This window comes from Dromaius novaehollandiae, chromosome 20 (genome assembly GCF_036370855.1).
Source record: "Dromaius novaehollandiae isolate bDroNov1 chromosome 20, bDroNov1.hap1, whole genome shotgun sequence".
NCBI lineage: Eukaryota > Metazoa > Chordata > Aves > Casuariiformes > Dromaiidae > Dromaius > Dromaius novaehollandiae.
In genome coordinates this window covers 6,359,691-6,503,869 of record NC_088117.1, presented here as the reverse complement: position 1 = coordinate 6,503,869, position 144,179 = coordinate 6,359,691, and the positions used below count along the sequence as shown (strand labels likewise).

General features: G+C 44.1%; 1 protein-coding gene across 2 annotated transcripts; it reads left to right on the top strand.

Moving 5' to 3' along the window:
• The first annotated feature begins 41,845 nt into the window (after positions 1-41,845).
• Positions 41,846-131,322, top strand: BRINP1 (BMP/retinoic acid inducible neural specific 1). Of its 2 annotated transcripts, XM_064523658.1 has the most exons (9): positions 41,846-42,251; positions 70,069-70,336; positions 103,101-103,291; positions 108,521-108,690; positions 110,027-110,132; positions 117,043-117,279; positions 122,681-122,903; positions 126,061-126,132; positions 129,656-131,322. In XM_064523658.1, the coding sequence occupies exons 2-9, from the start codon at positions 70,119-70,121 to the stop codon at positions 130,794-130,796; spliced, it is 2,358 nt and encodes a 785-aa protein (XP_064379728.1). In that variant the 5' UTR covers positions 41,846-42,251; positions 70,069-70,118; the 3' UTR covers positions 130,797-131,322. The 2 variants fall into 2 exon arrangements, with proteins under 2 accessions (XP_064379728.1, XP_025969578.1); XM_026113793.2 differs by lacking the exon at positions 126,061-126,132 and having other exon boundaries at positions 41,848-42,251.
• The last annotated feature ends 12,857 nt before the right edge of the window (positions 131,323-144,179 follow it).

Below are 144,179 nucleotides of genomic sequence, written 5' to 3'. Positions count from 1 at the left end.
CAGGAATATTCTTAGTACTAGCAGTAATTTTTGATTTACAGTTTCATGCTTGTTCCTAACTTCTTTCATTCTTTCATGACCCAAAAGAAGAAAAGGCAGAATGTTATGAGGCCCTCTGATATCATGTTTTAGATATATATGACAGCTAGAAATACGGAAAACCCATAGAGAAAGCCTCCCTGGATTTCCAGGGTAATTTTCCCTGATCTGGGTACACTGGTGAAAATTCAGCTTAGATTCAGGGTATTTCTCCAGCAAGTGCACAGTGACTTTTGGTCTTGTTTATTCTCTCAGATATAAGGTGTCTCTCTCTCCAGCATGTGTAAATGTAGAATCACTGTAAAACTCCCAAACTGGAAGCCATTGATTATTGTTATGTTAATCCCATGCAATAATAGCATAAAACAGAAAACATCCAGGACATAAGGAGCAGTGCTGCATTCTAGCCCTGAATTTTCCAAATCGGAGACAGACAATGGTGGGCGACAGGGTGTTTTCTTCAGGTCGCTGTTGAAAGATAGAAGAACAACCTTCCACCCTACACATGAGCAACAAAACCTAGGCATGACTGAAAATGTCAGATTGTCTTTAAATAGATCAAGGGAAGGATATAGACTCATTCCAGACTGTTTCAAATTGACTCCTGGACACTACTAGTGGTAGCTCTGGAGTGAAAGAGAACCCATCTTGAAGCCAAAACGGGACCCATCCACTCCATGAAATCAGCTTTCTATGGCTTTGGGGGAGATTTTAGCCACACCATGTTCTTTCTATTCCCTTCTTTTTTCCTGTTGTGTGTAGTTGCCAGAACTCTAGCATTATTCTGTAACTAGAACCCCTGAAAGGGGGAAGCCCAAAGAAGATCCATTTTATTTCATTTACTGATGCCGTAAATCCAGTGTAGCAGCTCTCCTCATACTCATGAGCACCACAGCCAGGATTGCTGCTGTCTCTATGCTACACAGTGTCTCTGTCAGTGTGATAAGCCTACTGCAGCACGCAGAGTATCAGTCATCAAGCGAGCTGTGTGATAGGACAAATTCCCTGACACTGTGCTTGGGAAAATGCTTGTCTGCAAAGAAATATGTATGTAGCCTCGCAGACAACAGTGTACATGAGCATCTGCATGCATATTAAAATATATATGTACATAGTCATCTGCCTCTATGTTAAAAGTCTGCACAAGTAAATTTCAAGGATCTTTATGGAAAGAAATGTATGAAGCTGCCCCAAATCCCTGCAACTGGAAAGGAGTATTGTTTTATCAGTCTGATAAACCATGTTTTGGAGACAACAGGGCAAGAACCAGAAATGGAGTAATTCACTCCTGTGCAGGGGACACATGCCATGCATTGAGGCCATAGAAAAGTTAAAGATAATCCTGCCAAAATGGGCAAAGGCAGAAGAGCTGCATCTTTCATTAGTTTTTGTGGGGAGATTTCTGAGACCATTACTGATAGCAGAAAGTTCAATCCTAGTTGGTTTTCAGCCAAGGAGGACCTGTTTTTATCTATGTTGTTACCAGGAACAAGTTCAGTAGAAAACATTTTAGGATATATTATTACTGATCTGGGTATCCTGAGGTTTAACTTTAACTGCTCTGCACTCCCAGTGTGACCCTGGTCATGGCGCTGAGGCTCAGGTTTACAAAGAACATTATGTGGTTAAAAAAATAATACCCATAAGGATTCACAGAAGTGTTTAAGTACAAAGAAGTGCAAAACTTCAGGCCCATTTATTTCGCTGTTGATCTCACTTGGGTAGGTACTTCTGAAATCCTGCTAACCACCTCCCTGGCTTTTCATCCGTCTCCCTACTGTGGGAAATCTGTCTGAAGGGCAAATCTGCAGATATATTAGGTGAATAAAGCTGGAAACAACTGAACTATTAATTAAACAGGTTTAGACAGGTCATTTGGGGGTAAAGGGAAAAACTTTCTCTGTTTTATTTCTTCCTCTGAAAAAATGGAGTAATAGATCTTTTCTTTCCCAAACTTTTAGTCTAGTTTCTCCATGGGAAGTAAGCTTTCATTCTCTGGGTATCCTCAAGTATGAAGGCACAATGAGTTCAGGCTCAACTACAAGGTGATATTCTAAGCTGGGATCAAAATGACACAAAGGTTCTGGTCAGGTAAAGGACTCACCCTTTCCTGTGCGTAGGCTACAAAGTTTTTTCGAACTGTCTAGCCCCTGTAAATCTGCCAAACTGGATGGACAGTATTAGGACAGCAGGTTTTCTCCCTGACATTTTCATTGTTTTCTGCTTACTTACGCTTCAGAAATGCTGTAAGAATTAGCTTTCTTGCTGGTATTTCAGGACATCTGCATCTGATTCCAGGTGGAATCAGAAATGATTGGAAAACAGAGAAATGAAGAGAGAAATGTTCTTTTAATGAAAAAGAACACTCTTGGGTAGAAGTTGGAGGCTTATTTTATTTTTTTCATTAGTCTGAACCAGGATTCTTCATGCCTTAGATCTCAACAAACATCTTTATCCTAACTAGGAAACATGTCCCGGTAGGTCTCCACTTTAGCAATGCCTCTTACCCAAAATCTGTCTGAAGTGGAGAAAAAGTGAGTGCATCTGTTTGGGTTTCTTTTTTTCCAGCCATTTTTGTTTTGTTCTTTCTGTTTACACAGGCTAATGATAAATTAACGGCATAAACCAAAGGCCTTGTTGGAACAGCTGTAAACTCAAAGCAGAAAGTCATTCAAAGCCTCCGAAACCTGGCTGTGTAATGCTGGAGGAGTTAATGATGAAGAACTGAATCCTCAGATGGAGCAAATTGGCATAGTTTGCTTGAAATACATGAGTTTCACTGATTTACAGCAGTTCAGGATGTGGCCTGAAGTGTCTCACTATTCTGCTTTGTTTGCATTTTAAAGTGATCTCTGCTGGTTTCTTAATGGTTTTGCCTCCTATTGATGGATTCGTGGGATGCCAGTAACCAAGCCAGTCTCCAGCAAACGCAGATGGTAGAGCATGGAAAAGCACTAGCTCAGTTTCCTGGGAAAATATTTTTCTAAAAATTTAGGAAAATACTGAAGCCCCTGCAAGGTTTGTATGTGCTAACAGCTGGTACTGCTATAACATCCAGTATCTGAGGTTGTCTATGCTCTTCTAAACATGACGCAGTTTAATTTTGGAGTGCTTCAAAAATTGTCTTAAATTGTAGATGATATTTAGATTAGCTTTCTAACACTATGGAGAGTGAAGTGCGGGAAAATTTAGCCCAGGAGGACGGTGGAATCATCCATCGCTGGAGAGTTTAAAGAACAGACTGGAGAACATCCTTAAAGTATAACACTGGTATGGCTGATCCTCCCTTGGAGCAGTGGGCTAGACTTGAAATGCCCAATGTGTTCCTTTGCAGTCTTATGTTTTCTAATTCTAAATTTAGCCCAGCTTGAAAGATTGCTATATTTACCAAGAGAAAGAGCGAATAAGAAATGGGTTACACATTGGCCCTTTAGCAGAGCCAGAACTTAATCAGGAGGCCTAACCAACACACAGTCTTTCTTCTGCTGATCATATCACTCAGTGATCCCAGCATCAGCTGGTTCTCCAGTTCTGTGAGTAAAAAATCATGGGTATTAGTCACTGTGGAGAATCATTTCTTACTGCTTGTTATAAAGTTTTTTTTAGTACAGGACACAGGAGTATGCAGCTCTCTGCTTTTGCCTGCAAACGAGGGACTTAAAAATTGGAGGAACGAACCTTGTTGCAATTAAGCACAGGCAAAATTGCCCACCGCTATTTACAGTTGCAAAACTGGAGACCACTCTCTGAAAGCCAGGCTACCAGACAGAGCAGGCGTTTCCAGTTATAGCCTACTGGAGGGGACTCCTAGCTTGCCAAGATTCATGGAGGAAAGCCATTCAGAAAGACTGCGACAAACTTTTCCCATTGGAAAAGAAAAGCTACTTTATTAAAGCCTAAACATTTCTTGGAAATATGTCAACTGCAAAAATATTTCCATAAGGAAGATTTATGAGATCCTAAGCAGAATTTCAAAAAGCAGGAGAGAAAGAGAGACAAACAAACAAACAGATCAAACAGAGGCTTATTTTAGAAATGGGTGACCAGGGAATGGGCCTCAGGCACAGAAATCAAGGCTGAATCTCCAGTCCCAGAGTAGGAACCTAAAGCTGGGGGTCCCTTACCCTAAACATCTCTGAGCAGTGCTGGAAGGTGTCAGTCTTGCTCCAAATGGGAACAAGTCCAACGGAAATGTGCTCTGCAGTTTGGATTCCCTCTCCAGGCAGGAAAAAGGATCTCTTTACTGTTACCGCTTCTCATTACATCTGATAACTTCGAGTATGGGGATCACCTCAATGTCCTTTAGCCACTGCCTGTAGCATGCAACAGTCTAGTCTTCAGAAAGCTGGAGTGGGTTATCATGACCTAAATTTTGCTTCATATGTAGATAACTAGAGAAACTTGAATGTCCTGTCCAAGCGAGGAGGTGGACCAAATGCTCTGCTGAGGCCTTTTGGCTTCAAAATTTGTGGAATCAGAACAGGCACTAGTTATGGTGTGGGAGCTGAATGTAAAGAAGGTACCCTCCAGCAGAGTAAAAAGGAGTTTCTGGATCCCTTTTTTGCTTTGATGTTTTTTTTTTTCAGATGATAATTTGTAGAGAGAGGAAAGAAAAAAAATCAAAAGTATTAGATTTTGGAGTTTGCGACCAGAATTTGCCTTTTCTACATTTTTTTTGGTTTAAAGATAGTTTTGATTTAGACAATGTGATTCCTGCGTGGATGTATTTTAAAAGGTGATAGCAAGGAAGGCAGGAAGAAGTCAACAGGGAAAAAGATAGTTAGGAATCATTGCAACAGATTGCTTTTGTACAACCTGTTCTGATTTTTTCCCCAAGTTATTGGTTCACAGTACCCTCAAAATTTAGTTTTTCATCTGTTTGCCCCTTTTTGTGAGAGGAGAACAATGTTAGACAGCTCAGAAATGTTTACAAGGACAATGTGTTTCCCATCTGCTTGCAGAAGCACCAAACTTACTTTCTGTAAGGGGCCTATCTGCTCTCAGGGCTTAAATGAAACTGTACTCACTCCTTTTGCTGGATGGGCAGAATCCGAGGGGGGAAAAATGAACATTTCTCAGTGCTGGTGATTCTGTTGCAGTGTGCTGAGCTCTGAAAATACCCCCAAACATCTGCTGCAGGCTGCTTTCTTACGGAAGGGCCCCTTCAGTTAAGACCAAGAATCAAGGCATGTGAATGAAGCCACACACTCATTTGTTGGTTTTGTGCCTAAACAGAACTATTATTCCCATTTCCTTGGCCCCCTTCCGACTAATTCTATTCCGCCACCATGCAACATATGTATCTCTTTCTGATCCCACAGCACCGTGGTACTTTGCTATACATTGTTAAGCGTGGGCTGACTACCGTCCCAAGATGGTTTTGTTTCGGCAGTAGGCGGGATGCACCGTGTTTATTGCGTTCTCCTCAGCACTGACGTTTTGCTGGGCATCATTAGTCAGTGCTTTTGGAGTGCTTTGAAATATTCAGCTATGCAGGGCTCTGCTCTACCCTCCTTTTTATGGGCAACCCAAGCCAAAATCCAGCAGTGCCATCCAAACTTCCCAGTTCTCTGCTTGCACAAATCTCATCTGTCTCTTTCTCTTTTGACTCGCCTGCCTCTGAAAGGTTTGTGCATTTTGCAGACAGCATGGAGGCGGAGGGCGGGGGTGGCAGGGAAGATAGAGAACTCAGTGATATACTGAGTATATAGAACAGTGTATAATATACTGAGTGATGTAACAGTGAGAGAGCTAAGTGAATGCCACTGCCTTGTGATTTACTGCTTGCAAATGGCTTCTCTTCTTCTGAAATACTGTTAATTTAATAGACAAACATCCTAGGATAAAGGCTCACCAGAGATGCAACTGATGGGATAAACATCGAGAGATTAAAGACCTGTGGGGAAAGTGTACAATTCTGTTATTAAAATCCCAAAGTGCTCCCTTAAAATTAGACCCTTGCAAAGGAAGAGGAGTGGAAAACCTATGCTTAAAAGGGGGAGTTATTGTGTTGAGCACTTCAGAATCATTTGCTAAGCAAAGTTAAAAGGAATAATAGTGCCGAGCTGGGTCATCTGCTTGTTTTCCTCCTGCTGTCCCTAACTATCAAAGTGGCATCAAAGAAACCTACTTATTAGCTATACATTGAGAACATTTTCCAAAGACAGCTGGGAAGCCATCAATGACAGCATTTCTGTGACCTCCTAATTGCAGCCCATACAATGTGGCTGCTTTTAGGCCCAGAAAACAGAGGCATTTGCAAAGAGTGTCCCATGTCATTACATTCCAGCTCATGAGCGAGCACGTCATGCTGAGTGGTGCCTGTTAGGATTTGTTTTTGCAATATCTGGAGAGTCCAGCTGAGATCAAGCTATCAGTGGACTAACTGCTGTCCAGCCTCTGGTGCAGTCCATACCTAAAGAGCACACAGCCTCAACAGAGAAGCTAAGCTAAAGAAGTTATCACCACTGAACCAGACAGACAGAGGAAACTGAGGCATAGGGATCCCAGTCCATTGTATAATCCTGATGTGAACAAACCTGCCTCTTCTTTGAGTTTTTGTATACCATTGGCCTGTTCCACTGCAGATTGCCTAAACAACAGATGAAGGTGGGTGACTTGGGCTTCCTTGGTATTGAAGTCTCTCTCTGAATGGTCCCCATGCCTCTGGAGCAGTGCTAGGTGACTCTTTTCTGATGCACAGCGACAGCCAGCTTGGTTTTCTTAGACAAGAGAAGGACCTGATCTAGGAGAGAGGAAATGCTGAAATAATGGTGATGACATAAAGGAGGGATTCAAGGAAGGCCACAGTAAAGTAAGAGAGATCTGCATTCCCTCACCAGCAGTCACATCAGCAGGAGGGACATTGCTTCTGTGGTTACCAGAGTCTAGCGGCTTGGCAGTGGGATGTGAGCTTTAGGTAGCCATAGATAATGGCAAGGAGAGATGGTCCATCTGGCTCCACTTTCTGTCTGAACACCAAATGTTCTCACTGCTTATGTTCAATGGCTGTAAATGACTGGCTATATCATCTGGATGCAGTCGCTAAAGAATTGTTGACGACTTAGTTGCTTGTTGCTGTGGATAGTATAGTTTGGTACAGCAGAGTTCTTTTGACAGGGAAGTTTCTTTGGATACAACTGCTAATTAACTGGTCCTTTCACTCTCAAAGAATCTTTTAATGCTCTGGTCCAAACTTGGAATTTCTGTTTCAGTGCAAATTTTAACATTTCAACTTTTTCCTCTTTTTAAATTGTACTGAAAAGTCAACATTTTCCCATGACCCGTGATGGGAAAATTCTGAAGAAAATAATTTTTTATGAGCCACCAACAGTTTCTCTCCACACACATTTTTTTGAATATATAAGAAGGATAACATACTTTGGGGGGAAGGAAAAATAAAATCAACATCAAAATGTTCTTTTATCACAGTCTAAACAGTTGTCTTCAAATGAAATTTTACTGCAACCAGTGTTTGTTCCTGTAGTATGTTTTGATTCAGACAAATTGATATTTTCCAGTGGGAGAACATCCCATCAAGATGCCAGCTAGTTCTGTGATTGGTGCAAATGAAGTTCATTTTCCATGAATATGTATCCTATGGTTGAATTCCTGAGTGTGTAGTTAATTACAAACTCCAAAAAAGCAGCTTTTTCATGAAACTTGTGAGAACTTAATATCTTTGTGGCTGCTATCTCTATATCACATTTTATTGAGACCAGTCAGTTAGCCCAAAAGTTATTGGATAGGGGGCATGTTGTGGAAGAGAGAGATATGTGTGTTCTCATACATATCTGCATATTCAAACACAGAGCATAATTTTGTTAGGAAATCAGGCTAACAGCGCAGCTTTTAAAGTTAATTTTGGCTCTGCTTTGACTGAGGAATGCCATGTTTTCCAGCTGGACACTGGAGACATGATTGGCACCAGTCTCCATGCTAAAACCTGCCTTACTCCCCAGATGCTTCCAGTGAACCCTGTGACACTTAGGACTTCAGTGCTGTAGGCCATCCCATACTGTGAGTCCTCCATGGCTGCATCGCTCCATTCCTTCTTTTACACAAGGTCGTTGTACGAGGACGGTCATAACAGGACTCCCTCCAGACACATCTTATGGAGCTGCATTAGGAGGGAGTTGAAGAGAACCCCCAGATTAACAATTGTCAATGACAAATTACTCTGAAATCAACCGGTTATGACAAAATGTACTTTACTATATATTAGTCACATATGACTGATAGCAATATTAGAGTCCATAAACATGCTTTTAATGATCAAATATTATTTAATGTATGCTGAATCTCACAGTAAGTGGAAATTAAATGCACGATTTAGTATATCATCTCTATGTAAAGGCTCAGAAGCATTTCTCCAGCGGATAAACATTGACAATAAAGCTGTTGTTCAACAGAATACTACAGCTGCCAGATGTTAAAGGTTTTGGCCTTTGAACATGTTGTCCCAAAGAAGAAGACTGACATTTGCTGTTATACTGGCATATATTCTGTAGTGAGAAAAAAGAAATCCCAGTTATCTTCTGAAAGCACTAAGGGCTAGTGAGTAAAGGAGGGGACCTAACAGATCCTGGTTTCCAGGGCTGTAGTTAGTCCATTGCGTGGCCATATCCTACTCATCTGATCTCTTTTTTTCATAGTCCATGTTTTTTATATTACTGTGCAAACAGCTTATGTACCTATATATCTGTAGTAAATTACAGTAGCAGCTCAGTCAGGTACCAGCCCTGACACTGAGAGCAAGTTCCTGTAGGGAGAGAAATGTTTTATCTATCTTTCCTTGACGTGACTGTCCCCTGGTATTCATATGTCCCCCCCATCTCAGAAGAAAAGGTTTCTATCAGTTTGCTGCTTCTAACTTCTATTAGGCCTGCAGAGGAACGCAGCAATAAAAAGTGTTAAATGAATTTGGCATGCAAGACAGAGAGCACCTGTTAACTCTCTGGTACCATACTGCGTTTGCAGAGGTGGCTGTTAAGAAAACAAATTTATTTTTTGATTTGTAGACTGAACAAATTTAAACTGGCGTCCTTGAACACAGTCACTGAACCTCATTGTGCTTTTTGTTTAAAGATCAAAAAAGGAGACACTCTTCTGAAGAAAATGTTTTACATAGAATGAAACTCTCTGCAATTCTACAATTCTTTCAGACTCCAGCATATCGCAAAAAATGCTGTTAAATTCACATAATCCCACAGCATTGCAAGTTGAGGAGCCAGGTTTTGGTATACCTCTTCACTTTGAGGTAAACCAAGGGAAAAGTCTAGGTGAGGAGGGAAACTATAAGCAGACCCAGAAGACAGTGCCAGGAATGTGCTGAGACAGACTCCATTTGCATCAGGGCTCCTTCTCCTCGAGGGCTTTGGATGGAAATTGCATTGAGAGCTGAACAAAATTAAGGACATTCAGAAGTTTTCCCATTTTAATGAGAATCTCTGTCCCCAGTACCTGCCATGTCTTTCTGTGCTGCGATCCCAGGGTATTATCACGGCTAGAGCTTCCAGTGGAAAATACGTTGCGGAAAAATTCCTCCACATGCAGTGAGCAAGGTAGTTTCCTTTGGGGAGAATATTTACAACCAAAAATCAAAATAACTGGCTTGCATCATGAAACTCCCTGCACTCCAGTTTCACCTTCAACCCTGCAAACGCTAAGGGTGGCACATGACGCCTTTCCTGCTCTCCCACTCTCAGATAATCCATTTAGGATTCTTCAAATAATTGTCCAAAGAGAGGGAACACGAACAATGTTTAACTCCTTGCGTACCGTGATGCCGCATACATGAAGATAGCCTTACCCCAATTGTGATCATGACCTTCCGATTACACCCTTCTCATAACCTGCTCTGAAACAAACACAAAAAAGCCTTCCCACTGTTTTGCAGACTGCCATACACAAATCCCCAATTTATCCATAAAATCACAGTGATGAGCTGGGGGAAAAAATCTGAATTTATTTTGTGCTTCTCATCTTAATACTTTAGTTTGTCCCTTTGCACTGACTTGCCTCCAGGAGCCATAAATCTGGCCTGTCACTTTTATGATTATTAGTGGTTAGACCTGATGAATATTGATATGTGGCAAGTGCTCTTTCGACATTAAATACATTTGCCAATTTTCCTCCTCCAAACTCCGCCCGTTAATGCTTCATCCAATATGAATCAATATTGGTTTAATAATTAACATGTTTAAACATTTTTTAATGTATATTTCATGATGAGAAGATCTATGTTTATTTTATGATGATAAAATATTTAGGGCCCAGGGAATTTTACTGTGCTGTCATCACAGTGTTAGATGGGCCCTTTCCACTCTGCCTGAGGGGGCTTCTCTCTGTCTCTTATAGACAAAGCCAAAAGGTTTCAGCTGCTCGTACAGAAGGTCTGTTCATGTGGATTTGAAATTATCTGAAATATGCAGGGGGACTGGAATGGGAGGGCTGGCAGTGCATTCGCTGCGGAGGGGACAGTGCCCACCGTCTGCAGAGCAAGCCCAAAACAACAGCAATGGAAAAGGACTGAGATCTGACCTAGAGAGACCTGTAGCAGGTTCAGCTTCAAAAGCAATTCGGACTAAAAGTTCAGACTCTTCGAAAACATGCACAAAAGCGAGCAGGGGAAGAGAGAGAGAGACTAAATCTGGCACTGGGAAGGCTTTAAAGAGCCTGTGGTGCTTGCTGCATAAGTGGGGGCTTACTCTTCCTCTTGAAGCCAGCAGGCATGACTTTCTGCTGCTGTTTCTGTACTGGAGAAAGCAGGTGTTAAAGCAAGTTTCCTGGAGTGGGAAGGTTTGGTGGGAGTTGAAACCGTCCTTACATAAGTGAAGGGGTTACTCCTTATTACTTAGGTGACAAGCAGAAGGTCTGGGGAGGCTGACAGGGAAGAAAAATACCTGTAGTGTGGAAAAGGGTGAAAAAGCACAGATTTGGTGCACTGCTGCACTAAAAGCCTTAGCTTTGTCTGGCTCCTCAGATCCTACAAGACCTCTCCACCACATCGCCCTGCAGAGAGCAAGTGCGAAGACCATGAACTCCAGAACCATGCAAATGGCATTTAGGTGATACGCTTTGCACTGCCTTTTACATAAGGGTGAATTTTGCTCCAGCTGCCCAGGACCACCAGAGAATCAGGGATAATGAACAAACTGGCTCTGAATTCATTGAAACCCAGGTGAAGGTTTCCTGTGAGACTGTGATTAATGTGATAAAGATGATTATGTTTATTTCCATGTATTTGTTGAGAATTATTCAACTGTCACAGTCCAGTGGCTCCTGATGTTCCACTTCTGGGCAGCAGGACAAATACCTTGTAGTACATCTGATCCGTCTCTAATCAGGTAGCAGCCCTGACAACAGCCCTCTCAGGGATGGGCTGGGGGAGTGCTGCAAGCCATTTTCAGGAGCCCTGGGCTGCTGATTGCAGGGAAACACTTTTCCTCCAAGATTCTCTGTGGAACATGTTTATTCCGGCAAAGAAAAAAAGAAACATATCAAACTAGTGACATCTCCTGTGAAGAGATTTCCTTGTCAAGGTGTGTTTGTTTGCTGGCACATCTAAGGGTGGAAACGTAACATGGTTTCACACTTTGCTTTTCAAACCCGTGTAAACTTCTTGCATTCACAAAAAACAGAATTCTACAGCTTAACTATGCATTTTGTGAAGCTATTAGATACTTCATGGAAATAAAAAATCCATCAAGGGCATTAAACACCAAGATAACACCTCCGGCTCAGGGAGTCCGTGAACTGCTGATCACTGGAGACTGAGAAAGATTGGGAGGGAAATACCGCTACGCACTTGCCTTGTTAATATAGGCCTTCCTAGGCATCAATTTCTGGCGACTGTTGAACATAAGATATGGGGCCAGGTGGACTTTTCCTTCAATCTGACAGAGCTCTTCTTTTATTCTTATGGAAGGAAACATGAAATAGAGCTAGGAAAGGTCAATTAGGACTTCACTTTCTAAAAAAGCCCTGTTTTGACTTGAGTATAAAAGCTGATAAGTGAGGAGGAGAAGGGGGACATTCACATATCCTTTTTGACATCAGAGAACTTCTTGCAGGTTTTACAAAAATAAATAAATAAAATGTGAAGAAACGACAGGTTTCAAAGTTTTTTTTTTTTTTTTAACTTCATTGTGATTATTTTCTGCAGCTCTGGTTAGGAGTAGCAATTATATTAATCCTTCTCCTCCAGGTTGTTAATCCTAGTAAGGCAACCTGTTGCTTGGAAGATTGTATGTTCTTAAGGAGCTCCCTGAGAACATTTATTCATGCTTGGGGAGTGCATTCCTAAGGCATGCACTTTTCATTTAGGCTGAAATTCACCCCCAGGAAGGGGGGCTGTGCTCAAAGCCTAGGTATCACTTAATTCTCACTTAAACCCTTCAAATCAGAGGATAAAACGAAAAGCAGTGGAAAACTCTACTGATGTGGTTAGGAAACCTCAGCACAGAGATCAGTGCGGCTTTCAATGAGGAAAGGAAGACTGGAGAAACTAAAATCACTTCCTCTGAGTCTGATGGAGTGTGAGAGGTAGGAGACGGGAAAAAGATGCTCGCATACTTATATGAGCTTGTATGTTTATGCTCCAAACATGAGTGCATAGTGTAAATCTGATAAGACAAGTAAATTGCACCCAACGAGCAGTGAAAGCAGGCAATGGCATTCATGCGGAATCTCAATTTACACCGCAGCTGGGGTCCAGAGGAGTTTCAGTGTGGAAGCAGGGGTCTGAATTGCAATCTGCCTTTTTTTTTTTTTTTTGTTATACAGCATAGTATGCATGCTCCAGTGAGACCACCAATACAGCACGATGAGGCTGTGAGCTAGTCAGCTGGTGACTGCAAAGAAGCGTCCCGCATCTGAGGATGTGTTCCACATACTGCTAATAGCCTAAGAAAGATTTGCATGGGCACCATGCTCTGACATGGATTGCTGTCATTTCCATGTTAATATGCTGCTGTTCACCAGCCAGCAACCTTTGTCCTTGTAAAATGCTCCCATGGCTTTGTCACAGCAGAGCGGCTCAGGGGGCGAGCCAAGCAGACTTGCTGCCTACTACTAATGGTGAGATTTCCCTCGACTTCTTTAAAGCCATCGGGACAAACTCTATTTTTTTTTACTCCAGGCACATTTAAAACTCTTCATAAGATGGCTGTATCCCAGCCAAGCCCTCTCGTAACGATGCTGTGATCATTGCAACCCTTTCTATCGCCTGCTTCCTATGGGATGCGTGTTCTGCTGCCACCGGGGTACCTCTGCACCATGTGCCTTTTCCGAGGGGTACTGGGGTTGCAGAGCCAGCAGTGGGGCCAGGGGCAGAGGCTCAGGGATGGCCCGCACAAGGGCTGGGATTCATCTGTTCTCGCTTGCAACAGCTCTACACAATTGTCTTCAGCCGAGTTAGCTGTCTTGACTCCCCTTGTGGTCAGGGAAGAGAAATAAGCATTTCCACAGAACGATTCATCTGGCCTGTTTTAGACTACTGCCTTCAAATGAGACGGATTGAGCCCTGGAAGTGACAGTTTCTCTCCCGTGATTGTAAAGGGAGACTCGCTGCCCTGCAGGGGTGCAGGCCTGTGGGCTGTAGGTGTCTATACATGGCCGAATAAATCCCAGTGTACCTGACTTGTACCGGTGTAGCCTGGGGAGCTCCACTGCAGGGTGCTGAGCAATTCCTGCCGTTGTGCCCTCTCCTGAAACAAGATCCGTGGTACCCGGAGAAGTGTGAGGTCCCAGCTTGGAGGTTCGTAGTGCCTCATTTCTCTTGATCACAGAGGTTTGCTGTGACAGATATTCCGATCTGTCCCTGTATAAATCTCTTCTGAAAAGCTGTCAGGCTATGTAAGAAAGAAAGATGGAGCTCCTTCTCGCAATGTGCTGACAGGGTGCTGCCACGTACCAGCACAGCGGCAGGGCACTGTGCACAAGCAGGCCACTTCTTTCCCACAAAAGTTTGGTCCCCTTGCTCAGCTCCTATCCCCAGCCAAAGTATGAGAAAAGCTTTTTTTTTTTTTCACTTCAGCTCAGCAATGTAATGCAACAATTTTTCCTGCCAATCTTCTTATCATATTTAAATCAGTATTTGATTCAATCCTGTTCTTGACAGGATTTGTTTACTTTCCCACATCCCCGACTGCAGAGATATTTTTGTCCACATCCGTATTTCCAGGGGAGATTTTATTCATGTGCCAGCAGACATCTTCCCTTGGATCCAGATACTGAGTGCCAGCTGTCCTTGTGTGTTTGGACGAGGATAGGCTCCAGGCATTTTTGCCCAGTTCTCTACAGCCAGCTGTTCAAGGGTATTTCCAGCAAGCTCCACTCCCTTTTTCTCCTGCAATTTCTCACCCAGGTTACTCACAAGGAATGATTTGCTGGCCTCTGTTGCTCACTACTTGGGGTTGGAAACATTACATTAGGGGGCAACTGGTCTCAAGCTCCTCATCAGTGGCCCAGCGTCATGCACACTGATCTCTTCACCAGGATCTGGTGGTGTCTGACAACATACCCCCAAAGAGAAAAGCAGGAGAAGCCAAGGAAGAGAGAAGGGAAGTATGTTCAAACCCTCACTGACAGCAGTGCACTTTCTATGCACACCTCCCTCTACACATTTCCAAGATGCTCAGATGTCACTGAGGACAGAAAAGGCTAAGGAAAGGGGTGAAAATGTTGAATCATAGTATTTGAATACTGTTGACAGCCAGGTAATGAAAACATGTGCAAGTCACCTTCCTCCCATGGGCAGCTGTGTGCACTCACTCAGAGGGCTGAAATGTCTTTTCTTGAGGGCGCTGGTCTTCAGACTGGAGGCACTAACCAAAAGTCAGGTATTGCAATCAACATTCACACAGCTCAGCTCCCAGCTGTAACCCACTGGCTGTGTAGAGTAAGCAATGGTATGCGTGCAGCAGAAGACCTTCCCTACACACATAGGCATCTGCTTTTCACCATTCACATGCTCTCTGCAGGCACACTGGCTTCAAAAACAAGCATGGTCTGTGCATGCCAGACATGTCCTACCTGCTGCATCAACTGCACATTTTTTCAGGAAATGTGCATGTCAAAAACACAAATAGCATGAAGACACGCAAAAATGGAGGGAGTCATACATACTTTTGCAGAGAGACACACCACCTCAGCAACTATATTGTGTTTATTTGCTGGAAAATAGTCACAAAAAGATCTACAGTAATCCCATATCTGTAATCTCATCTCCATGTGCTGATGTGCATGCATAAACTCTTCCCCCTGGATTTTTGTGCTGTGCAGTCTCCAGGGGCAGCTGAATGTATGTGGTCTGTCTCCCAGATCTATCACATTCCAGGACTTTATCCAGACCCCTTCAATGAGGTTTCAAATGTTTCTGTGCGTGTTTCAATCAGTTCAGGCATGTCAGACAAATAAGCGCTGTGGAGGTACCTGCAAATTACACCATCTGGTTGCCTCAGTGAGCCAGACAAGAGGCAGAATGCAGGGAGAGGGAGAATCCAGGCCTTAAAGAAGGCAGGGAAACATAAAACCAATCATTTGCAGATTTGAAACATCTAAAAATCCCTCCAAATAACCTTACGGTAAAGGTTTGCCCATTTCATTCTATTAACCAAGGCTGGTAGGTGGGTAAGAATTGTCTTTGGAGTGAACTCGGTCCACTGGAAGGTCATTTCCAATCTGATCTCTGTCTTCATGGGTGATGCCAGGAAATGTTTTGGGCAGCAGAATCTGCAGATTCCCAGATCTAGGCCTTTGGGGGTAAGTGGTGGTTCATAAGGGGATGGCAGTGGGTTCAGCAGAAATGAAAAAAATAGGTAACTCCATGGGTAGATAACAACTGACAAGACCTTTTCTTTCCAGACTGGTTTTAAAAGAATATGGGTAAATTGTAAGCATGACTATGCAGCAATGTCCTTTCCAGCTGAAGAACAGGCTGGCCAAGCTTTTTGAGTATTTCGAGTATTCATTAAAACCAAAACCAACCCTTCACACCACCTTTCCAGGTGGCTTTAAATCAAGACTTTGGGTTGTTATGGTGGTGGCGGGGGGAGTCTTTTCAGTATTTTCAATCAGTTATTTTCAGAAAAAAGGAGGCATTTTCCTTCAGAAAGTTTAAAAGGAATCAGTTATCTATGAGAAAAAGAAAGAAAACCCGTTAAGCAGGGTCAGACTGGGTTCTCAGACCAGGATAAGATGGATGACCTACAGTCTCACGCAAGTGTTCAGAGACCGGCTCGCTTGCCCAGGCTGAGAGACAGGAGCAGGGAGCAACACAACAGCTTGGGACAACGGGACGCCAACCGTACCTATTTTACAAATAAATAGAAGATGCTCCACTCTTGCACTGTTCATCTGGCAATTTCCTTTAGCACAAAGCTCCTAGTGGGAAAAAGAGGGAGCAGGAATAAAAGCATTTATTTGTTGAAAGGGAAGCATGTTTTTGTTGACTCAACCTTCATTAAATGGCTCTCATTATTGCCGCAGTGTGAGCTGTTGGCACAAACCTCTGCTCTGTCACTAAACCCTAATGCCGTCTGGAAAAGGAAGAGGAGGAAAGCAGGGCTGAAGGGCTTGACGGTCAGTCCCCTTCCAACACCCCATCCCAGAGCTTGCCCCACTCTAAAAAGGAGACGCTGTGCTGGGAGCCCCGTGGCTGAGCTATAAATCTCACTCAGTCAGAGAGGAAGATTTATACTCACAGCTTGGAAACGATGCCTGTAGCATACATACTCACACGCACACACACACATTCCCGCACGGCAAAAAACCAGAAGCTTTGCCAGAACTGAGACTCAGGAAAGGTGCAGTCCCAGGAAGAGCTAAATTGCTTTCATGACTTTCCAGCAGTGTTTGGAAGACAAATTGGGGACTTGTGTTTTAAACGTATCCCCAATTTGCATTTTGATTGGCTAACAGGCCATGCAAATACCACAGTAAAGTATTGATCTGTCAAAAGCATCTGACAGTTTCCAACACTTGCTGAAATGGCTTTAAAACAGACCTGGGAGAGCTGGAGAGGGAAAAAAAAATCAAAAAAACTCTGCCTGATGAGTGAGTTCTTTCATCTGCTAAAAGCTCTTCAAGCCCACAAGCCTGAGGCTGACTTTAAATAGAGTCAATGGAGAAATATCTTCTAGACAGGGGAATGATGAAACCCTCCAATAGTCTCTCTCTCCCTTTCATTTTCACACTGTCTCTCTCACATATATTCACCTTTTCTCTCTCCCTCCCTCCTGCAGAAGGCCTAGCCAGGTTGGTGCTGGATAACCTCACTTCTCATGAAAGTCAGAGGGGTGTCCGCCAGGCAGCATCTCACAGGGTTGAGCTTCAGGATGGTCTTGTAGCCATGGGGACAGGGCCTCTTCTCCAGCTGGGGATGATGTTAGGGCTTTAAGTTATTTTTTTACCATGAGGTAAAAGGATTCTTCAATTTACAGGGTTCTTCAATCAGTCAGAAGGGGTTTTGCCATTGGGCTGCCAATCAGAGACAACCTGTTTCTGGATTCACCCAGAAGACAAAATATTTCCTAAGCACATGTCATACAGTCACATTAAACTGCTCTGAAGTACTACTTGGAAGTGTGAAATGAAGCTGCTTGCATATTCCCACGGCAGCCCATGCATATGCACCTTAGCTAGAGCAAAACAGGCTTTGAGAAGCAGTGGCAAAGAGCCCATAGGGGCCCTTCCGCAGTTTTTCATGTTTCGGGGAGGTATAAGGCAACAGAAAGAGCCTAACATTTTCTAGGGTAGTACAGCTGTGCTGGGTTATCTGTCTGCAAACATTTTTCTCAGTTTGAAAAATGTTCATATCCTGAAGCAAGTTGCAAAGCCAATGCTTCAAGTTCTTTGCAAAGTCAAAATGAGTAAAATAAATATATAAATACAATCACTTTGGGTCAAGTGAAGCTTTCTGTTTCAGTTGGGTACAAACTTTTCTCTTTCATTTTCTCATCTATTGACAAAACAAAACAAATAAGAGCCCTTCAATCCCGTAATATGCTATGATATAAAATGAAAAAAAATTTTGCAAACTAGGAAACTGTCATTTTGCATCTTGCACAAGAGATAACAAAATGTTTGGAGAGTTTCCAAAGTTCTTCTTCCTACCCCCCCCCCCTCAAATTTTTGAGTGGAAAAGTTATTGAAACTGGCCATATGTCCATTTAAAATGTCCACTGGCCACTGGCCATTTAAAAAAAAAAATCAATGAATTTTCAGTTTTGGTTGAGAAATTCCTGAGGGAGTTGTATCAAATGGACCCTGAGAAGCATTTAGAAAAATGATGGATACTGAAAACTAGTTTCAAGCTACCAAGACTCCCAACTGATTCTGACTCTGGAGATTTCAAGATCTCACCCATTCCTTCTCTGTGCAAGAGAAGTCAGCTGATCCTCACATGTCTTTTTATGGATCAGCTCGCTGACCTCTGCCAAACCCTTAGGCCATCTCCATGCACAGTGACATAATAATGATGGATAAGAATCATTTACCATTTTGGGGGAGAGGCAGAGCAAAAAAAAAAAATGTTTCCCAGGCCTGCCCAAACTCTGGAGAGCAGCTCTGCACCAACCTGCCTTCTTTCTCAGAGCAGTGTGCAACTTCTCAACCCAACAGCACATTCCTCTCCCTGCCCTACAGCTCAGCTCTGGTGCCCCCAGCCCCTCGTATACTTTTGACCTCACGAGCATTGCACAATCAGCCCGTGAGCCTGATCCTCCCCCTGCTACAACCCACTGAAGCAGCATCGGCCTAGGAGAACTCAGCTGTGCAGAAATGACTGTGCCCTGAAGCCACAAACCTTTCGACATATGCTTGCAAACTGTGCCAGCTCCAACAGGCACTTTTACCCACTTGCTCCGCTTCTCCTGCACTTCTCATTTCTGGGTGTGATGCATTCCTTCTGCATGGCTCCTTGCACATGTCCCGGTATGCTGCAACATATTAAAAGGTAATATGTAAATTCATCACAATATAGTGGGATGAGAAAAGAAGATTGGCACTGAACTAGTACAGGCTGGAAGAGATTGGGGTACCTTTGGATTAGCCACTTTGGGGAAAAAAGGATGTGCTTTGGACTCACACCTGTGTGTGAATTACAAGTCTGTGAAGCCAAAACATTGTTTGTAATATGGTGTGCTCAGAACTTGGGACCTACGTAGCCCATGGGGACAGTGAAAGGGAGGTCCCCTCCATGCTAGTTCTGGGTGAGCTGATCCCACCAGGATGAGGAGACACTTGAGTGGTGCTGGGGTGGAAGTGCAGGGGAGGAGCAGCTGCAGCCCTAAGCTCCAGCCTAAGCTAATATCCCTGAAGTGGCCGACTCTGAGCTGGCTCTGCACAACAATGTGTGGCCTTCCCAGCTTGCATTAGCAAAGACTGGTGAATCTCTGCACCACTTGTCTTTGCATGCTCTGGATGAGGCCGCAGCAGATTACCTCAACCATTGCCTTCTCCTCCACACAGCTCTAGCCTCACTGCATCTCTCTAGTCACTCTAGTTTCTGTTTTGTGTTTAACATATAATCCTCAGTCTTACTCACTGGCTTCCTCCTCTGGTGTCCTCTGTCTATTTAAGTCAAACACGTTAGTGGCCTGGCCATCTATTTAATCCATCTGCTACAGCCATCAGAGTTTTCTCCTTGAGAGAAGAAAGAGCATATGAGGTATTACTCATATGATTTTCTCTCCTTCCCTATGCTTTCTCCTAGGAGGACTTCCCTTTGGCCTTAGCTAATCAGAAGATCCTGCTCAGTGAGTGGGGAGGGCTGCCTCACAGCAAAGTTCAAGCCTTTTTCTCTTCAACATCTTCTTTGTAACAGTTCTCATTCAGCCTTTAGCAGCAAGTATTTAGTTATTAATTTCCCATCTCCATCAGGTGGATGGTGCAGGTGAGAAGCTGGTCTTGGGGGCTTGCAAAAGTTCTGTTTGGGTACGATTTCTTTTTCATGTGTTGCATCCACCTGGCAACAAACGGGACATCTTGGTGTGTCAAACACAAAGACGATGAGAAGGTTGGAAGGAGAGAACAACGTGACTCCCATGCACAAGTCAGCAGTTTGAACTGGATTGCTCTTTTCTTGTCCTTCCCCATTCTCCCCTCCTACCTGGTAATGGTCATTGATAGCAATTTGTGTCATGCTGTCCTGGACTCTGAGATTCTGCAAATCCATTCATTGTGGCCCCCAGGAACAAATCCCATCAAACCACCAGTTTATAAACTGCATTTCAGATATGTTACATGAGCACTGATTGCAAATCTGAAGACATTTCCATTTAGCCTGAGGCCAAGATTTTTAATTTAAAAAAAAAAAAAAAATCCCTGATAGGGTCTGTGCAAAGGCTCTTTAGATATTCCAACCAGCACAGTTTATTTAAAAATTCAATAAGGCAATTTTCATGGCAGCAGGAAAAAAGGATCAGTATCTGCACACCCAGTAAGGAGGAGGAAGCAACCAGGATCCTGTCTCCCAGCTCTGCAGCCAGCCAGACGATGCTGCTCCCTCATCCAGCTCCTATGAGCTCCTGGACCAAAAACTGAGGTACACTTTCTGCTTGACAATTTAAGCTTCTCCAGCAGTGGAAAGAGGATTTGGGAGTGGGGAGCAGAAAGGGTCTTCTTAAAATTGTCTGCTGTCCCAGGAGAAACATTAGCTAACACAGAGCAAGTTTAAATGGTCAAACCCACTTCCAGACTTCACTAGGGAAACAGTGCTTGGAAGAAGACAGCGATTAGCTTTTGCATCATGGAAAATGGACAAAAGATAAATGAGATCTGTATCCAGAGTAGCTATCCTCTGCTTTCTATGAACCAGAAGGGGCTCCTTGGGAAGCAGAAAGAAAGTTAGTTTGCTTTAATTTAGACCAGGGGTCAAAAAATATCCCTGGCTGCTCCAGATCATGAAGCAAAGGTATTTTCTGCTACAATATGGCCACTTCTGCCTTGCTATCTGTTCCTCAGCTAGGCATAGACAGGGAACAGTTGAGAGCCAAAGCCTTTCACTAATGATTCTCACCAAGTTGATTATTAAGGAATGCAACATAACAGCCAAGACATCCCCTATTCCTTGCGTGGCTGTAGGATACACCCAAGCCCAGTCTTTAGAGATTTGGGAGGTTCCTGCTGCAGGGAAGTAGGGAGTGCACAGAAGAGTGAGGCTTACAGAGAAGAAGAGAGGAGAGGAGAGGAAGAGACCTCTGTCATCCTTGCCTCCCCTCAAGACCTCACCCCGATACCTGCCCAGACAGATGGATGAGGAGCAGAGGGACACATGACTTTTCACATGACAACACTCAGGTCTCAGCCCATCAGCATAGGGATTGAAAGACTTTCCAATCCTGCTGATAATAAGATCATTAAGACAAACACAGTGATTATGTGAACCTTTCCAGTCAGAAGGATGAGGTGGGGTTTTAATTAAGGTAATTATACCCAGCTGGAAAGGCTATTTGCAAAGGCATTTAAAGTCTGTAGGAAGGTGCTGTGCTGACAAGCTGAGTTTAGAGATAGTATTGTGGGTAGGGCCTGGAGCAAGTGAAGCCTCTTGTCTATGCAGTCTGCTAGACCTGAGCTTCTATTGCTGTCCCTTCTTTTTCCCAGGAAGGTGTCTGCAGCTTTCTCCTCGTCTTTAGGTAAGGAATCAGGTGATAGCTATAGATTTTGACTGCTGTGAAGCAAGGCTGGTGCAGAAAGCTGGTGGTCAAGCTGTCTTGAACTGTCTATGAGAAGCAATGGCTCCCAGCTTCTGGCACTGCACATTGAACTGGTAACTACTGCCTTCAATAGGGCACTAGCATCTAAGATTTTTGCATGAGTTATCTTCCCACCAAATCCTACCAGCATCATTAGCATCTTATTTGAGAAACCTGATGCTACCCAAGAAGGGTAGATGACACTTTGCAGCTGCCTTGGATGAGCTTGTATGAAGCATGTCTAGTACCAGAGAGGACACTGTTCTCCCAGCTTGGGGGGAGTTTCTGGAGTATCAGCATTTTTTTTTCTCAGAAAGAGGACAAAGACTTAACTTCAGAAATGTTCCTAGGTCAGTAATGTGTGGGGAGTGGCCAGTATCTGTGTCAGGTCAGCTGGCATTTTGAGTTGTAATTGAGGTTTTTTTCTTCAATCCTTTTCCTTTTAGTGCAGTGATCTACAATTGCTATATGAAAAGCCATTCCAGCATGAAATTGGGAACTTGGTACTTTGACAGTGTCACATTTCTGACAATTTGGAACTCTTCTGAATTGCAGAAGATGGGCCAAAATTGACCTTGGCCTTCAAGAATCTGAGACTTTGACAAATCAATATTTCCTAATGCAAGTTTCTATGCAAAATTTCTGATGAGCTCTGGCTGTCTCTACATTACTCCTTTTTTCCACTTTTTCTGACTAAAAGCTATTCACAACACCTTCACCCCTTGTTAGAGTCCTGTCCCTCACTTTCTTTGTAACAGCTCTGCTGAGTGTTGGGGTTCCACAGTAAGGACACTTCATTGTTTCCTTATTCTCTGCCAGAAAGACAGCAGACTGACATGACTTACACTTCCCCCTTTCCCATTCAGCGCTTCCTCTCATTTTGTTTTGCTTTTAATATCATCTTTATTGCAAGCCTGTTCTAATGACGCCTGTTTATTTATGGCTATTATTGAGATGATGCTTTAATTGTCGGATCAGCGCCTCCAGTCCATCAGCAAAGGAGCAGGCAGCTCTTCATAAACATCACTTTTATTTAGCTATGCCACATGCACACACAACACACACACTCAATTAGGAGCAACAATGGTGTTATTCCCGAAGAACCCTTGTGAGGTTCTTTGCACTTTTACTCCCTTTTGAAAAGGACAGCCTTTGAGCCTGTTTACTTTTCTTTCTGCACTGAGCATTTTGCCTTGCAGATCTGGAAAAAAGGAAATTTAATTAGAGTAGTATTCAGGAAGGGGTTTTTTATATATATTTTCTACCAATTAGCATTTCATTAAGGCAGTTAAATTGCATTTGCCAGAGACAGACACAACCCTTTACAGAGCATTATTTTAAGATCTTGTTTCTTTTTCTCATCTTGCAAGCTGAAAATGAAATCAGGTAGTGATTGATTAATTACTAATTCATTACTGGTGATTAGGTTTGGTAGGAGCTGGGTAGGAGTGTGAGAGGGAAAGTGCTAAGACAATCTTGTTTTATTCTTTGCACAACTTTGCAGGAGCCACCTTACGTGGGCAGACTCAACCTGAAGCTGAGTGCAGTCCCCAGACTGCCTGGGCTCCTGGCACTGCTTGCTTCAGAGTGCTTCCTCGCCCTGACTTCCCTGCAGGATAGAGATGGTGGACAGGGAGCAGTATTGTACCTCATCAGTGTCATTGCTGAAGTCCTTTGAGCAAGAAGCATCCTACTGCTTGGTAGAGACCACTTTCTTCTTGAGCAGTCCTTTAGCAGAACTAATGCACTGCTGTTCTTCCTGGAGGGCTGATGAAATGGGACGTGCGCCGGTGTGTGACACAGTCCCGCAGGCTGACAGCAGCCATCCAGACTGCACCTCTGCCTTTCTCTAGGGGACAGTTAGGGTCTGCTTACACTTCCATTTCTGCTAGGTCCCAAGGCTCCTCCACCCTTTCCTGCGTTTACAGGGTGGCTTTGTCTCTCTCTTCATTGCTTTCAAGGTCACCATTGATCAGATTGTGAGTGCTTTACAGCTGCAGCCTTGGACGAGCAGAAAGAGAAATTGATTGCAGTCAATTCAGCAGCAGATTGAACTGTATTGACTTGTCCCCTATTCATGCAGACGAGGAGCTTTGCTACCTTTTAATTACCTCGGCTATCCTTTCTCTGCATCAGTGGGACAGTTGGGTGCGTGCACAGAAGTGTGTGTGTGTTGGGATTATATGGCCTTGCCACAAAGGCTTTGGGGTGTGTAGGGATTTTTTGTGAATCAGGGCCACATGAGATAAGAGGACAGGTCCTGGCTTGCTGGCAAGGGAATCCCAGTAATATAACATCTTCTGTTCCTGCATATGTGCAGTGACTGAACTTCTTCCTGGAATAGTGCTTGTCAAGTGTGACTGATATTTTCTTTTTTTTTTTTTTCTTTCCTTCCTTTTTTTTTTTCATAGTGGAAGCCATTTGCAAGAAAGTGGCACTCTGCTGAAGAAATGGCAGTCACAGGTGATATAAGGTGCTATTCCTTTGAACTGGGTGTATTTGGCAAGAAAGGCAGAGGGGATCATCTGGCAAAAGTCACACTGTGAGAAACTGCTCCCTTTCCCTGTCTTTGAGCACGCCGAGGAAGGACATGCTGCTGCAAGCTTTCTCAAATAGCTGAAGGAACCAGTCTCCTGTTTAGCAAAGTCTTTGGTTCAAATCCTGAATTCTCTTCTTAGGGAGGGACAACTGTTTTTGTGATTTGTGCTTGCATCTAGGGATCAGGAGAGACTGGGCCACGTTCTTCTGTGACTCTTACGGAAAACAAGATGTGTATGATTGATTTTCATGGAGCCACTCAGGCTTCTCACCCTGGATTCTGCTTCTGGCTCTGTCCACAGACTTGCAGGCTTTGCCGGCACTAGCACAGTAATTTGTCACTATCATAGAAAGTGCAGTTGGCGTTTTTGAAAGGTGCAGGATTGGCAGCTTTAGAGGACTGAAATCCCCTGTTCATCTACTGAATTGATGCCAGTAGTACCAACACCAGGAGTGAGAGAAAAGCAATGATTCCAGCAGGGCTGGAGAATAACAGCTTTTTTTTTAGCAAATTGAAAAGTAAAAAACCAAACCAGAACAACAAAATGACTTTCATTTAGGGCCAGAGAAAGTGTTGCATTTTGATTCTGACCATTAAAACTATTCTGAGTAAGACAACAACATTGAAGAGAATTTCAAAAGAAAGAGTCATTTCAAACCAGAGCTAAAATCAACATGTCAAAGACAAATGAAAAAACATTTAGTTTTTCCCCTGCCTGTTAGCCATTCCTTCTCTTTCCTTTCCCCTGTTCCCTCTTCCTATAAAAAACATCAGAAATTCTGCAAAGTGTTTTGGTGTGACCAAATACACCGTTTTTGCTTTACCCCCCCAAACTTACATGTAAAGCACTTCCCTCTTCTCTAGTTTGCAGGCCTGCTTGAGCCTTGTCCTGACACCTTTTGTAAGGACACTAACCCCAGGCTGAGTTTGTGCACTATATGTCCAGCAACTGCAAAGTGGGCCAGGACTAACAATTTATCTTGCACAAGCTATTAAAATGCCATCAGCTGGTAACAAATGCCAGCTTTCCTGGAATCCAGACTGAAGATCTCTAGAACTCTTTCCTAGGTCCCTATATTTAAAGTGGAATATTTTTCTTGACTGACTAGATAGACAGTGGTGTAAGGACCCTGTGTTAATGGGCTCACATGAAGCAGGCAAAGGGGATGCACATTTTCAATTATCTGTCAAGGCTAACAATCTTCTGCTTTTAATTTTGCAGCAGGTAAAGGTACTGAAACAGAATGTTCCATACATATTTTCCCAGAGGTCTTATATAGAAGTTATCCTTTGTCTCAAAATATCAAAGCCCTCTTAGCTAAATAAAATGGGTTTAGCCCTCTACTCTAGCTTCCATGGTGGAGAGGTGGGATTGTTTTCCTTAGCAGACTAAGGATATCTATCAACTACTGCAATCCCTATTAAAAGTGAATACAGACCACAGGCTTATGGTATAAAGCCCTTCCTTTTGCCCTTGTAGAGAGACACTTCCTCTTTTTTTCTGCAGCATCCCAAAGGGGAGAAGTGAATTCCAGCAGTTAACAGCTCCCGGGGAGAGAATGTACTGTGATAATCTCCCCGAGTTTCTAGCTGTTAAAATAAATTCTTCCCATGTTAGTAAGGCTCCCTGAGGCCTCAGGAGAACAGGTGCTCACTTGACCCAAGTGTCACCTCCATCTAATATATCACATCAGCCTCGGGGGTAGAAATGCAGCCAAAGCTTCCTTCCCCGCACCCACCCAGAGGAGGCCTGGCTCAGCACAACCGCAGATGGAGACCTGCGTGCTCAATGGAAACTGCGCACAACACACCTCTCTAGAGAGAGACAGGATCTGCTTATCGTGACACTTAGCCAGCCTGTCTGCTGTCTTGCCTTCGATGATAAATGTTTCATGGGAAGGCTAGAAAGTATCATGCAATATATAGAATTGTCCGTTGTCATTCTGGAGGTGAAGAATATGTACAAATGCGTCCTTCTACCAGGTGGCCATCTACTGATGTCTTGAAGAAGGCCTTTGGATTCTTCTGGTTTTACTCTGCATAGCTACTTAGTAAGTACTGCTGGTCTTGGTACTGGGCATGAAAAATTTCCTCTGATTTTGGAGAACGAACATTTTCTCTGGGCAGTTCTCTGAGAAGTGGAGGGAAATTTAAGTTCAAGAAAAATTATCTTCAAGAAGTACTCTCTTTCCTGCTGTAGAAAGTCCCAGGTCATCCAGTACCAACAACTTTTTTCCTCTGTCTCTCTACCAGGACAACATTAAGGTGAAAAGTTCCCTCCTGGATAGTTTGCATGATGATGCATCCAGAGAAAGACAGCTCATCTATGGGAATCCTGGCCTGCACACTGCAATATCTCCCTACCTAGAATGAAAATGAAAGTTTTGTCTGGATTACCATCAAACCCTTGGAAAGTCATGTTCAATAAGGCTCTAAACACTATGTGCCTTATACCTACATGCAAAAAGAGGATGAGGGTGTACTTTCCATTTCTTAGCATGCCTCGGGTTATTTCCTGGAAGGAGAAAGGAGTACCCGTTATCCAGCATACTCTCACCTCTCCTAGGGAGATCAGAGCAGGAGCTAACAGCCCAAGCCCTTGTGACATTTCCAACAACCGTGCCACTCCCAGCCGTAAGAGTAGGAGTACCACAACTACATTGGTGCTACAATATTACAGTATTATTATTAGAGAGAAGGCCAGAAGTCCACATCTGTTCTGATGGGGCATGTCCTCTCTATAGATGGTCCTTGTCACCCACTACTGGTTGGAAGTGGAGTCAAAGGATGATAATTCCTACCTCCTATGAAGAAGGTCTTGGGAACAGAGCTGGTATAAAAGGAAGTTAGAGGAGATATCCCCATCATTAATCAATAGGGGACAGTAGGAGTGATAGATGTTATTCAGTCTGAACAATGTCAGGATTCTTGATTCATTATAACAGCTACCCCAACACCTCAGCAGCCAGATTATGCACTGATGGGCCTAAAACATAGGTCTGGATTTTGACCTTGTTCAATAAAACCCAAACTCAAGGGGCACACATACTTAGCCTCTCAGTCTTGTCCACACCTAATTATGTGTGCTAATTATTTAGCAGGTTATTAATTATTTAGCTAATTATTTAACTCAGATTGGAATCTGAACATGACTGGTTCTTCTGCATGATGTACAACATGGGTTAATTTCACACTTCATGCCATATTTATAGCAAAGTCAAAAAGGTTTGTGTACTCTGATGATTAGAGAGCAATGTAGAGAGGTGATTATAAAACAGTTGTGTAACACGAGGTCCTTGGGAACCTCAGCTGGAATTTCTAAGTCAACCAGTTCTTTTTGTATTCAATTCCAGGCTACATGAAGCTGAATAGTCATATTTTTCTGGCTGGTATGTTGTGTGAGAACTTGCAGAAACTGTGTATGAGCCTCTAGTTGCAAGTGTTTGAGAGCCATCATTAATATGGAGATAGGATCAATAGGACCTTGTGATTTAATTGACCAATCACTGCATAGTAACAATCAGCTTGTGAACGTTTCTGAGCATCTGTTCAAAGAGAAGGAGGAGTCTGGGTTGTGAATACTAATGGTTTTGCACAGCAGAGATGCTTCAGAAAATTAAAACCTGTTCATGGAATATTCTGGCAGCAGCCAGAGTTTATATTGCTTGTAAATTCTTCACCAAGCTCTATGAATAACAAGCTGCTTGCAGAAAAAAATGGGGATGCACATGTGGAGACATGAATAAATAGGAGTCACTGTATTTACTTGGGGGAAAATAGTGAGTAAATGGAAACAGATTGGAAATACACTGATGCTCTCAAAAGACTTCAGGTCAATTTTTCTGGGTGGTTGTAAGTAATTTTGTTCTCTGCCTCACTTCCCATGTCTGTAAATCTTAGCTAATGTTGCTACTCATTCAAGGATGGATGTAGTGCCAGGGTGCTGGGTTGGGAAGAAAGGAAGGACAGAGCAGCAAAATAGCCTTATTCACGTCATGTCGTCATAACACACAGCGAGGAACAGAGGAGAAGAGAGGACACACAGCTCCACAGTATGACTTGAAAAGGTATACGGAGACTTCTGTGATTCTTATTTTTCTCCCATTACCAAGGCACCAGAATAATACAGTACTCTGTGATGGAGCTAAAAGTATTTTCCCTTGTAGCGGACTTGCAAACCTTTCTTGAGGCCCGCTTGTAAAGAAAAGCCTCTTCACTGTAGCAACCTGGGTGATGCTAAAGATAGGCTGAGTATCAGTATTATTTATTTCCCTGACTGCTGTAACCAATTAAACAAAAGCTCATTCCGCCCATAAACAGCAACAGCCTAGGGAATGTGGGAGGGAGAGGCACTGAGAAGAGGCATTTTATCTTTGACTCATGCTCCTGGGCGGAGGGCTGAAGGTCAATGCATACACATCATAATGGGCTGATTACAGTGTTGACAACCATTCACTGAGTTTTATGAAATTATCAATTGATCTGTGATTGCAGAATCTAATCAATGCTTAGAAAATACAGAGAGTGGAAAAGCCAGTAGGGCTAGATTATTCTTTTGCATCTGGCTCTGTGGGAGGGGACTTTCCAGGAGCAGCACAGCTTTCTGGGAAGGGATTAACGCTGCTTCCCCCTTTACAGCTTGGTGGGAGGACAGCCTTTACTTTCAGCTTACCTGCTTCTTATCTGTTAGATCATCCTGTCCTTTTGTGATGTTTTAATTCTGAGGCAAGGAGCACCAATTTGCTCACTATTAAAATGACAGAGAATTGTGAAACTGATAATGTTATGAAGATATTCACTTGGATTTGGCACCAGCTGAAAGGCTTGCGCATCGAGAAAAGGAGTCTCTGGCAATATTTTGAAGCCATCAAAGGTCTCTTGATGCTGGCAATTCCATGTCCCCAAGAAAACAATGTGATGTATGTTTATCTCATAGCATTAATTCGTAAAGGAACTTCAAAAAACTTTGCAGAAAACAGTCACCACTTCTGATATGAAACAGCCTCAGGAACAGAACTCAGTAGGTGTTTGCCCTAGAATGGTGTTAGAAAGGAGGAAAGAACATCCCCAAGGGAAAATCTGAGCATCTTTATTATTAACAAAATGATGAAAAGTGAAGTTTTATCAGAAGGTGTCCTGACAAAATGTAGAAAACACTAGGAATTTGTAAGGGGCACAGAGAGGTTTAGATATCTTACAGAATGAAAAGAAAAAAAGAATTCCTCATCTGTACAGTATTTCATGGGGAATCTGCACTGGTGTCATTTTAAATGGATTACTGCAAACCTCACAATACCAGTTACTTTCCGCAAGTCTGAGATCCGGGAATCGTGTTATTATCTGGATAGCTCATATGTTAATTACTTTGTTTAAAATCAAGTTTACAGCTTTCATAGTAGAAAAAAGCTAGAAAATATCTTTTCGAACAACCCTGAAGGATCAGAAAACAGAAGTCAAATCAAATGCCCTCTTCTATTTATGGTAGTTTTGTATTTTAGAGAAAGTACTTTATGGATTTTAGAGATTTTTTTTTTTATTGCCTGGACTTATTACTGTCGAGCAATATGGAACTGGTATCAATCCATGGATTTTTTTCCTGGAGCTCTCCCATTTAAGGGCTGAATAGACCTGCTATAACACCATTCCATTTCTAGCAGGAGATCGTATTTTCTAACTATCAATATTATTTTTCTATACTATTTTCTATTATAAGTGCACAGGATTGCTCTTTCAAATTCTTTGCTATTTCATTGGAAGTCCAGTGGTCAGGGAAATTATGAAGAAGTTGAGATCCAGCATTAACCAACCATTAGTTACAAGAGAAACATCAAAAAAATTGTTACTACACTTCTGCAAATATTCCTGCATACCTCAGCCTTCCAGTGCTGGCAGGATTTGATAAATACCAGTACCCCAGGTGAGGCAATATTGATGCTTTTGCCTGCTCTGACTAACCTCCAGAATGCAGAAAGAAAAGTCATTAAGAAGCCTTAGCAACATTCTCCTTGTTTCAGACCATGTTGTGCACCTTTCACCTCCCAATGTCTCCTAGAGCAGGCTCTTAAATAGCAACTGATCAAATTACTCTAGTGAGAAACCAAGATGAATTACTATTAATCACAATGTGCGAAAAATTCAGAGCTCTCGTGAAGATCAGGGCTCTGTTGTAGTAGAGGATGCTCAAACACAGTAGAGACATCCTGGTCTGAGGAGCTTCATCTCTGAATAGACAGAAGAATTCTTGGAATCCAGAATTTTCTAAAATGGAGAGTCTGTTCCCCAAGGTAACAATATTGACTTAAGGATACAAGTTTTTTTTTTACGTTAACCATAACAAAAGGATTTGGAAAGGAGTGTGCCTTCTCTTTTGCTGATTAAGTAAGATCCATATTTTATTATTTTTTTCTGCATGTGTAAGGAGGAATGAATGAGCTATTTCTTTCTTGCCAAATGAAAAATGAGTTCTTCATGTTATCAAAGCAAAACAAACAGACAAAATGTCGATGTTCTGGAGCTTCAGTAAAAACACCAACTATAATGACAATTCCCGGTGAAATGAAAACAGATGATAATACCCTTCTTTGAAACAGAGAGGAAAAAATGGGAGAAAGGAGGTGTTTTTAGTACCCTGCTTTGCAAAAGGGAGTGTGACTGTAGGAGTTGTGCAGGGCACAGCTCAAGGGGTGGAACTGTGAAAATAGAAATTGCCACCACTGTTCAAACATTTGCCAGTATTCCTCTCTACCTTCATAGCTTGGTTTCTAGGCCTCTCTAGTAGCTTTCATGCCCTACAATCAGTTGGCAGAAAGCAGCTCTATCTATTGAGTCCCACTGCTTTATTTCCAAGACTACGGTTGAAGGTGGAAGAGAAATTGGACAGGTTATTCCATGCCCTCTTATGTTCTGATTGAGGTGGCCCTAGCAAGCAAATGTATTTCCACTCTCATTTTAAAGTCTTTTACAGTTTAATAAAACGGAAAATCAAATTGCAAGGGAACAAAATTATTTTCATAAACATTGTTGTGGGCAAAGAGGTCCTTTTATCTCTGTTTTTGAATCTTCAGGCTGCCCTAAATGCATGTAATAACAGTAAGTCATTCACAACATGTACATTCTCACAGAATTACTGTATTAAACAACTGTGTTAAAATGCTGGGGAGCCAAGGTATATCTTCATTTATTATCTCTGCAAACAGAACAGGCCTGATCTGTAGTTCATAGAAGATAGACTTCCTGCTGTGGATAGAGATCTAAGCCTCTGGAGGTCAGCTCAGATGGTCAACATTTACAACTCAGAGACGATGTCCTGTGATCACGCAGAACTCCAGGTAAAGGGATGGGAATAAGTGGTGGAATTTGGAGAGCCACAGTGGTGGAGGGGGCTTTCTTTTATGGCAGAGATTTGTACTTACAGACTGCAAGTCAAGCAGGTAAAGCCACAGGGATGAGATTTCTCTCTCACTCAATGGGAGATGTTAAAAAAATCCTCAATCAACAGTCTCTAAGCATGTTATGAAATAAATCTAGATGATTGAGGTTTTCTGTCTCCCTCTATGCACACAAACATACACCTACACCCCACTCCTCCCTTCCCACAGAGATATTCCTTCATTCTTACAGCAGATACACAGCCTCTGAGAGGCAAAAGTGTGAGCTTGTCCCTGAACCTTCTTTTCTCTTTGCTATATAAAACAACATTCTAAAGATGACACAAAATTCTGCCGCCAGATATCAATTTCTTGGTTCTCTCCACAGCTGAGGAGTCAGGTCTTGGTTGTAGGTTACTATGAATAAGCTGATCAAAAGAGGAAATTGGCTGTCCACTAAGATCTGAATCAAGTAGTACATAGTATAACAATGTAGGTCAAAACCCATTAACCAAATTTCCTAGTTATAGTAATGTATAATATCTAAATATTTTAAGCAAATGATGTATTATTAGTTATCATTTTTATTATTAGAATTTGAAGAACCGTAGCCTATACGTAGCTTTTTTTTTTCCTTCGAGTTTACAACAAACTGGTGCTCCTTTCTGTGTGGAGAACACAAAGCCTGGAGATTACAGAACGAAGCTGTGAGATCTAAAAATCTATTCCACTGATCTGTAGGGCAATTCTGATTAATGCTTTGACATGTCTTGCTTGAGTTTCCCTACCTGCAGAAAGAAGGTAGAAAGTATCTCATTAGCATGGAGTGAAGCTAAATTCATGTTTGTAAAGTCTCTTCAGAAAGAAGTCATTTCAAGCTATACAAAGTAGTTAAGTATGTGTGCTTGCACATTCTGACATACCTTACTCTATCTCAGGAAAGGAGGCTGTAATACAATATTTTACCCTGTTGGAGGAATTTAATCTATCTCACCTTCAACTTCAGGGTCAGAACAACCCTATGCCCTAGCAAGCATCTCACCCTGTTACCCAAGGGAACCTCAGCATGCTGGAGAAATATATATACATATGTATATACACATATGTGTGTGTGTGTGTGTGTATACACACATATATCAGGATCTTACCATGCTTGGGGTTATCTTGTTCACATTACTCTCCCCCTACCTCTTGCCATTTCACTGGGAAGTGCACCACTTGGGAGTCTGTATTAGAAACCCCCTTGAACTCAATAGGAGTCTTTCCTTTTAGCAAGCAGGATTTGAATGTGATAGTTTGTGAGGCTGCTTGGGCTTCATTGGGATGAAAGGTACTGTACTGAAAGGTAATACAAAAAAGTTCCTTTTTCCACACATTGCTATTCACATGAATATAGGTACATCCCCCTACTTCAGTACACTGAAATGAATATCCACTATAAGAATAAAGCTTATCAAAGCCTAAACACAGTACAATCAGCCTTCTATATAGATGCAAAACCTTACTGAGCAGCAGCAAAAAGAATTAAACCCAGCAGAGGAAGACAGAGACTCATTAAAAAGAGTTATAACAAATCAGTTATCAGACGTTTAGAGAATAAACTTGTTAGAATAAACCTGTTAAATAAATCCTCAGCAAAGCTAATTAGGTCAGTGTTACACTGGCACAATGGCTCCCTTCTTCCATAGAAGACTTAATGATAGCATAAGCCTGTTAAAAGAATACACTACGTATACAATAAGCCAGCTATTTAAAGGATACCTCAGTCTGTTCATCCTCTTAATCTGACCTACCTAGGAATTGTCACTGGTGAGAAATATCTCCAAGGCTCCAAATGCCTGTTGAAAAAACAGGCCTGTGTGCCATGTCATTTGTGAAAGACATCCATGGATGCACCCCTTTTTCGAAACAAAGGGACTGGTGATGGCTATGAGGAACTACATGACTGAGGGATTTTTGTTTTCCTTTCTGTCCGTGCTGTAGTCAAGGTGCAGATTAACCAACTGAACCTATTCTCAGAGCTTTAATGACAATATTGATCGACTATTGGTGAAGCAGCAAGGAAAGAAAGAAAATAAAAATAATTACTTTGCCCTTATATAGTAGCTTTTGTCAGCACATCTGTAAGGATGGATGATTTGGTGATTAAAGACATTTAACTGAGGCTTGAAGTACATAGGTTTGCCCTCAGTTTTGCCTCTGTTTTTGTGTAAAACACGTATTCCCTGTACTTCCCTCTGTCATCAACAACAGGGTGACTAGAGCTTCCTTTGATTTCACTTGTTGCAATTGTGAGCTCTGTGAAGCAAGGACTATATCTCTCCTTGGGAAGATCTAAAGAGCCAAATAAGGCTATGAGAGTGTGTATTAGCGTTCCTGTGACAGCTTAGTCTTGCTAGCATGGGTAACAGCAGCAATGGAGATGTAACTGCAGGCCATGATGCTCTCAGCACTACCATTCTCCATGCTAGCTAGCTAAAGCTGGCACAAGTAGATTAACATGTACTACCAATACGCCTTTGTTCTGCTACATAGACAAAAAGCAATGTGGGTACCTGTAATTAGCTCTAGTCTGCCTTCTAGGTGACAACAGTAATCCTGACAAGACGAGAGCATTGGATTGACCTATTATTACTTGTGTTGCATAGATGGAAGCAGAAACAAAGCAAAGTCAAGTGATCCCCCTGAGAATATGTGGCCATGCAGAAGCAGAGCCAAAAATAGAACCCAGGTGCCCAAGTCGGTCCAGCACTTTTTATGCAATAGAATGCTCCTTCTAGAGGTGAACTGGGCGATTGTCCTCAAGAAACGTGGTAAAAGTTAAATGCTGAATGTCTGGGGGAAATGATCTAAAACTATCAGGGAAAGAAATGTTTATTTCTGGAGAAGGTGACACGAGCAAAAGAAAAGCTTGAAAACAAGAATTGAACACTACATAAAGAAACACTTGACAGCCACAACCCTTTAAGTTGCCTTGAGTGTCTATGTGCAGAATTCATTGCTGGCAACTGAAAAGCAGTGTCAGTTCTAAAGATTGAACCCGAAGCATGAATCTACTATAATAGCGCGGGGATATTGGGGATGACAGTGCTCTAGCGGAGAGATCTGGGCTGGCTCAGAAGCTGCCTTGGACAAATGGATTCTAAGAGGCGAAAAGATAGGAAATAAGGACCTGTAAAATCCCCTAGACTGAATTGCTGCCTGATGTTGCACCCACTACTAAAGAAACACAGTGAATAAAGTGTTTGGTATGGAAAGTGGTACCATGCTGGTACCTGAGCATGTCTGGGTAGCAGGAGGGAAAGAGGCATGTAGGTAAAGTTCATTTTTAATAATATTATCATTAGCACAGAAAGGTAGCAGCTGAGTTAGGGACTGGTCAGGGGAAGGCGTGCACACAGAGTAACAGTCTTTGCTTTGGGAAGCTTCCAAATAAAATAAACAAGGTGGAGTTTTATACACAGTCTTAAGCATGCTGATTGGGAAACCCTGACATAAGAGCTGTGTCTAAACTGTCTGGCAGCTGTGCTTCACCCTACACACTAAGGTCTTGGTCCTAGGCACCTGGACAGAATACATCAGAGCTTGTTCCTGGCTTACTTGACAGTGTTTCCTTTTCTTGGAAATCAGGGCATATGGAGTATGGTCTCTTCTCAACTCAGGTAGGGCTGAGAAACTCATCCTGAGCTGTGCGCTAGAAAAAGTTTCTGCTTCCTGCAGCCTAGAGAGAGATTCAGGGAAAGCCCACACTACAACTTGGTGCAAGACCCCCAGATCGGTAGAGCCTGAAGCCAACAAACTGCAATAACACTGTGTGAGCTGACTGGTGCAGGTTCAGTGTGAAGGGCCCTTCTGAACAGAGTGAAGACAGGCACATGACTTCTCAGGCTTCTTGAACTCTCTCTTCTTATTCTCTAGAGATTGCTTTGGGGATTCGGAGAACACTTGCTTCCAGTTCTGGAGCATGCATGGGGGAAAATCCTAATGATTTCACGTGCTCAGATGATGTGCAGGTTGGAGGACAAAGAGGTTTTTGGACTTCTCTAGGGTCTTTATGTGGACTGATGGGAGGCAGGAAGCCTTCCCAACTTTAAGATGGTACTTGAAGACTTAAAGGCAGAGGTTTCATGATGTGATTACATACAACAGTAATGACCTAAAATGACCCTGTCATAGGTCATACAATGAGTCAGTATAAAAACCTGAAACAGAGTCCTAAATATTTTGGTTCATTGTCTCTTGCTCTGACCAATAGTCAGAATAACCTAAGAGACTGTGTTTATGCAGAGGTTTTTGTGAAGCACTTAGGCATAAGTCTTTCAACATAGTTCCTGAAAATTGATCATGTCAACTTTTTCTTAACAAGATGAAAAGTCCCTATGGTATGTGAGGAATAGCACTGTTCAGGGGCATGTGGTTACTGTATGGTAGCAATAACCCCACTTCTCAGGGTGCTGATATGCACCAGCTATCAGCCTCGTGACTCACTGCATACCTGAGGCAATGTGCAGTTATCTCAGAGTAGCAGTGTGCTCTGAAACATGTCACTCCTTAGTGATTCAAATTCAAATTTTCTCCCAAATAAATCACTGACACCTGGGGTTGGGGTGGGGGGAGAGATTTTTCACTCCTCTTCCTATATTCAATACTTGACAGGTATATTTGTTTGTGAGAAGATAATGATGATAGATGATAGCTCATTCTGACCTAGACTACTGCTTACGAAAAAGTGCAACTTGGTTGCATGAATCTGTTGGAAGGCGCTGAACTACCAGTCCTGGTGATTTGGATCCTGATGCTCCAGAAAATGTAATTTACCCCTCTTGTTACGTGGGAGACAGCCAGGAGGCTTGGTCATTGTTCATAAATGAGAGATGAGAAAACACAGATGAAACAGTTTTGTGCTACCCCTTCCAAAAGGAGGAAAAAAAATCTCCATATAGTGACAGCACATCAACATCGGTGTAACAATCATGCAATCAGATGTGTGTATATGTTATGACTGACCTTATGCTGTGGGTAGTACCATTATTCTGTACTACAATGGAGTTTGCTAGCCTAACATCTGATTGTATGACCTCAACACTAGCCTGCTAGACATGCAACAGCTTCTCTTGAGTAAATCAGAAAAGAAGCACTGACCCTCTAATTCTCACTGATCTGGTGCAGAATCAGCTTAAAAAGACTAGGGATGTCAATGGCTGTCCACTCCTCCAGCAACCCCTGTTAATTAAGCTAAGAAATCTCTTTCTCATGCCTGTTTCATAAATATCAGGAGATATCGATGCCTCTTGCTTTGCTGTCTCCTTTGTGATGAACATTTTTGGGCTCTGGAAGATATGAAACAGATGCAAGAACATAGATACGTTAGAGTGAGGAATAAGGAAAAAAGCTCAATTGAACATTCTAGTCCCTGCATTTGACTGCACACGGGTTTCATCTACCAACATTTTTTTTGAATCTGAAGTGCTGAGCAATTGCAGATAGAGGCAGAGTGAGGCTTGGAGCCTTCTGTGCAACGTACAGCTCATGATGGCTTGGGAGTTACAAGTAGTTCCCTTTTAAAAGCCTTAGTCCAAGTTCAGAAGGAAACTAAGCTGCAGGTGATGAATACTGATGACTTGTACCTGGTACCAGACAATAGTAACAATAGTGAATATGAAAGACTATTAATAAAGAGGATGGATTTGTGACTAAGATGGGAAAATCAGCAGCTGTGGGTTCACTCACTTGCTGTTCTGCGCACCTCAGCAAGCTCTAGAGGATAGGACTCATCTCTGCTAGCTTCATCCCTCTAAAATTTGGGAGTTCAGCCTAAACTGCTGGTCTAGGTTCCCTTTAGAGTCAATGGAGAGCAAGGTAATTTCAGAAGGAAATCCATCCCATCCTAGGGTAAATGTCTAAAACAATGAGACAATTCAAGGTAATTTCAGAAAGAAATCCATCCCATCCTAGGGTAAATGTCTAAAACAATGAGACAATTCAATCTCCAGAGTTGCCGTTGTCTTTATCCAGTGGATCAAACCATTAATTTTACATCAGTGAAGCCCTGGCCAGGAACCTTCATATCAGTGTGGCTTTTGGGCTGGGAAACCATCAGTTCTCACTGTTCTTTCTGTCCACCACACTTTCCTAGAACTGACCTTGTAGTGGTCTGTGACTTTTTTTAAGCTTCAATGACAGATAAACCACTGTTCTTTCTTTTTCACACACTTTCTGCTTTCTAGCCAAGACCAGTAGCAAAAATACCAAAAAGCTCATCAGAAATCTGGATCTCAGGAGACTTAAAACCTCATTCTGCAAACCCCAGAGGCTCACAGTACTCACAACAAGTATTCTGAAAGGTGAATGCCTAGGACAGCTGAGGTTTGATTTTGAAGTCATGGCATTTTTTTTCTGTTGCTGGTTTGATGCTGGAAAAGGAACCATCCCCCAAAGTGGATGTGTTAATGTAGAAACAGTGCAAAGATAGGACAGTATCTATTTGGGAAGTTCAGTGTTCAGAGTCTTTCAGGCTTCTAGGGCTGCACTGAGGATGAAGCAGTCTAATGCAGAAGAACCAGCTATTTGAAACTCCTGTCAGAAAACACCAGTTTCCAGCTGTCTCCTGGGAACTATCAACATTTCTTCTTGGCTTGGCAGGGGCTTCCAGCCTTCCCCCCACAACCTCCCTTGCTCACACCTTGACTGGAAAACCTCTAATTCTTCATTGGGGATGGTGGGAACAGCCTCTTCCAGCTCCTTGCCTCTTAGCCCTGGCATTTGAGCCCATTCCCATTCTTCCCAACACCCTTCAAAAAAACCTTGTATTTATTTGACCACACAGCCATCCTGCATGTCACCCATCCTCCTTTGCAAACAGTGAGACTCCCACCCATGTTTTAAGGGATACCACCAACAAATTAACACGGCTGGCCCTTAGGAGGTAGATATCCATGCTACCAGCACAAAACACATTCTAAATAAGATCACTATTTATTGTGGTATTGTTTGCAGAGGAGAAAGAGGAAATACATTTCACAAGAGACTGGGAGAGCACCAGAATATCAATACAATGCTCACAAAGCAAGTTTAATCCATTTTTAGCCTGTAATAGACAATGAAGTCTGCAAAACCTTGACAAGAATACATTCTGCATCCTCAAGAAGGGCAACAGAAGAGGATATGTGGAAAGGAAAGGTTTCATGATAGCACAAGAAGAACTTATGGTAGTGTCTGATTATATTCAAGAGCCCAAGGGACTCTGAAGTGAGTTTTTGCTGCAGAATCACAAATAGAAGTGGAGTGTTCATAGCGTCCTGTGGGCACGGACAGCTCTTTTCGCTCTGTGGAATGGCACTTGGAGCATACACTGGAAACTCATCTGACCATTTTTTTGTGGCAGCTTGCTTGGTGAACAACATGGATGCTTTTGCCTACTTTCCGGATCTCTCAACAGAGAGAGAGAGACGCTGTAGTGTCTCCATAAGTTTATAACAGGGAGTCCAGATTATTTTTTTCACATCCTCCTCATGATGATCTCTGATCCCCTCCCCTCCAGTGCTTTGAATTGGGAGACACTCTTCATACATCATGTACGCAGTGAATTCTAATCCTCCTTCACATCCTCCCTTGACTGACTATTTTCTATATTTTTCATGAGAAGAATACTATAGTTAAAAAATAAAACAACTAAACATTGTTCTTAAGACAACCGGTGGAAGAGAAAAGAGAGGATTGGAAATGTTAGCAACTCAGAGTCCTGACTGGAAGAGGAAATAAAAAATTCTTGTTCAATGGAGCTTTGCTGATTTGGGGTGAGGATCCAGACCTTGTTCATTGCATAGAGAAGGTGAGTTGAAATATCCAAGACTAAAAAGAAGAGACCACTGAAAAGAGAAAGCTACTGGAGTGAAATAATTTTGTTTTTAAAAATGGCATCCAGAAACCTTATCTTTGACACATAAGAACAGACACATAGCTAAATATGCTGTAACCTGCTTAGGTTTCCAAAGCAGCAAATTAAACCAGTGGACTATGCGGTGAGTGTCCATTCAGATGAGCAAAGCTCATTGAACACAACAATGCTGTAAGAGAACATGTTGAATACTCAATGCACCAAATAATCCTCTTTTGATATAGACACAGTAAAAGCTTTTTGGAAAAAGGCAGCAGTCATGTGTGTATGAGCTGGAGGGGGAGAGACAATATTTTGGGACAGGAAAAATGATGGACAAAGCTTCTCTCTTTACTTTGTTTTATGATTGCCTCTAATAATCTTTATAATATTGATAGCAATTCTCATTTCCAGGCAGGACATTGGTGCCAAGAGTTTGCTGACTCTGACTTTCTGGAAGAAGGTGTTATTTTGTAAAGAGTAACTGAGTTCTCTAGGCTTTATGAGACCTTTGGGTGCCTGACAAGTGTCAGCTCACCTATATTTTCTCTCGTTCCCTCTTCACAGGAATATGAAATATCAGGTTGGCTTGTCCTACATCCTGCTAGCCCAATCACCCAGTAGCTTTTCCAGATGCAGAGGAGAAAGACACCTGGTATTGTTGCATTAGTTGAATCAATAAATCCCAAGTGACTACAGCTGTAGTCTGTGGGGCCTTTGCTTTGTTTTGAAACAACCTATGTAAGACAAGGATTTGCCCCTCCATTTCTGTAAATGCCAAGAGCAACAATGAAAGAACACTACAGTAATAACCCTAGACACTATTTATTTATTTAAACAAGTGCTTTGCAGATATGTGGTCTATATAAGACCTGATCCCACCTATTTTTATGCCCTGGAGTAAGTCATTCTGCTGTGGCCTTGTAGCAGGGAAATCTGTGAAAATCGTTTCAGCCTTTTATATGAGCCAACACGACAGAATCAGGGATGGTTTACCAGGAAATGTGCTTTGCAGCTGAATAGTCATTTGAAAAAAAAGTAAAACTTGGGAGCTTTGGGTACCCTGTAACTGAGATAAGCTAAGCTTCAGCCCTATCAGAACAGCCTGGAGTTTAACCAAACAGCTTCTAATTCTGCTTAGGAAAGATTTGCTGAAGATTTAGCTTAACACAATATTCTGTAGCCACAGGGAATGGAGAGAAACAAGGAGAGAACAGACTGTCCTTGCAGGCCAGAGGAAGCAGGTGGAAGGAGGGCCTCTCTCACTGCCCTCATTGCCCCCTACGCCTTGCACAAGGTGGCTGATTATTTTCCTTTTTGGCAGCAGAGCACAGCTAGTGACTTTTCTGAGGGGTCACTGACTAGAAACCTCACACAAAGGTGAGAATTTTTTAATGTTCTTCCTGCACTGGTTTGCCTTTGCTGAGGTGCTAAGATTTGTCTAGATGGGCAATGCCCTTGAGGCACCTCTATCTCTAACTTACTCCTCCCTGATCTTCCTTACATTTTTTGAAGTGCGTAGGCAACTGCAAAGCCACATTCTGCTGCTCTGAGCCAGAGACAAGCTGGGAAGGAGGAGGCCCCACTCCTCCATGCCACTTCTTCCGCAGCTCCAGCCTCCCCAAAGCAGACGAGCCAGCAGGCCCCAGGACCGCAGCTCGTGCCTCCCAGCGCCGCTCGGCTCTCTTGCTTTCCAACCTATTTCAAGCACGACCCAGCTCCCTTCCCAACAGGCTGCTGTTGCCAAACGCTGCCCAAAGAGGCAGGGCTGAGCTGGCGGAGAGAGCAGCAGCCGGGGGGGCACCTCCGCGGGAGGCAGCAGCCCCGGAGCGGCCGGCGGAGCCTGGGAGAGGCGAGGACGCCCCGGCCCGGCCGCCCCGGCGCTGTCCGCGGTGCTGAACCGCGACCGCACGACGGGGCGGGGGGGGGGTCCGGTCCCTTCTCCCCCCCCCCCGAGGTGTGGGCAGCCCCCCCCCCCAGTGCCGGGTCAGGCTGGCGGGGGGCTGCCTGGAACCGCAGCCAGCCGCCCTACCGCCTCCTCCCCAAACTTGAGGGGCAGGCAAGTTTAATCCCCCCCCCCCACCTCCCGCCCCGTGCAGCCAGACCTTCCCTTTCTCATCTTCCCTTCGCAAGACCAAGGCTCCGTCTGGCCGGAGCTTAAGTTCCTCCTCTTTGCTCCCCCCCCGCCCCTCCCCCTTCCCTAATTATGTACAAAACACTTCTTAGAATAAAATGGCCAAGCTCGGGCTCCTCCCTGCTTTCCTCTTCCCCATTCATCCTCTCCAGACCGCTCCAAGCTCCTCCCGCCGTGGCAAGCCCAGCCTCTCTCTTCCCTCCTGGAGCCCTTTTCATTTTTATTTCTAACCCCCTCTCCATTCTCCCTGCTGCCTCTGCTCCTTCCCCCGATGGCTATGAACTGAGCAGCAGAGGAGAGGGGGGGCACAGGAATAAGGGAAGGGGGAAAAAATAAGAAAAAAGCCCAGAAAGCAGGAGGGAAAAAAAAGGATCTTTTTTTTTGCCTCTGCCCTTAATGCCCGCGATCTGGATCAAGGAGGGGGATTTTCTGTCTGAGCATGAAAAGGACTGCTAGAGCCCCAGGATTTTCACGCCTGCATTATCAGCCCAGCACCCAGTATGCGAGCTGGACAGAGAGGCTCTCCCACAAGTTCCTACCGAGCCGAATAAAACCCACGGGCGAGCACATCTCCGCCAGAGAGGGACGTTAGCATCAGGTAAGGCGAGCTCTGCGCTGCGGCTGCAGCTCTGCCCCTGCCCCGGCGCTGCGGGGGGCTGCGGGCTCGGCCCGGGCACGGCGGCTCCCAGCCCTGCCCCCCCGCCCCCGCCGCGCACACCGCCTCGCTCCCGGCCCCCCCGCCCCGGGCAGCGCGGAGTTACGGGGGGCTGCGTGGCAGGAGTCCTGCAACCCGGTTAGCGGCTCTGCGTGTGCGTGTGCTGAGCTCGGGGCCGAGGCTCGCCGGCACTGGGAGGACTGGGAGGACTGGTTCCCCCGGGGGGAGCACGCAGCCCCCGGGGGCTGCCCGGCAGTGGGGGCTCAGCCCCCGGCTCGGCTGGGCTGGCGGCGAGGCGGGGGTGGAGGTGGCCATGGGAGATAGCCGGGCTCCATCTGTATTCTGGAGTACCGATACATCCCGGGGGGGTGAGGTGGGGGGACCGTCCCCAAGGAGATGGTGTCATCTCCACTTAATCCACCGCTCCGTTTTCGCAAGTGACAAGCAAATCAAGGAGGAAAAGGAAAGTCTGTCGCCTTGAATCCCGCACTGGGCTGATTGCCTCTACTTCCAAAGGCGGTGGGAGACCCTGGCACAGAGCCGTGGGAGGGCTGCGCTGGGGGGCCTGGACCTTACAGGCGAAGAGATTCATTACCCCAGCTCAGCCCACAACGCTGCTTGCTAGGCTGAGTGCGGAGCATAACTTTGCCTTTCCCAGCCCATGGGGACTAGGGGGATGGAGGGGATAGGGCATTTCCACACCATTGCATCATTCCCGAGGTCCAGCAAAGCCTGGGTGTAAAGACCCAGGGATGATCTGAGGAGAGGAAGGCTGTAGGTGTGAGCATGTGTTTTGGCTTTGGAGGGTCCCTCTGTGCATTTATTTGGGAGTAGGTAAGGGGGGAGGTGTCAATTCTTAGATGCGGTCTCCTTCGAGGGAAGGAAGCAAGCTGCGACGAAATGTTGACAGTATTAACGTATGGATTTAGCCTTGTGATTGACATCTGCACTAGGTAGAGCAGAGGGATCCTTCCTGCTTTACTCTGGCTGCTCATCTGGGTGCATAATAATAATTTGTTAATGGCAGTTAAGCCGCTTTCCTGAGAGTTGTAGAGAAGTATTTTGGGGCTAATGAGAGGAGGAGGTAGTGAGTAAAGAGGAGATCAGGCTTGGGTGCAAGAAACGTGACAGGATTTTAATTTTTGTTCCTTAATAAGGAAAAAGATTGATCAGGTCTACTAGTGAGTGATAGACAGACAAACCCAGCCTCTCTGCCTCCCACTCACCACGCAGACAAGCAGTCCTGATCTCCCTCACACGCATGTACATGCCAAGCACACAAAACACACATGCTGAACTCGCACAGTCCACCCCATGCTTAAACACAGCGTCTTGGTCTCATTCTCTCACATGGATGCTAGCGCCTTTCCAACCTGCACAACCCCACTGTTCCCCCCACACACAGATGCTGTCTTGGGCTACACACCAACACACACTGTCAGTGCAGGACTGCACTGGTATTCTCATTGCATGACTCAAACATCCAGACAGTCGCATGAACATAAACACACTGTGTTCTTCTCAGCTCTCTTGATAGGGAGTTTGTTCTTTCAGCATAGTCTTCCCCATTGTATTTAGTTCCAAGCATCGATTTGGGGTTTGTCTGACTCCAAAGCCCTTTGCCACTCAGCAGAAAATGCTCACAACATTTCGTGTGTCTACATTTGTTTTACTGCTTTTTGCATGTTCCCAGGACTCAGTAATGACTTCACTACAGAAAAGGCAGACAAACAGCAGCCAGGGGGACGGGGTCATGGCTGTTAGAGGGAGGTAACAGTCCCGTACCCATGATACCTTCTCTGATCAAGAGCTGGAGACCGTGAGAATGAGAAGTGCTCTACTAGAGTTATGTTGGTTTTTTCTGTGTATGAATATGCATGTGCGCGTGCATGTGTGTGTGGGTGTGCGTGTGTGCAAAAAATATGTATGCAGCTATGGCTAAAACATACACGTTGCGAGGCTCCACTTCAGTCTTACCCAGGTTCAGAGCAAAACCCTCCCATCCCTAGAGTACAAATTCTCTCGTGCCTTTGCAAGCCCCTCTGATCAGAAATGGACTCCCCGGCGTAGTATGCCTCAAGAAGATGATGTCACTAGTGTAAGATGCATTTAATCAACATTCCCCCTCTGACCTTCCTCCCCTTCCCTCTTTCCATAGGCCTAGTTAGGAGCTTGTGTAGGCCCCCAAGAGCAGGAATGTAGCAAGGCCGACCAAGGTCCCCGTTGAAACTTTGGAGTGGAAGAACATACAGTGAATTGTCTATGTAAAAAGGTGTCCCCAAAGAAATACTGGAGAGTGTATCCATGTTCCCTCCTCACTGCCACTGTTTATTAGCCTGGAAGCATGTGTGAAGCCAATGCTAAACACTGTATTGGGAGTGGGTCTGCCAGCAAATGGTAATCATCGTTATCTGCATAACAGAAATATTCCAAAGCCAAATCCTTCTGTCTTTGCTCGGGCAAAGGTCCCATTGCCTGCTCTGCGTGTGTTGCTCGAAAAAGCACTGCAGAAACTGGCTCCAGTCGAGGGCCAGCGCATTTGCACCGGTCTCCCTGCCCACCTCTGGAAATCGATGTGAATTTCTAGAGTCCATCCAGGGAGCTGGGTGGATGCGGTATGTTTACAGCTGATGCAGAGGCATTAAGAAGGCAGGGAAAAAAAAAAACAAAATCGCGAAAGCTCAGAAAGGACGGCGAAGAGCCCGAGAAGCAGCCCGCGGTATCAAATTCCGAGGGGAAAAACCCGGGAGGCCGAGCCCCGCCGGGGGGTGCTGGGCGCCCTCCGCACGTGCCGGCCCCCCCGGGCCCCCCCCCCCCGCCCCGGCCGCCGCCGCGCAGCCCGGCGCCCCGCTGCGCCCGTGCGGAGCCGCTCCGCGGCCGCGGGGCCGGCGGCGCCGCCGTGGCCCAGGAGGGGGCGCTGTGGCTCCACGCAGCGCCGCGCCGCGCGGGCGGGGGGCGCCGGGCCGCGGGCGGAGCGGAGCGCGGAGCGGAGCGGAGCGGATCGCCCTCCTCTGCCCGGGCTGGCGGAGCTGGAGCCAGCGCTAATAATAATACGGGGGGGAGGAGGGGAACGATAAATAACAACAGGGCTCTCTTCTCCGAGGGGCCCAGGTGCAGCTGAATGGGTTTGGGCCGGATCCTTTCCCGGTGCAACTCAGCAGAGCCCGGCTGGTGGGTACGGGAGTTACGGTGAGGATCTGGCCCGAAACATGCAGGAATCTTTTACCCGGTGATGAAATGCCGCTACTTCTGGGACAGAGCCCAGCAGCTTTTCCGTGCCAGAAAATACTACAGGGGAAGTGAAAAATCACTTCATGCATTGAAAGTGCAGAGATGAACTTAGTGAGGCAGAATATAAATTACCCAGAGTTAGGTAGCTTGTGCCTTGTAGTTTGATTTACACCATCCCTCTTGTAAAAGTATCATGAGATTTTTAACAACCATAAGGACCTTGGCCCATTTCCTTCCAGGCCGTGCAGAGAGGCCTCCCAGAAAGGGACAACATCTGTGCACAGAAAGATCTGGTTTCTAAATAGACCCATGGACCGCGATCTCATCCTGCGGTTCTTCCTCTCGCCTGGAAGATGGCTGCCGCCTGGAGCAGAGCGCTGAGTTACTGAATGGTGCTGAGCTGAGTCGGGGCAGAGCAGCTCCTCCCGGCTCTGTTAGGCTCCCCGGAGCGTTCTTGGTGCCGGGAGGTCTTCGTCATGCTCCCAGTGCAGGCTCTGCCCTGCCACATCCCATAGACCTGCTGCGACCTGAGCTCAGTCAGACAGGGCTGCAGCTTGTAATTGGTGCAGACAGGGAAAAAGTGATCAGCATAGAGGCCTGGGGAAGGAAACTGGGTGTATGTATGTCCTGCGTTCCTCTATCGAGACAAACATGGGCAGAGCTGGACAGACGAATCTGACGGCATTCACCAGGGTTTGGAGACCAGGCATAAGGCAGCTATTGCTGACACAGTGCGCTAAGCTCTACCCTTTCAGCAAAGAAGAGCCAGGACTAGGGAGAGGGAGGGACAGGAGAAACACAAAACTCAGAGGAGCAGCTGATTTAATGACAAGTGAAGACAATTGAAAGACTCAAGTTTACTTCAGGGATGCTGGATCACATCCTAAGTGAAGGTGGCATAAACTGGGCATAAACATGTCACTTTGAAAAGTGGCTAGGAGTCAGACTCAGGATTCCCTTGATAGTCGGTTTGAGGAGTTTAACACAACATACCTACGCTTTGCACCCCTCCCTGCTCAGTGAGCTGTTTGCATGCAGACTCGAATTGGGAAGGCCTGAAAGCAGCATCACAGGAGAGAGAGAAAGAAGCTTTATTTATTTTAGCTATTTGTTCTCTTGAAGTCATGTGCCCTACATCCATTTTATTGTTGCCTACAAGGCACAGCTGACAGAGCTTAGCTACGCACAGTGCTATCGCTGTGTCTGCTGACAGGCCGGCTCTGAGAGCAGTGCTGGGTAAGAGTGGCACCGCTGGTGGCACCAAGGCACCCGTGTTTCGGGTAATGGTGCGTCCCTACATGTTGACATAGTGGGCCCCAATGCTTGGACTTTCATACGTGTGACTCCCCCCTCCCATTTCAGAGAAACAGCTAGTTGCATTGCTGATGAATTACCCCTTCCTCCGCAAATGGGAAGAGCAGTAAGTTGGAGCAGCAGCAGCTGATCAGAGCAAACCATCTAAACCAGCTTTGAACCGTGGCCTTCAAAGCGAATAGCCTTTGCCAGATACATACCACTGGTGTGCACTGTTTATACTGGTGACAGAAATGCTGGACAGAGGTAGAAACTCAGATACCAGGAGCACCAGCACTGCTCGGGACCTATCTAGTGGTTCTCCTGTAAGAAAGTGAGCTCTTCCACGTGGAGTTTATAGAAGATAGAGCCTGGAGGCTTACGACAAGTCTTATTATAGCTTGGGCTTTTATATCGATGCATATTATAGCCAAAATGTGTCATAAAGAAAGTACATGTGAAGAGCCTAGAACCACTAGCTGTAAATCATCACAGCCTGTCGAAGCCAGGGAGTTTACTGGCTTCGTGGTGAGTGAGGATCTCTTTCTTAGGGTTTGATTTAGAGTGTGATTTAGAATCTGGCCTGCACTCTAGATTCTGCTGCGTCTGTTATGATTTTGGATGCAGTTTTGGCCAGAAGTCCTGAGTCGGCACAACTCATCCCATTTAGCCATCTCTTTACCCTGCTGGAGCTGCATATGAGGTTGTCAGCGACACTGCAAACATTGGAGACCTTTGTGATAATTTATCCTTGAAATTGTGGATGCTAGCTTGCTATACTGGGTGGAAGTTGGGGAGGGTGAGTTTTCAGCCATTGGCTTGTGCAGGCAATACATTCTAGGTGTGATTACCAGGACCAGAAGAATAAATAAAAGAAGTTTGTTTAGCAGTTCAGAGCTATAGTCAGAAAAGTACAAGGAAACTAAAAATAACCAAGGAAGGATGGAAGGAACTGAACTAAACTGTGATCTGAGGGAGGATGCTGACGTTTCAGGACAGGTAGGAGAACTGGGAAAAGCAGGTGTGAACTCTAGCTGAACTTCTGGGATCAGTGGAATTAACAGCAGAGAGGCAGACTACGAGTACCGGAGCAGCCCGGCTGCTTTTGGCATATGACTGCTCTTCAGGCAGGTACAGATGGTGAGCGGGTAAGTGAAGCCCTCAGACATATGCTGGGGTACATATGTGGTTATGGGTCCCTCCTGGCTCAGACCACCTCCTTGCTTACAATATGAGGATGCTAGAGTTATTCTCGACATTCCTGGTACTGCTCTGTGCTGGGGGAGATTTGCAGACAAAATCAAAGGCGTGATTTGAGGAAGCAAGGAGAGTTTAGGCGATATAAGGTAAGGCCGAAGAATGCTTGAGAAATACTGAGGAAGTCTAAGGAGATAAATAACAAAGATAGCACAATGTTTGTGCTAAAATTGAGAAGGTAGATAAAATAGCATCACATCAAAATTAAAGGGCACAACAATGAGAAAACATATAAAGCAGCCTTAAGACCAGCAGCTATTGCTAGAATTGCTTATGTCATGTCATCCAAATTCTGAGTTGCTTCTGCAAAACAACTCTGGGCTTTGCTGTTTTATGCCTCAGAGTACTGATAATATGTTTATCTGCCATTCTCATTCTCCTAAAAGAGAACTGGAAAAATATTAGAAAATGAGAGGGGTGGTTGTATGCATATTTTAGGCCAACTAATAGTGAAGTCTAACCAGCATCTTTTGCTAAAGGGAAAAGCCCTCGGATAAAATTATCCCACAATATTTATAAGGTGCTGGCTTAAAGGGACTTAAGAGCTGTAATTTCAATTCTCATAAGTATTTCGATAAAATCTTTTCTGTGCATTTGGAGATACACACATATCGATCATCTTACACAGTTACTTCTCGAGAGAGACGAGTTAATAGTGAAGAAAGGCAGTGATCGGGACTAGATCAGTGTCATTCAGGGTATTTGCTAGTGAAATGGAGGAAGGAGTCATACATGGTGATGATGGAGCTGGACTGAACCTCGTTAAGATTGGGAAGAACTGAAAAATGGTCTAATCAAAACAGTAGGAACAAGCACAGGCTATTGAAATTGGAGGAATATTCTGCTCTGCAGAATGGGAAAAGTTATGCAGGATCTGCCAAGAAAAAAACAAGCATCCAAGTCCAATGGAAGTCCCTTGAATCAAGACACTGAGACAAGACGATGGGGTAAGCGTTACATACCTCATCACTGGACGAGGTGCAGGGTCCATTTAGCGCTGACTCTATGTCCCACCATGGTCAGTAATGGACACTGAAAGAATCAGAAAGGCATGTATGAGTGACATCACTCCTGGGATAACCTTGCAGTTGATTAGGGACATCCAAAGTCAGTAGTTGTCTCAGGACTGTCATGTGCACTGTCACTGGGAGCCCTACCTCTTGTGAGTGTGACTAATTCCTTCTTGAGTCCTTTTATGCTTTTGGTTTTCACAATATCCCATAGTAATGAAATTAGTTATGGGCTGTGTGCAAAAGTATTTTGGGCTCTTTTTTTTCAGATCTACTACCACGCAATTTCCTCGAGTCCTTCCAGCTTTTATTGGACGAGGAAGAGTGAATAATCATTCCCTGTTCTCCATCTCTGCTCTATTTGTGACTGGGCAGACATCAAATCATACCCCTTGTCTCCATGGCATGCAGGCCCCACTTCTACGGAGTACTTAATCGAGTGCTTTAATACTGCTCAAGGAATATCAAGTATGAGTTTGTTTTTAAACATGTGCTCAAGTGTCGCTGACCCAGTGCAGTCATGGTTGGCTCTTTTAGGGCTGCAGAGGGCCTGATCCTGCAATCTGAGTCATGTAGACAGACCCCTAAGCATGGTCCCATGGACATAATGATAGCTGTTTCCAGAATCAAAGTTGAAGCAACTGCAAATCCATATACATGCTGAATGCAGAGTGAATCGTGTTTATGATCTGCTGGAGTTCAGTTTCTTTGTTCCAAAATGCTGGTCAGGAAGGTGGAAGAAATATTCCCCAGGATATTATAAAGCTTAACATGTCATCAGAGGGAGAATCAATGGAGATTGATAGCAAATTAGATGGATACTGGAGACAAAAGGAATGATAGAAAATAGAGGCAATATTATAATTGCAGCATATTAATATATTTTAAATTGCTTTACAATTATTAACAAGTTAAATAAGGAAAGACTGGAAAGAATGGTTTATTTAATCTGGGAAAGTTAGAAGTAGGAGGGACATTTGGGTTCCAGTACGAAAGTATATGAAGGTTAGAATGAAAAGTGATCAGAAACGTTTTAACACTTTGATACTACTAGAACAAGGGGACACATCAAAATTAAAGGGCACAACTTTTAAAGCAAATTAAAAGGAAACAGTCCTTTTTTCAGCATATGGCAAAGCTAAACAATTCCCTGCCCTTGGATGTGTTGAGATGAAAGTCTGGATGGATTTGAAGTGTAAAGGGCCACATAACTCTGTAGCAATTAATAGCATTTGCAGCTATGCAATCTAGGACAAAGGTAGTAAGAGCTCATGCTTCAAAGCAAAAGTTGACCATCTTCTGAGGTCAGGAAGGACATTACCTTTCTGCATAAAAAGAACATAATATGGTTGGCCAAGTAATATGACTGTATATGGTCGATCCTGCTATAAGCTAAGTCAGCAGAGATTAGCAAATTGCTTTTGTGGGTGCTGGATTAAGGTATTATAAAAAGGTTTTCATCAATGCCAGACAGAATATCAATCCAACAATCTGTTCTTATGTGTCAACTCCCACAAAAGTAATTTCGCTGATTTTAGGAGATACTGAAGCAGGACATAAAATGGGCGGTTTGCAAGCAGCTGCAATGACCGTGAGCTGCACATTTCAGTTTCCTGTGTCACCACTTTTATCTGCAGAGTGGTGCAGAGCTCAGATGAGACTGGAGCCTCACAGTGCTAGGTGCTGCACAAAGGCGTGCTCTACTCCCTGCCCCGCAGGGCCTGCGGTCTAGACAGATGAGGAGACGAGAAAGGCGGTGCCGTCACTTCTCCATACAAAGGGAAGTGCAGCAGAAGGCTGGGGGATCAATTCAAATCCTATTAGAGTCAGTGGAAGCATTTCAGTTAGCATGAATAGGAGCTTGGGCTTGGCCTTGACAGATTTTGCAAGTAGTCAGTGGGAAGGTAATATTTTTAGAAAACAAGGCCTTAAATATCACAGTGGGACATGCTGGGCAGTTGAAAATCAGCCTCCAAGGTATTTGTAAGATGTCACCTTAAAGAATTTGCCCAACCTTACACAGAAAATCTGTGGCAGAGAAGAAATGATTTGGTACATCCTGAGATTTAACCAAATTACTTTGGCTGGAGTGACAGAGCGGAGAGAGGAGATCAGTTAAGGAACCCGTTAGCATCCTATTGCCTCTCCCCCCATCTCAGAGCTGGCTGTGCATTTTCTCTCCACTGCCTCAGCCCCATGCACTGAATGGTCCTGAGGTGCCTCTCCCCAGGTGAAGGCCCATGTTGTCTGTCATGTGCCTGGCACAATCCTGCCCAGGATGCCCCACATCGCTTGGGTCATGTTGGTGGGAGAAAGAAGGAACCCACCTTTCTCCAAGCTCTTCCTCTCACATCAGCCTTGTTTTTCCCAATTGCCAAAGACACGTTCGGTCAAAGGGAGAACAGGCTGGCATGTCGATCTGCCTTGCCTCTAGTGACAAATGCATACACCCAGGGGCGTTCAGCTTTGACAGGTGAAACTTTTGGAAGGCCACTTGTCCAATGACCATAGGCACCACCGTACACACAAGAAGGAGACCACCTTTCTGTAGTCACTGAGAGAGGTAACAAAACTGAGCTTCCTTCAGCCAGGTGGGAAGCATGAAAAGCTGCTGGCTATAAGGAAAGCATGTGTTCTAGATGGAATAAATGTCTGAGAGGGATGTGTGACTGGGGGCTTGGAGGCAGGGAGGGAGGAGGGAGCTGGCAGGTAGGAACATGAAGTTCAGTGGCAATGCAAGTGTGAATGCTGAGACAAGTTGTCATATCAAGACGAATGATTCCTTTGCTTTCTGGATAGCAAACAAGAGAGAGAGATGTGACAATCAGGTGCAGATCTGATGAGGTGTTGTGTAGGTGTGATGACTGCTGTGCTTATAGGCTTGGCTGGAAAGGGGAAGGATGGACAGGGGAGCTTTTGTCCTGCACAATGCATGAGAAAGATGCTTGCAAAAAAGTATCTACTGGGTAGGATTGCAGTTTACCTGCATTATTGGAAGATTGATTTCTGATGAAGGGAGCAGAGAAGGGAGGGGAATAAAAATTTATAGAGAGCAAGAATGGAGATCAGAGCTTTAAAATGGCAGTTGTAAGTTAGTATTCTTGAAGGATTGGTTCAAATGTGACTGCAGAGACCACGGCCAGCGTCTGATTTCCAACCATCTGCATTAAAAAAAAAAGAGAGAGAGAGAGAGAGAGTGTGAGAGAGGGATCAGTAGACTGGCCTCAATGAAATTCTGCTGGATTTACCCCAAGGAATCAGAATTGTCCCTGCATTTCAAGTACCTGGAAGACTTTAAACACTGACAAGACTGCAAGACGAGGGGAGAGTCGAAAAGGAGAAAGGCTGGCAGGAATAAACAGGCTGTAGGCTGGGCTGCATAACTCAGGTAGCTGTACTAAATCTGCATGGTGATGGATAGTGAATAAAAGACTACAGGTATATTATGGTTTACAGAGCACAGGACAGATGTGTCTCTAAGGAGGCTGCGATAATAAGTGGAAAGTAGCAGAAGACCAAGAGCAGTGGCTGTTTTGGGATGCAACAGCACTGTGTGAATAAAACAGCACTGTAGCAAGATAGTTCAATCCTGACTCTGTCACCAACGTGTTATATATAACCTTGGGCAGGTCACTGAGGCTTATATCTTTCAAAGAGCTTTTTAAATGTATGTGTTTCCATGCATAAGAGCCAAATTTCTCACAGTCAAAGCTGCAGTTCTGAGCCCTCCAGCTCATGCAGTGGGTGCAAACCACCCAGGGAACTCGGCTCCAAGTCTGGAATGAAGGAAAATTTGGGTGTTTGGAAGAATTCAGTAATCAGTGTCCTCAGGAAATATAGGCCCCCAGGCTGGTATTCAGCAGTGCTGGGCCTTTACATTTCGAATGCTGGGCAAAAGCAGCACAAATTTGCATTGAACTCCCTCCCAGCCCCCCAAATGCCTCAGTGTTTAGAAGTACATCCTGAATTAATTTGTCTTCGTACTGCCTGAGACCACTAATGAAGTTCGCCTTTTATTGGAATATATGGGGAAAGAACATATTTATTGTATCCTTTTCCCTCTCTCTTACACACAGATATTGGACTTTTAGTTGCCAACACATGCAAGGAAGTGTGCAGGCATGAGTGCACACACACACACACACGCACACACACACACACACACACACACACACAAAGTGCTTTGCAAAGCCTGGGTAAAGAGTGCAGCGCATTAGTCTTGTTACCAAGTTCAGCAATTGCAGTAAATAGTAATTAATGTTAAAGCTGCTTACCTTAAAAAGAGCAAAATAGGCTGATAAGTCCTTCCATGCTTTCTCCTGCAGTGCTTATTACTTTGTTTAACTTTGAAAGACAGTCGTTGCATTTTTCCATAGTTCCATTTTGTTTTCTCACTGCTGTTCCTCCAGGCTGCAAACACGGCGGACTGCCACGTTAGGAAGGACACAGGTCTTGATTTGTGTCTCTCCCATGGCGGCTCATGTCAGGGTAATGCACAGAAACATTTTATCCCTCGTTAATGCAATAAGCCCAGGAAGACGGGAGGGAGCTCTTCCATAGAGCCCGAGACCAGTGAAGAGCAACCCCCAAGCCCTTCGCGCACCAAATAACAAGGTCCCTCTTTTGATGCTGGGGGCATGACCCTACCTGAGGGCAGATAATGAAGGCGAACGGATGGGCCAGGGACAAAGACACCCTGCTGTGCTTGCACAGCGTTGCTGCTTGTCTGCGGATCACCACATGTAAGTCTTGGAGCTGGGGAACTGAAGAGAAGCAGAGACGTACTCTGGATCTTATTTTTGTGTGTGATTTTAAAATTCTTGAAATGACGCAAGGCTGATTTCCACCTCAATAGTGCAGTTTTTTTGTAGTGTGATGTTGAGGATGCATACCGCATGCCCCCCATACGCATATATGGAGCGTTTGGGAGCACAGCGTCTGCTGGGACAGCGCTGGAGGACTGTGGAGGGTTTGTTCATATTGTCCACAATTGCTGTTGTTGGAGCAAATTGTACCCAGAACTGGGTTTCATTTTAGTGGAAGGTTGTTTGCTCCTGAAAAGATCCCAAAAGCAAACTAATACAAATGTAGCGTGCACAGTTAGGAAACCCAGGAGCAAACTTAGGAGCCAAGTTCTAGAAACACCCGAAAATATTAAGATGCCTAACTCCTATTTAAATGCCTAATTTTCTTTAAATCCAGGAGATGTAGGAAGATAAGTGGATGACGTTTCCCTAGATACCTCTAGGACCGAGATTTCCAGTAGAGGCTGTGAGCAAGGTCCCATGCTTGCTAGATCAGACACAGAAAGGATGCCAGATTATGCCAGAAAAGTGGGTTCCCCGGTACACGCTGTTCCCGTCCCTGTGTGTCTGTGTCTCATTCAGAAAGCTCTTTGGTGGCTTGAATCAGCGAGGGCTGATTGCAGGAAGCTACGCTTTTTTGCTTAATGTCAGACACACTTGGACATCACACGTTCCATTCTTCTATACGAACCTTATGCCTCTTGGTTACGTGTTAGAGAGAGCTGTGGTTGAAAAGAAGAGGAGAGCTAAGAGACTAGAAAATAAAAAATTCAGAGAAAATAGAGGGTAAAAGGAGATGCTGTGACTGTTAAAATAAAACAGTAGTAGATGGAAATTTCTAATGGAAAAAGTAAATTCAGCCTCTCTGAGATTATTTCTCAGGATTTTTTCCTCTCGTTTTTGATACAAGGATTAGCCCACATATTTTTCTGTAAGTCTAATTATTTTACCTTACGTTTGCCATTGAGTACAGGTTTAGACTAGAAGAGGGCAAAGGGCTATGAAAGTCAACAGCTCAAGAAACTCACAGAAACTCAGCCTTGCTGAGATTCCTCATGCTGTTATGAAGACCTGACAGACAGCTATTTTAATTCCTAGTAGAAATGGGTGAATAATGAATTTTCTTCAGTTTTGTTCTGAACCAAAAAATGAAAGGAAAAAAATTGATTAGAGCCATGTCAGCACAGTCAGGGTGGGGGGAGAAACAGAAAGACTTTTTCTGAGGAGGCAGGATGGAGGAAAGGAGAAAGGAATGTCACTTCAAAACTTTAAATTCTGCAGAAATAAAATGCTTTGTTTCATAACTGGATTTTTTTGACTTTTTTAACATTTGCATTTAGATCCATTTTGTAAATATTTCAATATAAAGCATGTGATTTAGGACATGATGGAATCATGTACTTTGACTCTTTTAAATTTTTCCAATTCTATTTTTTAACATTAGCTATTTAATGGATTCAACCTGAATTAATAAACATTTTCAGTTGATCCCCAAACACTTTTTGTGTGGCTAATTTTAGTATGTGTTATAAATAATGTCACACAACTTCAATGCCTATGATTGCAGTTTTCTTTATGTTACACAGTTAAAAACAATTAATACCCCAGGTAACTCACACAAAGGGGGCAGAGCAGCAGGACATAAAAAACAGAAAACAGAAATTTGGCTGAAGTCATGGAGTAAATCAGTAATAGAAATATCTGTAGAAGCCTACACTCCTGATTTCCATTCTCCTGCTCTGCCACTAGACTTCAGGTGAGTTACAAATCCCTTTCTCACCCATTAGATTTTTCTCATATTTTTTCCTCTCCTGCACTTTCTCATTCACACCTTCAAATCTTTGTTAGTCTTCCTTTAATTCTTTCCTCATTCTCCATTTTGCATGCACTCTCCACTTCTGTCCTTCTCTGCTCCTTCTGTAGAAGATTACTAATGAAGTGGCAAGTGTTAATAATCTGTCTTGGCTGTGCCTGCTGCGATGGATAAAGGTGGGAGGAGCAAGGTGGGTGAAGCAGAAGAATAGCAAAGAGGGAGGGAATGGGACGATTTGAACAGATTTCTGACTCCAGCTGTAGGAAGCTGGAGGACCCAGCTGCATGCTTTGAAGCCCTTACTGCAATGGGAGCGCAGAGCCAAACCGAATGTCTAAGGAGGGGAGTGTAAGCATGGACTGAAAGCTGGGAACGTGTATCCCTGGGTCAGTGGCCAAAAGCAAAGACTTATAGGACTGGGAGGTGCATGGGTAAAGAGGAACCAGTAGATTTATCCTCTTTGTTGTGACAGGACCTCAAACCTGGGCATCTCATACTTGATTCGTCTGGATGAGTTTGTGCATGGAGACTTCTTCCAGTGTTGGAGTAATATCAGATGCAGATAGGCATATTCAATCAGACAGGGGTTACGGGTGCTCTCCGCACACTGGGCACTGCGTGCTGGCAAGGATTAGACCGCCATCTGCTTGGTACAACACACATCAAAGGACTGGTACCTGCATCCAAGATGCTGCTGGAACTCCTGCCGACTTACTGAAGTTCTTCAGAATAACATTTTTGTCTCTGGAGCCTCTCTTGTGTGGTTAATGGACAGATCTGGACGGAGTGTATGGATTTAGGGAGGAGAGTCATTTAAGGGTCAAATAGGTGAAGAGACTGAAGAATCCATACTCTGGGCTGGTACCTATAGCTCCCTGGAGGAATACACGTGATGACAGAGCAAACACATGAGAGCTGGTGGGGGGAAACTGTGTTCATGCTGTGGGAACAAAGATGTTACCTAGCTTGGAATCCAGGCAGGAGGAGGGAGAAAAATGAGATGTAAATTAAGAGCAAGCTTTCTTGAGCTGCTTTGGTCCAAGAATATTATACCAAGAATAATATGAGCAAGAACAGTTGGATCTCTTTGTTAACAACCACATTACACATGATAGATAACTTCAGGCTGTCTTCATCAGCACAGTAGACTCTAAATATCCATCTTTCTTTAGAAAGTCCTTCCAAACGCATTTGATTTCAAAGGGATAATCCAGGTAGCCATATTCCTGCTCTGCATTTAATTTATCACTCACAGAAAATTATTTTCATCCAATTTCATGACTGCAGTTGAGGAAGGTCTGTTTATTCCATTTCCACAGCGGTGTCTCTTTCTCCAGCAGCTCTGACTAGCTGGTATATACCCTGGGGAATGTTGAAGCAGAATTAATTAATCATGACCACTGATGGAGGTGTTTTTCAGATTTGGATTTGGTCAGTTGATTGCACAGGGACTTTCTGAGAGTCAGGCAGCTGAAGAAACAATGTAATGCCTATTCTGGACCACTTTTAGACAGGGTCTCTTCAGGAGGGTATGGAGGCAGTGGGCAAAATGTAGCAGGAGGCAGCTGTGTGAATCCTGGTGGAGGGGACCACTCTCTCCCTTTGGCGGGACATTGTACGAATGAAACTTTAGACTGCAGTTTAACATATCCTCTCCCGTTCCCAGCCCATGAAGGTGTGACTGTTTCAGCATCTACGAGAGAGTCTTTTGGAGGGCCCTCATTCTGCATGTCCCCTTCAGTGCAGGAGGAGTTGTAATGGCACCTGGCACATGCCAAACTGGAAGTCACCCCTTCAGCGTGCCCACAAGTGATGGCAGCTCTGGCCAACTGCACAGGTTGTGCTGAAGCTGTAACATTTGTGTTACAAATAGCTCCTAAGTCTTCCAGACCCTCTCCCCTCCCCTTCTAGAGCTGTGCAGAGCATGTGCTATTCTTCCTGGTCAATGATTTCCTCCTGGCAATGGAGAAAGGTCAAGTGTCCATGCCAATTCTTTTCGATCTGTCAGCAGCCTTCAAATCCTCTGGCAATGAAAGGCTAATGATTTGCAGTGTCTGGCATGGATGGGCAATCTCTCCCTGCAGGAGCATTCTTCCTTTCCAAGGAGAGTCCCCAGTGTGGCTTGGGGCAAGGAAGCATTTCCCTCAAGGACTCTTGCAGGGGGTAATTCAGTGCTCAGTTGTGCTGTTGCTGTCAAAGGGACATGGGCTACAATATTATCAGCATGCTGATGACAGGCAATAAGGCCAACCTTCAAGTAAATAATCCCCAACTTTCATACTTTATCATCTTCAGACATTGTTTTCTCCCTCCAACTTGTTTCATTGCTGTCTAACACGGAAACAAAAATTGAAGGACTCTGTTCTTTTCCTGCCCCAGAGATGAAGCCAAGCATAAAGAAATGTCATTGAGACATTAGGATGGATTTATACAGGGGGTGAGGAGGGGTGAGGAGGTAGAAGCATCAGCCTTTAATGGAAGCCTCAGACTGCAGCAGTGCTCACTATTAGCAAAAAGCTGTAATCAGTAGTGACAGACCAGCTGGAGCAACAGTAGCTCAACCAGGCGGATCTGCATGCAAAGGTGCATTTTGAGCACCTGTGCAGGGGAATACAGATTCCAAACTGCAGTGATTGCAAAAGAGTCCAGTCCTTTTAAGAAGAAAAGCAGTGAGGAAAGTCCCTGCTCTTTTAAATACATTTTAAAACATTGAGATGTTTCCCTGCCTTGTACGAAACACCAACCACTATGTTCACCCCTGCAAAGCCCACCTGGTCGGGGAGGGAGTAACCCCTCTTGCTGCGGGTTGCTGGCAGCCTTGTGATTGGGAGAAGCAGCCCTCACTACCTCTTTAAACTTCTCCTCCTCTGAGGAAAAGGAGGAGAAGGGAGAAGAGGGTGGCCATAGCAACCACCCCTGCTCTGCACAATTGTGGCCCTCCATCCAGCAATACCAAGTCTCCCCCTCGCCTTTTCCAACCCTTTCCGAGCCCGAATCGGCCTAGCTCTGGCTGGCCCTGGCAGGGAGGATGCTCTGCCTCTTCTCTGCCTCCTACTCCATCCCCACCGCCAGCCCTTCGCCTCGTATTACCACCCTGCCTTTGTACATATTGTACTCGGCGCTTATGTTTCCAGTGGACTCCCTGTCCTCTCGCCATTCAGCCCTGCAGACGGGTGCTGGCAGCACTATAGAGCGCAGATCTTGGTACCAAGACCCGGTGCCCTCAATCTCTTATCGAACTGCAGTGAATGCGCAGGAGCCATTGGGGACATTTTCATCCATGAAATGAAGAATCAATAGAGCTGCCTCATTACAGGCTCTGCTCCGAGCTGCAGTTCTCTCCTTCCCATTCGCTGCTCAGCTTGCCCTTTTTTTCAACCCGCTTTCACCACCACCTACACAGACTTGATGGTGCAAATTCATTGGTAGCAATTCCCCTCTGCTACGCACAAAGAAGCAAAAACATGTGTTAAAAAGAAAAAGAAAAAGAAAAAGAAAAAGAAAAAGAAAAAGATAAAGACCAGGTAGACTTCCAAGGAAGAGGTGGAATGTATCTTTAAAAAGTGCATAAGTGGCTTGGAAAGCAAAGGCCCCATGAGGTCAACAGTGTTCAGACTTTTAAATCCCTGATGCTCATGAAAACATTGCACACAAACTCCACTCTGGGAAAATCTCCATTTTTTCCTCTTTTTTTTTTTCCTCTTTTTTCTTTTCCTTTTTTTTTTTTTTTTTTTTTTAAGAAGCAGAGAACTTGATTTTCTGATGTGCAGAGGAAACTGAAGCTGTACTATGCAGTCATTGAGCTGACACTCAGAGCTGCTTGGAAAATGGACTTGCTGTTTCCTCAGGAAATTCTCACTGTTTGATTTGCTCTATTTCTGTGGGGATTTTTTTAGCTCCATTCTGAATCAGAACCCTGCTTCTGCAAAGCTCTTATCGCCTAAAAATTCAAAATTACTAATAATTTGGGACCAGCAATATCTTCCGTTTCTGTGGTGCTGAAGCACAAAAATGCTATTGAAAATATTTAACATAATATACAATAAATAAAACACTGTGAAATATTGTATGCAAAATATACTTTAAAAATATTAAACATATATCAACACAATACAGATATGTAAAAATGTCAAAACAAATTAATTGAAGCAACATAAAAATAATGTGTTTATCTCCTCAGAATGAAACATTTCCGTATTACTGAAATGAAGAGAGAAAATCAAAATGATTTGTTTTGACACTTAAAACATAAAAAAGTTCGTCAAAATTGACATGTTCCCATGCAACGTTTTGATTTCAGAAGACCTGCATTTTTCTGCGAAAAACTGTTCTGTCAAGATTTTTGACCAACTCTGCTTACAGTCTATCTAAACAGACAAGTATCACAGCCAAGACTCTCAAACACTCCAGGTGGTCAGAAGATGGATTTAGCACAGAGCAGAACAGTCTCAAAGAAGGAAATAAATAAAACTCACAGCTAGAGGTAGCCTTAAACTTGGGTACCAAACTGCCTTAATGTCTGAGATGTTCAGAGCTGAGTGGTTTTGGCCTCTAATCCTAGTGAGGACTGAGTTCCTTCCATTTCTAATGAGTCTATATCATGAAATTGGTTCACTGATGAAAGAGAGACTATTTGTGATGGTCAGATGCCAGTGCAGATTCTCAATATCCTCTGGGATTTTTCAGTTCTTGGCATTGGTTGGGGCCTAGCTAGTAACAACCCTTCTGTGTTTGACAGATTAATACTGGTAAGTATAAGATGGCTTTATTCTCCACACATCCTTCCTTCTCAGTGGAAATCCCAGACTTAGGGCTTAGCGCATAGGCTGAAATGCAGCACTGCAGGTAGATTGGCTCTAGGATTCAAGCTGATGAAAACAGCTTTGGTTAGAAATTCTCCCACCTCCATGATACACAGATTTTAAATCTACTCATTATATAAATGCAGTTTCAGGTTAATTTGAGCTTCTAATTTAATATGCTGTTCTGAATTAAGAGAGTTAATATGATATTTGATTATCCTTTTGCAATGAGATCCAACCCAAGCCTCATTGCCTTCAATAGACCTTCCAGCAGAACCTGTGGCTTCTGAGAGCTGCGTAGATGTGCAGCCAGAGCAGGAGACCTACGCTTAAGATATCTGGCTTCTATTCCAGAAGCTGCCAGTTAAGTGGTGTTATTTGGGGCTATTACACATTTTTATCTCACATTTCTAGCCTGAATTTAAGTTCCTATGCATGAAGACGCATATAAATGCCTCTATACAGGGAGGCAGGGCAGTACATGGAGCTGAACCTGAGTCTTTTCAGCCTCAGATCAGTGGCCTGTGCCCGAAGGAGTCCTTCCTGAATACTTAAATCGGCGGCTCTGTCTCTGTGGGTGATTCGTATAGCCTCTCTAAGTCACCAGGCAGCACCCCTCTGTCGGGACCAGGTGTACCAAGCCCACATCGGCAGCCTGTTTCCCCAGCCCTGGTTCTAGTCACGGCTCTGCTGCGCTGTGAAAGCCCGAGCCGCGCAGTCCTTGCAGTGTCTGAGCTCGCCCCGGCGCGGTCTGTCAGGAGTTTCGCCCAGGGTCTAAGGTAGCGGCGGCAGGAGCCTGTGAGTCTAGATTCATGAGGTTTTATGGCCAGAGCAATTCTTCAGTTGCTTGGTGCGACAGGAGAGGCAGATCTGCCTTGGGTGAGAATTTGCAGCCATCAGCAACCCCGGGTCTCTTTTCCCTCCCCTCTCCAGCTGCCCCTGGTTGCTTTGGCTTCATCCAGCCCGAATGGTGGCAGAATCTGGTGCCCATAGGAAGCGCTGAGTTAAATGGTGCTTTGCATCCTGGCAGGCAGGGCTGTCTACCCGAGCAGCAGGAGCTGTACCAGGAGAAGCCATGGCCTGTGGATTTTAACCCCGTGTGCACTTCCAGCCAGGGAGGCAAAACACAAAAAACCCAGGTCAAGAACGAAGTTCCTTTCTGTGGGGCAAGAAAAATAGGAAGATACATAATTTGCAAGGACCATTAGGTAAGTGCAGCTTCTTAGCATAGCAAAGGAAGCAGTGTTAGCCTGCCTTTCCTATGCCCCATGGAGCAGGGCCCACGCCGTGTGTTCATGGTGTAAAGTGCCCTGCCCAGGAATAAACTTCAAAACAAAAATAATATAGCACAGAATGTCTGGTTTGGGATAACAGTTGACCCTTTGGATTGAACACCACATTATTGCTCTTCAGGGCAGTTTTGGCATTGATTTTCCCTTCAAGCCCTCTGCTTACAGGTCCAAAAATTGTTGCAATGGAATATATTACAAAGGCAAGACTGGCATGGAGTAGGCATGAAAACAAGAACCAGGGCTTCTGGACTCTGATCCAGACCTGCTCTTTAAACTCAGATATCAGGTTACTCACTTCTGAAATTTTCCCATAAAAATGGTAGAGAACAGTAAGTTTTTTGTTCACGTGTATTGTGTAGGGCAGGTGTTTCTATGAATTCTTATTCCAAAATGCAACAAAAGTATTAAATTAATTTGGACATTTCCTTTTATGAATAAATTACAACATGTATTTTGGCTCAATCAAAACACACTGTTTAAGAAAACACTTCATTTGAGGTTTTAATGTACATTACTCAACATGCAATGAAAAACAAAACAAAATCTTGAACCAATCCTTTCCAAACAGAAAACTCAACACATTCTGTTCCAAAGAAAAGCTGACTTTATCAAAATGCTCTTTTTTTTTCCCCTAAATCAACAAATTTCTACAAAGTGTTTTGCCTCTGATGAATTGGCATTTTTCTGACATAAAAATGAGCAATCCAAAAAAATTCTAAGCAGCTCTGTGGCAAGTCTTAGCTAATTCTGGAATGGTAGCGTGAAGGTGCGTAGGAAGGATATTGCAAGGAAATGTAGCACTGTACTGCGACTTAAGAGATTTGGGTTGAATTCCTGGAGCAGTTATAAAATGATCTGGGACAAGCCATTAATATACTCTGTCTCTCAATTTCCATTCTGCAAAATGGGAAAAACAGCATTTCCTGATCTCCTAGAGCTACTGCAAGGATAAAAACCTATTAGCACTTATGAGATTACTGGATTTTGATATGAAATGTATGAATACTGAGGAAGACAGAAGACAGCTGCATTTTGGTGTAACTTGGAATGAAATTATGGGCAAGTGGTCTAGCTTGGACAATAATTTAATAAGAGGAGGAATAATTTCAAGTTCAGGGCAGTGTTTAATAGAAATCAGTGCTTACCACCCACCATATTTTTTTTCATAAGCAGCTCAGAAAAGTGCAATTTATCATTATTATTATCATCTATATTCATTCTATCTCTGCCACTTCACAAATGAGAGGAGTTCCTCACAAACATCTACAAAGCTAGCTCATTATCCAGCCTTCCTATTTATAACTCTCATTTATTACAATAGCTATGAAAATCTTGGCAAAGTAGGGCTGCTGGTGTGCTGACACCACTGCTCGGCCCGCTGAGCAGTATTATCTCACTGTTCCTTTGCATTCCCCCATCTGTCCCTGGCCATCTGGTGTCCTTGGTCTTCTAATTAGATTGTAAGCTTCTGGGGGCATGGACCGCCTTTTCGGTTTCTGTTTGTACAGCACCTAGCACAATACTGTTCAGTCCCAGATTTAGCAGGACTGTGTTCGGAATGCAGTTCTTCATCACACATCTGGATGCACATGGAGTAGATCCTGTTAATTTGGTTTCAAATTTACTGAGCACTGGCAGGTGGATCCCCTTTCTGAGCAGAGACCTGAACCTGGATTTCTGACCGATGGCTTTGGCACGTTGGCCAGCAAAGATCAGGGACAGATTTATGACAAGGACTAATAGCGTTTAATTCCCTCTCCTAACACTGTCCAACAGCACCTGATGATGTGACTTGATAGAAGTTGCTTGCAGGTTTTGAGCTACCTCTGCCTCTGATCCTCACTGTAATAACACCGGTGGTTTATAATTAGCTGGAGTGCAGGGACAAATGAGCTGAAATCAGGTACCTAGTTGCTACCAATGTGATTCTCACCTCGCTATAGGCAGGGAGTTATTAGAATTCTTGCACAAAACCTGCTCCCTTTAGGCTGCTGGTTGAATTGCATTAATAACGAAGGATTCGTAGGGTGTTTTTGGTTCACTGAATATTCTGACAAGAAATATTCAGCAAAGTGTTGACTAGCTGAAAAGAAAAACCTTTTTTTCCTCAAAGTCATTTGGGGTCAAAAGAAAGATTTTTATCACTGTTCTCTTTTAAGAGACTGGAAGGGCCATTCAAAAGCAAAAAAACCCCAAGTAATTTCAAATGGAAATTTGGAAATATTTCCCCTTGAAGCTCTCAAAACCAAAACATTGACTTCTCCCAATTATTACTTATCTCAGCATGAACAATTTGGCAAAACTGGTGTGAATGCAGGAACTGTGTTGGTATTTTTGGAGAGGCATTTCTCATCTTCCTTCCTCACCCTTTCTCCTCCAAAATGTTTCAGCCGATGAATATCCCTCAGGTTTAAGTGCTCACACATATTTTTAAATAAAAATAGATAAAGAAAAAGTGGAAATTTAGACACTGATGAGAGCAGAATTGCTGAGGTTTGGAGAGGGATTCACCCACTGCTGCCTGAAATGAAGAAGTCCCACTTCCATAGAGAAATAACTCTGCGATCATTTGAGATTTTATTATGTTGCATGCCAAAGTCATCCAGAAAGTCAGAACGACTGCTGGATTGCTCTTCCATCTCTGACTCCAATCAGATATGAGCCTCTGTAGTTTGATCTAGGGCAGAAATGGCCAAATTCTGCATTTCTAGGAGTTGAGTTTACCCCCAGAGCTTCGCATGACCCAGTGAATCCTGACAGACTCAGCTGCGTTTATCTTCCCCGTCCCTTTCCATCCATTCTGCCTGCTTTCCCCGGGCTCCAGCATGCACACCTAGATGTCCCCAGTTTGGCTGGCTCACTGGCCAGCATTTCCAACGGACATCGAAAACTGCTTCAGGAGCAGTATGTGTCTCCCAGCACTTTCATGAGCCATGCCTGAATTAGGTGCAGAGCATAAATGATGCTGCTCCTGTTGCACCCAGCAACTTACAAGGAGTTAAATCCTGGAAGTGTAGGACAGTAATTATCTGTCTGGCAGGAATGTAAGTGTACAGTTAACTTAAAGCAGAAGTAGCTGAACAAAGTCTAAGAGAATATATCCCATGCTTAAAATTAAGCATACGCTTAAGCTGTTTGCTGAAATGAGGTCAGACGTTCGTCACTTTGCAGGGTCGAGCTTTAAACTAACATAAGCTGTTTCATCTCTCCCTTGACACTTCAGTCTTTTACTAATTTATCAGCATCCTAAAGCAGTGTGTGAAGTTGCTGCAGAACAGAAGTGTTTCAGATACAAATAGCAATTGTTAGCCTCTTCCCTCTGGTAAATGGCAGCAGGCAGAAACCTTTCTCAACCTGCCAAGAACCAAATGTGGGACACAAGAAAGAATTATTGGTGCATGAAGCTTAAAGAGATAGGGGACTTATTTCTTTACTGCAAATAATGCGTTCAGTAATTTCTTTTTCCTGAGTCTGCATTTCTGATGGAAATAGTTTACAACAATGAGCATGAGAAAACAGAAGGGATGTGCGCAAGATCAATTTGAACCTAACAGAAGGGATAAATGAAAGGTACAGAGGTTAGCAGAAAGGTTTAAAATCCCAGGAGGCAGAGGAAAAGTGTAGTGTTTAGAGCAAGCAACGGAGAGTCAGAGCTCCTGCGTTCTGCCTTCCCATTTATAGCAGTGAGATAGGGCTACATAGCTTCCCCGATATGAAACAGATCTGGCAATATCATTTTGTGCAAAATCTATCATTCTTAGCTATCCCGCTGTATAAAAATTATCTTTTAAGTGGCTAAGTAGAGACCCAACTTTATTCAGTTCTTATTATTTCAAGAAACAACAGGAATAACAGCACTTGGCTGCCTTACTAGAATGCTGAGAGCTTTAATTAATGTCTCTAATTCAATTTGAACTCCTTGGATAAAAGGCGCTGCCTTGTGACAGCAAAGGTATTGCCCAAAATAGAATATAATTAACACACAGATATCAATCACAATGAAATTAAGTGTACATTCAAATACAACTTGCACTTTACAGAAAGTACCTGCCTATTTTTCCTCCTAGAATCCTGAAGAAAGACTCATAAGACAAGGAACATTATATGCTCCAGGCGGAATTCAGATTAGAATAAGGCCATATTAAACCACCTAACAAACTAAGAGGAACTGTAAAAGAAATCTATATTTGCACTGATGGATGTACCTTCATGATGGGCATTGCTGGAAAGTGACTCTACCATGACAAATAACTAGCACTTCTAACATTTTCTTCTTGCAGTATTTATTTACCCTTAAGTCTAGCCTATGTCCTGCTTCACTCACCAATTTTGCTAATCTGCATTTTGCTAAGTGGTATACACAAAAGATGTCTTCTCCAACAAGTTCACACTCCAAATTGGTCACGCATAAATACTATTGTATCTCCAAGCTGACAAGTAGAAAGTTAGGCAAAAAAGCATGAAGGGTATAGCCCAAGATCATAGAGGGTGTGTGAGTCAGAAATGAACAGAATTTTTGGATTCTTGAATCAAAGCCCAGTGTATGTGCTGCCCCCATCCTCAATTGTCCTTTACTGTAGAGATTGCTTTTGTACTGAAAATAGCTTATAGTTAGGCTTGGATCTCCTACCGAAGGGCTGTATACATGGAGACATCCCCATCCTGCCCCTTTTTGCCCTGTCCCGTTTGCAAAATCCCCAGGATGTGTCTCACATCAGTGGAGCTCCATAACACCATGTGACAAATTAATTTCAGACTCAAACTTGTTAGCAATTAGATTGAATAGACCTCACGATATTGCCTTAGACATAAAATGATCCCACTTTAGTAAGCTTTATGGTTTCCACGGGACCAGCCCTGTGGTATGTATTAATATTTAATGTGAAACAACATCTCTACAGCAGAGACAGGGGGAAGGGGGGAAGATACTATTAAAAAATTAAACTTGGTTGTGTGATAGTTGTCTAGACCAAGTTGTGTTCTGCCATCCTCCATTGCCTCAGGCACCGTTCCCTGTTCTCAGCACTGATACTTCCAGCTAGCTTCCGGACTGGAGATGTGTCCGCTTCTCCCAGTTATCTCAAGAAATGCTCTCCCCATGTCTAAACCTCTAATTACGAGCCATCACAACTCTATTCATCCTGACTCTAACCTTGACCTAAAAAGAAAGGGAAGGAGGATAAAGAGGAGGGGAGGGAATATTAGTGAATATCCCTTCTCTTTTGTAACCTGAAGTTTCCCCAACGTATGATGTTCACATGTGAGATGACAGAGCAGGGATTTCTCTGAAATCCACTTCATTTGGCTCTTCTGGTATTCCAGTTTGCACTTGCACTGTACTGGCAACTGGAGGTGAGCTATCACTCTAGTTTGGTGTGTAAAATCTCCCTTTCTCTCTTTGCAATAGAAATTCAATAGAAAGTGAAATGTTTAAAGGAAAACTGATCCAGGCTGGCTGCTGAAGGAAGTAGTTATGGAAGGGTTTAATGAGCAGACAACTAAGTGAGTTTGGACGACATGTACAGAACAACTGATTGTTATCAGCAGCAAATCCGCACACCCGTCTGATGGCAAATGTGCTGAGTCTGCAGCAGTTTACGGTGGAGGGAGCGCACTGGAGATGCGCTAGGAGCAGCAGGGCAGAGAAGCAGCCCGAACAGAGGACCAGGAGAAATGAATTTCCAAACTGGAATCTGGAAATGCCGAGGGTGGGATGAAGCTGAGAACATTTCTCAGGAATCACCTCAGATTCATGATTGCTATGAGTGGAAGCAGGCCTGTATTGTAGCCTACTGGGAATGCACTGTTTTCCCTTCACTGTGGGGCTGGAAACTCCTCAAGCCCCATTTTGGTAAGGGAGAGTGGAATCATTTCTTTCTGACAGGTGGAAGACTAAAGCACAGAAAACTGTGCCATGCATGGTTGAAGTAGGAGCCAGTGGTGAAGGCTAATATTAAATATGTCTCCAAAACAGTAACAACCTCCTCAGTCAAGATCTACAGGTACTATTAGGTTTAATAGCAACAATATTCTATCTGTAATTAGAAAGGAGTTTTTATGTGCCCAATAGAAAAAGCTAACATTCACTACTTTTCCCGTACTTAACTTTTTTTCCATTTTTCATGTAATGCAACAGCTGACTGTCATTTTTAACCAGGCTTACACAACTCCGTTTTGTCAAGTGCTGCTGAGCTCAGTGCAGCTCCACGAACACATGCTGTGCACACGTGCAGCCTCCCACACGCACACACCCGGTGCTCGTGCTCTCTGTCGCACTCCCAGGTTGGATACTCCCGCACAGAAGACATGCACTCTCGTGCATGGCCTGCACCTTTGCCATGCTCCCAGAGAAACGTCCTGCAGCAGAAGAGCTGGCCATGCTGGCCACAGATGCTGATGATCTCTGGTTCATATCTAGCCCTTGCACCAGCCAAGTGCTCAGATTCACAGTCAGCACTGCAGATGTGCGTGGCACCTCCACCACACCGCAGTGTGGCCTCTCCTACACGCCTAGAGAGACCCTTTCGCCCCTGGGAATTGCAGACTTTCGGAGTGCCTATGGTGGAGTCAGACCCATGACCAGAAGGGTTGTCTGGAGATGTACAAATAAGCCTGAAACCAGATCTCTCTGTAGCAGAGTTCTGCATAGTCCAATTTCTCCTGCTTTAGAGTAGCTCCAGTCTCTCTATGCTGTATTGTCCAGAAGTAGGTGGGTTTTGGCTGCCCTGAGGACAGGTTTTGGCTGGATTTGTGCACCCAGAGCGGGAGACAGCCTCAAGATGACTCTGCATGCCTGAGCACATCCCCGCGAAACGCAGCAAGGCAGCCAGATGGACAGGAGGTGGGCAGGAGGAGGAACACGTCCTGCTTGTGGAGACAGCTTTTTCAGAGCAGCATCAACAACTCCCAGCAACTGCAATGTAGATGTTTAGTTCTGATTAATAGGGAACGCAAGCTGGGTTGCTGCTGTAGTCTCTTCGCTGCTCTGAAGCAGAAGGGGAAGAGCACCGCGGCAGGCACAGGGTGCCGGCTAATCAAGCCGCTCACCTTCCACCGACGGAGCACAAGGCTTCATTTGGAGAGGGGGCATCACGCCAACAGCATGACTGTGGAGGCGGATGATCTAATGGCTGAAACGCTGGAAATGGGAGTCAGGAGACGAGGGCTCTCTTCCAGCTGTATCGATGGCTTGTTGTGTAACCTTTGGCAAGGCATTTCACCCCTCTGTTTCCCTTCCCACTCATCATATGTCTTGTCTATTTAGACATTAAACACACCTGGGAGAGAGACTGGCTCACACTGGGGCTGCCTGCAGCCACGATTTGACAGAGGGGCCGTGCAGTGGGCAGCCGTTCTCCCGTCGCCGGAGCAGGCCTGTACCCTGCCCCAGGTGGTGTGGAGCATCCCCTTAAGCGCCCTAGTAAATCTCCCACCGCGGAATGTGCATGCTCCGTGTGTCACCCTGTGGAGCCTTGATCTTGAGAAGAGCCTCGAGGTCCTACCATAATCCAAATAGCAGCAGACCCTGCCCTGCCCCGCCAAACACACACATCCCAAACATCCAGGCAGGAAAGTGGGTTGGGGTGATCTTTATCTTTCAAAGTTCAGCAGGATTTCATAGGGCTGTGTGTGCGTGTGTCTGTGTGTGTCCAAGCATCCGCATGTTCTCATCTCCGAAACCTGGATAATTATTTTTTTTATTTCTTTTTTGGCAACACTTTAAAGTAAAAGCTGGGTCTTTATAGATTGCACAGATTTCATGAAGTAGAGATTACAGATCATCAGAGAGACATGAAAGCAGAAGACACGTTTCTCTGGCACAACATTAAAGCGACAATAGATGGGTAATTGTAGCCTAGGGTGTGGCCACCTTCTGCGCCCAGCCTTCCCTCATCTTTGCAACATTGCGGAGAACTTCATGAGGGAAATGATGGAAAAACTGGGGTGAGGATATGTCAGGCCAGGACCTTGTTATTTCAAAGGTGATATAAGCAAAGGTGCTTAGAAGGTTAAAGGCATCACTTAGGTGCATGAATAAAACACTGCCAAATACTCCAAGCTGTTAACACAGATAGACTGAAGGCTTTTAAAGCTTGATTTTTTCATGTCTATTTTCACCCTGAGATAAGGTTGTCAAAGGATCAAGGCAATTCCAATTTTTAAACTCTCTCCTTCTCTCCCTTCTCTTCTCCTCCTCTCTCTTCTCCTTCCCCTCCATCTCCCTCTCTCTTCCTCCTCTTCCCTCTCTGTTTCAACAGGACTCCACAGAATGGAGCAAGAATGAGAGGAAAAAGGCAGACAGAAAAGCATGAACTGGAGGCTTGTTGAGTTCCTCTACCTCCTGTTTATATGGGACCATATACTAGTACAGCCCTCCCACCAGGACCCAGCTGCTACCAACCAACATGTCTCCAAGGAATTTGATTGGCTTATTTCAGACAGGGGGCCTTTCCACCACTCACGGAGCTACTTATCCTTTGTGGAAAGACATCGTCAAGGATTTACAACCAGATATAAAATATACAGGTATGTTGGTTCTCTACAGCACTCATAGCTTGGATGGGTTGTTAGGTGGTGGAACACAGCTAGTTTCCATAGCGTCAAGGCTTGTAGTCAATGGTGAGACATGTCATTGTCCCATTCCACTTGGAAATGCTTCTTTGGTTTTCCACCACCCTCAGCTGGCAATGCAAGTTGCTTCAAAGACCCAGATGTAATGCTGTGATAGTGAGATGAAGGCACTGTGGGACCATGGCAATGAGCACAGCAGACATCAAGACAGAGAGGGGCCAAAGGTGTGGGTGTACTTCTCATGTGGGGACAGATTAGCCAGAGAGATGCACAGACATGTTTGTCAGAATGAATGGATCTATGGGCAGACCAGTCTTCCATACCAAACTCATGCCTGTGCACTTCCAACAGCTTAAGGTTCAAGGCAGGAACAGGCACAAAGATGCCGAGACACACCTCAGTACATTAGTTCTCATGCTGCTATGCATGCACCATCACTGTGTTCTGCCTGCCACAGGCCTTTGCAGTTTATCTCCTTGTATGAATCAGACTTGCTTCCAGAATTACAAGCTTGATTTAAAAGTCATTCAATTAAAAAACTAAAGAGAATAGGCAGAATTAGGATTTTTCTTTGCCTTCTAGGTTTTGAAGCCTTTGCTCTTACCTGTTTCAAGTTCTTCTTGGAAGCTGTGATACCTAGAAACATACTTTTCTTTTTTTATTTTAATATGAAATGCTGAGATGTTTATATGAGCTGCATATTACAGCAACAGGTGTTTTGGAGGGAAGGGGAATAAGTCAGCAAGTGCCATGAGATTTAGGCTAAAACCATAAGAGACTGCAAAACTCTCATAGACATGTGCACATATACATAATTATATAGTCCTGTTGCATTTCTGAAAGACACTTGCAAACACAGCTACACAAACTATTAGGTAGGAAAGCAGTAGTTAATAGCCTACTGCAAACATGCACACAGACACATGCACACTGCTATCGGGGGGTAACAGAAAAAACATGTGTGTGCAGGCAGTATTTTCCCATGGGCAGAAAGCCAAAAGCACTTGCAGAGTAGTAGCAGCATGCTAGACATTATCTATATGTGGGGAAGAAAAATGAGTTAAGCTCATCCCGTGGCCTCCAGGGAGTGCAGCATCCCCTCCCCTCGCACGAGACCGCGGAGTGAGAGAAGATTAGGAAGGGTTGGAGACACCGTCCCATCTTGTCCTCGTCATTCAAAATAGCCCAGAGGGGAAGAAACAGCCCCAAAAACTAGAAATTATGCTGCCACATTTCCTTGAATGATGTCTCGCTGACTTTGCTGCACACAGGAGCAGAGAAAACATGCTTTTTTTAAGAGACTTTTTTCCAGGTATACCCCCAGCTTCCCTGACAGCATACAGTCTGGCTGGGAGTGCAAATCTCTGTCCCATGCAGTGTCCCTGGCAGCAGCCCTGCCCTTTGCTAAAGAGCTATTCAGCCCTGAATGCACCGCAGCAATCTACAGGGGCTGTAGTGGGAGGGAAATTCATGCAATGCATGTGTTCAGACACATCTAAGAACTGTCACTGCAGGTCAGGCCAGAGATCCATCAAGCCCAGGATCCTGTCGCTGAGAATCATGGAGAAACAGGGCTGGAAGGACCTTGAGAGGTCATTTAATCCCTGCCTCTTCCCCAAGGCAAGATCAGCCATACCTGTGTCACATTTGACAGAGGTTTGTGGGTAACCTCTTCTGAAAGGCTTCCCGTGACAGAGAATTCACACCCACCGCAGGCAACCCATTCCACGGCTTCACTGTCCCCACCTTCGTAAAGGAGCTAAAATCGCTTCTGCTGCACATTAAGCCTGTGACTTCTAGTTTTGTCTACTGTGGGTTGAGGAACAAATTCCCAGTGTGTTTGTAGGAGAGTGCTAAGAACTTGAAGGCTTATCTCAGGCTTCTCTTTTTGGAACAAACAGTGTGATCTTTCTCATGGGAGACTACCAGCTTCAAAAGACCAGGAGTTTAGGCACTCCCAGCTCATGGGAGCTACATCTGACTCTGTTTTTAATAGGTATTAACAGATAATTTTGAATTTTTCTAATTCACTTTTGATCCAGTTTAGAATTTGTGTCTCCATACTCTCCTGTGCCAATGAGTTTCATAGTATAATTGCATTGTGCAAAAAATACCCTTTCCTTTTGTTTGTTGGAAAACTGCGACCTGTTCATTTTATTGGATATTCCCTTCTTTCTGTGCTGTTGAAGACAGAGAACACATGTTGTCTTCCTCACACTTCAGTTAAAGCTTGCTTTCAGGGACCCTCCCAGTCAGGAACATCGATCTGCAGAGGAGATGATTGCAACGACATCCAACCTTATTGTATGTTATACCTTCTCATACACATGCTCTCCTCAAAAAGACGACTTTTGTAGTTTTAAATATCTAATGAAATATTCCAGGATGAAAGATATAAATAAGGTCCCCAGTGTCTCCCCTTTCACATAAGGAAGGAAGGGATACAAGCTATCTGCTCAGATGTGGGGTGAATGACAGCAGGAATACTGGGAGGGACAGAGCTCTCTCTGAAGCAGATGAGGAAGGTGCTGCGCATGGCAGGACTGCACAGGAGAAGGCTCTGATCTCCAGCATAGTGGATCATGTAGTGGCTGGATAAGAAACTACAAGGAGAAGGATGGCAGGACACATAATACCTATGTGATACATCACTAGTAGCACACAACAGGTTAAAAAACTGAGAAAAGGGTTTCAGACTAGAGTGTTATACCTAGAAAAAGGATCTGTTTTACTCCATTTCAACTAGGTATTGCCAAGGCATTTATCCAAGGACATCTAGAAGGGGGAGGACATGATGTCCTACTTCTGACATGTGAGAAAATGAGTGGCAGCATTCTGCATGCCCTGCAGTCTCGTGGGTGTGGAGAGTACTCAGAGAAGGGGCTTGCAGATAGTCACAAGTTGAAGGCAGCATCACAGGGAAGGAACCTCTGAGTCAAGCAGAGGCAGTACTAAAGAACTCATCATTCACAGAGGAAACTGGAGGTGAGAGAGAGGCCAGCAGAGGAGGGAGGCAGAGAATCCACAAAGATGTGGGAAAACTGAAAAGGGCATCTAGGGAAGTGTCTCTTGGCCAAACATCATGCTCTGGTCTGAGGGAGGGAGCGGAGAGCATTGGAAAATCCATCTGCAGGTGTCATGGTTCAAGCTGCTGGGAGCTGAGCAGTTTGGAAACGTACACTCTGGGACTGACTTCTGCTCCCACTGCAGTCAGCTGAGGAGGAGGAGGGAGCCCTGCTGGCTTTAGTGGAGAAGATGGAGCCATTAGGTAGGAGAAGTTGAAGGGCTGTTTGTTTTTATTACCTGGCCTCATTTGTGAGACCAGTCACTTTAAAACTGGACCCACGCATTTTTTAAGCAGTGTCAAAATCAGTCTAATTGTGGTGAGTTAGTGGAGCTATAGCCACTTTTAGCAGTTAAAAACTGGACTCTGAGCGCACGCACTATCAAGAACATGCCATTTTACTGAAACCCACAGTGGGAAAATCTCATTTTGTGGGCTATTTAAATTGACTTCAATAATCTGTAAAGCTGTTGGGATTTTGTCAACTGTTTAATTCTAATGTAGAAGTCACTTTCCTCCCAAGTGATAATTGCTTTTTGCACTAGGCTAGGAGATGCACATATTCTGCATTAAGGCATCACTCCTTTCCTTAGGAACACAGCTGCCTTGGAGCATGGGATTTTCCTTTACAGTCTTCTCTTTCAGTACTCCTTATTTCCCAGATTTTTTTGGTCAGTTAGTTTGTTCTTCAGCCAGGCTGTTCCTCTGGGGACTTGGGATTTTGGTGAATAAGGCTTTCCCCAACTACACATGTTCTTCAATAGCAGCAGAACTCCAATCAGCCACGGTGACCAAGGTTTTGGAGCGGATGTGAAATCAGGGAGAGGACCTCACCCGTCTCTAATTGGAACACTGTCACTTGTTTAGTGGTGATTTCCCCAGTGTCTTGCCGTGCAGGAACATGGACACAGCACGTTAGAACTGTGTCATTTACACTGAAAGGCCACAGAGATAAAGCCACTGTCAATGTTACGCAGCAACATAAGGCAAAATGAAGAATTTTCTCATTTTTTTTCAGGTGACTTTCAAAAGGAAACACCACCAGACTAAAACAACTGAAATCCAGGTATTTGTCAGCAGCAGGCCAAGTTCCTGTAGAACAGCACAGCTTTTCCGTAGGATGCCTAAATCCAGGTCCACCATCCTAGCATAGAAAGGCAGTTCTCTGTTACCATTTCCAAAGGCTAAATGGATCACATTCTCTCCTTCTGTATATTGTATTTTAGCAGATTTTAGGCCTCTTTTTCCCAGATCTTGAACCACCTTTTTTCCTGGTGTCTTCAGTCAAGGTTTGCACATTGCATGCAATATTTGGAGAAAGGAAAACGAAGGGGAGGAATTTTATATTGAATCATGGACAGTAGGGGTAGATACAATTGCATTAAGGAGACACATTAATCAGCATCGAATCACACTAATAAGGCTGGTTTAGGGGGGCCTCTGGCAGGAAAATGCTGCTTTGATCATTATCTGTGCACTCTGATGCTAATGCAGATACGATGGCAGATGCTGAGAGTGGTTTGTGGGATGTCTGAATATTCATTATGACTATCCCTGTTGTTGTTCCTAACCATGAGAGCCTTAGGTATGAGGTACTGCACAAAGGCAAGAAAACAGATGAAGCTCAGCTTGGCTTGACTTTGGGACTAGGGCAGTGTTGTTTAGACTAGAAAACACTCCTGTTACCACAACACAGTAGGTAACAGCTTCAGCCCACTTTTCTGAAGTACAGTGCTGTGTTGGCTGTTTTTTTCCTCCTCCCAGAAACTGATTTTTCGTGTGTAAGACAAAGCAAAAGAAACAGTAGACTTAACACTTGAATACACAGTGCAACTATTGTAGCAGAAGCATTGACACAAGGGTATTTAGTTAATGATGTTGTTCAGTTTAGCAAGTTCCAGAAAAATGAGATTTGGTTGTTTGGTGACAGAGGTGAGACAGGAGGCAAAGAGAGAAGTGGTGACATGGTCTCGGCCAGCCAGGTGGACAGGCTGGCAAATATCTGATATCAACCCACTGCCAGGTTTCCTACAGCAAGGCAGGGACAGGACACGCCTGTCCCGACAGGGCTCACGGGCAGACTGGCAGAGAAATAACATAGGTGTTATGTGTATTCTTGCCCCAGGCTCATGCTGTGGCCTTGGGAGAGTGAGCGCATGTCTCTGTGCCTCAGTTTCCCTCCCTGTGAAAGGGAGATGACAGTATTTGTCTGATCTAGGACATTGAGGAGAGTTAATTAAAAGCTGTGAGACATCTGGAAATAAGAGACGACAGCAGTATGCAGTGGGTGACCACAAGGGGCTGGAAGGGGACTGGGAATGTGCAAGGAGAGATATGGATTTTCCATGTGTGGGCGTTTCTTCCAGTTCCCGAACTGGCAGTAGAAGCAGGGAAATCCGAATGTCTGGAACAGAGCAGGAGGGTGAGGTCCCCTGCAGAGGTCTGGGGGTGCAAAAGGGAGATCCCTGCGCCTTGTGGCTTCTCCCACAGTGGGATCATTCATAGGCTGCCTTATTTCATGAAGCAGATAAAAACAAAATACTGTCGAGACCTCCACCAAGTGTGGTTGAAATGTACCATTGGATTAAAAAATTAGTGGTGGATGTGACAAAAAATCAGTCTGTCTTGTCCCATCCCTCTGCCCTTAGAGTAACAGGACAAACTGACCTCTTGCACATATTATTTAGAGTTAGGTCCCTGGATATATAAAAAGGAAACTACAGCTCCTGAGACGGGAAAGACCGAGTAACTGGCTGGTGAAGCTAGCTATAAATTGGTTGGGATGGTGCCTGGGGAAAGAAAATTGACTTTTTTTTTTCCCCAAAAAATTGCTTCCCGAGGAGGGTGGTGCAGCTCTGACACAGGTCACCAGAGAGGGCAGGGGGATCTCCAGCCTCAGTGGTTCTCAGGGCTTGGCTGGACAAAGCCACGGGCGACGCGCTTGAGAGCTGTCAATGGTCCTGCTTCGAGTGGGAGGCAGGACTGGGGACCCCCACGGGCCCTTCTGACCAACATTTCTGTGTTTTCTGATTTAGAGTGGACACTAAACTGCATGCTCATAAAGGGATTCACACTACTAAATGAAGCTCTGGCCTCACTGGAGATTTTTATTTAGTCATAACAAACCCACAGATCTGAGCGGCTACGTGCTCTCTAAATGTGTCATTCCCTCTGGAAGGAGCAAGAGAATTATCATGAAACAAGGATCTTTACTGTGCACGTAGCGCGGGCTACAGTTGACTTAGAAATGCATACGCTTTTCTGCTGCTTAAATTTTCCCTTGGAGGAAAAAAAAAGAAAAAAATATATTGTCTCACAAAACTGTCTCACAAAACTTTCAAAGTTTTATAGCACCACAAATTAAAAACAATGAGCCAGATTCTCCGTGACATAAATATGTGAGGCTGTTGACTTCGATGAAAACTCACCAATTTATTTGCTTGAGAATCTGTCCAGCTGTTCTAGCACATCAGTGATGCCCAGTTCCCCCAGGCCCTACGCAGAGGGAACCAGTGTTTATAAGGCTGCTTGCCCAGGTCATCTGGCTGGGAGCATTATAAGCTTTTACTATTTCTAAATGAAAGCAGAATGCATTTCCTAAATGCAGGCACTGGATTTGGTCAAACTGGCTAGTGAACTCGAGCTTTTATGACTGTTTTTAGCTGCTTCTAATAAAAAAGATTTGCCTTTCCTGACCAGACCCTCCAGGCACGTTCCATGTAACCCTGTGACTAATACTACTGAGGAGCTGATCTGGCTGAAAAGTCAGTTGGCCAGAAAGAAGTACAAAGAAAAAAAGTTAATTTTCAGCCAGATCATTTCTCTAATCTTGTTCACTGTGTGGTGAGATCCTAGTAAAGAGCTGGGAATAGGCAGATGGAGGCAGGAAAGGGATTGGTGAGAGTATTGTTTTCAGCAGCAATGTGGATTGGAGTTGCGTTAAAGAGACTGTGAAATTACATGCTATGTTTTGGCAGAGACACAATCTATTAGAGTTGCTCTCACCATTTTTTTCACCCCATTCTTTTTCTTCCATCTCTCTCTACTCCTCATTGACTCCTTTTGGTGTCTCTCTATTGCAGTGAATTTAATCTACTGGCCACTAAAGCTGTACAAATAATTGATTTTGTGGTTCACTGGCAGTACTGAACAAAAATAACGTTAAAAAGGGTTGCTCTTAAATGGATATTTGTTCAACTTTTCAGTAAAATGAAAAAATCAAAATATTTCATATTAGGTTCAGTGAAATGTTTAAGCTTTGTTGTTTGTTTGTTTGTTTGTTTGTTTTAAATCCAGTGAAAACAATAATTTTCCCCAATTTTCAAGGCATAAAAAATCACCTCAAAACACAAGATCGACTAACATCATTTAAAAAATGTCAAAAATGAAACATTTTGATTTTGAGCATATTTTATTTGGCTGTTTGCTTTTGAACTTGCTCATTCAGTTTATCTTGAATTTGCAAATAGTTTTGATGTCCTTGAAACAGTCAAGGGAGAAAAAAAAAAGATTGGCTGGCTGTACTGCTCACTCTGAGACTTTGAAATCTTAAAATTCCCTAGTGTTCAGGTTTGACTTCCCTTGGGTTCAGCTTTTAGCACCTTAGGATAAAGAAAGAAAGAGCTTATTTTTTTCCCCAGTGCCACTGGGCGAGGGAGGTGCCACCGGGACGAAGTGGTGCGGTTGCGGCTGTGGTAACGCTTGTGCTTGCTCTGAGCGCAGCCGGGTGCTGATGACTGAGACGAACCGTACACCACGGGGACCATCTCTGTGCCTGTCTCACACACATATCTTGGCAAGTTTTCAGTCCTACTCCAGCTGTTTGGATGCCTGAAGCATCCAAGAAAGCATCGCGAAGGTTCTTCTCAAACAGCATTAAGGTGATGCTTTGTGCTGGTACAAATATTGATAGTCACTGTTAGGCTTTTTAGTCTTTGTTTTGGCTTTTTTAGTCATGCTGAAGTTCTGCTGACAAGGTTTTCCTATTAGGTTTTTACGCTATCAGTTTAAAGGGGACATCAACTTTTATGTTTTCTAGTCAGAGGCAAGGCTTTTTTAGGAGAGGCAGCGTAGCAGCTGAAGGACGAGGGAGCTGAGATGAAAGGAGGTGCTTGCCTCGGTGTGGAATGAACAATGGAAATCTGCACAGCATTGCATGGCAAAAAAAAGAAGAAATCTCCATAGTTTATGCATGTAAACGAGTGATGTACATTGGTTCGTAATCAGTAAATGCCTTGTAAATAAATGTGTGTAAACCAAAAATTTAAATCAATTTCCATAGTGCAGGTAAACAGTGAAGCCTTCCAGTGTTCCCTTCAATGTAAATGTTAATCTAAAAATGACATTAATACAAGTTTATGTTACTTTACAAGAAAGCCACGGTTTACATTCCTGTCTCACCAGCTCTAACACTGCAGCCTGGCAAACACAAGCCATTCAAGAGATGGGCGTAAACCAGCCAATTCTACCACGTAGCCTCTCGTTTACCCACAACCTTCATTCTTCATGCAGTTCAGGGACCGGTGTTGCTACATCCCCTGCATAATGCGTCTCCCTGCGTATGAAAGCTTTTAATATATTTGCATAAGCAGAATACAGGCAGGCATGGGGGATGGCAAGGAATGACTTGGCCTGAGCTGAACAGCATTTAGTCCTGGGAGCCGCAGGGCTGAACAGACAAGGAGCCTGGCCTTCGCCTAGGCCAGAGGAGCAGCTGCTCTGGCTGTTTGGATTCAGATGGCAACGGCTTCAGCACGTCATGGGCAGCTGCGGGACTTGACAGAAGTATGCAACCCTCCCTCTCTTCGATATTCTTGAGAACAGAGGGCAAATGGAAGGATAAATGGCGCCGGCCTTTGACAGACCCCAAATGGCTGCAGTCTTGGAACGCAACATCTGGCTGAGCTCTGAGAAGGGTCAAACCCTCCTCTGACGTGGCAGCTCACACCCAGGCCTCAGGGAGCGTTGCAGATGCAACGTTAGCTGTTAAGTTCACCTCCTGATAGAGCACCCACGGCTAGGATGCACCAAGAAAAGCTTGTGCATGAGCTAGTTGCCTAGCAAGGCATATGAGTAACGGGCTGCCCTGTCTGCTGACTCGGGTGAGCTCTTCATCAGCTGAGCTTTAGCACAGTTTTGCATAGTACAAGCCAACGCACAAAAATTCTGAATCCGGAGTGAAATATCTTAACCATGCTCTCAATAAATCCCAGAAGCAGCATAGACAAATATTTTTAGTCACTGAACTCTTCCAAAGGAGATCTGCGTTCTCTTGGGCTAGGAGGCAGCTTTCTGCACAGCCCCCTCTGAGACCTTGCCTACCGGGGGGATCTTTTTGCCTCTGTGTGACAAGTGCAGGGCTTTTCCCAGCAGGCCTCCCAAGGCTGCTCCCTAGCAAGCCGCGACTGCAGTGACTCTGCTCGTTCGTCTCTGAATTCGTCAGACTAGCAGACTACGGTCCAGTGGTTTGGGAGCACATTTTAAAGGCTAACAAGCCAAGGAGAAGCCTTCACTCTTTTTTTTTGTGAGCAGATTATTAATTCTGCTTTTAAATCAGGCAGATGCTTATTTCAGCAGAGAAGCTGTTATATTAAAAAAAAAAAGTCATCCTGTTAGATGCATGGAATAATTTTGTTCTGGCACCAGTAGCACTGGGAGATGGCATGACTGTACCTATTATAGGGGGGTTTCTATTTCTGGATCCCTCTAATGTTTCCCCTGGGTTCCAAAAGTATGCTTTTTTTTCCTCTCTTTTTTGCTGATTGCCACCCACCAGGCTCCGTAAATGGAACACGATGTGTCCCACTGGGGCAGTCAGAGCCATGCAGGCTGTTTTGCCATGTTATCTGTCTACCTGCAGGCACAGAACCCAAGGACATATCTCCTGAAAGGAAATCTAGGAATCAGCCTTGCCTGGAGCAGGATGCGAAAAGGGTTTGGGCCAGCCCTTTGCACAAGGACCTCCTCTCCAGGCAATGTGAAATCCAGTACGCCCATGGGCACACGTGGCGTGGGCACAGCAGCAGGAGCTGACACAGCACACGGGCAGCTCAGTGCAGCCGTACTTCTACAGAGGTAACTGGGCACGTGGTACCAGCACTTCTCCTTGGGGAGGGGGTAGAGCCACTGTTCAGGCAATGCCCAACCGCCCTGTGCTGGGTCTGGTCACTAAGGACACTGTTAGCTGATGACCAAGCCTTGAACGTGCCCTGGACACTCTCTGTCTTGGGCAGCCAGAGCCAATCTCACACACATCGCGCTTCACAGATTTCCACCCCAACGCAGCCATTGACAGCGAAGCATTTGCCGGAAGCTGCAACGAGGTTCCCTTCACCAGGGAGCAAATTTTTCTGGTTAAATAAATCCTATCAGGGGAGAAATGCTGATGGGGAGAGGGAAAAGAGAGTGGGGAGAGAAGGGTAGGCAGAACTGGAGCTGGCAGATCTCAGCAGTATTTGCATTCACGGAGCCTGCCTGGGGTAGAAGCAAACTGCAGTGCAGGCTGCAGGAGGATGCCGGCTTCCCCTCCCTCCCTGCTAGACTCTTCGCAGCTGCCTGACTTTCTAAACGCGCTGTTTCAACAGGACTGAGAGCCTCCCCATCCTGATTTTTCTGCAGCGTGGTAAAGCCCCCAGTCTGCTCTAGAGCGGGTCCTGAAAGGCAAGCCTCGAGGTCTGACACAGGCATCCGTGAGCAAGGCCAGGCTGGGGCGTAGCAGAGGGATGGGATTCTCTAAAGTACCTGCTAAGCTTCTAAATCAAAGTCCCCCTGACAACTCGGAGCAATAAATGCTTGCCTGGGGGCCCTGCTCCTCCAGTCATGTGATGACATCAGAAACCCAGCTTTAATTAAGAAAGGAGAGCAGGGAGGGAGGGAAGAGTCTCTAGCCCTTATGACTGCAAAGCAAAGCTTGGAAACATGACCTGTCTGCAACCAACAACTGCTTTAATGTGCAGACAGCTCCCAGCAGAGGGATAAGCAGCTGGGAGAAGGAGCCATGACAACAAATTTCCAACCAGATCAGGCCTTCTTGTGCTTCTGCTTGCAATGGAAATTTGTCTTTCTAGCTGAGGAAGGGAGAGTCTCCCTAAAAACTTTGCTAAAATTACACCAGGATGCCCTCCCTTGCTGTGCATGACTCGCACAGAGTCTTGCTGGAGCAAATGCTAATGCTAACACAGCCTCTGCTTGTGCACAGCCATCATCTAGACGTGGCAAGGGCTAGCTGGCTGCCACTATGTTCCTACAGGCTAACCTATGCCTTTGGCGCATAGCAATTTTTAAGCGGCAACATGGAAGTCCTCTGCTCCAGGCTTACTGCAGGAGGTGTTTTGCCTCTTGGAGTTCCTCAGCCACAGATTTAAGGGACTCCTTTATTCTGCCTGTATGGCATGCCACCCTTCAACACCTGCTGGTCGGAAAGTCTACGCTTCCATAGGCGTGCTTTCTGCCAGCCTACAGTTTCAGCAAAGGCAGGGAGCAACTAGACATTTCAGAGAAGGCCACTTAAAGAGAAACCTCTGGATGCTCTCCAGCTCCCGAGAAAATGCCTTTGGCAAGGTTCATGGAAGAAGAACTTTATTTGATGGCTACCTTCTCAGCCAACATACCAGGGACTGAACTGGAGACTCAGATACACCTGATACTGCAATAACCTCTCGTTCCCATGAATGAGTGTCAAGAAGAATCAATGGAAGAGCTGTTCCACTGTAACTCATAGCTGGTGCCTCTCTTTGGGCTCTGACTGGCTTAGCAGTAGCTCTTACAAGCATCCAGACACTCAGCGCTGTGCTGACGTGGCTAGAGATCTAGTTTCCACAATAAAAGTGCCCCTTTGCAAGCTGCAAGCAACGGTTTCATGGACTGTTACTCACTGGCTGGTCTCATTTTGAGAGTTCCTGGAGCACAGATTGAGTTTAAGCACCGATTTCAGTAGCTGACAGTGGCAGTCTACCCAGGGGATTCGATCCAGACAAGAACACAAACACTCTGACCAGACAGCAACACTACCGCCCCACAGCTACCTGGAGGTGGAAGAAAGGACTAAATGAAAGTGAGCATTATCAGGAGGGCAAAATTATTTCCATTGTCCATATAGCCCAGCCCAGCCTTGCTTTGCTTTTTCTCCCCTTTCCTTCATATTCATTCTTATCCTTTTTGGCAAAGGAAAACCTGCCTATTGAGCATTCAGCATTAAATATTTCAGTGTTAGCGTCCAGCTTTTGAGCAAAAAAAAAAACAGAAAGAATGTTACTTTTTACTGCCCTCCAAATGTCTGGGGTTCTCCCTGGGGAGTCCTGCCACACAGCCTCTACAACACTAATAAGAGGTCCTGGTTAAGAGCAGGTAGGAGAGAAAGGAAAATAGAAAATAAGGTTGCTTCATCCCTGGTTAAAGCTAGATGAAGAGTCCCTACCAGAAGAAAATGTTCTCCTTGCTTTTTGTCTCCCTCCCTGCCTTTCGCTCCCCCTCATTCATGAGCAGACTGCGAAAGTCTCAGATTTCTCCCCCACCTGCCAAAGGACTCCCAACTGTTTCTTGGGAGTATTTGATATTTGAAATAGGTGCCATACCAGTTCAGCAGTTGAGTGTTGCCAAATCACATGACTAACTGTATCTCAAGACTATTTAGCGTGTCTTCAAAGCCCCCACTTTTAGTGTCCTGTGATTATGTAAGAGTCTCAACTCAGTTTTTAAAGTAAGTTTATGGCCCTCATAATTGCAGAGGAAAATTTGATAATATGACTCCTACATAGTCAAAAAGCAGAAGGCAAAAAAGAAAAAAAAAGCCCTTAAAGTTTATCTGATTTAAAAAGTCTCATGAATTTTAAAACCAATCTCTTAATTCTTTTTTGGAGCCTGACTCATGATTTTCAAACAGTTAGCAGTATGGCTGTAGGGATTGTAAGGCTGGTTTGTTATCTTATTGGATAACTTACATAAACTATCCAAACCCATGGAGACTCCGAGATGGAGTATTGCACTTCAGTACACAGCTGGAGAGAACAGTGTCTTGTCTTCTGTATAGATCATGAGGATCTCCTCCTAATCCAGGTCTCTAGTCACTGCTGCAGCACAAATATTTCCCAAAATGATATTAGTGCTAATCATATGAATGAGAATAGCCATAATATTGATCTTCATAATGCTTAGGTTATTAAATTTCAGTTTGAAGGTAGTTTTGTGAGGTGATTCATAATAGTAAACCTCGTCTGCATCCATAAGCAGGGAAAGCAAGTCACCGAGCAATAGCGCTGCAAACCCAAAGAGAAATACATTCTAGAGTCTTCCACCCTACTATGAGATTGCACACTGAACAAACACATAACTGTGTTAGTAATATCAGAGCTGATGTTTTGCTAATCATTTGATAATCTCAGATGAGCTTAATTGATCTGAAGGGGGAGAAAGCCATTCGGATAATGCAGTGACCTGTTCTTATGATTCTAAGAAGCTTAAGCACCGCATATGGGCACTTTATCCCTGGAATATTTGCACACACCCCTACAAAGACAGGAACACTCCTATGGCAAGATGAAAGGGGGTAGACACCACCACTATATGTGGTGAACTTGCCTTCCACAGACATATTATTGACCCTGGCCGTCCACATTCAGTTTATAGGTCACGCATACTGGAGAGCTGGAAGATAGCAGAGCACACTATGCTCAGGCTGCTCACAAATCTCATACATGCCTCTGTGCATACGTGATCATTATTTGAGATGCACTCAGAAATTAGGGTGGCTGGAGTATCTCACATGGCCCTTGGTGGATAAAAAGAGATCTGAAAATACTTTCCCATGAAATAGCTCTATAGCAGGGACAGAAAAGAGTCCAATCAGGTATTCTAGTACATGACAAAGGAGGAATAAAGAATGTGGAAGAAGTTAAATTCATAAACTTACAGGATAATTGGCCGACTGTTTTTGGACTCCGTTTTCTTCTGCAGGAGAGTCATAAAAACAGGCTTAATGTTTTCACTCCTGAGGACTGAGATATTTTCATCATGACTTTAAAAAAAAAACCATAATGCTTTATCTGCCCATTTGAACAAATCAACTCCATTAGTGATTGTCTCCTGTACAGCTGTGGATCAGCCTTGGAAGGCAAGGACATTATATGCACAGCTGCTGTCCACTAGCTGGAAAACAGGTTGCTCAGCCCCCTGTCAGGGTCTTATAAGTGTTTTTACCACTCGGATGGGGTGTGTTCTCATAGAACTGAGGATCATACACTGAAAGAGGAGGAGACCTGGGTAAATCTGGAAGGAACGGGGGAGACAAATGACAAAGCCTTTTGTTTTTAGCCGTAAGAATATTGTCTCAGCGAGATAGAGAGTATTTTCCTCAAAATGTTTTATTTTGTTATCACTAGTGTTTCAAGCTGATGAATTGGTTTCAACATATTTTTGAAGTCCTGGGCTCTCTGGTCACTAGTGACTACGGTGAAAGAGAGAGATCTAAGGAATGAGCCATTTTGACGAAGTTTTGTCTAGTGAAAAAAAATACAAGCTGTTCCAGATTCTTCCAGCATGGAACAAAGCCAGATTCTGAAGCCCTGAAAGTAACTACAAAAAGGAATAATCTCCTGGACAGCTCTAGCAAGAACTGAAGTCAGAGCTCTCCTGAACGTGAGCAATTTAAGCTTTGTCTGGAGACACACAGTTAAAGTCCTTACCAATTACAGATGAGTTACCATGAGGTGCCACGGGGACAGTGCAAAGGGACTGAGAAGTAACGGATTAGCCAGTGCACACAGAAATTTTGAGCAACTTACCACTACCTCCTATTGTGCTTATGCCAGTGGAAATCCTTCTTAGAATGGCATATTTTATTCAGTTTTTAAGAGCTCTCAATTTTTCATTTAGGAAGGGAAGTTGGAGCAGCTTCCAGTCTGTAATCAATCAGCCCGCTTTTGCAGAAAAGCTCTGAGGAAGCGCTCTTGCTCCGTAGGTCCTTCATCTTCTCTGTGAACTCACAGAAATTATATTTCTGAATGGAATTAAGAGAGAGGGAGAGGGAGAACTACAGCCAGTGCAATGCTCAAGTAAACCTTACAGATTGCCTGCTTCTAGTAACTAGCCCCACCAAAATGACTCCCAACCACAACGCTCCTATCTCTAGATGGAAGAAGCAGATGACGATTTAAAGAAGCTTGGCCTGGACTTTAAAAAGGTATTTTAGTACTTTGTAGGGTTTTCAATTGCCCAACTGCCAAATTCCTGTGGACATTAGTAGGCATTAAAAAAAACAGTGGCTTTTGAACAGGAACTGTCACAATCTTAAATGAGGCTGAGCCATAGATTTATTATCTGTGTTAATAAATCACTAGAAATACACAATGATAAAGGGAGTAATAACAGGCATAGATCATCCAGGGATCCCAAAGCTCTTCATAGCCATTACTTAGGGTTCCCTATGATAGCAGAAAAGGGCTGCTTTTTGTTTGTTTGTTTGTTTCAAATGAATAAATTTATCATTAGTAAAATATTATGCAGTTCATCAAATACATTATTCACAAGCATATTTGTCAAAATAATAGCTCAGTCATATATTATCAGGGCTAAACATTTATAGTGTGTGTATATCCAGTCATGAGATGATTTATGCAGGCTTTTGTGGAATGAGTTAGTTATTGACCAGTTGAAATCACAACTCCCTTGTGAGGCAGAGGCGTATTAGACTGTGAGCTCTTGGTGAACTTGGACCATCTTTTCTGCTGCATGGTGGTTCAGCACCTGGGGCCACAAGCACAGTTCCATGGCTGGGTTTCCTTTCAAGACTACATCGATACAAATAATTATTATTTTGTTTATATACAGCCTACACCAGGTCTGTCTCAGGTAGGGAAAAGTCAACCACTGACTCAAGACCAAAGCATGTCTGGAGTGCTCAGCATTCTTGTAGAACCAGTACCTGAACCCAGCACCAAGGTCCCCAACCCTTCTTAGGTTTTTCAGCTATTTAGTGTCTCTTCATCTCCCAGTTCCAGGAAAAGATGGTTTAGGAATCCCAGTTCCCTTCTCCCCTCAATAGGTCACACATTCTTGGTAACATCGGTAACAGAGGAGCCCTTTACCACATCCTTCCCGGCTACTTTTCCAGTACCAGCTCGCTGGCCTCCTTCCGAAAGTGCCTCAGCAGTGGCAAAGTACGTGACCAATGCTCTCACCGACTCCCACTGTCATTTGTGACCAGCATCCCAGAACGCTGCAGCTTCTTCCATGCCTTTATTGGTGTCAAACATCACAGCCTCTCCCTTGGGTTTTATTAGGAAAGCTGATGCCAAATCACCCAGCTTCCTCCTACTCGATAAAAAATGTTTATAACCCAGTAAATTCTAACATATCAGCAGCTTGTTATGGAGGGAAAAGGTCACTGGGATAGAAAGGAAAAAAAAAAGATGCCCTTCCATCAGAAATTCTGGCTGGGTATATACAAACAAGTCAGCACCAGGAAAATATCTTTTGATATGATAAAGTCTCATAATAGAAAATGTTGCTGCAATACAGGCCTCGTTTCTTCAGATAAATATTTAATATAGATCACTAAAGATTAATCGAGTACAGAAAAGAGTCTCTCCTATGGTTGGTGTAAAGAAAACCTCTTCTCGTTAATTTATCATGGGGCTTGAAATGAGAAAAATCCTATAGAGAGAAATGCAGGGTACGGTTTCCATAGAGAAGCAGTGCACCACACCAGAATCTATTTAGTGTGTGGGCAGAGGCCTTCCCAGAACCAGCTGCAGCATGGCGTTCATGTGATTAAAAAATCCCCGTGTAGGAAGCAGCTTCACAGGCTCATCATGTTTTGCTGGGAGTAGTCTGGCTCCTGCAGATCTCGGAGTTTCTAGAAATGGTGAGACCATAGAGTCTATGGGCTCCAGAAAGCGTGCTCCACCTTGGACAAAGTCTGTCTCACTAGTGAGGCTGTATCATAGCACGGGTAACATCTCAGCCTGCTCCTCCAGGAGAGGGCACTGAGCCTTTCTGGAGTAAGTAATGCTCAAAGCTCCGTGCTGGGACTGGAGCTCCCTGTCTGATCCTAAAGGCTGCTTGCTTTAGTCAGAAATCTCCATAAGCATTTTCCTGACGGTTTCTCCAAGGAATTCATTCATTCATAGCTGTGATCCTGACTTTACCGGGCAGCAAAAGGCTATCCAGGGCCCTGGGGTGAAATTTCCACCTCCTGTGATGCTGGGATGTGTTTAGTCAGCCCCACTGTGATCGGTAGCTGACAGTACCCTTTTGCTTTCCACAACATCTTTCACAGAAAGCACCTCCCCAACCATTTTGCAGCATTAAATAGGACAGTTACACAGAAAAAAATCATAAATAGCAGCAGAGATAGCATGAGGGAGAAAATAAGAGAGTCACAGGCAAGGAAAGAGAGAAAAAAAGATATGATTTCAGCTGAGACTGAAATGGAACAAAGAGTCAATGAGATGGAGAGACACATGAAGGTTGTTCCAGATGGCCAGCCCCACCAAAGTGAAGACTCTTGCACCACCAGCATCCACAACGTGTGAACGGGGGGGATCGTTAGCACTTGGATGAGCAGTGGAAGTGGGTGGTAGGAGTTGGCAGATCCATCTGTACTCATGGATGGGGAAAAAGGGGAGCATTACACAGGAGCCCCCTCCTGAAAATGCACATGCTCTGGAGATCAGAAGCAATTTTGCAAAGGAGGTGGCTGTAACGTTTCCATCTCTCCAGCACGCCATGCCTAGTTTTTTCTCCAGAGGTGGTACTTTCTCTTTTCTCCTTCCTCGCTTTTTCCTGTGGATGCCTTGCTGTTTTGGGAATGTTTGTGTTGAGCAGTTGACAAAATACTCATCTACGTGTTTAGCTCTCACCAGGAGAGAAGCCAAGGGAAGGAAGGTTGAATGCCGCATCTCAGATCCTAGTCATACTGCTGTGTGCATTTCTAGGAGGCATTCAGGAAAGGTAGCTATGAGGAAGATGGAAAAAGCACTGCTAGCAAAAGTTTGTCTATTTTTGCAGCCTATGCAACACAGTGTCTTCTCTTCTGCTGCCACTCCCAGCTGATCTCACAGGACACTGCTTTTTTGGCTCGGTTTTTACACACTCAGGAGCGTTTCAGAAGAAACAGATCAGGGCAGGGTAGGCATAAAAGATGGTGGAAGGACAGAGGCCCTTTAGCATCCCAGTATGACAACTGGAGGAATACAGGACAAGGTTGTGGCATCCTATCTGCTGCTCTAGTGGGCTCAACATCACAGAATGACATGTCATGCTGCCATTTGAAGGATTAGAGCTCTAAACCATTGGTATGGCTCTCTCCTTTACAGACAGCATCTCCCAGACCTTATGTACTCCCAGAACCCAAATAATGAGCAAAAACCTGATAATAATTCTCTCTAGTTCTACCACAGGTTGTTGGACTTGCTGCAAGTATGACTGGATGGCAGACTCTAGCCCAGGGCTATGCAGAGGAAAGACTAACAGGTTTTTAATAGCAGCAGGGACTGTTGCAATCATCTAACATAAAAGTAATCTGTGTTTAGAACATTTATTTGTGGCATGTGGCACGGATCTAGTCAGGAGAAGCGGAACAGCTAAACTACCCGCAGGATAACCTGGGGGTCTTATTTTCATCTCTACAAACGCTGTCACTGTACTGCAGTTTGGCCCGGGCCACCTCGGCGATGGGTCCTCACTGGCCGTGCCCCTCCGACTCTCCTTCTCATGCTTCTTGCTCCTCCTGGAGTGAGTCACAGATATAATCTATGGAACACAAACATGATTTTATAATAAGTTTTCTACGCAGCCAGGACAAAATGCCAAACAGAATCAGAAAACAATCAGTCAGAGAAACCCAGCACTGCTGATGAGTGCGCTGTTTGTAATGGTTCACTGCCCAGGAAGATTGAGGCTTTAAATACAGCCACCACCTGCCCGTTCAAACATGGGTTTAAGTGGGGCAAGGAGAGACAGGCAGACAGGGGGATGTGGCTCAGGGAAATGGGAATACCCAGTATTTCTCCTATTGAGAATCAATGGATGCTGTGGCTTTAAGTTAAAGCAAGAGCAGCATCAGAGCTGAAAAAGGCCCCTTAGTATGGAGTCTCTGCTTCTTATATCTAAGAGATCAGCAAATATTCCAGGAGCTGAAATTGGTAAGTAACAGTGCAAAGAGTAAAATAAATAAGACTACTACAGGGCTAACATTTGAGTGGGATAAACATGCACTTATTGTGGAGGCCTCTGGGTGATGCTCTTGCATAGGGCCATATAATCGATTCTTCCCACTATAGGCAGCTTTAGGATGACTCTCTCCCCCATATGGCTTGTGACAGCCCCTGCCCTGAATAAGCTGAAGTTTATCTCACGATCTGCATCTTGCAGTAATAAGGGGACCTGTAGGACCCTGAATCTGTACTATTCAGCAAGATGTGACAGTTAGGGGGTAGAAAAAAGGAAAGGAGTGCTGGAAAGCGTGAAGAGGAGAAGCAAATCTGTCAAAGAGCAGGAGAAAGAAGAAAATCAAAGGCCTCACCAGGGGTGGGAGTGTTAGAAAGCATCCTACTGGGCTAACCTGCAGCTCGGCTATCCAGCGTCTTGTCCTGGTCCTGGTCAGCAGCAGGCAGCTCAGGAGAGTGAGCAAATGGCAGGGCTGTGCCCCGGCAGGGAACCAGCTAGCCCACTGCAAGGAAACAGTCCTTGTCCTATGCCCCTGCTTCCTGACACTTGCACAGATGCTGGGAGTTGTGAGGTTTCCAGCTCATAACACAAAGCACTGGGACCAGTTCTCTACCAGATCTCACGGATGGTTTTGCAAATTTGTAAGACTTGGGGGTTTCACAGTAGCTTTCCTTTTTCCTAAGTGTGCCAGATTTGAGTCATGTAATTGTATAACTCACAACTGCCATTTAAAAAAGTAATAAGAATAGTCTGTGTTTTAAGCTGGCAAAAAGAAAAAAGCTTGAAAATATGAGCCTTAAAGCCTCAAAACCCCAAAGGCAAATAAAAATCATTTCAGATACTGTTGTTTTGTTCAGTAGATAAATATATATACACACATGCATGTGTTTCAATATTCTGGGATCCAGTTCATTATTTCTGAGCACAGGCTCTGAGGTGCAATAGCGTACAATCCCTTATTCAGCCATCCGGCTTTAGCTGACACATAGGCTTTTGCATTGCCCAGGCCTCACCCCCTGAAGTATCCATGAGGGGTGGTCTCCTCCTTAGCCTTTCTGCAGCATCTGATCCCCCAGACTACGCTTTCAGTGCCTTAAAGAGATCTTGAGTTTGACTGGAACAAAAAAAATCTATTATGAAAGAAAGCAGTGCAGGAAAGACAGGAAGAACTAACCCCAGAGAAGCTCCCACCTGAACTCAGCAGAGAATTCCTGAGCCACAGCAAAGGCACAAAGCAAACACCTGCCAAGCCAAAATGAAAACCCAACAGGTAAGAGACCTTGCTGAGGAACACTCTCCTTCACTCCCTACTAAATTCAAAACAAAACAAACAAAATAAGGCAAATAAAGCAAGCAAGGAAACAAAAAACACACTGCTGATCTCTCTTTCTTCCTTATGTAATTTGAAAGGTGAGGCTGTAATTCTTCACAGCTGGCCTTGCTCTGCCTCCCTGAGGAGAGTGCTCTGCATTCAGGGAAGATGATTGTCCCTTTTCCTTAACAGAGGGGATCAGCTCCAGCCCTCTTTCCAAAACCCCAAACTTGCTGCAGGAGTCCTGCTGCCTCTTGAGACTCCCTTTGTATGCTGGGCGGGATCCTGCCTGTGCTGAAATTGGGGGGATTTTGCTCTTAACTCCCCCAGGACCTGAGTTTTACATCTGGACCTTAGCATGTATGTGGATTTTTCTTTGTAGATAAATTAAGTGATTCATGTAGGTAGGTGCTTATGCAGTTCTGTATGCATTGCAGGGCAGTTAGTGTTTTGCATGTACTGGCTTTCCATTCAACTCTCCTCATCATGCTGCAGTTTTTTTGCTTGCAGAAAGGGTGTAACAACCCCTTTTGGCTATTCCAGGTGTGCTTGAGGCTCAGTCAGCTACAGAAGCACGCTGGTGGTCCTTTTCACAAAAGGCACCAAAATAGTCCACCTATATCATCTAACCATAGTTTATTCATAAAAACACAGGAATTCTGACAGACCCACCTAGAGGTGGTACAGATTAGTGTAGCTGGAGGCCTCAGTCTCTACAACCTTCTCTCCTAGAACATCTGGCACATTCTTCTTTGCTAATTTGAACACAACTGAGTTGACAATCAACATAACCTTCCCAAAGGAAGTGGTTTGCATTTCATTAGATTGATTTCCCAGCCTTCAGAGTCCTATTACCTTGTAGAAGATAAATGCCATGTGTATGCATTTGATCTCTCTCTCTCTCATACTTACTATAGAACAAGTCCAACACCCTTCTTTTGGCAGGACTCCAGCTCACTCAGGTTCACACTTTTCCACTGCTTGCTCTTGTGTCCTCCCATGAGGGCTGGGATTTGGGAATCTACATGGAGTGGTATTTTTTAAGAAAGACCTTCACTTCCTGCCCCTCCTTCTCTTCTCCATGGCTCTTGTGGGGCTGTGTTTGTATCTGGCCACCACTACCCTTAGCTTAATGGCTACAGTGTGGGGAGCACACTTGCTGACTTGAACCCTGAGCAGGTAACAAGGACACGTGATAGGACTAATTCTTGGCATAGGCAAAGTGGGCAGCTGCCTGGACAGTAAGTTTGGTCGTGACTCCACCGTTGACTTTACCTATCCCATACCCCAGAAAGCAACATTGGCTGTTGTGGTCAGGCAGCTTTGGAAAAAGGGCTGTGGTGCATGGGCCAGTGAACACTCTTGGGGAGTTGATTGTTTTTCCTCATGTTCCCCATCTCTCTCAACCTTGTTGTGGCAGCAGATATAACTTATGGATCTCTTTCTTGGCTTGCCTCTCTTCTTCCCATATAGGAGAAGCCAAAGTGTGGTCCACACTGGATTCATCTTTCCTAGGGCACTATCATTTTGTCATTGCTGATGAGATGCCTTAGTCTGGCTCCAGATCTGGGTTAATTCTGCTCATATCTCTGCTATATGCTGGATCACTTACTTGGATAAGCTGTTCATCTCGTTGCCTTAGTTTCTCCATCCACAATGACACATTTATTTAAAATGTGCTTTGAGATTCATATATCAAAGTCACAGAGTAACAGTCAAAGGGAGCAGGACTTGTGATTGGGAAATTGCTAGACACATGCCTGAATAACCAGCTTCTCCAAAGCATCATAAACAGATGCTAGAAAACAAAGGCAACTGCATTCACGAGTCCCTGTTCCCTGGATGAGACAGGACAAAAATAAAGCTTTTCATTTATGAAATGTTACACAAAAAGCGTAGCTGTATTTTTTATTGCGGGCCACTTTGCAGCATGCAAAAAGATTGCCTTTCTTGAAGAGTTTGTGAATTTTTATTTTATTGTAGTCTTTTTATTTCCTCCATCAAAACATGTCTGAGTTTGAAATGGCATGACTAGGAATGAAAATTAAATACATCAAAACTGATTTTTGTTGAAATGAGATTTTGGAGCAACGGGGGAACATTCAAGGCTTTTTCACTGCTTGTGTTCAGTTTTTTGCTTAAGAAGGATGTAGTCTGAGGAAATGGGTCACCTTTTTCCTAGAGAAAATTTCTTCAATTTTACTATAATTCTGAAATGTCACCGGCTTTTTGGGACAGTTTTTTGATCTTGAACTAAACACAAGTCTCTCTGATTATGGATGGATTGAATTTTGCTGCACCTATTCTCTGCAGCCTAATTTTTTAGACATTCACATATCGTCTTATACCCTTTATTAGCAATTTCAGGTCCAGTTACCATGTGAAAGCTAGGCTTGGAGGGGACAGTCTCTGTATATAGCCACTGTATACATCAGGGCTTGCTGTATGTCACTGTTGACATAGGAAGCCCTGATGGGTTTGCCTGACTGGAACAGCACAGCTTGGAAACCAAGGTGATATCGAGCCACAGAGCTTACGGTGAAAGCACAGAAATAGGTGTCCTGAGGAACCGTGACAAGGAACCACCATTTTCTCCTACACCAACTGGTCAGAAGTAATGTTGCAATATTACAGGAATAATGCAGCAAAAATCAATGTGAGGCTTTGTGGAAGGGAAGGTAGTTTTATTTTATGACAAAACTGTTTCACTTACTCCCTCACACTCCCATACCCACATACTCACAAGTGTTTTGTCCAAGTTTCCCTGTGATGGCCCAGGCAATGAAGGATGCTGGCTATTGAGTCCCTGTCACACCTCGTGGGTTATCCTGAGGCTGATGACCATGTGCTGGATGACCATGAGCCCTTAGGAGCAGACAGCAATCAGTCCCTCCATCCTGTTGCATCTCTGCGAGTCATTATTTCTCTAGGTACTCTCTACCACAGCCCAGAAAATCCCCCTGCGGGGACCCCCCTGCGTCCTTCTCTTCCATCTGAAGGATATTCCCCAGCAGAGGAGGCTACAAACCCCTTTCACTTCACTTAACCTGGGCAAGAGCCCCCCAACCAGCCCGTGGGTAGGGGTGGAAGAGGGGACAGCGCTGCCACCACTGCCGGTCCGCGCATTCCTCTTGCTGAGCCTGCGAGTGTCACAGTCATGGCACGGCTGCCCTGGGAGGCACCGCTGGAGGTAGAAAACCGACAGGCTGCGAGCTGTAGAGGCAGGATGGGCTTTGTATGTAAAAACACCCTTCTTCTCTCCTGATACAGAGAATTTGAACCTTTGCCAAGTGAGTAGCACAACTGACCTGAGGGTGATAATGGCTCTGTTTTTCTAAATACAGTTCAAGTTTTGAAACATGGTTGCATGCTGCGTTGGAGAAAATTCTCTGCTTTTTGAGCAAAAAGGCAATCAAGGGTAAATTTCTGATACTTACTCTCTCAGTATGGCCAAATGCTGTGCTTCAGTTGCCAGTAGTGCATTAGTCAGATACCCTAGCTTGTAACATGAGAAATTAGGGTTCAAGTCCACATTTCTCACAGTTTTTTCATCTGAGTTTACTGTGAATCATGATAAGTAAAGAGCAAACCTTGGGGCTGTAGTGTCACAGGCTGAGGTTATTGGCCTGAGATAGCTAAAATTAGGGGGAAAAAACACAGTCCAAATACCTGTATCTCCAGGAAATGGAAGCAAGTGTAATTTAATGAAATGACTTGTTCCAAACCGTTCTTGTTATAGTATTTGATTTGTGCTGTTGGGCTTGCAAGAACACTGGTAGGCAATGGTGACCTAGTTTAGCTGAATTTGGGTGTAGGGCAGGCCTGGCTTGCTGAGGGGCTACATGGGGTAAAGTGCGCTCACCACAACTGAGGGTGAGTAAAATCTGTCTGTCTTCCACTGCACACTTGCTTTCCAAAATAATAGATTTCTATACTTTCGAGTACTATTTAGCCCTATGAGGGGGGACTTCATGAAAACTTAAAGGGACTTCATGAGTTTAATCCTCTGACCTATTAGAGTCCAAACACTTCACCATGGTAAGGTCTCTTTTTTTTCTTACGTGTGGTTACAGTACAAGACTGACAATTTGGGGCCTATTCCTGGCTCTGTCCCATGCTTCTACACAACATTAATCAAGTCTCTCACCATCTCCTGTGTCTTCCTTTCCAACCTGTCATATCTGACTGGCTGTTTTATACTATCAGCTGTCTGGACAGCATCTTATGTTTGTGTAGGAGTGTACAAGAAGAAGGGAATTAGAAGAAGCGTGGAGAAGACAAGCAAAAATAGTACTGATTGTCCCAGGTTTCCTCAAGACTGTCTAAAACTCCATCAATGACTCAGATGTTTCCTTCACCATCTGTTGCTTCAAAAATGAAAACATGTTTGTGACAGCTCTTTGACTTCTCAGGATCTGCTTGATCCTGTGTTCTGGTCAAGGCCATAGCAACATAGATCCAGGACACCACGCTACGAAAAATAGTATCAATGCCATTGTAGTCATAATTGTATACCTACAAATGCCTGGTTCATAGATGAGTTCTTCTAGGCTAGCTCAGATATTTTAGTGAAGAACTGTTCTGGCTGCATCTGTTGTGATTTTTATCATAATCTCCAGTGAAGGAATGGGCGTCTCTGTAGTGTCCATTTCAGAGCTTGGAGTATTGAACCTGGCAGCCTATTAGAATAACAACCTCAGTAGCTTAATAAACCATGTCTGGGTTAGGCAAGTTTTTAGGAAGAAAACAACAGAACACTTCCTATTGTTGCTAATGTTTATTAAGCTGCAGTGGTGCTAACAATGCCGGGAGCCCTAGCAGAGATGTCACTGTGGCTTCTAGCAACTAGCATCAACCACTGTGTAAATTGTAGTGGCTCAGAAGAAACACCGTCAGCCCAATGCTGAAAACAGCTGAAATGGTGTTAACAGCAGTGGGAACTACTTAAAAACAAGTCTCCAGGGTGAATGAGGCTTAAGTAGGGTGGTGTTGGGAAGGGCATTGCTAGTGCCCAAGGTGTGTGTTATTTGCAACAAAATGTGCACAAAGAGCATTATGGGGAAAGTTGAGTAGAAAAAATGTCCCACAAGCAGTTTGTACAATTAAATGATGTGTGTGATGAAAGGTAACTGTACCAGCTGACTCTGGTGAAATATGGGAACAGATCAGTGGATGACCTGTGAAGGTGGCTGGTGAGTTTATTCTGTTTTGAAGAAGATTAGAAGTTACCATATTCTAGCTGAAGTGCAGAAACATCTAGCCAGGAGATCACACAGTTCAGCTGAGGGGGTAGTAACCTACTCCAATGTGTTTGCTTGTGATTGCCTGACCAAAGTGGTAGCTATGATTTGATATGAAGTCTGGCAATGACCAAATCTAATAAACTGTCTTTTAACTCATATTTACCTATCCTGAAACCCTCTGCTTTGATCATCTAGTAATAAATTTATTCTAGATTCATCTTTTTTTAAGCAAATCAGTCTTCCTAGCACCCAACAATTACATGTTCCCTGCTAAGAGACCCAAGTGTAGTCACATCCTAACAGAGAACACAAGACTCAGAGTCATGTTTGTCTGACTGGTTTGTAGTTCAGTCCTGGAACAATCTATTTACTGAGATACTTTCAAGGTCACATGAAATCCACCTAATTTTGAAGTCATTTCTTTCTTATTGCTTCTTGCAAACTTTTGGTTTTTTAGAAAATCCAACAGGCTGAAGTGATTGCCTAGAGAAGGGGGAGTTCTTGAGGCTTCAGTCACCTAAACAAAGCCAAACACATGGCTGAAGTATTGACCAAGGAAAAAATACTTTTTTTTTTCCTGAGGAAAAGTGAAGGATTCAGTAGTCAAATAGCATTGTTTTACTTTTGCCATGTGATTCTACTGAGTGGCCCAAACACTGATGGCCTTCCCTTTGGATTCAGTCCTATCCAGATAAATGCTTCTATAGGAATAAGACTGCTGTGGACAGCACAGACTTTATCAATATATCAATGGTCAATCTGTCTTATTCACCTGCCAGCTGTTATATGTCAGCTGTTACAAGCTGCCTGCTTGCCTGGTTGTTATGCAAAATGTTGTCAGACTTTCAGCTTAAGTGATTTCTTTTTCATACTTCTGTGGAATTAGATTTTGGATTTTTTTTTCCTCTATTTTTTATGGCAAAGCTTCATCCTCTGTCTAATCTGGGACTCATTTTAGTCTATGGATTGGAGTTTTCTTTAAGAGATTAGGGAGATGAGTGCCAAACTCTTACAGGAACCAAATTCCTGTAGGTCCTTTTAAAAATTCAGCTTTAAATGCTGACTTATTCATGCTGGCCTAGACAGAGAACAAGCCAGGCTGCAGAAGAAATTCCTAAAGGAATATTGTACTGCTCAGCCTGGACCTGTCTGGGATTTGAGGACACAGACTAGAAATAAAAAAAAAAATCACCAATCCCACCATGACCACAGATACCCAGTACAGATTCATTAAACTAGATTTGGCAGCAAATAATAAGGATAATAGTGCTGTTCTGCAGTTGTCCTGCCCCCATGGCATTGTTTGCAGAGTTAAGGGCTCACAGTGACCTGGAAGCTCTATCACCCTGAGGACCAAAAGCAACTACTACTTTGTGCAGCCCCTGCCTGGGACAATTAGACTGAGAAATGGAAAAACACGTCTGTTGTAGGGTCATCAGTGAGGATCCTAGAGAACTTTGGGATCAGTTCCTGATGCTAACACAAAACTTGTGTGTTACCCTAGGCAAGGTCTAAAATCCCTCTATGGCTTAGTTTACACTCATGATAATAGCTAATAACACTTCTCTGCAACATAGGGATGACCAAAGATGTCTTTTTTAATGACTGTGAGATGCTTGGATGAAAACAACGGGCAGAGACATGTCTAGGCAGATAACTCTTACATATATATCCAAAACCCAAGAGAACAGGAAGGCTCTAGAAAGCAGTTCTCTGACCTGGGATCTCGCTGACATTAAGTCAGTAATGTACGCAATATGCCAGGTAGCGGACAATAAGCAATGATTATACCTTGCTATTACTGAAGAGCATGCTGCCGTGTTTGTAAAGGCTCTGTCTGCACATCACCTATGGGAACAGTTGATGGCTTTTGAGCTGCGATCTGTAAAAACGATAAGGAATTGCTGAGTGGAAAAAAGGTGGTGACTTTACCTTTTCCAGTTCCTAGGGAGTTGTTTTTAGTCAATGGAGCCAGGCCTGTTTGCTGAATGTGCACTGTGTGGGGGATGTACTAACTGCCCTGCAGGCCCTGAAGGCAACATATCCAGCAGCCAAGGAGCAGGAGGTGCTGGGATGTACTAGCTAGCATGGCAATTCTGGGCTTTGCTCAGTGGCTTCCTGCTCTGTGTTTTTTTTCTTTTTTCTTCTTTTTTCAAACAGACTCTGTCTAGCTCATTGTTTAATGCATTTAATCTCTCTTTGGTTTCAAGTGATGGCCCCTGAGGTCTGTACTGAATTTGTTTCTTCACTTACGTCCTTTGGTAGCCTTGGCTGTTTGAAGATGGGGAATTTAATTTGCTGCGACGGCCTCTCTGTTTCAGACTTCTCTCCCTGGGTAGAGATATTCATGCCCTTGGACTCTCCTAGCCTCTCTGCTGGTACAGTGAGGGGTCTGGGTGATGTACCCATCTCAGGCTTTTGACTTTTCCTCCCTCCTCAGCAATTTTTTTTCCCTTTTTTGTGTTTCCCTGGAGGTGTCATTGTGCTAATGAGCACCGAGACACCCCTAGTGACTCCCTCTGTCTCTGACATGCATGGCCTTGATGGCTAGTTCATTAATGCAAACTCTGGAGGGGCAAGTATTTTCACAGATATGGCTGTATATAAATAAAGTGTATCCCCTTACTGTGACAGGGAGGAAGGCCTGAAATATGCCTATCTGCCTCCCTGATGCTACTTTACATAGATCAGCTCTTTCTCTCGCTCCCTTCCCCCAGCAGGCATTAGCAGCTAGACACTTCCTACCCCTCCTGGCTATTAGGAGAGTAGACTCTCCAGCGCTTTCACCAGGGATTAGATAGCAGACTCCCCTCCACTGACCTGGCAGGCATTTTCCTGTGTGCACTCCACATTAGCATGGGCTGTCTACACTGGCGAGACATTAGAGCATAAACAAGTGCCTCTCCCCTCCTACTCAGACGTTAGGTCATAGTTTCTCCTTATCCCATCTCTGCATCAGGGATGCATATTCTTCCTTCTCCTTGTTAAAAGGTTTATCTCCTTCCTCCTGAAGCCCTTAAAAGCTTACTCACTGGCAGAAAGTCAGGTCCTTGCTAGGGATTTCCCCTGAGGGCCAGAAGACTCTGTATTAATCCCAGCTGTCTCATGGAATACCATCGTAATCTTGGTCAAGTCTTTGCAACTTCTTCATCTGGATAACTAGCAAACAACAGTGCGATTTTTCTCTTTCATAGAGTGCCTGGAGACTGGTGGAGTCCTCACCTGTGCTTTCCAGGCAGTAGAGTTAAGACTGTGGTGACACTGATACTTCTGAGAAACAATGATCGGTGAAATGGCTTCTGAGAACATTTGCTGCAAATTAAAAACTCAGTGCATCTTTGCACGTCATCCATGCATCCAAGGCCTTGATGGATCCTCCAGCGATTCATGGATTCAAGGATTCTGTGTTGCCAGATAGATGAGAGTATCTTTACCTAGTCCTGTGCCCTGGCTTCAGTTTTGGCCAATAGCAGCTACTTCTGCAGAAAATGCAATTAAGTCTGGCACTGAAAGTTAATAGAAAACCTGCTGTTGGAAGTGTTTCTTCACAGACTTCAAGTGTTACAGGTTGGATCATCCCCTAAGGCAGGAGGTATACTATTCCCTGCAAATCTCTTATTTTTATCACCTCAATAGTTCTAGGTGATTTCATTAGCCATATTCATTAATGTCAAGTCCGTTTTCCAAAATTGTACCATGATCTTGGCCTCAGGTGCATCTTACAACATGGAGTTCTGAGTTGCACGGAAGATTGATAGTATTCAGAGGATTGCTTTCAATGTGAAATATTCTGGGATTGAGTAAGCCAAGTTTTAAATATGGACATGTATTTTTGCTCATTAATCACGAAGCTAAACAATATCACATCATTTGCTTGACCAGTCCCAACCAAGCAACAACACACAAAGAAAGAGTACCACCAAATACTATGCCAAAACATAAAAAGCAGCTTGAAAAATGTCACTAAGTAAATTCAAATAATGCATAAATTAGAGGGAATTGCAACTGGCTCATGGATATTCTATGAGCAGAAGATAAACATCTAAGTTAGTTGCATAAATTATTCATCATAAAGTATTTGCTCAGCTTTTCTCATCAGCTATGAAAGCCACACATCCAGGCATTTGGAGAGGATAATAGAACTGTGGCTTTTACCTCAGTGATACGCCCTAGGAGCAGAAAACTCTAGGGAGAGGCTGTGTGCAGAAGGACCAAGTGGAAAAACTCTCCTACACTATGATATTTTTGATGTGGGTGTGGATTCTGCTAAGGGCCTGTCTGCCATATAAATGGGAACTGCAGTTCTCCCTTGGTAGCAGGCAAGGTTGGAGATATGGCGATAATTTCTTTTAAACTCCTGCTTTTGCCTCCTGCTGGTGATGTCATAAGGTGGTATTGGACCTGATATATAAAATGAACCCAGGCTCCCCTTGATCAATTTACCAAATTGTCATTTTTCTGTTCCTATCTTTTGTCATCTTTATAGCCCTCTGCCTTGCAGTCTTTGGTCCTACATGTATCACTGCTTACGCTTTCCATCTCCATCCATCCTTTGGTGGGGATTTTGATCTAGCAATAGAGCCTCACTTAAACAGTTGCATGTTTCAGCTCCATGGTCTTTGCTTTGGAATAGATATCTTGACAGTGACAAAAGCAAACCCTCTCTACCTTGTCTAGGAACATGAAGCATTTCCACACTCCTTTCTGAAAATGTGCTGGCTCAGAAGGACTCTAGCCCCTCCTGACTTTACTGATAAGGCTTATAAGAAGCAGCAATCTGAGAGCAGAAGTGTGTTTGCATTTCACAGGGACTAACAATTGTCTCTTTGTAGAGGAAGCACAGATGGCATTTTCCCCGCATTTGCTACTTATGATCTTCATGACAGGGACAAGGAAATCTCTATTTATCATAAAACCTTCATCACAGTAGTAACATTGGCTGTCTTTAGCATCCAAATCTGCATCTTTCCATGTAGTGTAACTTTTCTGACCTAAAGGGACCATTCCTCCTTCATGCAAAGGTGATTTCATTCTACAGCCAGGTTTGTGATCACCACTCTAACCATAAATGACCTGGAGCAACCTCTCTCTGTCATGTCAGAGAGGCTTTACTTATAAGGCTCTAACCCTCCTCAAAAGCAACCATAGGAACCCCACGTGTATCTCTCCCAGAGATACCAAGTATTGGACTTCTACACTACTCTGGGAGCAGAGCTATATTCTAACTATAACCTGCTCATATAGTAAATACATGGACATTCCTGATGTACTTGTCATCTACAGACAGCTTGGAAGCCAATGATCCATCTCTTCTTCCTTCCTGGTACTAAGGTCCTGGTGTGGTTTTTTTGGGGGGAGGAGGGGAGGAAGAGGGGCTCTTTGGCAGAGATTTTTCTGAGAAAGACCAATGTTTCTGCAGTTTTCAAGGTCTAACAGTAATGACTCTCAGGATGTAGTAAGAAGGGGTGTTCTGTTTTGGGATTTTTATTTGGCTTGTGAAAGCCTAGGGGCTACAGAGGGGGGGTTAGCTCAGGGGTAAGGAGACATTTTGAAATAAAAGGCTGGCACTTTGCTATTTTAATGAAAGCTACTGCTGTTAGGCAGCCTGGGGAGTTGTGATGGGATGCAATCAAAATAAATACATGCATAATTGCATTAAATAAAACAACCTAACAGGCATAAAATAGAGTGGGTGTAGAACCAACCTGGGAACAAAGAGATCTGGCTTGTGGTCCTGGCTTTGCAACCCACTTATGGCATCTCTTAACTCTGCATCCATGTCAGGTTCTTTACCAGCAAAGTGGGACTGCTAGTGCTGGTTGACACACATTGATATAAAATGCCGTGTCACTGCCAGATATTGTCATTCCTATTATTTAAGTGAAAATTTTTTTCTTAAATCTGATTTACAGGAATAAGTGAATGAAAAGGGACAGAGAAGTCTGTGACTCAGTTATCTGGGAGATGGTTTAAGACAGTGCATGTGCATTGCAGGAGAGTGGTTATAAATGATACCTTTTCCTTTTAAGAAGGTCCTTTTCGATATTTTTCAAAGGACATTAATAGATTTCTCATCCTTTAGGTGCTCAACTGGTGATATATTTCAGAGGCCCAATTTTTAGATCACATGTGTGCAAGGTTTTCTCCATATTTTTCCCTTTTTGTGGTTTCAAAATGGATACCTACAATAAGGATTTACTTTTGCAAATTAGTAATAATTTTGAGATTAGCTTTATTTTTTTCAGTTGCTATCAGTTTAAAAGAGGGGATTTTAAAATGACTTTATAGGTTTTTAAAAAAAGAAAGAAAGAAAAACAAACAGAACCTCCCTTTTCATCCTGGCCTTTGCTCATAGCTGAATCGATCCTTTTAGAAGGATTATCAAGAGTGGTTGTTTTTTTTTTTTTTTTTCCAAAATGATCTTTTCTGTACTACTTAGTGCTGAAAGATAAAGATGTTCTGAGTTTTGCACAAGCAGGAGCTTTGACTAGCAGGAAGACCTGGGGACACAGACATAAGGACACAGCAGCAATCACACTGGACCGGACATAAAGTCTGTCTAGTCACAAAACTTTTTTTCTGACAGGAAGCAGAATTTGCTGCTTTAAGGAATGGTGTAGGACTCCAGCGTGCATGAGGGTGAAAGGAACAGCCTGCTCCCTTCATAGGGAGTGCAGCACTCTGAAAGGCATCTCTGGAGACCCTGAAGCGACCCTCCTCCTCAAGACGTGTTGTTATTGTGCAGTAATGTCTCGCTTTTCCTCTTTTCCTTCCTCTCCCTCTTCCGTCTAGCCTTGTAGCCTCACGTGTGTATCCGTGCAGGGGTGTCCAGCAGGACTGTCCCCTTCGCCACCCTCGTTCCCTTCCCCCGGTGGTTCTTCCTGCCCACCCAGACTTGCAGCCTCACCCCTGCTGTGTTCCTGTGTTGTCGTGTAGGGAGTTTGCCCGTTGGAAGGTGAGGAACACAGCCATCGAGCGGAGGGACCTGCTCCACAACCCGCTGCCCCTGATGCCCGAGTTTCAGAGGAGCATCCGCCTGCTGGGCAGGAGACCCACCACGCAGCAGTTCATTGACACCATCATCAAGAAGTACGGCACCCACATCCTCATCTCTGCCACCCTGGGAGGTAGGTTGCCAGTGGGCCCGTTCTCTTCCAGCGGTGTCGGTGGCGGGGTGGCGAGGGCACAGGGCAGCGTCTGCAAAGCTTTTGGGTGGAGGCCGGCTGGCAGCGCAGAGCCAGGCCACAGCTTCCCCTGCTGCAGCCCCTCTCCTCTGCAGCCAGTATGGAAATCCCCGGAGTATGAATAGCCTTTGCAAACGAGTTCAGAGCGCAGGGCGTGGAAGTGCTGCCGGTGATGCGGGTGCTCCTTCGACAACAGCGTGAGTATCGGTGTGCATCAAGATAAACGTGCTTCATTTACCAGCGGAGTCTGTCTATGAATTTGGTGCCCCCATCCTTAATTTGACAGTGGAGCGTGTCGATCCCTCTTTTTCAGAACACAACCAAACGAAGGGAGAAAAGCATCCTTTCTCACTGGATTTGGAAGAGCTCCAGGAAAAGGGAGGTCAAGGAGTTGGGCAGGGAGGGAATGCAGCAGGGCAAGAGATAGCCAGAAAGGCCTGTGCTGAACGAAGGACTGAAAGCAGTAACATGGACTAGACTTCTGAAAAAAACAATGTTAAATTAAATGCAAAATGTGCACACAGGACTGCAGAGAGGTTTGCGTGTGCAGGCAGAGTATGTCAGTGGTGGAACAAGCCAGAGAACTGTAGGGCCATGAGCTCATACGTATGCACTGCTACTGGTGCTGCATAAACCCTTCAGGTACCAAGTACTGAAAACAGGAGGGGTGAAAATCAGCAGCTCTTCTTGAAATTTCCTGTTGATTTTCTTTCTTGTATTTTTTATTGCCCCTTTGGGGTGTGCATTTAAATGCCTTTTTGTTAAAAACTGGTATCCTTACAGAAGATATTCCAAAGATAAAGGGTCTAAATTTTAGTACAAGGTTTGTTGCTGTTGCCTCTCATAATGTACCCGGCTTCCAGCCTTGCCACATGGAGCAGTGATTGCGAAGTCTGTAGTGAACTTTGAGGAATTTTTGGCCATCTGTCTGTTCCCTAAACATTCGGCAGACAATCGGATGAGACGTAGATGAGATGAGATGTGTGCATATGATTCATGCACAAATTAGGCGGTAGGTAAATTGGCATGGTTCCACTGAAGTCAAACTGCCTTTCTTGCTGCAAGCGTCCTTCAAAGAACCTCGGGCTGCAGTTTCAGTCCATCCACTCAAATCTGGCCACTCCATCAGCAAGGAGTGTAAGAGAGCACAGGTTTCCATGCACTGCAGCGCACGAGTGACTGCATGGATCAGTCCTTAAAGAAATCCATGTAGAGATAAACTCCTGTCTATTGAGGAAATAGCTCCTCAGGACCATATTTTACACAGCCCAAACCAGTCAAGTAAGAAACCAGTGAGATTGAGAGAGTTCTGTTTGTGGGCTTACTTTTTTTTTCTATTGAGATGCTTTTTTTTTTTTTTTTTTGCCTTTCACATCCCTGGAAATTCCAAATAAGAAAGACCTTCAATGGTGAAATATATTTTTAATTTTGCCTGGGTGAGGTTGTGAATTATTCACAGTGGCTTTGTTTCTTCTCCTGATTTTACAACACAACAATTTTAAATATGCAGAGGGTTGTAACGAGAACCAGTGTTGGGGGCGGGGGGGGAGTGCTGAACGCTCTATCAGCCCAGAGCATGGTAAACGATGGTGGGGGAGAAAGGAAGGATTTATCTCGGCAATGGCCATCCTAAAGAAGATGCAGATGAATCTGAGCCTGCATTATGCAAGGAGGACACTCAGTAATCAGAGTCTGTGTGCTAAACAAGACCACTGCGATATCAAACCAGACATCTTCTGGGAGATGCTGTCACCCTTGTTCTCTCAAGACCTCAGGGCCTCTCAAAAAAGTTAAAAAATTCTGCTTTGGATTACAGTGATTTGTAGCTTAGCCTGACGTCTTTTTAGGTTGCAAATGACTAGCAAATGTACAAGCAACTTTTTTGCTTTTAAATGCCAGCTGTTGCATGGACTCCAGGAGGCCGGGTGGTGCATCAGACCAGCCCAAGCTGAACACAACAGGTATTTTCACACCTGGCCACAGGAGGAACAATTCTCATGCTTTTCAGCTGCAGAGAAGGCAGGTCCCCCCCTCCCCTGCTCTCCCCCTACCCTCCGAGCCTAATAAAGAGCCAGATCTGCTCCAGTTTAGTTCTGACAGAGAGATTGGTGAAGGGTCATTTCGAGGGCATCCAGGCTCTGGGATGGAGCACACAGAGCTGAGAGCCAATTTGAAGGGAAAGCCCTGAAGGAAAGACAACTTTGAACATAGTACCAGCTTAATAAACGAGAAATTAAGACTTAATAATGCAGCAAAAGTCTATTAACCTCTCTTGATCTAAGGGTTGCTTTCTCACACGCACTCTCCATGGGGATGCTGTACTTTTCCTAGTCTGTGCTCATGTACACAGAGTAGATTTCCAGCAAATAGTATTTCTGTTCAGCCCCCTTCACTCCTAGGGACAGTATTTGTCCCTCAGGAGAAGTATCAAACCTCACAGGCTTTTCTTTCCTCTCCTTTTTTCTTCCCCTTCCCCTCAGTGGAGGGGTCCAAACGCTGCAGGAAGGAAAAATGACAGCTTTTGGGGGGAGAACACACTGCTCCCCACCGCCCTAAAGCAAAGGCTTCTCCTGTCGAATGCCTAGGAGCCGTCTCAGCGGCTCCTCGCCTGCTTCGTGTTGTCTAGTCACCCAAGGCTGACGGTGAATCTCCTGGTGATTTGTAACCTTCGCTACCGCCTGAGGGCTGTCCTCGCTGGAGGTTCAGCCCAGGCTTCCTGGCTGTTCCCCCTCCAAGGGGTCGCCAATCTCAGCGTTCCACTAGCTGCCAATGAACTACAGTCTGGACTAAAAAGATCTTGGTTTTTGTGCCTAGGCTATTAAAAAGAAGGTAGTATTTTTCCAGGGGGAAAAAATAAAAAAAACCCTGTTTTTTCTAGCTCAAATACTGGTGAAATTGAAAAAGAATTGATGCCTGGATCCCAGCGGGTTCCTTTGAGAACTGCGGCTAGGGAGACTTATTCCAGGTCTTCCCTTTCCTTTCCCAGCCTCACGAAATGGAGGCAAAGCACCATTTACATCTGCTGCATCTCCATGCAGGTGAATGCTTTTACTACATGTTGGATACAACACTTTCGGCTCCAAGTACAACACTTCCACACCCATCCGCGCTATCCCCCCCCAGGTTCCTGGACTGACTCTCCCATGTCGCTGTCTTTTCACTGGCAAATAAGTTGCCTCATGAAAATTCAGAGTCTGACCTTCCTTCAAATCCCTCTGTAAAACTCACCTCGGTGATGAAACCTGAAAAACCACTGACAGCGGCCGGGCATCTGGTGTGCTGTGACCGCCGTTTCTCACACTAATCACAGGCATCTTATTACCTTGTGCTTCCCCGTCTGCTTGTTGTACACACCTGTTGTGTCTCATCAGGTACTTAGATTTTAAATCCCTTGGGACAAGAACCATCTTTCTGCTATTTGTGCGGATAAAGCCTGAAGTGACAGAGCCCTGATCCTGTCAGCGCCCAAGGACTCTCCATACCGCTCAACGAATAATAATGTTAGCAATGATAAAGGAAATAAAAGCTGGTAATTTTCCAGGGAAAGCGTTCTTGTGAATAGTAATAATGATGATACTGTAACTACTATGACTTTGATCATGGTCAGAAAATAATACGTTGTTTTTAAGAGAATATTAAAGAGAGAAAGTTTTACATGTCAAACTTTTCCACCTGGCTTCCTTGAAGCCAATTAAAAGATTTCAACTGAACATTTCTTTTCATGAAAAGTAGCTTCTTTCCACCAAATATTTGCATTTTTCATCTCGAAGCCAAAGGCTCAATCCTCAATATATCAATCACTTGAAAAACTAAAATCCAATAAAAATATTTTGATTTTCAGCCAGAGTATTTTTAGTTCGTTTTCAGGCATTTGGCTTCCAGATAAAAGCTGGAAAATTTCCAGGGAAAGGGAGAGGGGTTACTGTTTTTTTTTTTTTTTTTTTTTTTCCTCATGTATGCAATAAAAGAAATTATTTGGACAAATCAAATTATTTCAGCTAATCAGAATTTTTAAGAAAAGTAAGTGCTTGCTCTCAAAAAAAAAAATGCTGAAGAGCAAAATATTTCTTGGCCTAAAAAATGGTGATGCATTTTTTTAACCATGCTAGTACTGCCAGTGGCAATGTGTTCATCAGTGGTTCATCTATCAAATCAGAACAAACACCATTATTCTCATTAAGAGAGCTATGTAGAAATGGCACATTCCTACCCTAAGTGTCTATTCTGTTCATTTATTAAAATCAGAGCTTCACATGTTAGACATGCAGGACAGTATTCTACCTTTTACTCCTTCTAGCTTTACAAAACCAGAATGAACTGGATTTTAATCTGACTCACACAGCACAAATTGAACTTTTAAGTGATTACTTCTAAACTTTGTGTCCTTTTCATATCTGTTTCCTTTGGTTCAGGTTTCTGCTAACGTTCAGGATGTCTGGTGCTATTGGGACCCTAACTTCCCTCCTGGATTCTCCGCGATGACCAGCTCAGATCCACCCACCTCTTGTTCCTTATCTTTCACTTTCCACTTAAATTCACTAAATGAGACTCTTGGAAAGAAAACAAAGTGGCTCAGCTTAGCTTTCTCATTTGGTCTTTCATCTGTATGCTCCCCCTCACTCGCCCCCACTTACTCTTCTGCATGGCCGCTGGACGCCAAAGAGATGCAGTTAGCGTTTGTTTGTCCTCTGTACCCTCCTACATACTCATGTCCTATTTGTAACTTAAATCATCATTTATTCCTTCTATTAATCAGGCCACAGACTTGCATAAGAGTGGCATCTGCTCCTGTCAGGTGTGCATCATCCTAGATGTACCCAGGGAGAAAAGCATTTCTCAAGTGGGCCAAATGGCCTGAACCCATTCCAGCAGTTGTGGTGTGGCTACGCTGACTAACGACCAGCTAAAACGTTATTTACTGAATTCAGTGGAGCTGATCTACAGCTGTGGTGGATCTAGCCTTTTTCAGCTGAATAGAAGAAGCTCATTTATACTGCGCTGAAGTTCTGGCCCTATGGTACTAGTGAGGAAGGATGGATTCACTTAAGAAAGCTTTAGATTTAGGACTTTGCCTTCTATAGGTGCAACGTGTGATATCATGTGATTCTGCTGAGGTCACCCTAAATGGCAGCCTCTGGGCACTACTGACAGCTCCTTTTCCTTCCACTGCAGGAGAGGAGGCCTTGACCATGTACATGGACAAAAGCCGACTTGACAGAAAGTCAGGAAACGCTACCCAGAGTGTCGAAGCATTGCACCAGCTTGCTTCCTCCTACTTTGTAGACCGTGATGGCACCATGAGGAGACTCCATGAGATCCAGATCTCTACCGGAGCAATCAAGGTACTGTGTCTTGCCACAGCAAGACAAAGAGGATAGTGTTTCTATACCAGTACTATATGGACATGGGGCAGGTGTTCACCATTCCAGTGTAATGTCTTTCCTGATCACAGTAAGTTGCTTTGCATTGATTTCCCTTGGATGAGTTGTTCTGTTACGGTCCTTACTGAAGAAGTGATGTCTCCCTGGCCAGTAGTGTCTGGAAAGAGGGTGGGCACTCATAGCGATGGTTACATAGGAGAGGCGATTTCTGCTGATATGTGGCAGTGACCTCTGGAAGGCCAAGTGCCCACTGCAGGAAGGAAGAGAGGGAACAGATATTCCAGGCTGGCAATGAGGCTTGGAAAGGAGAGGCAGTTCTGTGAACTGGCCAAACCCATGCAGCCTGGAAGTACTTTCCTCTTGCAGATATAGCAACTTCTGCTAAGCATCTCTCAGATGAATTAATTACAAGGAAAGGTGAATAACTCAGAGTATGGCACTACCAAGGCATGTGGAATGAAATGGATTGAGAGACAACTCGGGGGCTGGAGCAGGAAGGAGGGGGAGCTGTTCAGAGCATACAAAACAGGGAAAATGGCTCTGCAGACAAAGGCTGCCTTCCCTGAAAGCAATCATCCTATACTAGGGAGGGATTTTATTGTCGCAGAGTTCACTCCAGGGAAACGATGTGGATGGAGTCATCATTGTTAGCCATTTCTGAAAGGTTTCAGCTTCTGTTATTGTACTGTGGTGTCTCATGGCTGAGTCTGTTCCCTCCTGGATGGGAAATTGGATTGAGATATTGAAACAGTGACAGCAGATAATCGCCCTTTGTGAATTCAGGAAGGAGAGCTCTCCTCCAAGGCGGGAAACAGCTACAACCACAGTAGTGATATGGCAGGTTATCTGTATCTCAATCTATCCTTAGCATGATGGTGCGCACATATGTTGTGGGAGCACTGGGCACCATTGCTGGTTGGCAACCTATCTCTTCATCTTGTTTTCCAGCAATAGAAGCTAGCAATAATTCCTCTACTGGCTTCTGGTGTTCTCCAGTGGAGATCCTCTATGAGAAACATCAATCTGCAGGACCCCTTTGCCAATCCCAGAATAACATATAGTACCATAAAGAAAGCAGGCACAATTCTCTCTTTTTCTCCAGCTTGTGTATGCATTAAGCATTAGCCATGTTTGTCCAGTGAGGGACATTTTTCTCAGCTGTGTAAGATGTATTTTGGATTGTGTTAGCTGGTGATGGTAGGTCATGATATCACAAAGTCTGAGCCTGCCTGAGGAAGCTGCAATGCTGCAAACAAAGGGAACAATCCTTTCTCTCTTTTTCTATGTCCTGCTTTAGGTAACAGAAACTCGGACTGGCCCTCTGGGCTGTAACAGCTATGACAATCTGGACTCTGTGAGTTCTGTCCTTCTGCAAAGCACTGAGAGCAAACTCCACCTGCAAGGTAGGGAACAGGAGGGAGGGAGCTGGCGATAAGGGGAATTGGGGAGGGAATGAAAAGAGGGGAATGAAAAGGGGGGATGGCCTTGTTTCTAGCCTTTTTCTCTCCTCTATTTGCTATGGTCACCTTCTGTGTTGTAAATTCCCTGATGCAGGACTGGTGGCATCCTGTGGCTTCATATGATGGCGGGCACAAGGTGTTCATGCTTGTGACAGGGGCTGAGCTAAAGGCACGTGGAGACTGGAGCCTAATGAAGTGTCTAAGTACATCAGGTGCCCAGCTGCCATCAAATTCTGATGGACTTCTGACTTCTGTATATCATGCATACACTCATATAAATAAATGTGACCTTTTCCATTAATATTGAAGGGACATACTGTCCATGTCTCTCTTTGTCCCTCCCAAAATGCCGATTTGCGTAAGAGGTTTGCAGATCATCTTTTGGGACTCTCTAATGAACATAATCTTTGGGAAAAGTCACAGAGGTTTTATTTGGAGGCTAGAAGCCATGGCTTCAGTCCCAATTGGGGAGCTAGTCCAGAAGTCAACAGATAGAGGTCGTAAATGAATTGATAAATAAATACATGCTGGTTAGCAAGAAGTCAACTTCAGTAGAAGGAGAAAATTCACTGGGCATGTAATTTACTAAGGTTATTCCCAAGTTTTTTGATGAAATAAGGAAATGTGGGATTTAATTGCTCATTTGCCCAGATGGTTTTATTTCTGGAATCCTTGTACTTGCACAAATTTTAATTTTTCAGATGAATGGGCTACATTACATCTTCCGCTTTGAGTGTAATTTGGCAAGTATTGTTTTAATCTTGGTTTCACAGAAACTGGGTTTCATTTACTGAGTCATGTTGCGGGGATATTATTATTATTGTTATCATTTGCCTTTAAAAATAATAGGCAGGTTGCTTTCACTGTTCTGGTGATTATCTAAGTCACTGAATTCTGGTGCTTACCTAATTAACAATAAACAAATTGAGGCTTTTTATACACTGTGATGGTGGCTGGCGACAATCAAAACCGAGGATGACACATTGGGTAACTAGGTACACAGACAAACAGATAGACAGCTTGATCTATAGGTAGACAAACTGGGGAGTAAGTAAATCAATAGATCTCTATTGGTTATGTGATGCTAAACGGAAGAAGCAAAAAAGCAAGGTGGCTGGGAGAGGGAAGGAGCTGGAGGAAGATTTAAGGGGGAAGTGAGATGCATGAGGCTGTGCTTTCTGATGGGAGGAGACAGAGACGTCATCCGTGGGTGCTCACAGATCAACCACACTTGGATTTCATGGCATAACGTGGGGCAGACAAAGACCAGACCCGAGAGAAGGGAGACAGCGAACGAGGGGGGGAGGCGAGAGCTCTTCCTACTAGAACAAAGTGACCTTTCAAGCTACACCTGAGTGTTTTCCAGCTAATCTGTGGTGCGGTTCCTGGGATAATTACCCAGGATCCTTCCACTGCTATGAGAGACCTCATCAGGAATTAGTCACAGGGCTGCAGGTAATGGATCGTGACCGAGTCTCCTCTGATCTGATTAGCAGCTGAGCATGAGCTGCTGACAGAAATCCATGTTACTACCTTCATGTCACTCTGGCTGGGAGACCAGCTCAATAAAAGAGCAGCATGTTCATGACAGGGAGAATTTCTGTTTCTGAACTAGCTTGCTGCAGCCCAACCCTGAGTTTTCAAAGTCATGCCCTTTGGAGATGTGATGGCCGGACCCAGAGCCAAGCTATCTTCATGTTTGTGTGCAGGGTTTGGGTAGCTCAGTCAGCTCTGAAATTTAGGGGTGGAACTGAAATTTATGCACAAAGCAGGGTTTCTGGTGGTGGCCTGGATTGGCCAGAATCATTAATTCATAAAGGAGTGTCCATGTAGGCCTGACATACATGTACGTCCAGATTGGGTGCCTGCACTGGGGTATACGTAGAAGTATATTTATCACAGCAGTACAGGAGGTTTTGCTCTTTCCCTAGCACTGGTGGGGGGCAGGTCCCCCAGTCCTGTGCACAGGAGGCTGCATGCTCATGCCGCTCTCCTCAGAAGCGTGGGGGGATCCTTCTGGGTGGCAGGATCTCGTGGGCGCCTGTGCTCACTTGCCCTCCATATCCTCTCATCCCTGCAGCTGGCAGGATGCCGTCCCGTCCACCTGCCTCACCGTCCGCTACGGCTGATGCACAAACTGCCTGTGCTGCCTGGGAGAGGAACAAGGCAGGGTGTGGGAAGGGGAGAATGAAAAAACCTCTATGGCAAACTGTTGGGAAGCAGGAATTCCTTTTTCCTGGAAAAGACTCCTGAGCTGAAATTTTAAAATTTGGGTGAAAAACCAACATTTTGAAATGTTCTGGGAAATTACAATTCCAGAGATAAATCCTTTTGGGACATCAGACATTTTATGTCAATATTGTAACATGGCACTGTTTCAATAAGGTAAAATCCTTCTGTGCTATTACAAACATTGCAATGTTAAACAGGACATATTGAGTATTGGGTAGCTTGTGGCATCAAATTTGGTAACAGAATATTAAAATTCACATCACAATTAATATTAAAGTCTTCACAGAACTGGGCAGAATGACAAAGCAAAACATTTTAGTGAAACAAAATGAGGAAATATGAAAAATGCATTTAGACCTTTCTCTGTCAAAAGCACTTTTGGAGTCAACATGTTCTCACAGAATGCTTCAATGAAACTGCATTTTCAACAGAGAACTCTTCTATGGAAAATGTTTCAAATAGCTCTAATTTAGAGCTGGGGAAATCTACCTCTTCTAATGCAGGAAGCCTTTTATATACAGTCCAAAGCCAAACATTTCTCTCTAATAGTTTTTCTAGGTGAATTAAGGACACATTCCCTTGTCAAACCCTTCATATTTTCTCTGTAGTTACCTAAGCCAAACCTACACTGAATCTGTTCTCTTCTTAATTTTTAAAGAGGAACTTTACACTTCAGAGTAGCAGAATTCCTCCTTCTGATCAGCCAGCTACCTTCAAAACTAATATATTCTGCCTAACGCTAGTCACCAGAAAACATGCCTTCCACATGTGTTAGGAGCTCCTGAGCCAGCCAGTGGAGGAGGAGCAGATACCTTGTGTACCCTGGGTTGGACTGAGGTGTTCCCCCTTACACAAATGGTCCAGTAAGACCAGTTAAAGACCTAGTCTTTAGGACCAAGTTGCCTCCTTGCTTGACTGCTCAGATAAGGTTGCTTTATCAGTAGACAACACTGGAGGGATTAAAAAGAAACATTTATGGTCACAGTAATGGAAGAAAATTCTTAGAGCATGAAACAGCACCATGACGTCTGAGGATGAGCTGAGCAGCAGGGCTTCCCTGGCTTGCTTGTGAGGATGGCCAGCCTCAGGGTGCTCCACGGGGCTGGAATGCTGTGACTGTCCTTGGGACTATGGCTTTTCTGCTTTACAAATGGCAACTGAGGCACTCAGAGCAGTGGTCTCCACAAGTATGGCTCTGCTACAACCTCATGTTTAGAAAGCTTAGCTTGAAAATGGTTATTCACACACATGTTTTACTGACAGCTGAAATCAACTCACTTTCAGCAATATTTAGTCACTGAGCATGATACAGAAATACATATGAATGATGGAGGAGGATATCTGGGTTGGGTGTGATGCTACTATCCTGACAGTTTTAATACCTTGCTAGGATCTGGTCACAAGGATGCCTGATATAAAACCATTGATATGAGCATGCCTGTGTCTTGGTATGTCTGGGTATTGATATATAAGTCAAAGTACGAATGTGAAAGTAAGCATGGCTGTATTTCAGTAACCCTAACACTGATTCCTTCTGCAAGGAAATTCCTGGCTAGAAGGTCTCCGAATACATTCAATTCCTGCAGCACATTTGCAGTTCTGAAGTCATGGTTCTGCATTTGCTGTATATACACTTGTGTTCTGATGAGTAGCTGGATTTGTGTGCATCACTTGCGTTCCTGGCCTAAGCCATATTTGAATATGTGCTGCTTGTTAAATGCTCCAATTAGCTGCATGGATTTTAGAAGAACTGCTTATCTGTTTAAAGTTAAGTATTTATATAAGTGTTTTGCTGAATTGGGGCTAAATATACAGCAGGCCTGATTATCACTTAAACAAAAAGTCTATTATGCTGCCATGTGAACATGAAATGATTTCTACAAGAGAGGATTTTCTTGGAAAGATTTTTTAGAAACCATGAGCTTTACAGAGAAAAAGCAATCTGCATGAGGCACCCTGCAATGTCACATGGGTCCGGGTTTTATTTTGGAGATTACAGGATATTTAGGTTTCTGCATGTACTGGGGCACACAGTGTACATCCCTGTGAACATGCACAGATGCATCATAGAGTGTACGGCTGTCCTGGAGCCTATACGAATGAGCATAAAGCTAGACACCCCACACGAGAGCGTGCAGGTGTATGGAAGCCTGGCTATGACCAGGTCATCAGAGTACCTCAGCCTTCAACAGCAAGTGCTTTCCTACAAGTGTAATTGTTTCTTTTAACCTTCTCCACTCCATAATAGTATTAAAACAAAAACAAAAACAAAAAAAAAAAAAGCAGCTGGGAGCAGACAGCATGTTGGTGCTGTTATCCAAGTTAAAAATCAAAGAGAAAGTATGGTGAGATAAGAGCTTGTGAGCATTTGGGCCTTGCATTCAAGGGCTGGGGCCAGGGCAGGCTGCTCCTCCAGGAAGCGGACAGTGGAAAGATTTATTCGTGGGACCCAGACCATGAAAAAATAGGGTCAATGCACATCAAGGAGTTCAGGCCCCCTTCCTGTGAGCCTGCAATCTCAGCGAGTACACCAGCCTTCAGGCTCTCCAAGCTGCTTCTGTAGGTCACCATTCTCCAACAGCTTGGCATTTTCTTTCCGTGATGAAGAAAAGTTTTGGAGCCTGGCAGATGGGGACCATCCCTAATCTCAGTGTGCAGGTTTGAAAAGGGAACATCCCTCTGTGACGCCGGCTTCAGACAAATGCTTACCAGAGACTGAGAACTTCAGTCCTTCCTAAAGTCAAAAGGAGGAATGGTGTGGTTCTTATTGAGATACATCTCAGGAAAGATCAGAGGAGCCTCAAAATGCTCCTGCTCCCTGCTCCTCTTCAGACTAGCCCTGAGGTGTGTGCAGGGATGCTCTGAAGGGTGGTTGGCTCCTTGCATGTTCCCTCCCTTCCCCCCAGCACCACCACAGAAAAGGCAGCAGGAGCTACACCTCCTCCAGATACTAGGCCTGAAATCCTGCCTTGTGTATGTGTCACAAACATCTTCTCCAGCTGAACATTGCACTGTTTATTCTGCCTGGCAGCTGCCACTGCTCTGCACTTGACTGAGAATTAGGTCAGACAGCAGGGCAGCTTGCTGCCACCGGGCATGGTGTTCACATAAACCATGCCCTGTGCACCAGCAGCAGGGGAGAAGACGGGGAGGTCCCTCGTGCCTTCACCACTGATGATCCCCCGGACTTGCTCTCCCAAGGACCTCGGCAAGGTTGGAGGGTCTCTGTGGAACCAAAAGCAAAAGGGTAATGGGGGTCCTGGGGCACTGCCCACAGCTTTTCTCTTGTCTGAGGTGAACATGACCCACCACAGAGACGGGCCTGAACTCCTGAATGGACTCACAGCCCTTCCTGCCCTTTCTGCAGCGGCTCATCCTCTGAATTATTGTCTTATTTTCATTCCACTCCAATGAGCTGTCAGCAACGGATACAGTAATTCAGCGCAATAGCAACACAAACAGATGGGTAATTGACCCGCGTGCCTTCATTACACTGGAGTTCAGCACTGCTGTTCGAGCCATAAACTCCTTTATCTGCCACTCTGAAATCCCTGGGCCTTTTACGAGGAAGGCGAACGGGCCAGGCTTCTTGGGAAAGATTCACTCATAGATTTTCTTCCCTCTGCCTCGTGCACTTCAGACGCTGATGGATTCTGACAAGCAGAACTTATCAGGTGCAAGGAAACAGCTGTGGATCCTCCAGGGCCCTAGGCCGTCCATAGGGAGGCCAGAGATGGGGGCTGGAGGAGGACAGGACTGCAAAATGTGTGTGCTATATATAGGGCAAACGCTTAAACTGTTATCATATTCTCTGGTACCTGAGCACACATACACCTACACTAATGCCTGTACAGACAGATGGATACACAAACAGTCACTACGGAGAAAGAGAGAGATCGGGACAGACCTCTTAGCTAATGTAAATCTTTAGAGCACCACTGAAATCATTGGCATAAATCCATTTGCACTTTTATAGGACTTGGCAAATAGTCTTCGTAGCAGGGAATGAGCTGAAAAGACTCAGGTACCCAACTCCTGTATTTATTCTGCGGGAACTGGGCACTTAACTCTGCAAGACACTTTTATAAATACCTCCCCATATTATTTGTCTCCTTCTGTCTTTCTTTCTTTCATCTTGTTTTCTCTTTCAGGGTATAGTTTCTTTGTTTCTGTAGTACCAAAACTGTTTAGTCTCACTCAAAACATGTCAGAACAGCATAATGCTCTGACCTAGCACTTGCTTGCAAAGTATATATAAAAAAACCCACCTGGGAATAAAGGAGACTTTGCACCCATATGCTTTACACTGCAGTGGCATCCAGGACTGGGATAAAGTGGGGACACTGGGAGCCAGGGATAGGGAAGTTACTCATCACCCTTCTCTCATATAGCAGACAGGCTCTGATTTCAGCTCATCTGTTCTTCTGTACTGGAAACTTAGAGTTTGTGTCCCAGCTTCCTTACTCATGACCGCTCCAGGAGAAATCTCTCAGCAGCTTCAACTCCCATCACTTGCCCAAGCTCTTAATGAAACAGGTTCTGAGGAAAAAACAGAACAGCCACTAGAAATGGCTTTTTTTTTTTTTTCTTTTTAAATCCCTGCCTCTTGTTTCTATGCCAGGTCTCCAGCTCATCTTTCCTCAGTATTTACAAGAGAAGTTTGTCCAGTCTGCCTTGAGTTACATCATGTGCAATGGAGAGGGGGAATACATCTGCCGGAACAGCCAGTGCGGCTGCCAGTGTGCTGAGGAATTCCCGCAGTGCAACTGTCCCATCACCGACATCCAGATCATGGAGTACACGCTAGCAAACATGGCCAAGTCCTGGACAGAAGCCTATAAAGATCTGGAGAATTCAGGTAACCAAGCAAAACAAATTTCCCTACTGGTTTCTTTCAAACAAAATACAACTGTTTATACCCATTAAGAATGCTTTTTTTACCCCCAATATGTTCTAGTATTCATAAAAATTGGAGTATATTGAGCCAAGAATATGATCTAGGACAGTTGTTTTTTCTGTATACGGGTACATACAAACACGCACACACACACACACACACACACGTAATTCTATGTGTAAGGAGATACCTTACATGGAAAAATTTGTTTGATTAAAAATCTGATTTTTCATACCAAACCAGCTCAGAATGTCTCTTTAATGGTCCTACAGGGAAACTTCCACAATATGAATGATGCAGAAATTGCTTTTCAGATTTGCATGAATGATTTATTCTGCTTTGGTGAAAGGCAATTCACAGAGAAAGAGCACAGGCCAGATGACACCTCATTTGAGACAGAGATGAGAAGGGAAAGTGACTTCTCTCTCCTACAGTGCTGATGTCTGTTGGTGTGAACATTTCTCTTCTGCCTTTATCTTCTCCCAGTGTAACACTGGGTGTTTCAGTGACATTTGTTCCACTTTGATGCTGGTAACGCCCATAGTAGGCGTGCTGTAATGCTTATGCAACACCACTTTCAAGGTTTTGAGATACAATAGTATCAGTACAATTGCATCTTTTCCTTTAGCAAGTGGTCTACCTACCCAGAAGCCACAGGGGCACTAAGCAGAACTTAATCAAAAACTTGTCCCTGCCCTGACGCTGACCTCTTAGTGTTAGCCAGTTCCTTTCCAACACTTTTTCTTTAATTATTGTTGTCAAAATTGTCCAGGTCCCATGTTAGGAAAGAAGACTATGAGGAAGGGAACAGTTAGCTGTATTCAAGGCCTTGAAGAAAATGCTTCTTTGGAAGTCTTCCCAGCAGAATTTTCTTTCTTTATGTTGAAGATCACCCTAAGCTCCTTGATGGTTCAAAATAGGTGGCCTGTGGTGTTCCCTCAAAGGGCTGTGGAGGACTGCTCCGTACTTCAGTATGTGGACCCTGCTGGTGTTTCTGCCATTGTACGGATTTTTATGTCTAGATCACGCTGTCTGCCTGGCGCTTGGTGAGCCAAGTCAGAGTAGCAGTTAATGGCACAAGGCAGGTGACAATCTTGACAAGAGCTACAAGACACATACTACGGAGAGTCATGGACCTTGGGGACTTCTAGCAGTATCTCACTAGCTGAAGAGGTCAATGGATTTGCTGGGTGTTTCCACAGAGACACAGCAGTCTGGGGTGGGTATACCCAATACACATCAGAAATATGGATTTTGGACGCCTCTGCTAGCACAGTACTGCACAGATTAAGATTACTGGCAGTGCCTGTCAGCACAACTCCGACACTACTTATGCATTACTATTAACTAGTTTTGGCAGGGGAATCTCACATCAGCTGCTCAAGAGCCACATGTTGGCCACCAGTCACCAAACCCCTTTACATTTTCAGGAGATCTAAGCCAGACCCTTAGAAGATGAGAACCCTATGGTGGAAAAAGAATTCCAGTCCCACAGTCATTATTTTACTGTTACACCGGGCACTTGTTGCATTTGACATAGGCAAAGACAGTGGTAGATAATTATATCCAGTCTTGCTTCCCTTGAGATTTCAACAGCGGAGGGTGTTTTTCATATGCCATTTTAAAATGACACATTGCAGTGCAATTCTCTGCTGCGCTGTGGCCATATTCCACCCAGGGCTGGAGGCTCTTCAGGAATAGATGGAGTGATTATCTTTATGTTAGAAGCTGTTGCATCTCATTCATCACTTTGTTACATGATGCATGAACCTATCCTTTGAGATGAAAGTTGCTAGCAAAGATGACTATAGTATTAGTATTTTGCTTCTTTGTTTTAATAAATATTCAAGATGACTGGAGGATTTGCTTCATAATGAGCAACAAAAAATAAACCTCTAATGACATCTTAAAGCCTTTCCAATAAAATGAGGTGAAAGGCACGAGTGCTGTGAAATACCATTTGTGCAAGAAGTCACTAATAGCCTAAAAGATCTATATTCTGGTTCTGATCTGTGTTGAATTCCTATGTTAATTTGAAAAAAGCATGCAGGGGCAAATCAGAAGTTGGTGTGATTTGGGATAGACCTTCAAAGTCAAGGAGGCTGCAGTGAACCGGTGCTCTCTCGTAGTCCTTCTGTGCTTCACTGCTTCTGTTAAATTGAGAACAATAACGCTGCCGTATTCTGTCTTGGCATTTTAGTATGGCTGGCCAAAAAAATCTGCATCAGAAATGTGACTCTGGATTTTAAAATGACCTTTTGATTAAAAGTCATGTGTGGGGTTTTTTTTTGCAGTTCTAATATTTTCTGACGGAAATATAATTTTTTTTTAACTGAAGACAAGCACTGGAAAAATGAAAGTTTCATCTCCAAAGCAGAGATGTCTGACTTGGCCATTTCACCGTGGTGCCACCACTCTTCTCCACGGGCTGGGCTCCTCAGCCCACCACCACCCACCATGCTGAGTCACCGCCATGGGACTCCCTCCCAGCTGGGAGCTAGTGACTCAGCAAAAAAGAGGCATCACGGTGCAGCCTGGGAGATGTAGTCCTAGCGCTCAGCAACATTCGCTGTGCAGATAGATAAAATGACAACAAATGCTCACAGCCCCGTAAGTTAAGCGGAAACTGTCTGGGTCAAGGATGAGCTATTCCCAGGAAAGTACAAGGCTTAACACGGTGCAACTACAATCTCAGTTGAGCTCTTCAGGGATTGTTAAAATATAAATAAATAATGAAGAAACTGCTCTTTTGGGCAAGTCTTTTTCCCTATGTTTTGCCCATTTCTAAAACAACCCCATTCAGCTGTTATTTTGCCAGATTTCTTTGCTCATTTGTTTTCCCCCCAACGTTGCACTGCAGTATCAAAATCTGCACACTGCACTGAAATTTCTCCCTTACCCGTCTCTATGAAAAATGTAGCACATTCATCATCAGAGGGAAAAGAGCTTGGTCTTTTGCACAAACAGGCTTTTGAGGAAATTGATTTATAAGGGGCGGGAAGCAAATGCAAGGCTTTTACTGCTGAAAGGTACCAGAAGTAATCAGCATGGTCAACAGAAGCAATTATACATGATGATAGTTTCAGAGGACCACTGAACGGGAGAGAATCATTTTTGGGGAGGAGAAGGGCACAGAAAGCAGCATTATAAATAGGGTGAAAACCTAAGAGATGACTGGAAAAAAAGTCTCCGTTATCTCTGGGGAAGAAAGGAGACAAGCAGACGTCCCATGGATCTTGATAGTGCAATAATGATAATTACTTTTTTTTAGGTGCTCAGTTTTGCTGTGGTAACAAGTAGGACATGAACCTCCATTTACCCATCCATATAATGATCTTAGTGACTAATGCATACATAAGTATGAACTGCAGATCATTGAACAATAGGAAATATTTCATGCAAATATATATAATCATGTGAATTCACTGAACTTTGTACCATAGGTTCCAAATTACCTCTTTTAGTTTCCTCCAACTCTACTATAGATTGATTTTTTTTCTTTTTAGAAGATACCCACCTTTTAAATCCCTCTTTTGCTTCTGAAAATGGGATGTAGAAAAAATAAAAAGAAAATGAGAGAGGGAAGAAAAATAACACAGATAAAGGAAAAGAACAGCTGCATTTCTACTTGGGTAATTTGTGGTTTTTATGGGGGGGGGGGGACTCAAGGCAAAGGTCTCAGTTGAAGTGGGACTATCACCAACACTAGATCAGGCCAGCCCTCATTTTGTCCAGCAGAGTCTAAAATGAGAAATTCCTTGACCTCTCTGCAGCTCTCTGTTCCAGTGCCGCATTACCCCTAAGTAAAGCAGATTTTCAATACAGAACTTCCACTTCTCAAGCTGCAATTTGTGCCTATTTCCCCTTGTTATATCACCTGTCTCGAATAAGAAGAGCATCTCTCCTTCATACTTACAACTACCTTTCTAGCAATCGTGGGCTCTAATTAGATTGCCCCTTGGCCTCCCCTTCACCAGATTAAACAAGCCCAGCTCCTTCCCCCTGCCCTCGTAGGACATGTGCTCTGGGCTGGTGACCAGCCTTGTGGCCCTCAGCTGTGTCTTCCCCAGGTTCTCAACACCCACATTTTATTTGGTGGGGGCCTAAAACCGAACAGAGCAATCCAGGTGCAGCCTCCATAGTGCCAAGAAAAGGGGAAAACTTCCCTCAAACTGTTGGACTATCTCCTCCTCAACCAGTACACAATTTGGCTTATTTGCAATGAGAATACAGTGTTGCCTGTAGTAACCCCCAGGACCTTCTCAGCAGGGCTGCTCTTCAGCCAGTTGTTTCCAAATGTGTACTGATGCACAGGGTTGTCCTGCCCTGATGCAAGCTTTGATCTCTTTTTTACACTTTATGAGGTTTCCACTGGCTGACTCCTCGAATTTCTCAAGGTCCCAGTCAAACGCAGTTTTCTAGTATCAAAAAATGAGGTTATTTTCTCCTGTGAAAGGTGGAACCATCTGCCTTTTCCTTATGAAGATGTCCCAGCCTGGTAATCAGAGTCTAAGCTAACTAGTCTCGGTTAGGACAAAAGGGACGGTCATAAACAGAAATGGTACCAGATTTTCTGTTCTGTCACACACACACATACACACGCACAGAAAAAGAAAAACCCTACATAGTGCTTTTCCATTCACAAACAAAATCAAACAGAAATAAAGTGATCACAAAACAGCATTTAACAACACATTTATGGATCAATTAGATTTTTCCTTTTGCTAAAATTGACATATTTTATTCTGATTTTAGACCTGAAAGCCATTTTATTTTATTTTCATTGTTACATAAAGCAACCCATTTAACTTCAAATGAAGAATCAGAATGCTCTTTTTAAAAAATGAGAAAGCAGGACATTTTAACACAATCCAAACCCTTCCTTTGGGGATTTTCTTAAGCTTTTTTGCGCTTTTTTTTTCCTTTTAATGACACAGCCACAATCATTTGACTTGAACAACAAATGGCATTTTAGTAGCAGCTGAAAAACAATTTAAATAAGAACTCTTTAACTGACAATAATTACAATTCCCTGTTTTCTTATTCATAACCCCTAGACTATAATCCTATGCTTCAGGGAATTTGTTCTCTTTTTGTCTCCACCCTGTACACATTAACCATATTGTTTCACCCTAATATTTTTTTGGGTTTCGTTTCCCATACGGGAGCAGCAACAGACATGGAATTAGGGGGCTTCCTGGGGGAGAATGACAAACCAGTAAGTTAATGGGCATCAGCGCCCTTTAACAGAGCACTGATGGCCTTGCACATCATTGCTGTTCCTCCATTCTGCTAATGAAAAGCTTTGTAACTTCATTATAGTTCGGATCACTCTCTTCCTCCACATACTTGTGTGTTCCAGATGAGTTTAAATCCTTCATGAAAAGGCTACCTAGCAACCACTTTCTGACCATTGGGAGCATCCACCAGCACTGGGGGAATGACTGGGATCTTCAGAACCGGTACAAGCTCCTGCAAAGCTCCCTGGAAGCCCAGCGCCAGAAGATCCAGCGCACTGCCCGCAAACTCTTTGGCCTCAGTGTCCGGTGTCGGCACAACCCTAACCACCAGCTGCCTAGAGAAAGGTACCTTCATCCGTCATCCGGGATAGCGTGGTGTGATGGGTGACTGATGGGGGTCACATCAGCCTGGGCTTGAACATAAACCCTCCTCACAGCCAAACTGTTTGGCTTTAGGGTGTACTAATATGGAGGTTTGGGGACAAATGGTAAAGTCCGGGAGAGGGTTGAGAATGCTGGAGATTTAAGTAGCCTTTACCATGAACTCAAGCACAGCCACATCTCTCCTGCTTGGCCATACCTACCCAGCTGAAGGGCACCCACATATCCCGTAGCACCCTGCAAGGATGTTACAGGGCTGATGTCAGACAGCCAAGCTGACTAAGCTCCTTTTTAGAAAGTCTTGCATCACATACCATAGCCAAGCTTTAAGCATCTATTTGCTGTTAAAGTGCAAATATAAAGCATAAGACACTTCAACTTGTTTTTGGGTTGTGCTTCAAGGAGAAGCCTTGGCTTCACTTGGGCTAGACCTTCTCTCTTCTACAAAATGCAGTGTGAACCTGCAAACCTGCACTGACCAATCCTAGCAATGTTATTACAGATGGAGAGAATAGGTTTTCCATTACAGCTAAAGTAACTATTGGTATCCAGTAGTCACCTCATCACAGCCCTGTCCTGCAGCTGCTTTTAGGCCTGTTTTGGAGATTATCTGTGGATTTTAACAAACATTTTTTGACATTTCTTTCTATATTGTCTGGAACCAAGTGACACTCAAAACCTTGGAAAAAATGAGTCCAAGTGCCTCCTCTTCCATGCTTTGCCGGGAAAAGTCTGGCCAGGTTAACATTTGCAGAGGAACTGCTTTTTCATCCCCTTTATTAGCTCAATATTCAGGCTCAAGAGAGAGTCAGTCAGCTGACTGACTAGTGTCTCCTGTTATCATCCTGCCCACTGGATACTAAAGAGGCTGAGTTTGATTTAGCCACTGTGCAGCTCAGGAAACTCTTCCAGGGCTTAAGATCTCTTTAACTACCAAGCATTTTCATGTTGCTGGACAAAGATCTGGTGGAGTTATTATGGGTGAGGAGCAATATCTATTAAGTTTAAGAGATTATGAAAGAAAGTCTTTGGAGAACTTCCTGAAATTGGACCATTCCTGCCAATTGGCCAAGCTGCTAAAAACGAGCCAGCTGGTGGAGGAGCCACAAGCAGTATTTTGAGACGTGCCACAACAACAAAGTGACGCAGCAGCTAGCAGATATCCAGCCAACCATGTTGCTGCAAAGCTTTCAGATAAATATGTCTTTAGTGTTTCTTTTCTATTTTAAAAAGCCAGCCAGGCAGAAAAGGAGCCTCCAACTAATACTATAAAATCTGGGGGAAGGAGGACTAAACGGATGATAGCAGCTATTTTTTTTAACTGACTGATGTGCTTGATTTGTTTAAGTCAACACCACCAGGCATATTATCATTTCTTCTCTTATCTGTCATTCTGCATTTGTAGGTAGTCAGGGGAGGGGCTCAGTAGACAGATACGTAGCAGAAAAGGTATGCGTTTCATCGTTCTTTCCACGGGGCTTGGAAATACTCTAATTTTTTAATTGATACTGTACAGAACGACAGACGCTTATCAAGCATGCCAGTGGCTTTGAAAGGATGGAAAGGTTCTATTAAGAGCAAGCCTCTCTCTCTCTTTAATACACATAATAGTAAGACTACATTATATATTCAAAAGCAATGTTAAAAAGAGAGAAATAGGACTGCCGTTGATTGCCCTCAGGGAAAGCAAGAGGTGGTGTTTCTAAAGGAAAGAAAGAATAAGGATTTTGGTAATTAGGATGATTCTCCATGACCTTTTGTAAGAGCCAAGAAAAAAAATATATATATATAATTTAAAATAGATTTGCTCTGCACTGCTTTTGCTTAAAAGCAACTCTTTGCAGGCAAGTTTGTTGGTTTAAAAAAGAAACCACTCTTTAGTAGTTAAAGCTTCACTGTTGAATGAGCACCTATAGTCGTATTTTAAAACTCTGGATATAAAATATAAATAACACCCAAAGGATGGGAGAGACAGGGGAATCTGTTCTGGGCTCCAGCGTTATTGTCATTAGCTAAGAATACATCTCACAGCTGCTGAGAATGAGAATTGCAGTGCGTACTTCACTGCTCCACGCAGAAAGCCCAAAGGTGTCCCACAGCAGCTAGTGTTGGTTAAAAAGTAAGAGGTGAGCTAGCAAAGGAAAAGTTGTGAAATCCCTACCTCTTTTCTTGAACTTTTAAAAAAAGTATCTGTTCTGCTGGTTGGCTTTTGTTTGTTTGTTTGTTTTTTCTTTTTAAATCAGCTCAGGTACCATCTATAGCAAAAATATACCCACCAGCTTCTTCCTCTCCCCAGATCTGATTAACCTTGAGGGATGATAATTCAGAAGGAAGGAAAATTCTTCATAAATCCAAATCACCCTTCTGTATGGCTAACCTCCTCTTCCGGTCTGGAATCCCAGCACTGTCTTGTGAAACATTTTTGTCACAACAGATGCCTTTTAAATGGAGAAACAGCTCTGCATTAATACCGGGCTCCCAGTTCCTGGCATTGCCAAGGGATCATGTCTCCTGTGAGCAACAAGAAACTAATTCAACTTAACTCTCACTCATAGCCCTGACTGAAAGTCATTTTTTTCACTGCAGTTTGGATTACCAATTTTTAAATTTGAATGCAAAACTGCTTGACAGTGACCTTTGAAGACATAGTTTTCCTTCTTTTATTTCACCTGCTCTGCTACCTTATACTTTGAACTGGCAGGGGTAGCAAACATTAGGGAAAATAACCTTTGCAGTGATATTTGTCCTTTAAGAATCACACTAGAACTTCTGGAATAGGGTTTGACTTCCACGGGAAGTCAGGAAGGGGAGAGAAGAGAAAATAATGTCTCCATAATGGAAGAAAATAATGAAAATTAAAACCAATGACTTCGCTACTAACTTTCAGCTTTTAAACAGTGGGTCTTTCTAGCTTCCTTCTGCCCTGACTCCTCTTGGTTATATTCACATAACTTGGAGCCATCAAGGGCGTGTGTTTTAAGAAGTTACCTCCTGTCAGCTGAAGCGCAGTGACTGGCCCTGCATATATTCTTATCCTGTCCCAGTTGCAAGATAAAATGGGTAATTTATACCACTCTTCCTCTCTGTCACTTAATCACACTTCCCATTGTCATGTTTGTAGCCGATGCCCAGCTCTGCCCTGGATTCTGCATTTTCATTTAATTACGTCCTTTACTGCTGCCATCAGCAGATGGTAGGTAGCCTTCTTTTTTTCATTTTTGTCCTACTTGTTCCTTTGTTGAATGCTACCACACACACACACACTCTCACACACACACACGAAAAAACCCTCTTTATCTTGATGTCCTCCCATCCTTCCTCCACGAAGCTGATCTGGGGAACAGGAAAATTACTAATTTCAATTGCAAGATCTTAGCTGAGACTCCTTTCTTGTTTTGCTCTGCCAACTGTTAGGATAAGACAAGGAGGGAAGGATAGCAAGACTTTTTTATTTCTAAGACAGAGCACACCAGCTGGACTAGGATACGGTGAGCTGACTAATTTTTGGGGGTCTCCTGCTGTACAGGGTATCCAAGTAACTTCTTCTGTGCTGATTTATTTCTGTTTGTCTTCTTTTCACGGTGGTCCTTAATACTTCTGTATTGTAGTGATTTATTAGCATCATATATTGCAGGGTCAGATCCAGCTGCAACGTGGGCAGATGAGGAAAGATTGGGTCTGCACAACCACTACTGAATCCAGAGCCCATACAGGGTAGGGACTGCAGCTGCAGCCACCCTCCTGGGATAGCTGCACCTATACAAATAAATATTCACGCAGATCAAGTTTTGCCATGTGTAGCAAGGCTCCAGACCCTGGCAGGCCTTGTCCCAAGAACTCAGTGGCATTACCAACATGTAAAACCTGTCTCAGAGAGCACAGCATCAAGCCAGCACTGCACAAATATATTGAGACTCCTTCTGTGCATCAGCGAGTGCATATGGAAATTGGGAGAGTCGCATTCAGTTGCACACAGCTGGAATTGAGATCTACGTATGGTATTTGTTCAGTGTGTGTTTGACTGTCATTTGCATGTGCAGCTGCACGTGGCTATTTACAGCCACAGTAAAGCGGTGGCAGTATGTGCAGACAGGCGCACCACTGACATTGCTGACTTCCTAGTCAAACCTACCTCAGAAACCACCTTGAGGCCTAATACAACCATGCCCACCTCATCCAGAAGCCCAGTCCCACAAAGGGCAACAAATGTAACCTTGGAAAAAGCTATGGGAATCAGGAAAATATCCTTACCACATGGAGAGGGGTTGGGATGCAGAGAGGGCACATCACTGAGCTGGACCTCTACCTTCTGTCTGCAGTCCCAGCCTGCTGCATCAGCCGTTCCTTCCCTGGTGTCGGTGGGCTTTCCCCTGCTCTCATCATAGTAGAAATTACAGTGTAGGTGGGAGCTAGGAACACAGCTTGCAGCTGCAGTGGCTGTTCCCTTCAAGGCAACCTCTGGTTTTGCACTGTTGTCACCAATCCACATCACGGAAAGAGGCAGCATGCAGGAACCTTGTGCTTCACTTGAGCATTCCCTGTCCCCCACTAAACCCAGGCAGTCAGTATGCGCATAGCCAGGGGCTTGCTTTGGTTTTACTTCACTCTCCCCCTGTTCATCATTCCTTCAGCTTTGTGCTTAGGTTAGTAGCAGAGAGTCCAGCCTTCTTTAAAAGAAGCCCCCCAGGGAATCAAGGTGGGCTCACAGCACTCTTGGGAGAGTCAAAACTGGAATCGGGGTGCCTTGCTAAACTGAAACCCACTTGGCTGGCTTTCCAAACAGGAGTTGCAAAGCTTTACATGGGCTAAAAAAATAATTTTATTGCAGAAGAAGCAAGCAGAAATTCACCTGCAAGCAAAAGGCAAACTCAGTCCCCCAGAGGCTGGTTTTGAAAGTGCTCATTGCTGTCAGCAACCTGTTTTGCAGTCACACTGAGGTGTCCCCTCCCCTCTGAAGCAGGGCTGTCCTAGAAACCAGGAGGTGTCCTATGCACTATTGCTAGAGACCAGGCTCAGCTGTCACCACCTCTCTCTACAGCAGGTATTTATAGAGGCTGGTGCCTTGTTCCCAAGCTCCCTGGCCTCCCTCTGTCTTTTCCACTTGCAGGAGAGCTCCTCTTAGCTGTGAATAGGAGACAGAGACCCCAGCAGCTCTGTACCACAGGGGAGCAGAAAATTGTCCCTTCACAAATCCAAGGCTTCACAGTTTTCCTACTAAATCACTTCTTTTTTCCTCATTCTATCCTTCTCAGTTTTTTCCTCTCACTCAATTTCTTTCTCTTCCTTCCTCTGTACTTTCTCTTTTCTTTCCTGCCAGTGCTCTGTATCCTGCTTATTGCTGTTGTGTTAGTTTTCCCCCTTTCTCCATCCCTGTTCCTCCTGTATTTCTCACTTTTCCTTTTACCTGCATATTCTTCTTCTTTCTTCTTCTATCCTTTCTGCTTCTGCTCCTTGATTATTTCTTTGCTTCTAGCTCTTTCCTCTGTTTTATACTCTCATCCCTCCACTCACTCCCTCCCCCTAATCATCTTGCTGTTCTTTGCTGCTGTATCATTTAATGCCTTCTTTGATACAGCCTACAGCTTAATGATTATTCGGAGGTCAGGCTATGCAGGTGCCATGAATTTCACTAATCCAGCTCTGAGAGCCTCTGTCCGTAATCACTCCTCCCATTCTACAGGGACTGAATCCTAATTTGTCATTAGCCAGTCCTCTCACTGCAGTGCTACCAAGAACTTTTTGCCCAGAGGAGACAATGAAGTATTCATTAGCTGGGGGGAGGCGGAGGGGAGGCAGCGAGGCGGCTGAACAAGGCGTTCTGGTGAAGACTGCTGAGAAAGGAATCGCTGTGCTGAGATTTCCCGGGGGGTAGGGAAAGCGGGGGGGGGGGGGGGGGGGGGCAGAAATGCAATGTGGCAAGGGAGTTATACAAAACCCGAACGTGGGTTATGGTGTCATTCATTAGGGTTGTTTCAGGGCTGCAGAACGCGGAGGTGATGGCACTGAAATAGCAATTATGGGAGTGGTGGGTCCTGGGAGTGGGCAAGTGTGGCTGCTTGTTAAGGGGAGAGGCTGTAAGAGGGGGTTAATTAACAGCATTTTTAAAGGAGAAGCCATTCAAGCAGCTTCATCTCAGTGCACCCTGGCTTCTATGGTCTTTTCTGCTTTTATTGCTCTCTGCACCATAAGCAGAGGTTGCTACTTGTTTTGCCCCAATCCATTCAAAGGCTGTTTTTGGTGAGTGGGGGGATTGTCAATGATATGGAGAGGAGCTGCTGCCTAGCCTCAGCCTAGGAGTTGTGCTGACCTGTAATGTCTGATGGCACTTCAGCCTCTGGCATGGCTCTGTCAGCTCCATTCCCTGCTGTTTCCATGGCTGAACTTTCTCCCTGCCACACTGATGGGAACCTTGGCAGGAGGCTGAGCGTGTCTCTGCTCTTAGAACAGTGTGAAGAGAGAGAATTGAGATGATCATTCCCTACCTCGTAGCTATTTCTTAGAGGGTTTTTGTTCTCCACTGAAGAAGTAAACAGCAGATGTAAAATAAACTCCAGAAGTAGACTGGAATAGCTCACAGATGCCAGAAGCAGAGCATGAATGTTCTGAGAGCTCTGCCTTATATATACCCTCCAGAACACTGTGGCCCTAATATGATGCCAACATTGAAGAACCTGTGCGGCTATGTGACGCTAATACTTTCCTGTTTCCACTTGCAGGACAATACAGGAATGGCTTACCCGGGTCCAGTCCCTGCTCTACTGCAATGAGAATGGGTTCTGGGGGACCTTTCTGGAAAGCCAGCGGAGCTGCGTATGCCATGGTGGCACCAGCCTGTGCCAGCGCCCCATCCCCTGCATCATCGGGGGCAACAACAGCTGCGCCATGTGCAGCCTTGCCAACATTTCTCTCTGCGGCTCATGCAACAAGGGCTATAAGCTTTACCGGGGTCGTTGCGAGCCTCAAAACGTAGACTCAGAGCGGAGCGAGCAGTTCATCAGCTTCGAAACGGACTTGGACTTCCAGGACCTAGAGCTGAAGTACCTGCTGCAGAAAATGGACTCCCGCCTGTATGTGCATACTACCTTCATCAGCAACGAGATCCGCTTGGACACCTTCTTCGACCCCAGGTGGCGCAAACGCATGTCCCTCACCTTGAAGAGCAACAAGAACCGGATGGACTTCATCCACATGGTCATTGGGATCTCCATGCGAATCTGCCAGATGCGCAACAGCAGCCTGGACCCTATGTTCTTTGTCTATGTCAACCCATTCAGCGGGAGTCACTCCGAGGGCTGGAACATGCCCTTTGGGGAGTATGGCTACCCGCGCTGGGAGAAAATCCGCCTCCAAAACAGCCAGTGCTACAACTGGACCCTGCTCTTGGGCAACCGGTGGAAAACCTTTTTCGAGACCGTCCACATCTACCTACGGAGCCGGACTCGGCTGCCTTCCCTGCTGCGTAACGAGACTGGTCAAGGGCCCGTGGACCTTTCTGATCCCACCAAGCGTCAGTTCTACATCAAGATCTCGGATGTGCAGGTGTATGGCTACAGCCTGCGTTTTAACGCTGACCTCCTGCGCAGTGCTGTGCAGCAGGTCAACCAGTCGTACACGCAAGGCGGGCAGTTCTATTCTTCCTCCTCCGTCATGCTCTTGCTGCTGGATATTCGGGACCGAATCAATAGACTGGCGCCTCCCGTGGCCCCGGGGAAGCCCCAGCTGGATCTGTTCTCTTGTATGCTCAAGCACCGCCTGAAACTCACCAACAGCGAGATCATCCGTGTGAACCATGCTCTAGACCTGTACAACACCGAGATCCTCAAACAGTCGGACCAGATGACAGCCAAACTCTGCTAACCCGGACTTTTCAGTGGACACATTGGTGACTGATCCTTTTGCTGTAAAAAAATAAAAGAGAAAAAAAAGAGAAAAAATTAAAAAGAAAGAAAGAAAAGGGGGAAAAAAAAGAAAAGAAAGGGGAAAAACAAAATTTGTAAAATGTAATTAATATACAAAAGAGAAAAAAAGAGGGAATTCTTCATTTGTTGAAAACTAAACCCGTTCTAGCAGCTGTATAAAACTGTCAGGCATGTTTGTTATTTCTATAATCCATCATAAAAGGGTAACACCTTACTTTCTCTTGACCTTGAGGGTGTTGCTTGCTAGGCCTCAGGGGCAGCAGAATAAATAAAGGGAGGAGCAGAGAGGGGCAAATTTCTGTATTAACTGTAAAGATTTCTGCTATGCAGGTGCCAAGACAAAGAAACAAACAAAAAAAATCAAAGCAAACAAAAAAGTTATATGTAAATGTAAAAGAACTGCCATTATTCCTAGTGGGAGTAAATGGTCAAAGATAAAAGATATTTCTTCTGTTGAGATTTATGCCAGCTTTATGTTGAGTTATTCACTCAGCCTGTGCTGAGCTTTGCTGGAGGAGAGAAGGTGATGGCAGTCCTTTGAGAGCAGAACGTATGCCTTATCAGTGAGGAGACACATAAGAGGTAGGGGAGGGTGCAGACGGGACTTTTCTCCACTTTGGGGTTTCCATCTCAGAAGGCTTTTCCCTGGAGGTAGAGCCTCAGCTCTTACTGAAAAGTGGGACACATCGAGTCCCCACGGCAGGGGTGCAGCCCGGGGGGCAAGTTCTCTTGACAATTTTGGCTCCATTTAATGCCTGGCATCAGATTGCCACTGCCTTCAGCAATGCAATTTAATCCCTTAAAGAACAGTGCCTGTAAATCCTCCTGAGTCACTTCTCTTTAAGGTGTCTCAAGCGGAGTCCCCAAAACCAAGACAACCAAAATCATCTGCCACTTTGGAAAATCTAGACTTAAAAGCAAACCTTTGCTTCCAGTTCAGGGGTCTCTGAAAAACCCTCATCACCACAAGAACCAAAGCACAATGCAAGAAAACACATGCCCAAGGAAAGCTGGAGAGTTGAAGGGTATAGATGTCATTTTAGCTCTTTAAAGAAGAAAAAACCCTTGTTACTATTTTGTTTCCTTGGCTGTGAATAATATCCTTGTTTCATTTGCAAATTCTTTGTCCACAAAGAAAATACAGACAACAGATGAGTAAATTCTATCAAAATAACTGCAAGATTAGCAAAAGGGGAAAAAAGGCAAAATAACCAAATCTAACCTGATTTTAGAAGCCAAATTAAAATTGATTATCAGAAAATGATCCAACATTTTGAAGTGTGTGTGTGTGTGTGTGTGTGTGTGTGTGGCTTTAAAAATTATATATCTATGATGGAGTGTATAAATGTAGGATCAGCTGAGCTGGATGACAAAGCCTGAACAGTGGGAGGAGAGGGGTGGGGTGTTTCTCTTCATTTCACTTTGTTTTAGTTAAGGTCCTTTGTGAAAACTGCTAGTGCTACTAGAATTTCTCCCCTCCAAAAAGGGAGAAATAAGTATTTCATCCTACCCACTTCCAGAGCTGGAGAAATATCCTGGGGAAAGTCAGGTTTGAGCAGGAGGGATGGCCCTGACTCAAAGCCCAAGGTCCAGATCTGGCTTGAGATTTCACATCTTGGCTTGATAGTCTCATACAAGTTTTGATGTCTCTTGTTTAGAGATTTTGGCTCAGATTCTGAGAATAACATCAGTTCTTTTGGAAAGAGATACATGTATTGTGGTATTATTCTTGTGACACCAGGGACAAAGGCAATTAAGTTTGGCTTCAGGTTTAATTTAATTCCTGAGGTTTTGCTTGATGGTCATCAAAGCCAGGAAGAAATTGGATACTGTAAGAAAAAATGTACATTTACTGAACTCTCTTGCTAAACCAGCAATGGAAGCCGTAGGAGAAACTATCTGGATAGTTCTAAGAAAACGAAAAGGAACCATAGTCACAGAAACACACCTGAGTCCCGGTCTGTCCATCAAAATGAGGGGAAGCGCGTATGTCTGAAGAAGAGCTGAATTCAACAGCAAAATTGTTTCTATGGACATCCATCCACTTCAGTTTGTAGTCACTTTTACTTTGTGTTTTCCCTAAGTCACACTGAGATCTCTTTCTGTCTCTACTGGACAGTCCATGTAAGAGGTTGCAAAGTTGACTAATTTTTCAGTTTGTTCATTTGTTTGGTTTTTGTTTAATTGGGTCTTTGCCTGTGCAGTAGACGTTCATGTTCATAGACCCTGTCATACAAACAGGTTGCTTTATAGTTGTCACCTTTCTGTGTCAGCTTTCTGAAAGACAAAATTCCCCAGCAATAGTATGCATGGCAGTTAGTTTTAAGCAAATAGTAGAGAGTATTCATGGGAAATGAATGTCAAATTTATAATTATGAATGGAAATGATGTTCCTGACAGTTACACCCATCCAAGCAGGGAATAGAAATATACTGTTTAATTTACATGTATGACCCAAAGAGCTGACATTGAAAAGAAATATAACTATTGCTCTAAAAATACTGCACATGGCTTTTGAACAACCTATAGCCTGAGATGCTTTCTACTTCCAATGATGTGATCTGCTCGTGACTGAGAAAGTGAATGTGCTAACACAAAATGAAATTCATTTGATGAATTGCTTTCCTAGGAGATAAGTAACCATCTCTAGTCACTAGCACCACTGAAGCTGCCATTAAATCTCACATCTCCCGGGTCACTAATAACACATTAGCTAAGTCTTGCCCTGCATTAGTGCGATTGTTAGGGATCACATTTACTGCTCTCCTGTATCTTTGGTAATGTCATAGGATGATCAGCCTCTGTGACTTTAGTTATATTGGGCTTCAGCAGCAAGGGGGCAACACTGGGAACTTTAACAAGACTTTGGGAGCCCACAGAACTTTAAATCACTGCTGTCCAGTCAAGATCCAAGCAACGGTAGACAGCAAAGTAGTTAAAGTGGCAATGGCTGACATGAGCTAGTATTTTGACCATGGTTTGGAGAGGTGAAGCTAGAGTGCAGAAAACCAGTGCAGATCAGTCTGGGGAAACGGAAGGCAGTTTGATATAGATACGCTGTCAGCATATAAAACTTAATGGGAAGCTCCTGATGTTGCAACAGAGTGATGCGGTGTCTCTGTGCCGTATAGTTGTGTGGTGATGCTGCAGCATGGCTGGATAACATTGTGTGTTAGAATGAAGACAAAATGTCATGGATCAATTCTCTTGTCCTTCAGCGTAGGGAAAAATGAAGCTATCTGACAGCTCAGCCAGCATTTTGGGCTCAGAGAGAAAAAGAAAAAACAAAACCAAACAACCAGTTCAAGTGTGGCCTGGACCATGTTGCAGTCTGCTTGCGATGCTACAAAAGAAAGGGGTAGATCCAGCTTACACAGTGAGGAAAATTTCATATCCTGCTTTTCCAACATGAAACGTTCTCAAATAGCATACAGGCCATGTGCTCTGCTTCCACTGCTCAGTCTTGTAAGCCTTCCTTCCCCATCTAAGAGGTACCTATGACCTTCAGGTCCAGAACCACAGATCACACAAATTTGTTTTAGGATAGTTGCCCTGAAGGCAACAGAAGATGCAAAGGCATATTGTATACTTTTGGCTGTGATAAGAGAAAGTGGCTCAAATCCCCTGAAAGAGTCCACACCAGTGCTGCAGCAATGTTAATCAGCTTCTGGGGGAATTATGTCCAAGTCTTCCGCTTGGTCGAAAAAAGGTTTTACAAGACAGTGATTAGAATGCAGGGTAATTAAGAGAGGAGAATTTGGGGAGCCCCAGAGAGATCTTTCACCAATAAAACTAGAAGCACTAAATCACATAATGGGTATTGTTATACAGTTTAATGTTGAAAGCGACCTTTATACTTGTCATGACCTTTGAGATATGAGGAAACATTGTCTGACCATAGAAGAATGAAGCTCAACTCCTTTCCCCTGTACAAGAGGGAGTCAGGGAGAAATCCATAAGATTGTCCAGCCCAGTTAATGCAGAGATGATCCTAAATGCAGAGATGATCCTACCAAATCATGGCAAATACTTGGCCCTTGCTGCAATTATATTGGGAACTGCATGAAAGCTGGAGCCATCAAATAACCCAGAGAAACCACAAAAGCCAGATGCAAGCTTTCCCAGAGCAGCTGGTAGAGCAGGACTCTTTTCTGCTTCCTCTCTCCATACGTAGGAGAAGACTTCTGGGACCAGTTGCTTCAAGTCATATGAGAGAATGTGCTGGGAGCTTACTAAGAAATGTGCTTTTTAAAAATTATTCAAATTTAGACTTACCAGCCAATGTGGCAGAAAGCAAAGGATGTCAGCAAGTCTTATTAATATGCTGATGCTAAGGCTTCAGAAGTGTACAGAATGCCCATTTGGATCAGGGCTAAGAGCACAGCATGCAGTTGCCATGGAAACGTGGGGAGGCCATTAATTAGCTATCATACGAAATCTTCAGGAAGAACGTGGACCTCAGCAGCTTTGCCCTCCTCAGAGGCACGGGGCACAGCCCCAGTGACCCCACAGTCATCCTCCCCTCCACAGTAGCAATAGCAACCAAATCCTATAGCAGAAATCTTCTTGCAGGCACGAGAGGCAGGTGAGCAAGGACAGGTAAGGGCAGGATGGGGCAGAAGGACGGGGTAAATAAAGGATGGATAAGATTTCCCCTCTTTTTCCCCATTCCCAGGAAGCCTCTTTGCTGTTGCAAAAGGAGCACAGGAGAGAGATGCTGCTTTCAAGCCAATGAGACTTTTGCCAGGGACCTCAAAAGAGTGAAGAGTGACCACAAGGCCCTGACTAACTCAGTTAGTGGTGTTACAACTTGTGTGGGTGAGCTGCACTTGGGATGACCGAATGCCAATGCTTCCTGGTGCCGTCCTGCTCCCCAAAGCCATCTCCGGCCTTGCTAAGCCAGAACTTCCTTCCCCAAAGGAAAATGCGGGCAATTAAGAAAGGCTTATTGGCCTCTTGCCCAGCCTCCCTCCAGAGCCAGAATCTACCTCCAGCCCAGGCTGTGTGCGTGTGTTCTTGTGATAGCTGTGAGGGACTTTGGCTGCCATGTACAGGATGTTCTTTTTAGCCCACTTGCTGAAACGCCACTTAGGAGAGCATTTGGCAGATGGCATCTCCTGCACCAGGGTCCATCAGGAATCCCAGCCCTGCTGCTCAGCTCCCTGTGCTGGAGAAGAAATGCTGAGTGGCAATCCAAGCCATGTGGTCCTGTCTCCAGCAAAAGCATTTTCCTTGATGAATCAAAAAAAAACCTGAAAAAAACTGCACAAGCATTAGATGTTGCAGTCAGTTGTCAGAAAGCAGAGACAGAGGAGGGTGGAGGTCTCACTGCTAGAGAGAGATGAGACAACGCATAAGGAAGTCTACAGGGACACATTTCCATGTTCTTTCTACCTTGGAAAGTTTGAAATGGTACATGATACCTGCCAGACTCAGTCAGACTATGGTCTGTCTTGTCCAAGATCCCTTCTCTAATCCACCTATCAGTTTCCACCCCCTCACAGGTTCTTTGCAATTTCTTCTTCCAGTAATCTTTTTTTTTTCCATAATCTAAAATTACCTTCTGTTAATATCAAGATTATTATTTTTCTGTAAATGAAATAAACATGGAAAACAATGAAGATAAAAAGGTATATAAAAAAAACTTGTTGGAAATGTCAGCCTCTCCTCCTGAATTGTCAAATTCTGACTCTTTTCCTGATCAAAGATGAGTGTTTGGTACAAATATATTGTTTGACCAAAGATGATTTTCCTTTTGTGTAGCAAGAAAAAAAAGTCCAGTCAATTCCATTGGGAAACCAATCTGACCACACTGGGTTGTATTAAAACTTAGCAGGTCACAGGAGATGGGATTAAAATCTTAGAGATGTCCAGTACCATTTAATAAATCCAGATGAGGCTGGCAGAGGCGATACAGGATCTAAAGTAGAACTATACCTTTCTGGTGCATCAAGTGTAGTACAGATGGGACATACTAGGGCATCTAACATGGCATGAGATGCCCTCTTTTAGGCAATCAAATCCTGTCTATAATAGATGGGAAATGGAAATGGACAAGCAACTGGCCTCTTATTTTCAACACTTTCAGCAATTCACCTTAGCGCCTCAGCGTCCTTCTCCCTATACCTCTTAACTCATTTAAGCAGGAGGTTCCTGGGAAGGTGTGATGCCATGCTGACTGGCAGGAGAGGGCTATCTTAGTGACACCACTGCAGCAGAGCTGAGATTCATGTGCTGCTGCACAGAAACAATCCCGGCTACACCACGTTGTGTCCTCATCATTAATGTTTATCTCCAGGCCAGTGCAATCATTGAGTGGTCCCTACTGGCTTCCAATGCTTGCTTTTCTCAGAGTGGAAAGTTAACCCATGGGAAAGACCTCACATAACCCTGTCACTGGTCCCTCCTCAAGAGAACCAAGAAAGATATTGTTATAAAAAATAATCATTTCAATAGAATCTGTGGAGGAGCAAGAAGAGCTGACTAGGTGATCCTGACCAGATGCAGACAGTCACAAAAGAAATTGGAGTACTGATATCACAGTTGAGGGAGTCCTCCTTTCCCTCCCTACACCCATCCTGCCTCTTATCCTCTGCTCTTATCAGTTTTGCCTCAGTAATGGAAACAAAACAGGCTATTTAATATTATAGATAGAACACAACACACAAGTACAGCTTAAAATAATACTTCAGTTCCACAGAGAAGTTCAACCTGATTGAACTGAACAAAGAAGTAAAACAAAATGGGAAAATCACAATGACTCACTCTTGTTGTGTCCACTAAGAATGTTTTTGCCAGTGACACATTGCTGTGAGATGCCTTGATTTTTAACAGCACAGTAGCTTCCAGTAGAAAATGGACAACTGAATTATTTTGTCTTAAAATATAAAGGAGGTCTAAAAAAGAGAAAATTAAAAGCAAGGGTTTCTGATTGAAACAGGTGGGGTGCATACTACTTTTTCAATACTTGAGATGACTCTGCTTTGAATATAACCATCTGCCATTCAAATTGTCCAGAATATAGATTTGTCTAAACAGGAAAAAGAGTTCATCTGGGATGATTTTACAAAGTGCTCATAGATCTCCTTGAATAGGGTGTGCCAAGGAGCGAATGGTTAGTTCCAAGAGGAGCTGAAGGTCAAGGCTTCTCAGAGGTGCTGGCAGGAACACAGGAAATAAAACCTGGATTATAGTGCTGGTAAATTTAAGAGAGGAAACAGACTTAATGTGACATCATGAAGACAGAAACACAACATATATATTTCTGTTATATATACCTATATATGTGTATGTTATTTATCTATTAACCTATATCTATTATAGTGACAACCTTGAGATCTTGAGGGCTCTATTAAAATTCAGGTCTCATTGTGTTTGATGCTGGGCACAAACATAATTAATACAAGCTTGTCACTTATATAGCCATGACACACAGAGTCTGGAGCTACCCTCAATTTACAAGTGGGAAATGGAAGCCCAAGATGGACTGAGAGACCAGCCTGTTATTGCAACGTCTGCAAAGAACAGGGACCAGAGTCTGTCTTGACTCTCAGTCATATGACCGACCATTGTAAAGAAGAGGAAAAGGAGAAAGGATCAGACAGGAAAAGGAGAAAGGATCAGACAGGAATTGTTATTCCAGGAATGTTTTTGATTCCATCAACAGTTCGCAGGGTCTGGGTGTCCCACTCTCACATGCGGTGATAGTGACCTTGAGAAAGATGTACAAGTGTAAAGCTCTGCCATGGAGCAGATTCTGTTACAGTCTTGTGACATCCCAAATGCTCAGGTCAAGTCTGAAAGAATTGCCTTTGCCCGATCTGATGTGAATAGAAACCACTAATAGAAATTTTCTAGTGATTCAGTTTGTTTTCTAGGGCAGGCTATTTGACAGAGTGCAGCATCCGTCTCTTCGAGATTCCTCGGGTTGTGTAGTGGTGTAATTTAGGACTGAATCTTGTTCTGCAATGTGATGACAGGTTCATATTATTCAAATGCCATGCGTCTAACTACTGAGATCTAGATTTTAAACTTCTCTACAACATTTAGACTCAGGGTTCTGTAAAGATTCATTCCAGGATGAGAAGGCAAAACTGGATATTGCCTGGTTTGGAATTAGGCTCTATTTTTGATCTTTCTGTGGTTTTACAAGCTACTCAGCCAAGGGAGCTCATTCCTGACTTACTTCTGGATACTTGAGAACTATCTCCATATTTTCGGTCTCTCTTGTTAAGAAAATCTAATGTTCATTGCTGAACATCAACTCTGGTGAAGACTAATGCAAAAGGTTCAGCCAAAACATGCAGCCCGCTCAGAAAAAGCTTATGCAGATAAGAAGCCCTTATGGTTTGCTTTGAAATTCAGTAGACTTGGGTTTAGAAGGATTAGTGAAGGGCTCAATCCTGCAAGGTGCTGAGCACTGTGGATTGCAATACTAAGTGTGTGCATGTGTGTGGGTAGATGCATGAAAGTCAAAGGGATGGTTCAAAACCATATAAGTTAAGATCACGCCCATATGTTTTTCTGGTTCACATTCAGAGCTCTCAATAACTACATGTGTTGAACTTGGAGGGAATCCCAGATCTCAGGAACGTAGAGGCCCAGGAGCCCAGAGATCAAAAAGCAAACTGTATCCTGACTTACTTTTTAAATCTCAGTGGCTGGCTGGGTTCAGTAAACATATGCAGTTACACTGGAGTGTATACAGAGCCATTTTGCCCAAGATGAACACTTGCACTGCACCTTGGTGCAGCCAGTAAAGTACACAGAGATGTCCAAATGAACACAGATTACATCACTTCTTAATGAAAATTAATATCTCTGGTGTGGCACCAGGGGACCTCAGTCATGCACCAGGACCCCAGAGTGGCTGGCATTTTACTGAACATAACAGAAAGGCCTCATTTCAAGGAGCTTCTTAGAACAGCACTAATTAAGGGGAAGATACATGTGGCACCAGCTGAAGTTCCCAACAGGCTTTCAAGGGTCAGTCCCATAAAGGTGGATGCAACCTTCATGTACTCTTTAAGGTGTTTTTTTGCTGCTCTCTCTTCCCAGGGAATGTTGAACAGGAGCCATTGCTTTTGCCATTCCACCTGTTTTCCCATTTGCAAAGTGCTTTTTTATCTCTCTGGTACTCTTAACAGGGTGAGCAGCCATCAGTTTTGTGTGTTGTTAAGACCAACGTTACTCGAGTATTTGTTACAGGAACCAGCTAATGAAAATAAAACCCACCAAGTTTAGAAAAAAGAATAGAATAAAAGCCAACTAGAGGACAAAGAGATGAGGAGCTTCTGCTCCAAAAAGTATTTATAAGAAACAAGAAAGAGGGGAAGAAGCAGACGTTAAAATGCCCCAGTCATACCTACCCCATGCTAGTGCTGTTCAAAGTCTGTACCTGGAGAAGCAAAAGTCACCCTGGCGAATTTAGGTTTTATTTCCAGGGTGAAGGCAGCTAAGGAGCCAAAAACATGTGTCTACTGTGTGCTTACTTTGGTTACCAGTTGTAGAACAGCTCAAATTTCCCTGAAATATCAGGTACTGGCAAGATATTAAACTCCAGGGTACCCAGTTGTTCTAACAGGCCTGGCATATCCTACCTTCCTGTGCTCTCCTGTAAAACAATAATGCCATTTCCCCCATCATTATGCATCACACATCAACCTGACTGTTCATTAACAGCTCTGACCTGAATCTGTCACTTTACAACAAACTCCTTTAGGATTCCAGGTTTACTGCCATATAACTGCTTTATTATACATGGAAGGCTGTAATAAGCTGATTAAAAAACCTTCCTCTTTTTTTTTTTGAAGACTTAATATGTACTTTTCTGACATCAGATAAGTACAAAATAAACCTGAAACATCACCCAAAGTGCATTATGCAAAGAAATCTGTCACTATAAAAAGCATCAACCACACAGGGCTCCCTGCACCGACTACTCTCTGCACTGCCTTGGCTGCATAAGAGGGAGTCCTGCTGTGGCTACTGTTAATTCTTCAACAGCTTCGAGTCAAACCTCCCTTTCCATGATTCAGCTGGTGAAAGACACTATTCCTCTCCAGAAATGAAGTTTTCTGGAACAATAGTTTCATTGTGAGGAGAAAAGTTCTAAAACGAAATGAAAAGTGTCGTTCTCAGTGTTTAGGGTGAAAGGCAACATCCCAGTGTATTGCAGCTCAGGAATTTCAGGAGGGCCTTCTTGAAGGAAACTCTCTGGTAAATGATTGAAAGAGGCTATTCCAGTGAGGGCTTCTCTGCTGGATTTTGATTACTTTGTACCAGCTGAGACAGAACAGGCCAAATGCTAAAATGGAAGTGAAGTGTTTCAATAATTTCCCATTAAAAATGTCAACAAAAATTATATTTTGCTGAATTTGCATATCTCTAAGAGAAAACTGTTCAGCTGGGGAAAAGAAATTGGTCAGCTCCATCGACAGAGCTGGGCTAATGGGGTGTGAAAAGCTGGCCTTGCTGAGTGCATGTAGACCTTTCTTACTGCTCCTGAGAGGACCCAGGAGCTGCCAGGAGGAAGGAGTGATCCCCAATTACTCTGCCTCCTGTCTACACAGCTATAGTGTGCTGAGCCAGACATGGCTAAGGGTACATCGAGCCAGTGGGCTGGCTCATATGCTTACATCGGCTTAAAACCCCCCAGCCAGATCTTCAGGCCACTCCGTGAATGCTGGCGTTGATCACACTTTCCATCGCTAAAACTCCGTGGAGCGACGGAGCCACGTCTGCAATGCACCCCACAGCACCCAGGTTTGCTCTTGCCCTCACGTGGCTTCCCACTGGCCCAGGAGATTATTTTATGTGCATGCTTTTTCAGCGCAAAGTGCCTGAGGTAGCAAGAGAGCTGTGCTGCAGCCCACGGGAGTGGTGCTCTGATAACGGGGCACAGAGGATGTGCGTTGCTTACTCCAGGACATGCAGCGAGGGTGTATGGTGGCCATGTGCAGGAGTAAAGTCTACTCTGACAGTGGCGAAGAACTGTTGATGATGGAGAGAACCAAACTTGGTATAGATATGGATATCCAAAATAGGCCCCGGAGCAAAATATTCTGTAAACTGTGCATGGCATAAGACTTGCAGGGAACAAAATGACTTGCTCCAAAAAGACTAAGCCATCGTGTGGGATGTTATTGCCCAGGGTCCAGGACCTTGAAGCAAAACAGTGGCACATGTGGCCAAGTCAAACAATGTTTCTGAGAAATCGCAGGCAGAATTATGATGATCAGCTGGAATATTATAAGGCAGGACTTTAAAGAGAGAGATGATACTTTGAGTATTACCTCTAATCCATTGATAGTAGCAGGGTTTTATAGTGTGTTGTACAATCAGGGAACAAAAGCCCCAGATATTTCTATTAATCAAAGACCATCTTTTAAATCAGTTATTGGGTTTTTCTTCTTGTTGCAATCACTAGCCAGCACAAACTGAATTACAGTGTTCTTTCTTAAGCGACACGGCTTGCTCCACCTTAATTAGTGCAGACCAGTAGAGACAAGGTGAATAAGGTGAACATTAGATGCAATTTTATCATTGATGTTGAAAAGGCAACCAGACCTCAACTTTTCTTTCTGTAAGTACATACCTCCCTTTTGTGAGATGATCAAGAGCACTACCACTGGAGGAGGTGGGCAAAGCACCTTTCAGGACTAATAATTGTGCAGGATCCAAATCTTTTCTAATGAAATCTTCTAAAACCTTTACAAAAATTCTACCAAAGGCCAGCTTGCCTAAGAGACCTATAATTACAGAGGACAAAAGAGAGATAAGATGAGGGTTATCAACCTGCTTCACATAAATAGGACCAATTCAAACAAGGGACCTGAAAGACAGGGACATGGAAAATGAACAAGAGCGAAAAAATCATACTGCTACTAATAAAAAAAGAACAAGGATCAATTTCTTGAAGAAAAAAAATCATTTAATTTTATACAAACAGTAAAGTGTACACACATTCTGTGATTTCCCAGAGGTCTCCTGGCTGATTGTATTTTCTTGCAAAACTCACATCTTTACACACTGCATCCACAACTCCTATCTCAGCAATACAAATCGTGCATTCAGACTGCAGGACATCCCAAGAGATTTATTCCCTTGATGTTGCTCTTCCTCTTTCTCACGTTTGAAAGTCAAATACTTATCTTTTGGCATCCTCTGTATTTTGCTCTGATCCTTGAAAGAAAGGAAAATCCTTTCTCGTTGCCCTCACTTTGGAAAACCACTGAGACAGAGGCTCCACGGTCTTCAATGAAGTACCCAGGGAAGATGCAGCAACAGTCAGCTGGAGATAGCAGACTAATCCGGGATGGGAAAATGGTTCCAAAAAGGTATTTTCCCCAAACTGTGGCAACATGTCAACATACGGAAATGTTCAAAAGTCTAGTATTGGGGGGGGGGGGGGGGGGGGAGGGAGGAGGCAGAATATTAATTCAAGTTGAGGAAGACACTAGTTTCCAGATCTTTTCCATCGCTTCTAGAAAACATCCGTGCTAAATTCACAGCTGATACAGTATGGCATAGCCTAATTTATGCCTAAGCACTTTGAGGAATTGACCCTGTCTAAGAAGAGAAAGAAGAAAAAAGTGTCTCTGCATAGTACCATTTACAGTACATCCCAAGCATTTGTCTGCATCACTAATAGGGAATGTCTGTGGGAAGCATGTTCTAAGTTCATCCTTGTCTAAAGGTGTCTTCCTTCACCTTAATTTGCCAGGACCAGCGTCTAGACATGAAAAATGAAGGTTTTGATTCCGCCTTGTTGCTGACAAAGTGTGATATAGATAATTAGTAAAAGTGTGGGGAATAGTGTGTAGAAAGGACCAAAAGTGAAGATAAAAGTCCAGTGATGTTCATTCCTCCCATCACAAACACACACACACTTCTCAGGCAGCTCTACTTGCATCTGCTGCTTCCAGCATGGAGATTTGTTGCATATTACTCTGGTGAAGGCAAACAAATCATGAATCAGCTTTTACATCCCAGTTAGGGAAAGAGGATGCGAGTCAGAGGGTCTGTGTGAGCTACTCAGCCTGGGTCAGCTTCCAAAAGGTACAAAGTGCCTCTTGAAAGGATCCAGGAGACCCTCAACTCCTGCATTCATCCCTAATGCATCACAGGCTCAGGTCTGCAGTGGATAAAACCCATAGGAATCATCTGGCTGGTGACAACAGTGAAGTAAGTGGGGTATGAGCACCAAAACATTAAGGTGGAGACTCAGCCACAACCAGCAAGACTCCAGAAAGGGTCATGTTCCTCCTGCAGCACTCTGCCTAGTGCCCTGCATCTCTCCCCATGGATATTTCAGCCAGGA

Bases quoted from the DNA above. Each gene is read 5' to 3' on its own strand.
- BRINP1 (XM_064523658.1), top strand. From the start codon at position 70,119: ATGAACTGGAGGCTTGTTGAGTTCCTCTACCTCCTGTTTATATGGGAC. The intron at 103,292-108,520 runs GTAGGTTGCCAG...CTTCCACTGCAG, and splicing joins CATCTCTGCCACCCTGGGAG to GAGAGGAGGCCTTGACCATG. The intron at 108,691-110,026 runs GTACTGTGTCTT...GTCCTGCTTTAG, and splicing joins TCTCTACCGGAGCAATCAAG to GTAACAGAAACTCGGACTGG.